General features: G+C 44.7%; 3 long non-coding RNA genes across 3 annotated transcripts; 2 read left to right on the top strand and 1 right to left on the bottom strand.

The window, feature by feature from the left end:
• Positions 1 to 14348: 14348 nt before the first annotated feature.
• LOC135320557 (uncharacterized) lies at positions 14349 to 16952 on the bottom strand. Its single transcript, XR_010379736.1, has 2 exons — positions 16796 to 16952; positions 14349 to 15405 (listed from the first exon to the last, which is right to left on the bottom strand). It is a non-coding gene; the product is annotated as an uncharacterized LOC135320557 (long non-coding RNA).
• A 9078-nt stretch (positions 16953 to 26030) lies between these two features.
• LOC135320558 (uncharacterized) lies at positions 26031 to 29988 on the top strand. The gene is made up of 4 exons (XR_010379737.1): positions 26031 to 26299; positions 27357 to 27480; positions 29204 to 29321; positions 29680 to 29988. It is a non-coding gene; the product is annotated as an uncharacterized LOC135320558 (long non-coding RNA).
• A 1654-nt stretch (positions 29989 to 31642) lies between these two features.
• On the top strand, positions 31643 to 132926 carry LOC135320555 (uncharacterized). Its single transcript, XR_010379735.1, has 15 exons — positions 31643 to 31811; positions 32464 to 32573; positions 33968 to 34521; positions 40074 to 40191; positions 41825 to 41984; positions 45035 to 45265; positions 51851 to 52030; positions 71637 to 71861; positions 78524 to 78647; positions 100757 to 101328; positions 123155 to 123340; positions 124088 to 124295; positions 125212 to 125271; positions 125802 to 126022; positions 132101 to 132926. It is a non-coding gene; the product is annotated as an uncharacterized LOC135320555 (long non-coding RNA).
• The last annotated feature ends 2393 nt before the right edge of the window (positions 132927 to 135319 follow it).

Raw genomic sequence — 135319 nt, 5'->3', positions numbered from 1 at the left:
GACTTCATCTACAGAGAAACAGAGACGCGGCTCTAGGGGGAATTAAACACCCACCAACCCTTCTTACCGATGTCAACGTCCCCACTTTATTCTCCTTTCAGGTCTCTGCACAAAAACTGTGGCTCAGCCCCAAATATCACATAACCATCACCCTGAACCACTCTGTGTCTGTGTCCAACTCGAGCATTAAGGCCTGTTACCATTACTGTCAAATCGTGTCCCCCTTTCAGCCCGTCTCCCGCCATCATCCCAGCCCAACCTCGGTGTCTCTCTCCAGGTCAGCAGCACTCTTCCCATTGGCTTCCCATCAGCTTACCTTGCCCTGCTTCCATTGCTTATTCCACAAATATTACCCACAACGGTCTTATTAAATTATGAATCGGATCAAGCTGTTCTGCTTTTCAAAATAATCTCGTAATTTTCCATTGTATTCAGAAGGATATCCAGAGTCCCTACCAAGGCCCTGTGTGATCCAGTCCCTCACCCATCTCTGCAGCCTCAGTTCTCACCGTTCTGCTCCAGCCCATCTTCAACGCCCAGATGGTCCCCACCAGGAGAGCTGTGTTTGTAACTCCAAGTCTCGTACTTACACTTCTCCCGGCCTGGGAGTCTTTTCTTGTCTGTTACCTATGTGGCTTATACTTTTGCTTCATTCAGGACTTTGTTCAAATTATTTTACCCTCAGAGAGGACTAACCTGACCACATTATTTAAAATAGCACGCACATATTTCCTATTCAATCATTTTCTCTCCTAATATGCTTTATGTTTCTTTCTGGCAATTATTAGAACCTGGCAGTACGTCATATATTAATTTGCTTAGTGGTTTATTGTCTGTCATTCTTACTAGACCTATATTCATGGAACCACAAATAACTTTTAACCAGTAACTTTCAAAACGCCTTTAAATGAATTCTTTTATAAGATGAGAATTTCAGATGCTTCCACGGGTTGCTTAGGGGAAAAAAGAGAAAGGATTCAGGTTGAACTAGGTTATTAAGGACCTGGGAGTTGGTTATTTATTTTATACATAGTAGTGTGTATCTGTTAATCCCAAACTCCTAATCTAGCAAAAGACCGAGCTGACTACTATTTTTAAAAGACATTTTTTTCTTTTTAAACTTGGGTTCTTTGAGATCTCTTTTCTTATTTGTTATTTTTCTTTTATTGTAAAGACTTTTTCTTATTATATTTTTACATTGAGGTACTGCGAATTGAACCCAGCATGTACTCTACCCCTTCAACTATACCATCCCCTCCAAAGACAATTATTTTTATACTTTGACAATACCATATTGAATTAAGATTTTTTGTTCCATTTTCCCTTCATAGAGTTTATAACTGAGGGAGAGAGTCAGAGGAAGCCCTGGGCCATCCTTTCCTTCTCAGCGGGTCACTACACAGCAGAGGAGCTTGGCTGTTTCCAGGCCCAGCTCACCTTTATGCTCTGAGGGCCTACTCAGGCCACTTCTCTAAACAGCGGCATGTTAGAAGCAGCAGAAAGCCAACTAGCGAGAAACAATGACAAAACTGACCCACCTGCAGTTGGACATCATCTGATCTGAAATGACCCTCTTAAAGCTCTTCTTCCTATTTGTGGATGGTTTTCAAAAATATTCCCAAGGAAATGAATCTCACTCTATTTTTCTGGATTTCTTGGGACTTCTATGACTTTAACTGCAGGCTTGATTTTCTGCAGAACATCTGTAGGGAAGCCAGGCAGAACATGTGAACAGACCCTGAAGGTCACGGCTGAGGCCTCCGGTCAAAACATCCTTGTTGTGCAGAGCGTACGTTCATGGGACCATTTTCATGACTGCTGTAATTAGTTCTCATCCAAGTGTCCCACCTAAAATGTTTCTAGATAGAAGGTGGTCTGACGCAGGTGAGCAGTGGGGATGTGGGATGCAGATGGCAGACAGACTGGAAGGAGAGAAGTGAAATGTTTCTTCAGGCTTCAGTTTGGAAGATTTCTGATTTTTATATGGACATTAAAGTTGGTCAGGCTGAAGCACCGTTTGTTCTAAGACGGGGTGATGTACACGTATCCCTACAACTTCTAAAAAATATGTTGAAGCTGGACGTGACAGCCTAGGGGACAGACAGCTTAGAGTGACACCTCCGTTCCAGGCTGCCTATGATCTTGGGCTCACAAAGAGGAAAAGTATACACATATTTTTCCTGTGTAGTTCTATGTGAAATTATTTTGACCCTTGCCGGATGGTGTAAGATCAGACATCATGTAGTCTTTCTTACATCGCAAAGACGACAATTCTTGATGAGTCAGCAGACTATTTCCGATGGCCCGGGGTCTGTGCCAGACATTAGCTGTCTAGACAAATACCAAACAGCCCCCATCCCTCAAGGAGATCACAGTGTGTCATGGAAGAGACAAATTTAAATAGGTTTTCAAAACAATGTGTTAAGATTCACTTGGCATCATGTTTACTGTATGTTCAGAGGGGCTTTTGCACTGCCTGGGGCAGGGTTCTAGAAGGTAGGGAAGGTGTCAGAGAGGAAATGCTTTCTGCACTGACATCTGAAGGATTCCAGCAAATCTGTAGACCAGGAGAGTGCGTGGTGGGGACGGGATTCTCAGCAGCTTGCGTGTCTCGTGCAGAGGTCTGGTCGTGTCTAACAGCACTTTGCAATTAGGGAAGGAAGGTCAGTGAGGCTAGAGGCTGTGAGGAACTAACGGAAGCTGAGGCTGTAAAAAAGCAGCAACTAGGTTATGAGAAGGTGTGACGTTAAATCAGAGAGCGGGGACTTCCTCACATACGCAGCGGGGAATTCTTTGGGGTTTTAAGGAGGAGAGTGACACAAATTTGTCATTAAAAGTGAGCAAAGTGGATTGTTCACTCTAAAGAACAGCACTGGGCAGACTAGCAAGGGGTGGGAATTAATGCAGTGGGGAGCGAGGAGCAGGGATTTAGTTGGGGGACATTAAGGAATAGAATTGTAGTACTGACGGGGGTGAGGGAGTGGAAAAGTAAAGGAAAACTCCCAGATGTTTGGCACGGAAAACAGAAGGGATAGTGATGCCGTTGTTTGAAAAAGTAAACCTAGGTCTGAGCGAGTGTAAATCCAAACATACAGTGCTTGAGATTTTTATGGGCTAATAAAATGGGAATGTCTAGTTGTCAATTATACATATATTTCTGGGACTGAACTGAGATGCCCATGCTGGAAAAGATTTGACAGTTAATCAGTGGACAGAGAGCAGTTGAAGCCACGGGAATAAATGCCACCCACTGACAGTTTAACAAAGGAAAGGGAAGCAGGGCACTTCTGGTTCAGAAAATATGGCAGACCAGAAACTTGAAGACCGACTCACTAAAGACACATAAAAAAGTAGGACAAAATGCCGCCAATCTTTTCTTGTTTTTTTACAGGCACGTTTATTGTCGTATGATTCCTGTACAGTAAAATACACATATTTCACATGTTCTATTTGATGAATTTGATAAATGTCTACACCCAGAAAACCATCACCACGATCAAGATAGCTAACATTTCCATCACTCCCCAAGACGGGCACTTTTTGAATCCCCATATTTATCCCTTCCCATCCCCTTCTCTCCCTGGGAACCGTAAGTTTGTTTCTCTATGTCTGTGGGTCTGTTTCTCTTTTGTAGTTAAATTCATTTGTGTCTTTTTTTAGATTCCACATATAAGTGAAATCATATGGCATTTTTCTCTTTTTCTGGCTTACTTCACTTAGAATGACTATCTCTACGTCCATCTATGTTACTGCAAATGACATTGTTTTGTTTTTTCATGGCTGAGTAGTATTCCATTGTATAAGTATACTACTACTGCTTTATCCAGTCAGCTGCTGATGGACATTTGTGTTGTTGCCATGTCCTGGCTATAATAAATAGTGCTGCTGTGAGCATTGAGGTGCATGTGACTTTTTGAATTAGAGTTTTCTTCTCACATATGTCCAGGTGTGGGAAGGCTGGATCATGAGTTAAGTCCATTTTCAGTTTTTAAAGGAAATTCCACAGTGTCTTCTCTAGTAACAATGCAGCCCATTTTGTGAAAGCAGAGCCATTCTCAGAAAGTAACGTGTATTTCTAGGGGCCAGATATGAAACACAGTGAGTGTGGCCTGTTCAAAAATCAGAGTGCAGTCTGCCAGGGCTGGAGGAGAGTGACAAGGGAAGTGTGGTACAGGTAGGATTCAGACCACATGGGGACCTGACAGGCTGGGATAAGGAGCCTGGGCCTCCAGTCATTCCTTGGTAACCATGGGGCACTTGTTCCAGGACTCCCCCCAGACGTCAACATCCATGGATGTTGACACCTCTTGTATAAAATGACATAGGACTTGCATGGGACTCATGTACATCCTCCCATCTACTTTTTCAATATATATACAAACTTTTTTTATTGAGATATAGTCATTTTACAACATTGTATCAAATTCCAGTATACAGCAGAAGTTTTCAGTTATACATGAATATACACGTATATTTGTTGTCACTTTCTCTTTTGCTGTGTCCTCCTGTGTACTTTAAATTATCTCTAGGTTACTTCTGGTATCTAATAAAACATGAATGCTATGTAAGTAGTTGCCAGTGTATGGCAAATTCAAGTGTTGCTTTTTGAAACTTTGTGTTTTTTCCCGAGTATTTTCAATCCACAGTTAGTTGAATCTGCTGGATAGGGAGCCCCTAGATCAGGAGAACCCCCAAGCTCCTCCTTCCCACCTCCTAAATTTCCACTGCAAGCACTGAAGGGGTCCAAACATAGAAGAGCGCCATCTACCTGCTGGAAACCCTGAGGAATTCCGTCAGCTTATGTAGCGCAGGAGAGAAGGCTTAGGGCCAACTAGTGGAAAGGAGGGCCTGCCTGGAGAGGAAGGAGGAAGGACCGCAGCGGAAGCCATCTCGTACTCTTACTGGAACTAGCTGATAGCAGTGAGGGACGCCGAGGAACTGGGGACACGGTGCATGGGGGGCGATCCTGGCCGCCAGGTCCAGGGTTCACATAGCTGGGACCCAGTTTGCAAGATCAGAATAACAAGGAGGGAGAGGGGCTGCCTCAGCCCCGGGATCCTGACAACGGCCACAGCGCCTTGACCCCAGCTAATGCGGCTCCCCTAGTAAGCCAGAAAAAGGAAACTCTGTGCCAAGATATTGCAGATTCCACCGCAGCCACACGGATAACTAGATCTCTAAGCTGACAAAATGTAACCACCAGAAACAGGAATCTTTCCTTTTCTCTTCCTTTGGACCTTTGGACAGGGAGTCACACATCTTTAACTGGAACCACCTTTAAACAGATAGAGAGCTCACTTTTTCAGGAATAAGCATGGAGAAAAAGAGTGGGGTGATGGTTTAAGGCGGAAGTCAAAGTGGAAGCCCATGTGATAAATGGTAAAAACATGCTTCTCAATGAATTCGAGTTATGGCAAAAAGAAGGAGGAAGGTTAAGGAAATCTCTATTAATATCCATTCAGCATACAAGACTAGCCAGCCATAAAAAGACAGCACCTTAAATTAAGAATTTTTTTTTTTTTTTTTTTTTTTTGGTGATGAAAGACAATGCCTTAATTTAAAATAAGGTTTGGGCTATGAACAACACACTGAGAGTTGTTGATGAGGAGAACATAAATCTGCATATAGATATGAAAGTTTTCCAAGTCAACCGCTTGAAAAAAATTAGTCAATCTTGTGTCCAGTTGATTGGGAAATCCCAATAAGTAAATAACTCAAAAGTGGGAAACACATGGAATTAAATAGTGTTAGTGAGCAATGAAATCCAAGATGTTTATACCTATATTTTCTTTGTTAATGTAACAAACTTAAAGCAACTGTCTAAAAAGTAACTGGAGCACACAAACACACACACGCACACACACACACACACACACAGTTTGGAAGAGCAGAGAGGTAAAATATGCTAAATTTTTCATTATTGAGGAACAGGATCTAATAGATTATTTCATTTTTGAGACTCTTATAGGAATACTGGTCCAATTGCATATAAAGTTACGAACTTAGAGATGATTTTTAAAAATTTAGAGAGAATTTTCATTAAGAGGTAATATAGCTTCCAAATCACTGAAGAGAAAATTAACAATAAAAAAATTAATTAATCCAGGTAATATGGAGTAACACTGACCATAATTACCACCCTACAATAAACCACAAAATGGATAAAATATATGAAGCAATGATTTTTAAGACACTTGAAAACGATCATCCACTAGAACCTTGTCCTGCCACCTCTATGCCAAGGCTGCTAGGCCTCCTACTGCCATCACCAATAATGTCCACCAAGAGGCGGCATTTCCTTCCTCTGCTCCTACTGCAGAGCCAGTCCTGAGCAGTCCTTTTCCAGGTTTTGGCAGGCAGCTCCCAGAAGTGCTCTCATAGGCCTTGGTCCCTTTTAGCCACCAGCAAAGGGATCAAGGATTATCAGTGAGCATCCTTCCTCATCCAAGACCTAGGAACCTATCTGACTTCTGAGCAGCCCTTCACTCTTGTCTGCTGTCTGGTACTCTCCGCCCAGCTTCCCGAATCCCCGGCTTGGGCAGCCTGCACTCTGGCCACAGCCCATCAGAATCTGTTCCCCCGCCAAGAGGCCACGCATGATCGTGAGCAGGGCTCCAGGCCTCTGGAACAACGTGGCTTGGACTGCGTCCTGGTCCTGGGCTCGCTAGCTCCATGTCCTTGGTTGAGTCAGTTAACATCTCTAAGCTACAGTTTCCTCATCAGTGAAATGAAGACATAATCAATATGGAAAAAAAATCAGAATCTGAGGGGGACTAAATTTCTGGTGATTGAAGATTATTTTAATTTTGAATTATACAGCCAAGGACATCATACAATTTTTACTACTTCATAATTCTAAAGGACAGCTTCTACTATTAAAACTAATACATGCACGTACACACAAACACACGTGCAGACACACTGGCTCTGCTCCACATACATCCCCACGGGCACACACACATGGAGTCATGTAACACACACACACTCATAACATACACACAACCACACACGCTCTCAGGCGCACACACATACATAACATACAGAACCATATACATCCCCAGGCATGCGCATGCACACACACACACACAGTCATGTACCACACACGTCCCCAGGTGCGTGCATGTGTACACACACGTCTTACACACTTTGGCGTTATTCTAAATCAATTTACAATTGAGGGTCACAGTGTCCATTGTTTTATCCACTCAGAAGATCCTGACTTTGGAGCGTGAAGCAGGAACCCCTCCTCTCTGGAGATGGTCTTTACCACTTACAGTCTCAGTAGAGCCAACATAACTGCTCTGGACCTTTGGAAGTGCAGGGCCAGAGCATACCTGGGAGCTCACATCTTATACATGTAAACATGTTAAGTGCAGTAGGGTCTAATCTCCTGCCTTTACAAATATACATTCATTATAAGGGGGAAGGCCAGGTTCAAATTTAGAATTCCCAGACACAGGGGAGTCCGGCAAAGAAAGTGAGCGTGTGGGGAGGGCTGATTCCCAGTCTCTGATCACTAGCCTGACCGTTTTCTTCCCAATGCTGGGTCCATCCCTTGCCACAAGGGGCCTTGGATGTGCACAGGGGGACACACAGACCTCATGTCCGGGCTCTGCTCATACCCTCCATGCAAACAGCTATGCTTTGGCCTCTCTGTGAGTCCTAGGAATCTGAACTCTGGGGAGAGCTGATGCAGGCACTAGAAATGGGTCAGGGGCTGCTGAGACAGGGCATTTGTGGTCTGGGTTTCTAGAGCACAGGGCGGAGCCAATGACCATGTCCCCTTGGCCCTGCTGACTCCACCCCATGGAGGGCATGGCCAGAGGAAGTGTCAGGGCCAGAGGGACCCTCTGTAGTGCAGGACCCAGGTCAGAGGGCCCCCTTGCCGGGGTCTAAGGGCAGAAGCCCCAAGGAAAGGTCTGAGGAGGCTGTAAGGTATCTTCATTCCCATTAATTAAAAAAAATGAAAGCATACCACAATCATGGGTGGAAAGGTTTTGTTACAAGGGAAGGCACTTGACAAGGTCTGGCCATAGAGGGCTGGTAGGTTTGCCAGGTTGAGGAACCAAGATGCCGTTAGTCTCCACTGGGTCTAAACACCTCCTGAATTCCTCCGGGTGACACTGAAATGCAGTGAGACACGGAAACCTCTTAAGTTGTTAAAATCTTCATGGTGAGCCATTCAACTCTCTCCTCATTCTTGGCTATGAAAGCACGATAAACACAGGCCAGAAACGCATCAGCCTGTTGGTTGGTTCACTATCCGCCTGGTGCTCCCTCTTGTAGGAGCTTTTATCACATCACCCAAGGCTGACCCGGCTCAGGATTATAGCTGATTTTCAGCACGTGGCATCACTTGCTGGTGACACGAATCAGGCAAGTTAGCCACCTCCAAAACTCTGAGGCTCCTCCTGGGAGGAGCCTGCAGACCCCCAGTCTAGCCTCTGCACCACAATGCTCCTTAGTGCCACTCCCATCTTGCTGCCCTGGCCTCTAGCTCTGACCAGAACCTCGCTGGATTGTCGATAAATGTCACCCATATACCACGTCTAAGCTTGGGGTCCAGATGTGACCATGGTTCTTATTTACTTCCCATCGATTGATTGATCTTTGTGTAATCGTGTTGGCAGGAAGGCCATTACCACCCTCTTGAGGCCTCCTCGAGCCGCCTCTGTGTATAAATGTCCTAGCACCCCAGGGGATCGGGTCTGAATCCTGGAACTCAGACAAGATGGCACCTGGAGAGACAGGAATCCACTCTTGCCATGGCTTCTGCTGAGGCTCGGTGTGGCCATAAAAAAGGATCCCACAAGCCCTGACGTCACATGACTCGCTGCAGGGATGCTCCCACACTGCCCCGTTCCCCCCAGAGACTGAGGGCTTTCTGCTTGTTCCCGAAGGCCCCAGCCCCGTGGGGGCACTGGGTCCAGTGGAGCATCCAGCCTGGTTCCCCGCCAGCCCTTAGGGCCTTGGTGGGGACTGGAACATCAACTACCCTCCCCTTAGGGACCCGTTTGTCTTTTCCAGACAACAGACCTAGGTCTTAAGCACTTTAACTCACCTGAGGGTGTTTTCCTCACTTCAGGGGCAGTGAGGACTGGGCTTCTTCACACTCCAAGAGCCCCCGGTCTGGATGCAGACAGTCTGGCTCTCCCCCAAGTCCTGCAGTTCCCGGCCACACCTGCTGCTGGTCACAGTCTGTGCTGTGTTCTCTTCCAGGACAAGAGGTGCATTCTGACCCCAACCCCGCCCCCACCAGCGGTGGCAGGGGCAGCGGACAGGCAGGTGAGCAGGGGCCTGAGACCATCTCCGAAAATCAGTGCCCCAGAGGCCGCTGGTGACTAGAGGGGCCACGGGGCAGAAGGCAGCATGGGATGGGAGGAAGAGGAAGGCTCAGGACAAGGAGATGAAAGGGGGAACAGATAGCACTGTGAGGACCTCGGCCATGAAAGGGAAGAAAAAAGATAGTGACAGCTGAAGCGGTGTTGGCGTTAAAAGCTGCGGGCTTTTTCATTTAATTTTATTAATTACCATTACATATAGTGGCATATTTTTATTTGATTAAAGATTAGGTGCCATGTCATATAACAGGATACAGTATGTTATTATTTATTAAATAATACATAATAGTAGATATACTACCATAATATGTTCTGTTTATTTATTATCAGATAGTATATAATACGTATGTAGGTATTTATATACATAATATATAATTCATGCATCTATATAATATATAATACATAACAATGTAGGATTATGATTAATATATTTTATAACAAGATTACATAACAATAATGATGTAATATTACACATTGTATGCCTTGGTTCATGACACAATCTCACCTTAGGTGCCTTTGAGAAGTATTTATGTATTAAAATTAATATTATAAGAAACAGTTGTGAACCTATCACCCAGCATCAGAACAGGACTATTGACAGTGACATACTGTGTCCTAACCTGCACTTGGCCTCTTCTCACAGGAAGTAACCAGCATCCTGAATCCTGGCTTACCCTTGCCTTGTGTTACTTTCACACACACAACACTTAAGATCAGTTAAAACAAATGAACTGTAGGTACATGCAGCGAAGTGGATGAATCACACACTCTATGTTAAATTGAAACATAAGCCCTAGAAGGTAGGCGATAGTGTGCTATGCTTTTAACTGTGTATATATATGTCAACTAAACTCACTGAATTAAGAACTACAGCTAGAGTCCAGGTGGGAGAGGGACAGATAAAAGATGAGGTGAGAAGATTTGCTGCAGGTGAGCGAGTTCCTTTCCAGTGACATGTCATTCTCTCTGAAGCAGGAGGGAAGACCATCTGCTGGGAGTCAGGGAAGAGACAGAGGGAAGCTTAGAGGTGTGCAGAGAGCAGAGAATGTTGACACCACTGAGTGATAAGTGGGGAAATGTGCTCACTAGAGAAATCCTGGAGGATTGCCTGGCAGTGGCAACACGGTGGGCATTGATTTGTAGTCTTAGAAACCTGTGCTGGGAGAGCCTGCTGCCTGCAGGCTCAGAACAAATAGAGCTGGGTGAACCGAGATGGAAGTCGGCCTGGTGAGGAACTGAAAAGGTCAAGGCTCAAGGGGGTTTTGTTTGTCATAAAGAGAGTGCTGACTGTGGATGAAGAGCTGGAAGGTGGGGTAGTGGAAGTAAGAGGAATGTGGACAGGCAGGAAAGCAGAGGAGTCAGTGCATGAGGCCTTAGTGAGGGTGAATGAGGGCCAACGAGGCTGGTGGAGAAGCAGCTGGATGGCTAGAGGTGGGCACTTAAAAGAGAGAGGCTAGACCTGGGGTGGAGACACACCCGGGTATGAGCCCGTAGGTAGGGTGAATGGGGGGTGGCTGGCTCAGGCTGACGGTGAAGAAGACCCTAAATGAACATACTGGGTGGTGGAGGGAGAATGAACTTTGACGTCTTGATGGTAGGAGGCGAGGCAATACAGAGCTGGTGGTCCAGGTGCTCCTGACTGAGGCAGATGAGCAGGGAGGCCAGGGTGGCAGGCACTGCTAGGAAAGGATCTGGGTTTTCCAGGTGCTCCCAGGAGAGTAGGAGCAATCATCTGAAAGGGGAAAGTGAGCACAAGGAGGCAAACCCAGGCTCCTTATCAAACGGGGGGTGTGAGGGGGCAAAGTGTCAACTCCAGAGATGGTGGGCCAGGAAGCAAGGACCACGGGTGAAGTGAGGGGACACTCAGAAAACAGAGGGAGAAGAGTCTTCTGGGTGTAGGGGAAAGAGAGGCCCCAGGACAAAGTAGCACAGGGGCACAGTGATGAGGATGGACTGGCTCTATGGTGACACTGCAGGGCTGGCTGGATCTTTGTCCTGAGGGCTTAATTTGGGGGGGCTGCTGGCCTCACGAGGACACCCCTCTCAGCAGCCTGGACAGACGCTCCCGTTCTTGAGAGCTGTGTGGCCAACACTGTTCTCGGAGGGGCTCTGCCTCCATCTTCTATCAGACTTTCCTGCCCAGCCCCCGTCCGCCAGCGAGGGAACCTGGGCCTTGCAGCTGTTTCCCGTGGAGGGAGACAGGCTCCTTGGAGAAGCAGGCTGATCTTACTTTTCTCCGTAACCCAGGTCCTAGCAAAGCTCCAGTGTGGCCTATTCAGAGGCTCAGATACTTAATAAATTAACTTAAAGCAGTAGAATAGCAGAGCTGGAGGAAGTGACCACTGAGCTCACAGAATTCACTGCCCACACCCCCATTCTACAGATGAGGAAACAGAGACCAAGCGGTGAAGCAGCCTTGGCCAAGGTCACGCTGCTCCTTAATGCTGGCCTGTGTCGGGCATGCCAAGTGATGAGCTGCAGTGAAAGGCCTGAGAGGGGGCTCTGGGGCCAGACAGCTTGGGTTCAAGTCCCAGGTCTGCCATTTACTAGCTGTGTGATTAATGACTGTCCTTCCTGTAAAGTGCCACCTCATTGGGTTGTCGTGAACACAGAGTTCCTGGAACAGCAGGACAGAGTTCTGTAAGGGTTTGCTGTTGCTTTGTTTACTATTATTATCACCAAGTGAACCCTGAAATGAAGAACAAAGACAGCAAGAATTTTTATTTTAAAGGATTTTAAAATCCGATGATGAATGTTTGATTTAGTCTATTCAAGTCTGCATTTGACCCTTATTAACAACTACACAATGGATGACTTTTGAGGAAATGTTGCTTCATGTCTTTAATTCTCACTAATGACACAGGCTATTCAACAGGAAGCAGCTTTTTTCCAGGAAGAGGGACAAAAAGTTAACAAAATCTCGGTACCTCTCGGTCCCCAGTGAATTGGTTGTGACCTGTCAACCCAACTCTGGGGAACTGCCCGCTCCTCCTGGGCTTGCTGCACTGCCCCGCGGCATCCAGGGGGCGCTGTACGCCCACACGAATCCAGTCTCTTGGTTCATATCTTTGCTTCAGATCCCTCAAGGACTGCCCATGCCCCAGGGCCCCATCTGCCCCGCCAGCCTCGCCTGCTGGACTCCAGGACACCATCCTGGGTCTCAACCATCCTCTCCTCCTATGCCCGCCCCACTACTCTTCACTTTGTCCTTCAAATGTGGGCTCCTGTGGCTCTCCACCCAGCAGGGGTCTCCCTGTCCTCCACCTCGGGTAACTGCATCGTCCTGCACGGTGCGGTGCGTAGCAAACCCATGTGGAGTCAGGAAGAATACAGAACAACAGGTGCTCAGAGGGGCTGCCTTTCCCACTGCAGGGGCCCTGGAGAGCTTTCTCCCGGCTGGTTATTCACAGGCGCTGAAGCTGTAGAATCTCGATCTCACCAATTTAAAGGGCATCATCATTAATTACAAAAACAATCATTTTTTCAGTAGCAAAAGGACAAAAGACTTTGTGCCCCGCACCTCCAACTTTCTTCCTCCGCCTTCAGAGGTGATTCTCACTCTCTGGGCAAGGGTAGAAAGCAACACACAGAATATTATTTTTCAATGTTTTCTTTCCCACTATGAAGATTGCTTTCCCAGAACCGATGAAGGCAAGGATGGTTTGGCTTCCCTGCACTGAGGATTCAGAGATGCAGGGGGGGAGGGGAGTGGGGAGATAATTCAGCATTATTGAACCAAACCGAGACATTAAAAGTTTCTATTCTAAACAGAAAGAAAGCAGGATGCTATACAAACGGGAAACCATAGTTGGAAATGCAATAACGAGTTACAAGACAATAAACATGAAGATGGAAAAAAGAAAAAGTACATCAAAATACAAAAAGGTGGTAATGGGAGACGGTAGCATGAAAAGATAGATTTTTTTCTCTTTCTTTCTTTTTTTTTTCTCATTATTCTTAGGATGTGTTGGAGCCTACGTGATTGTCAGTCTAAAGGAAATAGATATAGTAATGAGTTGATATACTTGAAAAAATAGATAACCACAAATTGAAAGCATACAATAGAGTCGCAAAAAAAAAAAAAAAGAAAGAAACAAGCTCAAAATTGCTTAAAGACTTAAACATTAGACAAGACGCTATAAATCTCTCAGAAGAAAACATAGGCAAAATATTATTTGATATATATCTCACCAATGTTTTCCTAGGGCAATACACCCAAGCAACAGAAATAAAATACAAAATAAACAAATGGGACCTAATTACACTTATCAGCTTTTTCACAGCAACAGAAACCATAAGCAAAACAAAAAGACAACCTATGGAATGGGAGAAAATTTTTGCAAAAGATGAGCCTGAACATGGCTTAAATTCTAGACTATATAAATAGTTCATACAACTTAATAAGAAAAAAAAATAAACAACCCAGTCCAAAAATGGGCAGAACAACTAAACAAGCAATTCTCCAATGAAGATATACAAATGGCCAATAGGAATATGAAAAAAAGGTTCAATATTGCTAATTATCAGAGAAATGCAAATCAAAACTACAATAAGTTATCATTTCACACTAGTCAGAATGGCCACCATTCAAACATCCACAAACCACAAATGCTGGAGAGGCTGTGGAGAAAAGGGAACCCTCCTACATTGTTGGTGGGAATGTAGTTTGGTGCAGCCACTGTGGAAAACAGTATGGTGAGTCCTCAAAAGACTAAAAAAAGACTTATCATTTGATCCAGCAATCCCATTCCTGGGCATATATCCAGAGGGAGCCTTAATTCCAAAATATACCTGCACCCCAATGTTCACAGCAGCATTGCTTACAATGGCCAAGACATAGAAACAAACTAAACACCCACAGACAGATGATTGGATAAAGATGTAGAATTTAGATATAGAAGAATATTACTCAGTCATAACAAAGAAGGAAATAATGACATTTACATCAACATGGATGGACCTGGAGATTATCACACTAAAGTGAAATAACTCAGAGAAAGACAAGTATCATATGATATCACTTGTATGTGGAATTTTTAAAAATGATACAAATGAACTTATTTACAAAACAAAAACACACTCACAGACTTAGAAAACTAACAGGAGTTTGGGATTAACAATTACAAACTACTATATGTAAAATAGACAAACAACAAAGATTCACTGCAGAACACAGGGGAAAATATTCAGTATCTTGCAACCTTTAATGGAAAAGAACCTGAAAAAGAATAGACTATGTATATGTACAACTGAATCACTATGCTGTATACCTGAAACTAACAAAACAGCTGTATATCTGAAACTAACAAAACATTGTAAATCAACCACATTTCAATTAAAGAAAAAGATAAGTTCTAAATACCTTTATTCAAAGAAAATCTTCAACTCTTACCTCTTACAGAAAGTAAAATGGGAAGCTTGAGCAGGACCAAATTATACTGAATGAGAGGTTACATACCTTCCCCAGCACGTGGCCCATGCTACACACACATCGTGTTTTCCTTCAGGTAAGAATGGCCCTTACTGCCCAGGGAGCGAGTCCTCCTTAGACAAGGCCTGTGTGGCAGTGGCCTTCTTGTCACCGCTCCATCTCACCAGGAGGCCAGGATTTTCAGAGCGGAGGGAACACATATCTCATACACTTCAGATCTATTTCCTGAGAAAAACTATGGAAAGACCAAATTCACCTGCAGTGCGGGAAACATGAGCAGGACCCCTTAGCAGACCGACAAGCCCGAAGCAAGATGGCCTGATGTTCACATCAGAACCAGAACAACAACCGTCTGGCCCCAGTTAAACGATCACCATCTCCCCTGCAATGAACGGTTGGTACTCAGTGTCAGGGATGATTCTGTTGAGACTTGAGAGATCAAAAAAGTCAGACCAGGGAATCCGGACCTGGTGGATGTCCAGGCTCTGCCAATGGTAGAGGCGGCCCCAAGGGGGTATCACCAGCACCGATTCCTCCATTTTCAGCAGGGTCTTCAGGAGGAAGGCGATGTGGATACAGACGCTCCTATGGAGGCTGAAGCCCTCTGGAGGGTTGACGTCACACAGAAGGTACCTGGCAGGGAGCAAAGGAGAGCGGGTCTTCAGGGCCAAGCCTCTGCACAGGAATCCCGGCTTAGATAGAACAGATACAACGGGAATCCCTGCACAGCCCATGGCCTACAATCCAGACACATTCAGCAGCTTCTGGTTTGTATAGTGGAGGCACTGCCCACCCGTCTCCATGTGGCCAATTACTTCGAGTCCGGGAGCACATGCAGAAGACATCTTGGCATCTGTCTAACAACGCTAAGTACCTGACTAGTACCTGAGCACACATTCTCCAGGGGCTCTCAAGCTTCTTGGCCTAAAGACCCCTGTACACTCTTAATTACTGAGGACTCCAAAAGGCTGCTGTTTATGTGGGTTAAATCTATCAATAGTTCCTGTGTTAGAACTTAAATAAGAACTTTAAAAAATGCTTATGATTTCACTTAAAAATAATAACAACCTACTACATGTTACCATTAATACTCTTAAGCAAAAAATAAGTATATTTTTCTAAACAAAAATCATTAATGAGAAGAAGAGCAGTGATTTTAATTTCTGCAAAACTCTTTTGGACTGGTGAGTTCTGAATTCTATCTGCCTCTAAATTCCCTGTTTTGTGATATCACAGACCAGGTTTTCCCTGGAAATCCCCACAGGAAACTCGGGAGTGCAAGAGTGTGCAAAAGGCAGGTGACATACCGGCGTTTCTATGAAAATAGTCTTGCATCTCAGGGGCCTCAGACACACTTTGATAACTGCTGCCCTACCCTAGGCGAGACTCTCCTACACAAGAGCCAGGCAAGGGTCCTGGCTTCTTTAATGAGTTATCGCAGCCACACTCCTCCCTTCTCTGTGTTAATGTTCCCACAACCTCCATTACCGCAGATGAAGATGTAATCCTCAACTGGGGCCTCTAATCCCAGAAGACTGCCAACTTTGAGAGGGAAGGCCCATCTACCATCCCTACACCCCGCACAGTCTATTTTGAGTCAAGCCCTAGATAACTGCTAATCGACAATGACCCTTGTCTTATTCCTGAGTTTTACCGAAGGAGCCAACATCTGGATGGAACTGAAATTTCCCTGCAGATAAACAAGGCTGATAAACCACCCCATTCAAACATCTGATTCTGGGGCTCTTCAAAACCCGGATAAGGCCCCGCTTCATAAAAGTCAGGTCCTCCGCCTGCCCTTCCCGGGGGTTCTGGGAGGCCGCGGCCAAGCAGGGCTACCCGGACTCGCGGTCCCAGCCCCAGTGCCCGAGGGGGAGGAAAGCCCGAGGCTGTGCCCCAGCCCTGTCCTCCCCGCCCCAACCCGCTCCCTGGCACCACAGCGCCTCCCCGGCAGCCACACCAACCCGGATCCCACCCCGGTCCATGTCCACTGGCCCCGCCAACGGCGCGGCCGTACGTTTACCGTCTGTGGGACGCCGCCCCAGACAGGATGTCGGCCGCCGACTGACCAGGCAAGAACTAGTCGCCCAGGCGAGCAAGCCGCCAGCCCCAGCAGCAAGCACCGCCATGGTCCCGGGTAGCTGCACACTTCCGGAGCCCGCTGCCCGCCCCAGAAGCTCACACCGGCCCGCGCAGAGCGCGGGGCATGTAGCCATGGCAACGCCGCGGGGCCCTCCTCTAGCGCTTGCGTCTGTGTCCTCCCGAGGCTAGACGTGAGAGGGCAGAAATTGCGGAGCCAATGGGAGCCAGGGCTCGGCCAGGACGGGGGCTGGGGGGAGGCTTATGGGGCAGCTGGGCGGGGCCGGGGCGGGCGGTGCCGAGCAGACGTCCTCACCTGCAGCTGGCGCCGGCCGGATGCTGGGGCGGTGCTGCCACCAGTGGGCGGGGCTGCGGGGCGGTGGGGCAGCGGGGCGGGGGCACCCTCACCTGTCCATGTGTGTGGCTCAGCCTGGGCTCCGCGGCCTCCCCTTGCACCGGACGTGGACCCAGGCTGCCGTTGGGCAAGATAGAGGACTGAGCCAAGGCACAAACGGCTGGCCAGGTAGGGCACCTGAAGTGCAGATCCTCCAGGCCCGCTGCCGGCCTTGAATTCACGCTGCTGGGCAGTTTCCAAGGAGACGGGATCTGTCCTAAGAGGGGAGATAGGGCAGGGGTGCCAGATGCCGGGTTAGGTGCGGTCTTACAGGCTAGCCACGGTGAGAGTGTTCAGAGAAGCCCCTGTGTTGGCGGGGCTAGGAATTTGGGGTATGGGGTGGGGATTGTGTGTGCCATGCTCTGTGGTCTCCCCAAGAACTCTCACCCCCAAGCAAGGGACCCTGCTCCCTCCACCATTCACTGCACCCCCTGCCTTCCCCAGCACCACTACCCCTGCCCCCGGAGTGTCCCATGACCTCTCCCCACACCGGGCACCGTCCCTGTTACAGGTACTGAGGTCCTGGTGGTTCCAGCCCGAGGGTGGGGGCTGTATCTGACCAGTTAGGATGCCTGGAGCTTTGTATGAAACCTCAGAGCATAATGCAGACGTGCACAGAGGCCCCTCAAACAGGATTCCCTGCATGGCCCTCCCACCACGGACCCACAGCGCAGCTGCCACACCAGGCCAAGCCTGCTGGAAGACCGCTGGTCCCTCTCATCCTGTTCCTGATCAAGAGTGCACCGGCCACTCTGCTGGGTATTTAGGGGGCCTTAGAAGAGCAGCTGGTATTTTCATGGGCAAATATTTGCTCTTTTGGGAAGATTTCAGTGCAAAGGGATGTAGGATATGCTTTTTCTGTTGCCCTGAAACTGGTGACTAGGATGCAAACTTAAGTCAAAACAGGTTTTAGAGAGAGCTGCAAAATATCTAACCCAAAGATCACTGTTCCCCAGCAAAGGCAACACCACCTGGCCGGTGGGGTCCTTGTCCCTCATTCTGGAGGTTGGGGTTTGCACCCTCCAGCTGGGACAGAGCCCGAAACAGCTCTGAACACGCTCCAACAGGCTTTCCCAGCAAAAACGGCCTTTATTTTGAATCTGGGTGAAGGAACCAGCTGAGACATCTGAGTAAATCTTCCTGGGTGTAACCAGGCCTTTTATGCTGAATGAAAGAGCGGCTCTCCACATGCTAACTTCTTAGAACTGAATGTGTGTCAAAACCTTCATGCATGTAGCATGTTGGGAACAGCGTTTCATGGTGAGGGGAACTATATAACTTACATGTGTATGGGGAAGCCCTCACTCCAACCGGCTTTTCCTGCGCACACTGCCTTTATTTCGAAATTGGCTGTTGCTGAGAAATCTTGGTAAGCTTTCCTAGGTGTAACCATGCCCATTATGCTGGACGAAAGAGCAGCTCTACACTTGTTCACATCTCAGAAATGAATGTGTGTTGAAGCCGTCATTCATGTAGCGTGTTGGGAACACAGTTTCGTGGTGAGAAGAACTATGTAAATTACATGTCTATGATGAAGCAATTGCTCGAAATGGGTATTCCAGCGCATACTGCCTTTATTTCGAAACTGGCTTCTCAGAAGACCTGTGGTCTCCACTGCAGGTCTGTCTCCAAGCTCTGGGCCAGCATGGTGACTCTGCTCCCCCTGTCTATTCTGGGAGGTCTAGGGGTCCTCCATGGCCCTTCCACCATTGTTTCTTTTGGAAACACCCCACAGATGAAATGGGCCTGAGAACAGGAGAGCTGGATGCCAGCAGCCACTGCCCAGTTTGTGGCTCCTGGGAGGGGCATCTCCTCTCTGTGGGCTCTGATCTCACCTACCCTCTCCCCAACCCCCACCCCTCTCCTCCTGCATTTCCCGATTGATCCCTGGATAATGGTCCATACCAGGAATGACCTGGGAGAGGTTTTATGAGTCTTTAAGGGAAAAAAAAAAGAAATCTTTAAACAAATTACTGAAAGTAACTTCCAGCTTTCCCGGGAAAGCCCTCTTTCCAATGTTTGAGGCTAGTTGACAAGGTGTCAAATTGCCTAACCACTCACATCTGAGCAACTGCTAACTCTTTCCAGTTCCCCGCAGCATCCACCTCTGGCAGCTTGGCCACAAGAGGGCAAGAAAGCTCTTTCCCCATGCCAGCTCCAGCGTGGCTTTGGAGGCAGTGGAGGCTGAGAGAAAGGGCCCCGCCCTGAAGTTTGGGGGGCCTCCAGCCACAGCCAGAGGAGCAGGAGTTTTCAGAGTGCCCCAGGAGGGAAACCAGGCAAGGCTGCCTGACCCAAGTCTTCCCTGCCCAGAGAGCCCCATGAACTGCTTTGGGCCCCACTCCCCATTTGGGCCCCCTGCAAAAAGGTACCACGGGATCCACACCTGAGAAGGCAGAAGGATGGCCCTTTGGCCTGGGGTCCCAGCAGGTGTGTCCTGTGATACCTGTGGCCACATATCTTCCTTGTCTCTCCAGGTCAGTGAAGGGTCTGTGCTGGGCACCTTGGTGCTCAGGAACATGGGAACAACTCTAAACTCAGAAGGACAGAGAGACTCTGCCTGGAAGCAAGGATTCCAGGGAGACGCCTTGCCCAGAACTGGGGGACTGTGTGCTGAGTAGACCCCTGGAGGCAATGTGGGGCTGTGGGGTCCTCATCAGAGAAGGGAGCAGGTGTGCTTTCCGGGGGTGGAGCCCTGCTTTGTCCAGTCATGTCCTTGTGTAAGACTCATTTACAAACACCTTCCAGTCCACCTAGGGGTGGCCTCAGAGTTGGGGGTAGAGGAGGAGAGTGAAGGGTGCAGACTTAGGGCCCCCTGACCCACCCAGGGAGCCAAGGGTCAGTGGGAACATCGTGGGAGTCTAGTGCAGGGGTGGAGGACGAGAACTAAGAACATGCCAAGTCATGCAATAAAGTGACCTGTGATCACGAGACACAGGTGGCTGTACACCAAAGGAGGGAGATAGAAATTTAGACCCAAGCTCTGAGAACCTTGAGAGGGGCTGGAGGGTCCCAGGAGCCCTGAGGAACAGCTCTTCTAGGGGCACAGACATCCCAATAAACACATTTCTCATGGATGCTTTTTGGGGTGCAGAGTGAGTTACCAGGATCCTAAAACTAGTATGGAATCCCACCCCCTTGTTCATCACGATTCCTGGCAATAAATTGCTGTCATTTGTTCCTGGACATGCACAGGGGAGGTGACTGCTGTGGTGGTCACTGCAGGACTAGAATCTTCTGGTGTGGGCTCTGTGACCACAGAAACCCAGGGGGATTTCTTAACGGGAGCACCTGGAGTCCATGCCTGCAAGGACCACCCTCATGGGATGGCCAATGATCCCGTGGTACCCAGGTCACCAAGTGACGAAATTGTGAGGTTGCCTGGGGTAACCTGGGGACATGTAGGTTTCTGTGGTCAGCACGTGGGCCCAGCACTGCGGGATGGTCTGCACAAAGAGGGGCCTGCCCTCCTGATGATGGCTTCTAACACCTGCAGGGAAACTGCTCCCTGGGCGCCTGGAGGTCCATATTGAGAGCGTCCTGCCAGCCATGAGGGATCACCTTCCCCTGATGCAGAGGCAGACCTCTCCCCCTTGAGGCCCAGGGGACACCTGGCTCAGGTCCCAACTGTGTGCCCTGGACACACAGAGCCCCAGATCTCTGGCACAGACTGGGGTGTGGTTGTGTCGGGGCAGAAAAGGCCCAGGTAAGGGGCTCATTCAGGGACAGAGGCCACTCTGCAGGGATACTGGACCTGGCAGCAATACACTGCTTCAGAACTTACCTGGGCTGGGTTTCCAAGCTGTGGGATGGAAGGGCCTCTCCTTCCTGCAGTGCAGTGGGGGGAACTAGATCCATCGTCAATATCAGCCCTGAAAATGGAGGCTGCACTACATCCATTCCTGGAAAGATAAATCAGGCCCCTCCAGTCCAGGTGACTCAGAAAATCAGTCAGCAATGTTCGGGGCCCCCAGTTTAGGCTTTGAATTAGAGCTGAGCGGCTCAGGAGGCCAGATCCCTGTCCGTGGCTCCAGGAGTAGACTTTCTGCTGGGGGACAGGATCCTCACAATCACCTGTGTCTTTGTGGGACTTTCCCCTCTGACCAGCTGGGAGGCAGGGTGCAGTTGTGGGAAATGGTGTTTCCATGAGCAGAGGGCCACCAAGTGGTGGGGGCACAGGAGACTGTGAGAATGAGTCCCGCAAAATTTCTGGAATCAAAAAACTGGCAAATGTGAAAAAGTGCATAATTTGTTTTATCGAACAGGCTGCTTATGTACGTTTGGAGGGCCAGGTTCAAAGACTCTGCATCCATCCAGGACAATAGCATCAAGAGAAGAACAGACAGAGCAGAAGGAGATCTGGGGTTTCCCCCAGGAATGAGGTGGAACAGGGATTTCTGCAGATTTGCAAGGCGTCCCCTACCACTGAGCATGGGGTTACAACCCCACGTGAACACCGTCGTGTTTGGCTTGGGCTCTGGATCTGGCCTGCTCATTTATTCTTCCAGCTGAGTTCCAGAAACTCAGAGGGTGGACTTTGAGGGGCTGCGTTTGGAACCTATTGAGGAGCTGGATGGTCCTTTATATTGAGTCCCTTCAGCCTAATCACCGTAGCTGAATCCCAACACCCCCCAGGCACCCAGGGTGGCTGTGGAGGGAGAGAAAGCCTGGCAGGCGACCTAGGGGTCCCACTGCTCTGTCCCTCCCTTGTCTTCATTCCCTTTCACCCCAGAAGGTGTGATTGTCTCGTGTCATGGTGGCCACCGTAGTGTCCCTCCCAGCAATCTCTCTTCTCCATCAGGTGGGGTTCCCAACCCCACTCAGCCTTCTCTCTGCATGGATGCTGAAGGACCAGGACCACCTGAATTTCTGAGCTTGAGGAGTAAGGTGGAAAAAAAGAAACCAATGGAAACAAAGAAACAAGTTATTGTGGCAAAACTGCCCACCACAGAGAAGCTGCCCTGAGTGGAATGGAGGGTGTGGGCATGCCCATTTGTTTCCTGTCTCCCAGTGCTCTTAGCTTTCTTATTGCAGACCTGCATGGTTACAACAAAATGATCTGCAAAACTGAAAATATTTACTCTCTCGCTTTTACAGAAAAGGCTGGCCAGCCTCTGGTCCGGTACCAGGCAAGTGATTGGAGTCCCTTTCCAGTTTGGAAACATCTGGGCAGGCCCAGGTTTGCAAAAGTCTTTAAGAGTAGTTACGGAGTTTTGCTTCTAAAATTCTTTACGGCTGTATATACTTCTGAGATGCGGTTGTGCTGTGTAATTCTGAGCCGGGATTTTCTCAAACTGTTTCTCACTTCTTATACCAGACATTCCTAAATTCCAAGGGGAACTGTATATTAAGGAAGCCATGGAATTTAGGAAAAGGATACAGATCTCATTTCCTTTTAAGCATCAGTGTACCTCCATCATGGCATTATTGGTTATGAGTTATTGATAGGGGAATTAAACAGTAAACAGATTAATAGAAAATAGGGGATTTTAGGTACACAGGTTCATCTTTTCAACATTTTTTGTAATATTTGCAGTTTAAGATGGCCATTCCTGAGAAACAGGTAGCCTCTTAGAATGAAATGGCATTTCCTCTGAACCATACTTAATTTTTATTTCGTAGACAGCAGGAAGGGTAATCACACATCACACATTTGGGGACGTCAAAGAGAAAATGTAACTTTCTGGGAGCGCACTCCCCCATCTCCCCCTGCTCTTTTCACTGTCCCATTCTCCCTGGAAGGCTCTTTCTTATCTTCTTCTCATGGCTCCAGTAACTCTTTCTTCCTCCTCATCCCTCAGCTGGTAAGGTTACTTTTCTACTTTGAACAAGCAAACAAGCCAACAGAAGAGAAGTTTCACAAGCAACTCCCAGCACATCCGCTCACCTAGTGTTGTCTGTGACCTCACTCTCGGTGCCCCACCTCTTATTACAGGTGACATCGAAAGCCAATTCCTCGAAAAGTCCCCAGGGCCCCATCCCTCCCATCTTCTCTGGGTTGTCACTCCCAAAACCATCCTCTCTTTCACTACCTCATCTATTTTGTTCTGCTAGTTGGCTCCCATCAGTATATAAACGTCCATCTTCTTAAAAGAAACAAACAGCACTCCTTGACCCTAATTCACCCCCACCAATTGCCACCCTGTGTCTTTGCAGCAAATCTTTAAGGAGTTGTTTAAACTCACTGTCTGCATCTTCTCTTGAGCCATCCCCTTTTACACCCACTCTGGCTCTTCCCCTGATCCCTCGCTCTATGGAAACTGCCCTGTCAAGGCCATCAGTGACCACACGTTGCTAAATATAGCGGTCAATTTTCAGTCCTCATCATGCGTAGACCCTCGGCAGCATTTGACCCAGCTCTTCCATCCCTCCTCCCCCGTGTTCCTGCTTAACTTAAACTCCAGCCCATCGCTCTGTCTGTGTTCTGCTTTTGGTCTACTGGCTGGTCCTTTGCCAATGTCTCCTCTTTTTCCCAAACATACACTGTGGGTGTGCCCCAGGGTTGGCTCCTGGGCCTCTCATCTCTCTCTCTGCTATTCCTTTGGTGGAAGCAACCCAGCCTTGGAAATTGGCATGCCATCAATTTCTCGATTTCTCCAAAACTCCCTGATTTGCCCTTTCCATCTGGACCTTTATCCCTGAGACTCACATTCTTTTTCTTTCATTAATCTTGCTTTCACATTCATACATATGTTCTACTATGTAATTACTTTTCCAAATTTTGTATCAGTAAATATATATATCATGTAAAACGCTCAAATCTGTATTATTTCCACTAAGATGCTTATTCTACCTTAGAACCTTTCTGCATTTCTGTATTTATGTGAAAAAAGCGAATAGCATTTCTACAAGCCTCATAGTTAATCAGTGTGTTTGTTTGGGGCTATTATGTAACATGAAATAATGATATATTAACATAGTCCTTTTTCATTTATTTTTATGTAACACCAAGATGAGGTTTTTGCACTGAACACTGGTTTTATTGAAATTTTACCTACATTATGGACAGTCAGTTTATGTGAAAGCCCTCATTTCTCCCCTTTCTGATATATTTTCCATTTGGCTATATATAACATATACCTTGGCATGAAACAAACTTCCCAAATCATTCACATAATACAATTAATACATTTAAATTATATTTTTTAAATGTTAAAAAGAAAAAGAAAACAGACTCCTCTACCTATTAGGCATTTCTGTGGCAATATGTAATACACACCTTAACCATGACATTGAAGAACTGAGCTGATACCAGCCCCTTTCCACCTGCTCAGCCCCACCTTGTCCCATCCCTTGTGGATGGAGAGGACATCCCTCCCATTGTCCAGGTCCAGATGTTGGAACAATGTTCTTTCTGTCTTTCTCTTACACACACAGAGAGCAAATCCAGCTTGTTAGAAAATTCTGGGTATTCTGTCTTCTTAACCACCTGCTCCCTGCTCCCCGCCCTCCTAAGAGCCACCTTCAGCCCTTCCTGGACACCAATAGCCTCCTGTTTCCATCTTTGCTTTCCTACAATCTCTCATCCACACAGAGTCAGAGGGAGCCTGCAAAAGCATACATTGATGGGGTGGGTTTAGTTCAGTGGTAGGGCGCATGCTTAGCATGCAAGAGATCCTGGGTTCAAAAATGATTATAAATCAATAAAAAATGTTAAAAAGAAAAAGAGATCCTGGGTTCAATCCCCAGCACCTTCATTAAAATAAATAAATTACCTCCCACAAAAAAACACAAACACAAAAGCTTAAGTTGGACTATATCACCCCTCCCCTCAAAACTCACTAAACGGGTCATCATTTCATTAGGAGCCAAAGTCGTCACAAAGGCCTCAGGACCCGGCGTGCTCTGCCTCTCTGCCCACACTCTCCCCCTCACTCAGGGGGCCTCTGGCTCCGGCTCTTCCTTCTTCCTCCGGATCTATTCTGCTTCAAGTTCATTACTCCGTGAGATCTGCCAGGATTGCCTTATTCCCTCCTGCCTGCCTCCCACCCCACCGCCATCACCGGAGTTTGCTCATATCACTCTTTTTTTTTTTTTTAATTTTTCCAAGCTCTTACTACCCCCAACATGCTGCCTGTTTCCTCTACTACAACTCTGAGCCCCCAGTGATGGGGAGTCATGTCTATTTTGTTGACTGATAAAGCCCGAGAACCTTGTGAATTGGTCTAGTTAGGAGATTCCTGTACGTAGTAGGAGCTTATACACATTTGCTGAATGACTGTAGATGCCCTGGTCCAATCCGATGAAGCACTTCTGTGTCCTGCTCAAAGAATAACTGTCCTTTCCACCTGAGAGGGGGTGACAACTTCCTTGGTGATCAAAGGCAAGATCTTTTTGCTTTATGCTGTTAACCTTAGGCGGGGAGACTGGGGGATCTTCATATATATTTTTAAATTTGGTTCACTCTGCAGTTTGTCTTTGGTCTCTGTATAATTTTGAGAAACTCTTTATGAGTGATCATTCTTCCATCAGATTGAACAGGGTCCAGGGTGAAGGACCAAGCCTGTCCCATCGGCCATCCTATGTGTCATGTCCTGGGACCCAGTGGATGCTCAGCACATAAGTGAACAGACTGGAGTGAGTGAAGAGATGGGAGCATCTCCTTATTGTGGTGGCTGCTCTCTGTCAGATGCCTTGAGATTTGAGGAAGGGTTTACAAGTGCGGAGAGGGGAGATCAGGTCCTCTGTGCTCTTCCTGAGTGCCCTGGCTTTACCCATTCCCCCAGCCCACTCTGGGCAGCCAAGTTGAGGAGCTGGGCCACCGGAGGTTGTGCTGATCAATAATCCACCTTCACCCCAAGTCCGGGGGGTAGGGACCCCTGGTTGTAGTCTCTGGAGTCAGGTCCTTGGAGGAATTCCTCACTGAACTATGTTTTGGACCTTTTATTTTTCTCTATAACCACCAGCTGAAGAAGATTGTCTTAGACACATGGAAGCTGAGGACGCCTACTGTCCCCTCGGAACCCAGGTGGGGCTGGGAGTCTGCTGTTTGTATAGCCGGTGGGCTCGTGTTGCTTTGGGCATCCCTGTGTCTGAATTCCTGCAGTACACTCGGTGGTAAGGAAGGGGTGCCTGGCAGGGAGGGAAGTGGGTCGGGAGACTGCACAGCTGTGGAGATGTTAACCTGGGGTGTGCAGGAGCCTGCTGATGCATGGCATCTCGGTTCAGGGAACTCTTCACCCTCAGAGGGGTTCCCACTCCCGCAGGGGCCATTTGATCAGGGTGCTGGGCTGTCAGGGGACCGCAGGGTTCCCAGTGAGGATTACAGTGCCTTCAGGCAATGGGAAATGAGGGGTCCAGCGGCACTTGAATTAACTGTGCACCCAAACCCAGCCCCCACCTCTTTCAGCCTTTATCCTTATCTGCAAAACTGGAATTTTATTAACCATCCCGCGGGGTCGTTGATGGGCTAGGACAAACTAGACAGTCAAGAGCTGGAATTCCTCTGTCCCCTGATTGTTTTCCTTCTTTCTGAGTATTTGCTCTCACAAGCTCAGTCTCTCTGTCTCTCTCTCTTTCACTTCTAACTTTCTCTCATGCTCTGGTTTCATTTGACTTCCAACCACCGCCCCTCACCCTCGCCAATCCCCAGATGAGTGAACTTGATTTCTGTGTGTCAGTTCCAAATTCCCAGGAAAGATGCTCTGTCTCCCTCTGGATCTGTTGTCCAACCCATCAGTTGTGGCCAGATGAGGGAGTCCCTCTGGGACCAGTGGAGGGTCTCCGCCCAGCCCCCCAGCCACCATTTTGGGAGCACATATCTCTCCAAGGAGGAGGTACTGGCTGTGACCTTGTGTCAGTCAGTATGAATTTATGTCTCCTCTTGCCCCTCCTTCATCCTCCTAAACAAAGATGAAAATTAAACACTCCCGGGATTTGTGTCATGGAACACGCAGGGTGGGGGCTAAGGGGGCTGGAATCTCTGCTGCATTTAAGGGACTACAGTGAATCCCCAATGAGAGCCTGCAAAGGGAACACCACCGCCCCCACCTGGCACTTAGGGTGCTGAGTCTGCGTGATGTTGAGCTAGGCTTCTGACCACAGCTCAGGGGTCTGGTCTGACCAGTTAGCCTTTGAAACCAACCAGCTTTGGATTCCTCAATCCCTCCCTGAGGTTTTACCTGAACCACCAGCTTCTGCATCTCTGAAGACAGATGATGAGGACCCTTCACGTAAGCCGTTCGCACAGCCCTCTGCAGGCCTTTGTGCTGCACGGTCTGCCCGGCGAGATAACTGAGGTTGGTATTTTACTGATGTTAGAAATAGTCTGGTTTCCCTATGTACTGTTTCACTGAACAAGCAACAGAAGCCACCTCTCGCTGATAAAAGCAAAAAGGGACTTAATGAGAAGATGCTGGGAGGGTGTATGGTTTGGCCAGGACCGGAGCCAACCCAGGAGCTGTAGGAGGTGTTAGGGAGCCCCAGGCACCAGGCCGGGCTGGGTGCTACCGGGCCCCCTGCCACCCCAGAAGGGACCCCTCTCCACCCGACCCTCCACCTCACTCACTGCAGGTTCATATCCCGGCAGGGCCAGGTCACACTGAAGCCACCAGCACACACCTCAATGGGGGAGTTGACACCGTCTCAGCTGAGGGCGTGCCCGGTGTGGGGAGAGGCCCAGTTAGAAGAAGGCAGTTCCCCTACTGTTCCGAGTTAAGGTGCAAGTCAGTGCCCATCACTCAGGAGAGCCAGGCTGGACGGACCTCATTGCGGTGACTAGGCCGTCTGAGTTCACTTAATACTTTCTATGTTTGAAGGCCCTGGAGGGAGAAAAAGTGAAGTTTCTAGAACTTATTTTGTGTTTCCCATGTACCAGGTGCGGTAAGCAAGCCACTTCAGACAAGACCCAGAGCAACCACGTTAATAGGCCACGGAGCAAGTAGTGCAGTCAGGCCTCTGTGGACCCGAAACCCGTGTCCCCATCAGCTCAGTAGTTACCAGTGGAAACTGGGGGGATTTATGGGACTGTGTGCTCCTGTAGGGGCTGGGATGTGTGTGTTTAAATCCACATCTTCAGAAACTCGGCTAGAACCACAGCCACTTATTGCACGGAGGCAGAGGAGGGGAGGATTCCAGCCTTTGTTCCAGCTCGTGTGGAGCTCAGAAATTGCTCCTTCTGTCCTGAAAACAACACCAGAGCTGAGGGAGCTGCAATCCCACTGTACTTCTTAGATCCCAGAAAAATGAGGGGAAAATCTGCTCCCAACACAGAGAGGCAGCCAGGCAGGCTTGGCGAGTCACAGCTCCCAGGGCAGAACCCGCTTTTGTAACAACCCCCAGGGCAGGCAGATTTAACAGGTCCCTGAGGCCAGTGGAAGTCTCAGCGTGGGGAAGTCCGAGTGTGACAACTCCAGGGGGCCAGTCAGAGGGGCCCCCTGCTCTTTTTCATGCATTTTACCTCCAGGACCGTGTCCTGTTCTCAGAATGAAGGCCTCAGAGGATAACTCCTCATGCTTCCTGCCTGGAAAGGAGAAAATAACTCTATTGAAATATACCCAAAACATTCTGTTTCATTTGGGGAAGTTGTTTTTTGTTTGTTTGATTTTTTAATGAGAAATTATTTTACCAGAGCCTAACCAACCTGGGAGAAGGGAAATCCCTTCTGTCTCACCCAAATTGGGGTGGGGGGAAAGAGACACACTTGTGGAGGTCACAGCTCAGGGCATAGGCTCAATGAGAACTAATCACAGGACTACAGATGCCCTGCTCTGTCCTGCTCCCCCAACAACTTACCTCCATGTCAGTAGGGCCCCTGTGTAATAACAGGAATAAAACTAAAAGAAGTAAATGTCTCAGGAGTGTCAAGGGAAAACCCAAAGACAGCGGGGAGATGAAAACAAGGACACACAGGCTGTTTTAGCCTCTCACACCAATAGCTGTAGCAAACTACACACAGCCCATCCCAGTAGATAAACAGAAAACCTCACAGAAGAAAGTATTTATTTTGGTTCTCTTACCCAGTGCATTCCATGGTGCATCCTCGCCTAGAATTGAGTGGAAGCAAGTCCATCTCAGAAGGGACATAACTGAAGAGGGATGGCTTTCCAGACTCTGATGGGCAGAGAGAGCAGCAGCCTGGGTGAGAGCATGGTGAGGGGTGGGGTAGGGGGTGGGCTGCCTTCTTCCCCAAATAAGGAAACTTCCTGAGGCCAGCACAGGAGGGAGGGCCATGGGGTGGAAGCAGCCAGACTTCTTCATGAGAACTGATGGGATGCCTCAAAGGGAACATTCAGGTACCAAAACTGGGCCGTGAGGGTGGGAGCCAGTCGGTCTGACTCAAAGCCCAGGACTGAGGTGGGCGTACAGCAGGCCGGTCTTACTTGGCTGGATCCATTTCACTTCTCCGAAGCCCTGTGTAAAACATGAAGCGTGGACGGCCTGGTGAGCACAGCTCTGCCCTCAAGACCGGTTTCAACTCCTCTCTTCCCGGAAAACAGCATCTCTGAGCCCGCCCTTGGTGACCTCAGAGAGATCACCCTAGTGGCCCAGGCTAGTGACCGGGAACATGTACCTTCCTGCAGCCAACCCCAGACGTCCACTGATGCATCATATACTGGCAAAGATGTGAGTTCCTGTGCATTGGTCTAACAGCAGAGACTCTGCCACAGGCCCAAGAGGTGGTGTGTGGGACATGCAGGGGTGCAGGAGTGTAGGCAGTGCAAAAGTGTAACTGGTGACAGGGGTGCAGGGGCTGTGGAGGGCGCAGGAAGTTTAGGGGATGCGGGGGTGCAGGGGTGCAGAAGTGCAGGCAGTGCAGAAGTGCAGATAGTGGCAGGGGTGCAGAGGTGCAGGGAGTGTAGGGATGTAGGGAGGTGCTCATTCACGTGGCCAGGATTAGAAGGCAAGTGCACATCCTCGCAGTCAGCCTGACCCCGGGAGGCTAGTGCAATCGTTTGGGGCGGCGGAGGCGGCGGTGCGTGGGAGGCTGCCAGGGCAAGCCGGTCGATTTCTTCTCTTCCCTGCAGCTTGGCCTAGGGGGGCCTTGGCCGCTGGAGATTCGCCAGATGTTGGACTCCAGGTAAGCTTGCTCCTGGGAGGTGGGGCGGTTAGGTCAGGGGGCAGCGGCAGCGACAGGGGGGCGGAGCGCGGCTGCCTCTGGCGAACTGGTGGAATAGCTGCCTTCTCCCGGCTGCCGGGCCTGGGAGCGGCCTCTGCTGCCCCTGGTCACCGTACACACCTGTCCCACTCAGCTTGCTGAGTCGGGACGGTGCCATTAATGTGCGGGGCCCACGGGGTTAGGGGGACTGCCGCGCGGAAACCGGTCAGTTCGCTCAGCTCTCACCCGCGGCGGAGCCAGTGGCAGCTTCTGCTGCCGTAGAGGCGGGACGCCGGTCTCCAGGTGAGCTTGCCCCTGGGAGGCGGCGGCGGCGGCTGCAGGGGGAGGGGGTCCGTTCCAGGGAGTAGCTCCATTTCTTCTGTCCCGCGCGGCCTGGCCTGAGGGCGACCTCTGCCGCCGGAGATTTGCCTGCGGTCCGACTCCAGGTGAGGTTGCACCTGGGAGATGGGTGCGGTGCAGTCAGGGGGCTGGTAAGGTGGTGGCTGCGGGGATAGGGAGGCTGCCCCGGGGTAGCTTGTGTATTAGCTCCCATGTCAGTGCCGCCAGGTCCCCGGACACCCCTGTCCCACTTTGCCTGCTGGGGGCGGGAGGCAGGGTAGTCAGGGTGCACGGGTGGCGGGGGTCGGGGGCCTGCAGCGGGGGAGCGGGCCCATTTGCTCCCATCTTCCCCGCGGCTTGTCCTGGGGGCGGTCTCTGTTGCCCTGGGTTACGGGACACGTGTATCCTAGTCGGCCTGACCCCGGGAGGCGGGAGTGGTACGTTGGGGGTGGTGGCAGCAGCGGCAGGTTTTCCCATGGAGCCGGTCCATTTGCTCCCATTTCCCCCCATGGTTTGCCCTGAGGGCGGTCTCTGTTGTCCCAAGTTCGCCGGACGTCCATCTCAAGGTCAGCCTGCTCCCTAGAGGAGGCCACCGTGAGGTCAGGGGTCAAGAGAGGTGGCTGTTGCGGGGGTAGGTGGCTGCCTTGGGGAGCTGGTGGATTGGCTCCCGTCTCCCCGATTGCCTGGTGTGGGAGTGGCCTCTCCTCCCCCAGATCACCAGACACACCTGTCCCATTCAACCTGCTGGGGGAGGGGTGCCCTTGGCGGTGCCTTTAAGGTGCGGGGGTGGCGACGGCGGGGGTAGAAGACCTGCAGCGCTGAGCCTGTCAATTTGCTCTCCTCTTCCCCGCTGCCAATCCTGGGGGCGTCCTCTGCTGCCCAAGAAGCCGGATGCCCGTCTCCAGGTCAGCTTGCTCCTGGGAGAAGGGCGCGATGCGGTCGAAGTGCAGAGGCAGCTGCGATGTCCGGCTGCCCCGCCTAATGGGGCCACTTCTTCTCCTCTCCACTGACCTGGCCTGGGGATGGCCTTTCCCGCGCAAGATTCGCCTGACACCCCACACCCGGTCAGGTTGCTCCTGGGAGGTGGGCGCGGTGAGATCAGGTGTTGGAGAGGAGAGAGGGGCTGCCCCTGGCGAGGTGGAGGATAAGCTCCCATCTCTCTGGAGGCCTGACGTGGCCGACCCTCGTTCCCAGGTCACGTTTCTCCGGGTCATATTGCCCCGGGGTTGCAGTAGGGTGAGGGGGCGGCGGGGTGTTGGCGGGGGTATGGAGCCTGCCGCTTGGGAGCTGGTGGTTTAGCTCCCATCTCTTCCGCAGCTTGGCCTGGGGGCAGCCTCTTTTGCCCCAGGTCCCAAAGCACAGTTTCCCTGACAGCTTAGCCACTGGAGGTGGGCAGGATGTGCTGAGGGGGAGGAGGCAGCTGCCAAGGCAGCGACGAAGGGGGCTGTCCCTGGCCAGCTGGTCAATTTGTTCCCATCTCAAACTTTGCTGCCCCAGTTTCGCAGAAAGACCTTCTCCAGTTAATTCTTCTCCTGGGAGGTGGGTGCAGTGCATGCAGCCCAAGGTCTGGGCTCTCCCCTGGGGAGGGGCAGAAACCTCTTGTTCTCCTTTGTCTTTATTCTTCAGCGAAGGGGTTACTTGACCCAATTCTTAATTCTGAGGAAGTGTAGCCTGTGTTACGGAAGAGCTGCTGGACAGTGAGGTTTCTGGGTGGGTTTTCACATCAGCTGATGCTCCAGGCAGGCAGGAAAGCTATTACTCAGAGCTCCTTAGTGTGGAGTTGGGGGATGGCCCCGCCATCCTCACCATGCTTTTTAAAAATGTGTTACTCCTCTCTTTTTCCTAGGTGACATTTTAGGTTATTGGGTCACAGATTGCTGGCACACTCATCCCTGTTCTCAAATATCTTTTAAACTTGGGTGAAGTGATAAGTAGGGGAAGATGATTTACTGAAAGGTAAGAATACTTAAATTTGCATTAAAGCTAAATTCTGTCAATCTTTCTCAAATGATTTTTCTCTGATTATAAATCCACGACCTAGTGAATGTTGTACTCCTGTGTAAATCATTGATCTTCACATCACATTGGTTGAGTGGTCAGCGAGATTTGTTAATTAGATTATTCCTGAAAGGAAAAGCTCAGGGTTTTGAGAATTCCTTGTCGGATATCACCCAGGCAGTCACAGTAGAAGACAGAGCTGGTATAAAAATCCCTCAGCTGCCTGAACTGCAAAGCTTCTGGAATTACTGATCCCTGAAATGCAGGTGACACTTGATGATAATCTGGGGGATGGTTTATATGATCAGATTCTTCCAGTCCTGTAAATGGGTTCCGTGGCCCCAGCCCTGAAAGAACTGGTCTTAGGGGCCATATCATGAGGGGTGGGATGGGAAGGCAAGGTCTAAGAGCTGAAATCACTGAGATTCCACACTCGCTAAACACAGACTCCAGAGCCTAATTGTTGTCAGGTTCTGTTCTGGATTTGAGAGTGTGTTCAGACATGATTCTTGCCCTTCAGGAGACACTGCCTGCGTGGTAGTAACCTTTACATAGATCTGGAGAGGATGGCAATTACGTAGATGGGCTGTTACGGTTCTCAGTGTGCCCAGGCTCGCTCTTCCAGGCACTCGTGGGAATAACGAGTCATCTTATTCACTCACTCACTAATTTATTACCATTGAATTGATCATTTGTCCCACAGTAAGTGAAAGAAGGTATCAGGAAGCTGAGTTTTGTCCCCTCTCCTATCACTGATTGTATCTGTCAGTCGGGCGCCTTGAGTATACATTGTGAAATGGTGGTATTTCTTGCCCAATGGGGCTGCACTGTGAGTTTTGAGAATCAGGGGAGTCACGTGGGTAGGACAGCACCCTGACACACATGGCCACCCCACCACATGAGACAGCATTGTCGATGCTCAGGTGACCCGATGTAGACCGCGGTGCTAAACCTGAGCATGTTTAGTGATCTTGGTGGCTATGAAAATACAGACTACCCGTCCTTACCTCTGAGACTCTGAGGGTGTGCACACCAGAATTCTGCATTTTAAGAAGCACTTTAACTAAATCTGATGAAGATGATCTGATTGTCCCACTGAGAAACACTGGTGTGCGAGACACCAATATTGAGGATTCTCAGGGAGCGATGTCTTTTCAGGATTTTCCAAGGGTCCTCACTTGAGACTTTTGCCTTGGGTGTAATTGTATGTGTTCAGAAGTGATGTCTCTCACTTCCAGTGCTTGTCAGCATGCTCTCTGCAGGGGTTTGCTCTCTGTAGATGGCAAAAACTATGATTCTTCAGGTCACCGAGCTAGAGTGTGAGCGATATTTTATTTTGGTTTTCTTTATAGCAATGCAGAGTCTCCCGAGAACAGATTCAGACTGAACAGATTTGTGTCAGACTTTGGGAGACCGCTGGTGCCCAAGATGTTCTCTGGCAGGTCAATGACGAATCTAGGTCCATCTTTCACAGCTACGTCAATGAAGTGGGACACTTCGACAAGGCCAAAGCTGGTATCCCAACCATAGCCCTTGACAGTGATGTTCGGCTCCAGGAAGCCATCAGATGCAGCAGGTGGCCAGAGGAGGAGCCGAACTTGCTCATGAAATGTGACATCCCCAACTTCATCAACACGGACCAGAACTCTTCCTTTGGGGAAGATGATCTGATTTTCGAACCACCGAATGTTCTAGAAAATAAGCCAGTTGCCCAGACCCCACACAAAGACTTGAATTGAGAAACGTGCATTGTCAGGTGTATTTTTGAAGATATGAATTTTGTCTTTGTATGGCAGGAAGTCCCTTTTCACAAAATTGTATGTGTTTTTGTCTGAGAGAGAGAAATGGAGACAGACAGAAAGACGAAGAAGCAGAAGAGAGCCCCCTCAGAAGAGAGCTAGTTAAGGTGAGTTTTGTGCCATTAAAAAATATTTGGGGTTTTGGGGGGAACAAAGTATTTACACTGTCTCATTCTCCTCGTTGGAAACCTTGGCCCCACACTCAGTGTCAGCATCCTTGAACAGGGGTTGGCACGGTGCATTTTATCTCGCGCTGCCTCTTCCACGTTCTGCCTTTAGCACGTTGCTTTGCCTCCCAGGGCTGCCACCCTTTAAACTGTAATGTGAGGAGTCTGGAGTAGATGATCCATCCCAGCTCTGCTGTTTTGCAAATTTCTGATTTCGTATTCGGATGAGGCTGGGATACACCTAGAGCAGTATAAACCAGGCCCTACCTCCTGTCTCTTGCTGGGGCAACCCTCAGGTCTGTGCCTTCTACTCAAGCCTTTACTGAGCCCAGCTTTTGTCAGGAGCCCAAGTGCCTACCGGGATGGCAGGAGACCTGTCTCTCGTGGTCACGGTGGCCGAAAATTCTATTGGTTGTGCTGAAACAGCTCTTCTGAGATCCTCCGGCCACCCTTGCTCCAACCTGAGGACAGACCTACCGTTCCTTTCCTAGGAGGAGGATCAATCCATGGTGCATTTTATGACAATCCTGTCCCCAGGAATGCACGGAAGGTTATCAGCTGAGTGAGGGGAAGTGCCTCTGTGTCTCTGTGTCCCTGTATCTCTGTCTGCTCACAGTGCCCTGCCACCGGCTACTGAACAAGAAAAGTGCTATTCACCATTCTGTGTGTTTTGCAGATGTGTAGGTGATGGTCTTGTGGCTCATGTGTGGGCTTTGTGCTGGGATGGTGAAGGGCTTATAAATACCTCATCAACATGTATTCGAGGTGACCTGGTGCCACACAGACTTGATTCATGAAGGCATCAAGCCTGCACACTGGTTTGGAAACAACTTGGTTTTGATCAGTCACACTGCATGCATGACTCACTGCTGATCTCTGGGTGGTTTTTTCATTTTAGATTTATTCACCCAGTGTCTTGCTTAAGCTGAAAAATACATTTATTTCACTAGAATATTCTCGGATTCTTTGTTTTCACACATCCAGTTGTTTAATTCATTAAAAATCATTTTGTGTTTATAATGCCTCCTAATTTCTATCAACTCTAGGTTCCCAGTGGCCTGAGCCATGCACCAGATTTGATGTAGGAACTGTTCCACCAAAAGAAATCCCTTTGCCATAATATCTTTTGAGGAAAATATTATTCTTTAAGGCTCTAACAGTAAATCGTAGAACAAAGCATGGAACATTTATTGTAGTTAATACATGTTCATGCAAAAAGAAATGATATTTTCATTAAACAATGTTGATTTTAATAACTTTTACTAAAGTGAATATTATTATTCATAATTTAAATAACCAAATAAAACCACAGTTATTTATTATGAAGATTGAAAACTATTTACACTGTCTCTCAATTAGAGGTAGCTTTATTAGAAGACTGAAGGGTATTTAAAAGATAGAAAAATACACATGATGACACCATCATTTTTATTAACTAAATATGAAGAACTGTGCAGGGTTAAGATTTAACCCTCTGCAAGCTGTCAAGTTAGCATGAGGTAGTTTGTGGATGCTGCCAGAAGACAGGAGACTCCCTCAGGATCAGAGACAAAGAACTTCCTGCCAGCACAGCAGGCAGCTTGGGGTTCATGTTCATGTTGGTTCCTGAGTTTCTTTCCTTTTGCTGTTGTAACAAAGGACCACAGACTCAGTGGCTTAAAGCAATACACATTCATCGTCTCACTCTTCTATTGTGCAGAAGTGCAAAGTCATTGTCAGTGGGCTAAAACCAACGTGTGGCCAAGGCTACGTTCCACACCGAGGCTCTAGGGAGGGATTCGTCCTCCTACCTTTCCCAGCTTGCAGAGGTGTTCACAATCTTTGGCCCAGGGCCCTGTGTCACTGTGACCTCTGCTGCCACTTTACATCTCTGTCTCTGACTATATAGATATAAAGGAAGTGTCTTCTACATCTGGTATGGACCCTTTTTCCTAAATGGACATTGTATCTCTATTTAAGTGCAGATTAAAACCCCTTCCCTGCAGGGTGTGGTGGCATCAGCTCACAAGATTACCACTCTGGGCTTTAAGTGTCCTCTTTGTATTGTCACCTGGGAACTTCTCTTTCCATAGTTAGCTCTGTGTTACATTTGTTGTTGTATTTTACCCGGCATTACTGAAAGTTTTACTTAAAAGGGATCCTAATTAGCTCTGTTTACCTGTTTCCAGAGCTGAAAGCTTCAGTTCTAGAGTATCTGTTTGATTTCTCTTAAAAATACATTCCAGTATATTTCTCTGGTGAAAGTCTTTACCCTGTTGTCTATTCTCCCATAATTTCCTTATTTTCTTGAATATATTAAAAGTATTTTATAGCCTTTATTGGTAACTCTGATGCCTACATCACCTGGGGGTTTGCATCCTTTGTCTAATGTTTCTTATTCTCATATAATCCGTTATATAGTCTTGACATGTTGCATGTCTTGAAATTCTTTATTACATGGCAGACATTGCAAATGAAAAATCCATATGTTATTTTCCGTGAGAGGTTTTCTACCTTCCTGTTAGGCAAACAGGGTGAGGGACTGATCATGTCGCTCCAATCAGGCGCTGAGGTGGATCAGGACTGAAGTGCCTTTTTTCTTAAAACAGCTTTGAGGTATACTTGGCAAAGTAATTTTCACACGTATAAAGTGTACAGCTAATACGTTTTGACATAAGTATATCCCCAAGAAACCATGACCACATTCAAGAGAGTGAACATACCCATCACCCACAAAGCTTCTCTCCTGCCATTTGTTGTCCCTCCCTCCCTCCCAATCTCTTCCCCTGGAAACCATTGATCTGCTTTCCATCACAACATATTGGTCTGCATTTTCAACATCGTTGTATGAATGGATTAATGCAGTATCTACTCTATGTTGTCTGACTTGTTTCATTCAGTGTAATTATTTTGAGAGTCATCTGTGTTGCTGTATTAATAGCTTATTTTTCTTATAGCAGAGTATTGTTTTGTGCTGAGTTTTTACTGAATAGTTTGTTGTGAGCAGTGTTTGGATAGACCATCATTTGTTTCTCCATTTACTTCTTGATGGATGCATGGGTTATTTACAACTTGAGCTATTATAAATAAAATTGCAGTGAATATTTGGTTACAAGTCTTTATATGGACATATTCTTTTCTTTTCTAAAGCACCAGATGAGGAATATCTGGGTTATATGGTAGATAGGTATTTACCTTTTTTAAAGAAACTGTTAAAGACTGTTCCAAAATGGTTGTACTATTGTAAATTCCTTGTGGTGTGTATCAGCTCTGCTTGCTCTACTTCCTTACCAGCAATTTGTAAGGTCGGTCTTTCTAATCGTATTCATTCTTGTATGTATGTGTACTAGTATCTCACTGTGGTTTTTAAAAGCATTTCTCTAATGACTAATGGCATCTTTAATCAGCATCTTTTCATATGCTTATTATCCATCTGGATATCTTTACTGAAGTGTGTTTTCTGGCCTCATTTATTCATTCAGGTGTTTGCATTATTATTGAGTTTTGAGACCTCTTTATTCTGGATCAGATACAAAGAGAGACCTTTATCAGATATATGATCTGCAAATAGCTTCTGTCTATAGCTTGTCTTTTCATTTGCTTAGCAGGGTTTAGAACAGCTTTGAAGAGTCTTCATTTTGATAAAGTTCACTCTATCAGTTTCTTTTTAAAATAGATTATACTTTTGGTGTCATAGCAAAGAAATATTTGCCAAACCCAAGGTCATAAAGCTTAAGCCTATGCTTTTTCTCCTAGCTGTTTTGTAGTTTTAGATTTCCTATTAAGATCTATGATCCATTGTGAGATAATTTTTGTATATTTTCTGAGGTGTGGATCAAAGTTCTTTTTTTTTATTTTTGCATATCACTCTCTAATTCTTCCAGCACCACTTGTTGAAAAGATCCTTTCTCCACTACATCCTTTTTGAGAATCAATTGTCAATATAAGTGTTGGTTTAGTTCTGAACATTCTATTCTGCTCCATTATTCTATTTTCCTGTTTTACACCAACACCATACTTTCTGATTACTGTAGTTTAAAAAAAAAAAAGCTGAAAATCAGATAGTGCAAGTCTTCCAACTTTGTTTTACTTGTTCAAAATTGTTTTGGATATTTGGGATCCTTTGTATTTTTATATGAATTTTAGAATCAGTTTTAAAATTCCTTACATCCTGTTCTGCCAAAATTCAACCCATATCTTTGGCCATCTCCAAAGCCACATTTTCTGAAGAAGTCTCTCTAGATCCCAGGTGAAAGGAATTTCTGTTTCATCTGTGCTCCAATCACATTTGATAATATTTGATTACATTTATTCATATTTAGCTGGATGTAATTGTGTGATCTTTCCTGCCATATAGTAAATCTCTCAAGATTTGGAATCTTGACTTGGTTCCCTCTGTCTGCTGAGAAAACTAGTTCTATGCTTTGCAGGAGAGCGCCCTGCAGTAAGAAGTATCTGCAAGATACATCTAGCTCATTGCTTGCATATCGTCAAGGAATCCTGCAGATTTAGAATTGTTTATTGATTGTTGTCTACAAGACGGCTCAGCCTTTTTTATTTCTATTGCTACTGCTGCAGTTTCAAAGGACAATGGGCTAATTATTTTCCAAATATCAAAACATACTGTAATTGAGTTGTGACGCAAATTATGTGCTGCTGTTTCTTAACAACCTGCTTAGTGTTCACAGGTACCTTCACTCATGGAACTTTTGGGAGAATGTCATATCCTCAGAGATAGCAATGCTGTCTTTGGCGACCTGAGTGGTAGTATCTGAACCTACTCCTGCTGTTTTTCCAGTGCCCCCTGTAGCCCTCCTCCAGCCCTCCATGGGGGGCCTGCAGTTCTGCCCTCGAAAGTCCTGTTGCTTCTCAGGAAGAATTCCCTATGAAGCATATTCATGTCCTTCTTGTGGAGACATTCAGTCCAGAGACCTGACAGCAGGGGAAAATGTTTAGACTGCTTTTGGTAGAACGTAAATTCTTCCATACTTGTTAGAAGCAAATCAAATGAGGAAACTGTGTTGGCATCTAACAAATCAGGATAAATGTCTGATGAGGAAGATCAGCTTCCCCATCCCACTCAGGCGTCATGTTGATGTGACACTCAACTTGGCAAACATTTTCTCCTGTGAGCAACGTGAAGTTCAAGACGTTATGAAGGGCTTTTTGTTTTTCTTCCTTAGTCTTTCCACATTCACTGAGTCTGGTGAGATTATATGAATCCTGCTTATTTTCAGCCCAGCACTAAGCTTTTTAAAAGGGTCACGTGTTTAAAAGGCTAGTGGACAATTTGTTAGAAGATCAAAATCTTTAGACTTTGGTCCTAGAGTTGAATCTTGGTTACTGGTGAATGAGAATTCCCGTTAAAATTTTAAATTCAGCGATATAAATTTTTAAAAATAGTTAAATATTAGGCAATTTCATTAAACACTATAGAAGTTATTTACTTTTAAGCCTGTCTCTGGGGCAATTTTGCAATGATTCCCTCCCTTTATTGATTCCCTCTTTATCAGAATCCTTGAGAGGTCCCTGTCATCATTGTCAATATCATCATCATCATTACCATCATCATGGAACTGATTCCTCTGGGAGATTCTAGGAAAATAAAGAGCTGGACGGGGTTCTGTGCAGGTCAGTGTGTGCATATACAGTAAGAAGAGTTGTCAGACATTAGATTCAAGATACCCTTTCCATTTAGAGAAGAATGTGGTCATGAAATCCTGATGTGCTGAATGAAGGAAGTGATGGGAACAGGGTAGTCAATGGAAAGGAGGAGGAAGTGAGTGAAGCGGGGAGCATAGAGCCTTGGTTAGGTGATCAGCACATTGGTGAAAATGAGGGGAGTGTGATGGCAGAATCATGTCCCTCCCCGGCCACAGGGTAGCCACCTGTGACATGTTACTGTACATGGCAAAATGCATGACAGATATTTTAGGACAAAAATCTTAGAGGATTTCTGTCTTCTAAATTGTCTATCAGTTAGCGTTTTAAACCCATGATATATTATTAAATATTAGTGCAGGGGAACAAATAAAAAGGATTCATATAATCCACCAGACATACTGAATGCAGAAAGGCTAAGGAAGAAAAAAAAAAGTCATTCATAAGTGCCTTGAACCATAAAATGCTCATGAGAGGAAATGTTACACAGGTGAGTGTCTCAGCCACATCCAAAATGCCTGAATTGGATGGGACAAGGGGATCCTGAGATGAGACAATAGGGTGAGTAGCCTGGATTGTCCAGGTGGGCCGAATGTATTCACAGGGGTCCTTAAAATGGAGGACATTTCCCAGCTGAGTTTAAATTCAGAGGGAGGTGTAGCCATAGAGCAATGTTCAGAAAGGCTGCTGACCATGAAAATGGAGGAAGTCGTGGGGCACAAGCTAAGGAAGGTGGGTTACCTCTGGAAACTGGAAAAAAAAAAACAACAACAAGGAAACATTCTCTTCTAGACCCTCTAGAAGGAAGGAAACCTGCTGCTACCTTGAATTTAGCACAGTGAGGACTGTGTTGGATCTCTGACCTCCACAGCCATAAGCTGATAAATCTGTGCTGGTTTAAGCTCTTAAGCTTATGGAAATTTCTTACATTGGTAAGAGGAAAATAACATAGTTAGCCGTATTGTAACGGATTAAAGGTATAGGATGGGGTGTGGAGAGGATTCTGACATTTACACCTAAAAAACAACCAGGTGAAATGGGAAGGTGTTTTAAGGAAGACTTACCTGGCAGGGCTGTTAAGCAGACTGGAGCGAGGGGAGCATTGGAGTTAGAGGAATCAATTAAATCTCTACCAGAAAAATAAGGAATAAAATGTAACAGGGCTTCAGTGATAGTGGATGTAGGAATGGAAATGGGCAGAGAGATATAAATATTACTTTGATATTAGCTACAGGTTTGATGACTGCATGTTGGGGAGACTTAGCCGATGTGTGGACTGAATGTTTGCATCCCCTCAAAATCCGTATGTCGAAACCCCATCTCCCAGGGTGATGGTATTGCGAGGTGGAGACTTTGGGAGGTGATTTGTAGGATAAAATGAGGTCATGAGAGTAGAGCCCTCATGAATGGGATTAGTGTTCTTATACAAGCCCCCAGAGTGCTTGCTTCTCTCTGCTCTCTGGGATATGAAGATATTGGGAAGACAGCCATCTTCGAGCTGGCAATCCTCTCAAGGATACATTGACCTTGAAAGTCTCAGCCTCCAAACCATAAGGAATATGCTGGTTGTTTAAGCCACCCGACACGCGGTAATTTGTTACAGCATCCCAGACTGACGAAGACAGTGGAGAATGCCTCTGAGTTTGGCACTGATTGCCTGGAGAATGCTGAAACCCAGGGAAGTGGGCAGCACAGACGTTTACTCATTTAATCCTGCCAACACAGTAGGAGATAGAGTCCACATATTCCTCGCTACTTAAAAGGTAAGGAAAAAGAGGCACAAATAATAACAACGACAACAAAAACAACAATAATTTGTCCAAGATTCACACAGAACCCCCTGGAGGCAGAGTGAGAATTTATACTCAGGCAGGCTGGCCCAAGAGCCCCTGCTCATAACTAATAAGTCAGATCATCTTGCTTATGTGGATCAGTTTTTTCAACTGTGATATGAGGATACTGTGTCTAGTAACTTATAATTTCAAAATACTTCACTGTAACGGAATCATTAGTCACCGGCCTTACAAACCACAGAAACCTACACATACAAAAATAACTCGTTAGGTCAAGATAACCAATAACGTTTTTAAATATTATACCTGCTGGGCCTTTGCAATAAAATGTCTTTTTATAATTCTGTCTGGCTACAGAATAACTTCATACTACTGCATGCTGCTGGTGGCTCCCATGTTGGACAGCATGGGCCTAGAGATTTTAAATTACTTGCCCAGACTCGCCCAGGAAGCTCGTGGTGGGATCCTAGCTATAGTCTGGGACTTTTCCTTCCTATCCAACAAGTCCCTCATGGAAGTTTAGAAGCTTCTCCTTTGGTGCCCAGCTGTCTCTCCGTACTTATAACATCTTGTCAGGTGTTCCAGCCTGCTCCTGAACATCAGCCAGAACCCACTTCTGCTCTATTTTGTCCAGGTAATACCTTCTAGCAACTTCCATTGCCTTCTTGGCATCAGTTCTTACCTGGAAGGGTAGTGGCTAGAGGTGGAAATGTGTCCACATGACAGGTTTTTCATAAACATAGCAGGAGTGTTCAAGAGAATAAAACGTCAGGAAGATGAGAAGAAACAGGTCATTTAATATACCAAATGGGTACTTTCAATGTCTGTGTTTCCGAGTCCAGGCTTGTTCTGCTCGTGCATTACAGGCCAATAAATCATGAGACCAGGTTTTGGGGCAAGAAATAGCGACTTTAATTTGGAAAGCCAGCTGAGAAATGGTAGAATAATGTCCTGGGGAACCATCACCCCAAGTCAGATTTCAGGCTCTTCTTATATTAAAAATGGGAAGTGGGAATGCTTGGTTGTTGCAAACTTGGTGTATGAATTCTTTGTTGTTAGAATCCTTTGTTCTTGCAGCTCTTCACCTGGGTCACATCCGTGTAAACCTCCAACAAACAAATGTTGTTTTCTATTCTGTAACTTGTTATCTTTATGTGAATAGAAAGTGTTAATATCCTTCAAAGTCAGAGCCTTGAGAATAGGTTCTCCTGTATATTTCAGGCTCTAGGCAACATTGTTTTACAAAAGGTGCAGAACCAACAAGACTAAGCCTAGGAAACAGGGCACAGGGTTAAAGTCAAAGGAACAGATCTAATATGGAGTCAGATTTTTTCTTTCCTATTTCAGTAGTGCCATGGAGAAGGCAGTTTGGGCAGCTTTTCGTAGGGTCCTGGAGGCTTTCTCTCTCAGCCTCTGTGTGCCTCTGTTGAAAAACCTTCAAAGCTATCTGGCCTGCTGGTAAACCACTCCGCCTTTTTTGCCCTGAAGATGTGTTCTGTTTATAACTGATCTCTACTTCTTGGAAAACAACTCAATAAAAACTCAGTTGGTTTTCCACCAGCCATGGGCAGGGGTGAGGAATAGCACTTTATTATTTTATAAAAAAAAAATAAAAGAAGTCTTAAAACAGCACTGGGCACATAGGAGAGAGTCAATAATTGCTTCCTGGCTTAAATCAAAATTGATAGCTCAGTGATTCCATGGCTGCTTTATTTGCTGAGCTTGCTAATCCTTTGCTCCATTACACATTTTTTAACTGAAAAAGAAATACATGCATGTGGTTAAATAAATTCAAACAGAGCACAAAATTACACAAGTGAAAGAAGTTTTCCCTCATCCTCTCTTCTTTCAGCCCTCCCTGGAGATGCCACTGTTTACAATCCTTTGTGTGTTTTCCAGATATGCTATGCACATTCCGACCTATGTATGTAAATTCCTTTAAAGTATTACTTATTTTTAACTTAAAGGGATTTAAATCCTCAAGTGTCTTCTGCCCTGGTAATAGAAAAGAACAAATCTGACTCCATAATAGATCTGTTCCTTTGACTTTAACCCTGTGCTCTGTCTCCTAGGCTTCATCTTGCTTGTAAAACAATGTTGCCTAGAGCCAAAAATATACAGGAGAGCCTATTTTGAAGGCTCTGACCTTTAAGGATATTTAACACGTTTCCATTCATATAAAGATAAGAATTTACATAATAGAAAATAACGTTTGTTTTGTTGGTGGTTTACAGGGATCTGACCCAGGCAGATAGCTGCAAGAACAAAGGATTCTAACAACAAAGAATTCCTATATCAAGAAGATTGCAAAAACCAAGCTCGTAGGAAAGGAGCCTGAATTCTGACTTGGGGAGATGATTTTCCAGGACATTAGTTTGCCATCTAGGTCTACAGAAAGTTGCTATTCCATGCCCCAACACCTGGTCTCCCAACTTACTGGCCTGTCCTGCACTAAGGAGAATGAATTTAGACTCAGTAACACTCCTATCTTCCTAGCAAGCTGGGCACTGGAATTGAGGGCAGCTATCCCACACCCAGGGACATACTGTGTGCCCTTGATGGTTCCCCGAGGGTGGGGTGTGGTTTACTCAGGAAGGATGGGGACTATGCACCAAAACTCAGGCAGTATGCTCCTTTTGGGATCTGACCTTGTACCTCCCGCTCCCCGCCAGTACAACACCTGGGAGAGTGGAGGTAAAGCAGAGATCTTGCCTGCCTGTGTCCCAGCGTGTAAAAGGGGAATAGGTACACTTTACAAGGTAGTTCTGAGCAACAACACCTGCGGGTGCTTGGTTCCCAGAGCAAAAGGAAACCCAGCTCCACTTTGGGGCAACGGGTGTGATCCCCGTAGGGGTCCTGCAGAGGCCTTGGGTGGAGGGCTGGACCAGGGAAGTAAAATATGAGCTGCGGGCCTTGAAGGGTTAGAGAAGTGTGCAGAGGCAGAACTGCTGCCTCCTTCAGGATGCCCCCATCGTTAAAACTATTTCTCTCCATCTCTGCTACTCTCCTCCAACCTCCAGATCCCTGCCTTCTCTCTGCTCTTCCTGTCCATGTCTCTCCCCCCACTTTTCCCCTTCTCCCCTCCTCCTCCCATCTTCTCCGTCCCTCGCTTCCCCACCTTCTCTCGCAGAACCCAGAGAGGATCGCTGGCCCTCCTGCGCATGCGCAGTCGGTGCCAGCTGGAACGAGGGTTGGAAGCTCCAGCTCAGAGCATGGGATCGGCCCCAAATTCTGCTCAGCTCTTTCGCCTGGTAGGACTTTTGCTCCTGCCCCGGCGCCACGGCCACAGCTGTCCAGGGCCAGGTGTGCACCTGCCGCCTCTCGCCCCAGCCGGGCTCCCCTGAGTCCGCGGCTGGAGTCCCTTTCCCCTCTCCCGCCCGCGAGTCCTCTCCTCCCGGGCTGCCTCTCCTCGGCCGCCGGCCCGTCCCTGCCCCTGGGAGGGCTGTGTCCCGGGCGGGCGGGGTCTGCGGACACGGATGGGGGCGGGCGGCTGGGGCTGGGGCTGGCCTCCGAGCGGGGCTACTGCCCGCGTCCCCCCCCGGCTTTCCCTGCCCCGCGACCCCGGGGCTGCCCTCGTCTCCCTTCCCCTCTCCCTGGGGGCCAGCTCAGTGCTGTGGGCGCTCCTCCCCGGGCTGAGAGCCTCCGGCTGTGAACCCCAGCTTCTGCTGGTGGAGTCGGGAAAAGGGAGCGTCAGTCCTGAGGGAGTTTCCGTCTCCTCCCTCAGTGTTTTTGCCCCAGGTAAGTACCTTGAACACTTTCACGTGTTATGATGGCGGTGCTTGATGATGTCACTGTTTTTATAGTGATAGGGATTACAGTGTTGAAAGCAAGGCTTGGTTCAGTTAAAAATGAGCTGAAGGCATGAGGCTGTGACATCCTCCATCTTTCCCTCTCCCAGGGTGAAACGTGTGACCGTCGATCTTAAAAAGATAGTTACAGTCCCTAACTAGCCCAGCCCAGCTAGGGTGTGTTAACAGGAACAGCACCACCAGAGGCGTTGGAGACTCAGGGACATTGCAGTCCTAAAGAGCTCCTGGCAATATTTGGTTTGTTTTGGTTTTTTGGTTCTTCTTAAATTGTGGGGCAGACTAGTTGTATAGAGGGAAAAATAATTGTCAAGAAATATTTATTCATTTAACGTCTTTATTGTGATATTGTTCACACACCATGAAGTCCACCCACTTAAATGCTACAATTCAGCAGCTTTAGCATATTCACAGTGGTGCAACCATTAATATTCCAGAACGTTTTCATCACTTCAGAAAGACCAGTGGAAATGATTGACCTATCCACCCCTTCCCAGTGCTGGTTCTAAAGAAGATTCTTGGTTGTTCCTGACCATAAATTATCTTGTTACCCATAAAAACTCTGGTAGGAAATCTAAACAGTATTGTATTGAATCAGTCTATCAAAGCAAGAAGAATTAATGTCTTTATGGCATAAATTTCTTCTACCCATGAATATATCTCGGACCCTATATTTTCATATTTCCAGAGCCTGGCCTATGGGAAGTCCTCATTAATTGTTGGGTTTGTGAATGATGAGATTCTATACATCGTTAGTTGCAAACTGAAGCCTTTCACAGAAGAGAAAATAAACTCAATGTAGCCAAGTGACTCTCTGATGGTCAGAAAGAGTGACAGCCAGTTCTGGAGTGATCCAGTGGACTTGGTGTTTGTAACCAGAATTCTCCAGCACCTACAGCTAAGGGGATCAGAGTATTCTTTTATTTTTTCTAAATGACGTTGCTTTTATTTTTACTTATTTTTTAAAATTATTTTTTATTGAAGTGTAGTCAATTTAGAATGTTAGTTTCAGATGTACAGCAGAGATTCAGTTATAAACATATGCATATGTATCTATATATCTTTTAGTTTGTTTTTAGTACAACTCATTACAAGAAATTGAATATAGTTCCCTGTGCTATATAGTAGGTCCTTGTCATTTATTTTATATTTATTAACGTGTATCTGTTAATCCCCCTTTTCCTGCCTGCTAACCACAGTTTGCTTTCTATGTCCATGAGTCTATTTCTAGCAGCACCGTTTTTGCTAGTAATATATGCTGGTTGGCTGCTTTCAGTTTCAGTAATTCCACCTTATCTGTGGGCATTTTCCTTCTGGTGGGCCTGTGTGTGGTTTGCTCACGTGATATAAGAGTTGTGTAATTGGGAGAACCCCAGGCCTCGTGTAGTGCTTGGTACAGAGTGCCCACTGAGCTGATGCTTGAACTGGGAAAAAAAACAAAGTAAATGTTGGAATTTCCACTATGGTTGAGACTTCCAGGTTTCTATAACCTGTTTATCCCACATTAATGTTGGCTGCACACATACTGGGTAATTTGGTGGAACTTCATGGTATGATGGTGTAGAGACGGGGCCTTGTATGCTTCTTCTCTTTCCGTTTTCTAAGACTCATTCTCCTGGGCTTTCCAGATCCTCCCCCAGAAGTGCCCAAGGCTGGCTTGGTGCTGCGCTGAGGCAATATTTGTTAATAAGGCCTTTTCCTCATCTCTTCTGAGCCTCCGTTTCCTTCTCTGCACAATGAAGACTTAGACTAGAAAAGTGCTTTTCAGTTTCTTTTAAGCCATGTTTCCTTTGAGAAACAGAAAATACAAATCTCTCCTCCCATTCAACATATAGATTTTGACACATCCAAAATGTGACATAGCTCTTTGTGGAAAATTGAAGTGATTGTGATTCCAGGTGGCACACAAAAGAGTCTTCAGAGATTTATTGCAGGGAGAGGGCAGGAAAGGGGCAGTATATCCCACTTTCTAGTGTGAGCACTGGAACAGGGGCTTGGGTTTAAATACGGTGTCCGACGTGGCCTCTCTCTATTTTTTTTTTTTTTTGCCTCTCTCTAATCTTGCACAATGTGATAAACCTCTCTCCCTCAGTTTCTTAATGCGTCAAGTTGGGGTGATAATAATTTAAGTGTTTTGTGAAACATTATACACATAAGAAATTTGTTTCTCAGTAGAAACAAATCCTGCGAGGGAATAAGGGATTTCTTTAAAAAAAAAAAAAATCTTGTCCACAGCACTCTGTCTTGTGTCTATTCTGAAGTTCCTTGAGGGTGAGTGTTGGGTCTAAACTCCATCGTGGGACAGGTGGCCCATGGGTCTGTGTGCCGCAGATTGCCCCCTCATCCTCCGGTCCTCTTCCTCTCAGTCCAGGATGAAGTTCCCTAGTAGATTTACACAGAGATCTTGTGGAAATGGCTTTTCATTTTATTGTTTCACGAAGAAGGGCTGCCATCATGATCTCTGTAGTCAGCTTTTGGTGGCCTGAAGGCTATGCAATTACGTTTTTCTATTTAATATAAAGAAAAAAATTACAAGTACAAAATAAGTCCTACGGTGGTGGCAGGGGTTCTTGAAAGTGGGGACCATTAGCTTTGTTAGTTTCAGGTGCAGGGGCCTCTGGCCATGAGGACACATCATCGTGCTCCGAAGTTGGAGGGACCAGTGGGCTCAGTGGGAATGTTTACTGAGTGTATCTCATGGGCTGGGCATTGAACTATTTGTACTGTGTGTTCCTTATTTGAGACAGTGAGCACGTTTAACCTCAATAGCCTCTTTAATAAATTAGACTTTTTAATTTTGAGATAATGTAGATTCCCATGTAGTTGTAAGAGATAATATGGAGAGGGCCTACGGAATTTTTGCCCAAATTTCTTTAAAGGTTCCATCTTGCAAAGTTGGGATACAATTCAGTAATGACTCTCTAACCCTTTGAGGTTTGTGTTATTGCCCTCATTTCTATTCATGATTAAACTGGGGTTAAGAGGAGAACACAGGCCTGGCCAGGTCACCCATGGTTAGTGTAGAGTCGGGTGAAACGTGGGCTTGGAATTTCCAGGCAGTACCAACATGATGCTCTGTGGCAGGGAGCAGCATTCACTTTGCTTGTTTATTCATTCATTCAACAAGCATTTATTGAGTAAACTCTGTGGGTCAGATGTTATCATAGGTTTATCTGATTCTTCAGCACTATGGAGAATCCGGTAATGTTTCCTTCTTTTTTTAATCTGAGAAAATTAGCTCTGAGAGGTTATAAACCCCCCAAAGGAAATATAGCTGATAAATGAGGGATAGTAAATTTGTACATTTCCTTCTTTTTATGCAGGTGGTAACCTAGGCATTTTACATTTGTAAAGTTCCATAATCCAGATATATTCTTGTAAGGCAAGGATTTTTTTTTAATTGAAGTATACTCATGTTTACAATGTTGTGTCAATTGCAAGGTGTTTATTTTTTCTTGAATTTGGAATTCAAAAAATATTTTTTGAGGGGTGTAAATAGGTTAATTTATTTGTTTCATTTTTTTTAAAATGAGGTACTGAGGATTCAACCCAGGACCTCATACATGCTAAGCATGTGTTCTACCACTGAACTGTACTCTCCACCCCAAAGCAAGTTTTCTTATCAAGTATTCTGCAGCTTAGGAGTTCAAATAAATTGGAGTTGAAATCCAGGTCTTTTGATCCTACTGTGTTTCTTTGCATTATATCCTCCTGAGGGGTGTGGAAGCAGTTCCTTTATTCATTCCTTTATTCAGCAGTTTTGAGCATTGACTTTGCATCAGGGCCTGGCTAGGTGCTTGGAAACAGAAAACAAGAAATGACCCTTTTCTGCAGAGGGCGGAAGCCTAGACCAAAAGCTGCGTAATGTGATCCGAGCTGCGGTAGCCATGTGCAGACGCTGAGGACAAACTGTACCCACGGCTTTGCTTGGGCTTCCCCTGCCTTCTGACTGGTACACACCAGGTCACCGCAACCCAGTGAGGCCCGCAGCCCGCAGCACAGTATGTACCTCGGTCTCCTCTTCCCTCTCGTCAGGGCCTGCAACATGAACATCCCTGACTACGTGCAGTGTGCTTAGGACCACCAGACTCTCCCCGTGGTGGTCCAACCCGTGGGGATCATCTCAGAGGAGAATTTCTTTTGCATCTATAAGCGAATCTCCTTGGTGAGGCAGATCATCCCTTGCGGCTCGCAGTGGGCACTCTGTATCCACTAGAGTCACCACTATGCGCCCGAGAATGGGTGGAGCGACTTCCAGACCCACCGCAAGGTCGTGGGCCTTGTCATCATTACCGACTGCCTCTTGGCCAAGACCTTAGAGAAGCTCCACGTGCAGAGGAGCTGTATGGCACCACGCTCTATGACTCTCGGCTCTTTGTCTTTGTGCTGCATGGGGAGGTGCCCGAGCAGCCACGCACCGACGTGGCCTTCAATTTACGAGGACTGCAGGGTGGTGGAGAAGAGGATCGAGGACTTCACTGAGTCTCTCTTCATCATGCTCAAGTCCAAGTGGCTGGACTGTGCATCCGACAAGACTGGGGATAAGATCCTCCTTCTCTACATCCTGTTTGAGAAGGAGGACTTTGTGGGATTGGACACAGAGAGCAGGAAAGTCTACCTGGATGCCCGGCCACCCTGGCTATATGAAGGGTTGCTTCCCTACATCCAGAAAGGGATCAGCAAGGAGGAGGGCTGTCTTGTAGCCAAGGCGTGAGGGAGGAGCAACCCACCGGTTTTCAGACGTTTAAAAGTGAATCCGCCTTTGTTTCAGAGAGATTCTTTTAGGGTTATTATGGACACTTACTCCCGCTTTTCAGCCAATTCCCCTGGTGTGACCCCTGGAGTTGCTGTCCAATAGAGTAGCCAAAGCCACTGATGCTAGGAGAGCTGGGGAGGAGGCTGCTCTGAGCTGAGATGTGCTGTAGGTCAAATGCACATCAGACGCTGAGACTTGTCTAGTAAAAAGAATGTAAACTATGTTGTTTCTTTCTTTATTGATTACATGTCAAAATGATAGTATTTTACATACTGTAGAATAAGTAAGATATGTTCTTAAAATCAGTTTCTAGGGTTTTTTTTGGGGGGGTTACATTTTTAAATGTGGCAACTGGGAAACTTTCTTTACATGGCTGTCATTTCATTCCTGTTGGACAGCATGTCCTGGGACAGTCTCATTCCTTTGCTTATAGATGTCATGCTGAATCCTGAGACGCAGAATGAGGTGCTGGTTGAGCTGGGAGTGGAGCCAGTATCTCCTGCCTCCCAGGTCCAGCACCTGCACGGCTCAGGCCCTCTCTCCCTGCCTGACAACCACCATGCCAATTTAGGACAACAGAAACACTGCCAGGGGCTTCCAAATGAGCTCCTTACGCAGGGAAAGGCGTGTCACGGAGCATGGGGCACAGCAGGGAAAGATTCGTCCTCACTTTGTCCCTGTGATTAGGTCAACGGACCCACTTTGCCTTGGAAGTGCAGACGAGCTCTTCTGGGCTGCCTACCCCCCCACATTCTGCTCTGTTTCCCTGTGTATCTATCGAGATGTCCCTTGGGCAGAAGAAGGTGAGATGCCTTTGCCGAGAGGTGGTCCCCCTTTGCTGGGGAGAGTGTGGGAATCTGTGCCCCCCCGACCTACGACCTCGGGCCTTGAGTCTGGAGAGGGCTCATGGCGGTCCCACAGGTGACGGTCGGAGGGCCTGGCACGTGCTGCCGGGCCTGATGTGGAGGAGGTTTTCTGCGATTCTCTGTGAGTCTAAAATCAGATTCTACTTTCTGGTTGTTGGTAAGTTAGAGGAGAAGATGCCAGAGAATTGATAAAAAGAAAGTCCAGACCAGTCCTGTGAGTGACAGGCACAGGGGACCCGAGTCCCACCTGCTTGTGGTGCCTGGCGGGCTCTGGATGAATTTTCCCTTCCTCCCCGGACATACCTCTATATCTTAAGGAAGGGGCGAGGCATGTCGTGGCCATGACCAGGACTTGTCCTCACAGGGCCCCGTGATCTACACTGCTTTCTCCCCTTCTGCTTCTTGTAGATGAGCTGGCAGATGTATTGGCCTGGGCAAAGCTGAGGACACAGATGCCAGCACCGTGCCACTCCCAGGCTGGCTCCATTCCCGTCACCTGTCACCTCCTGCTGAGTCCCCAGGCGTCAGTCAATGTCGGTACATCGGTGCAACGTAAGCAGGGACCAACATCTCCCCCTGGACAAAATGGTGGGTGAGCAGTGGAAGCCTGGAGCCCTGCCCCAGCCCCCGGACCAGTGCCTCTTCTTTTGTCACAGGAGGCACTGGTGACATGTTTGCTCAGCAACTGCTTGGCTCTGAGTCTGCAGACCCACCAGAGAATGCCAGCTTGTTTTTGCCTTTTGAAGTCTGTCCTTGGTATTTGGCGGAGTAGCTGGTTGTGTGCTTAGCCCATAGTGGTTGACACTGTCACCATTGTTTACCCAGAACCTTGTGTACAAGGCATGGCTCCCGGCATCAAAATACAGCAGTGCATTAAACCTCCCTCCTGGTGGGTCTGTCTGTTTTGGTACCGTAAGGGCTCAGCCAGCATCTGAACGTCAGTGAGATAACGCGGCCTGTGAGCTCGGGTCAAGTAAGTTCTCCTCCAGTCACTTTTACTCCATTGTTGCTTTTACTATTACACAGTCATTACTTTTTTAAACAATGCTTTGGTGCAGGAACAGAGCCTAATTCTCTCCTGTTACTCTTGGTGGGAGTGAGTAAAATTGTCCAGCTTGAAATGCGACCACATTTTGTAGCTCAAAAGTTGTTTACACGCATCTAGGTGAAGTTTAGGTTTGGGGCGCTGACCACGTTGGGGTCCCCTGGCAGCGCCGCTCGCTTCAGGCCCCTGCCTTCCCTGGAACAATAGGTGAGGGTGGGTCTCACCGTCCCCTCGTCCCTGTCCTCACCAAACTCACGTAAATTCTTGTAATTGCTCTCAGTTATTTTTGTTCTCATGTGTTTCTAATTTTCGCTGTTCCTCTTTTCCTTTTTCTATTTCCCTTTCTATCTTGTACCGCCCTGTGAGCATGTTGTTGCGTCTGAAAAGTGGACTGTGCACACCCTGCATTGGAAATAGCGAGAATGTCCTCCGTGCTGTCCCCATAGTTTTAAAAAGCAAAAACTTAATAGTTGCCTTGATCCATATATTATCCTAGTCATTTTTTTATTTTCTAGATTTTTGGAATTTTTGCTTTGTTAGCACATCACCCACTGGTGTTTGATACCTGTTAAAATCCTTGCTTTGAGGAACCAGTTTGGTCCTCCTTATGTTTGGTGACAAATGCGCCCTTATTAAATTTGTTTGATTGTTTTGAAGAAGTGAGATGTGAATTGATTTAGGCGGCTGCTGAGGGATTTTTTTCAAGGAGTATTTAAACTTGGAATGTCAAAATCTGCAGCATCTTCCTTGATTCTGGCTTTTAGACAAACGTGCTTGGCACGCGGCTCAGGGCTGTCGCTGTGTGACGTGCGTGACGGAGCTTCCTGGCCGGCGGTCACTGGTGAGAAAGTGGCAGTCTCGGGGGTGAGCAGCTGCAGGGGATGCTGTTGGAAGAAGCAGTCACCGGTTTTTTGTTTTTTGTTTTTTCATTCACCTTCCCGGTGCCATTTACTTAACTTTGCCTTCATAGAGAGGCAGGAGCGGGTCTAAACTCCATGCCACTCTTATTTTCCCTTTACGAGGCTGGTTTTTCTGAGTATCAGAACAACATGGCCTTCTCCTAAGTAGCTGGCTCACTTGGATCTGGTGGACACAGGGACCGCTAAAGGGGACTGTAGCTTCCTCTCTGCTCCAGCCAGTGGGCATTCAGAGCCGGGTCTGTGGTTTGCTCCAGCAGCCATGCAGTCCTCCCTGCACCAGCCTTTACTATTAACCCATGATGGCAGTAAATAGCTGACTCCGTGTCTGTTGCAGCTGACGTCCACCACTGACGGCCGTGTCGTTAGTTTGCGGTAGTGAGTCTCCAACACCCTATTCAGCTGTGAAGTGACCTTGCAATCTCACCCACACCCTGGTTCATCTCACCCGGGGGAAGGGTTTGGCCACCACCGTCATGCTGGCCATGAGACTTTGTTTCTCCTTTCATGCCCTGGTCCAATTGTGGACACTTCATCCTTCACTGACTTGGTCTCGCTTGAGACAAGCCAGACGTTCTGAAAGAGCCCATCACATTCTGGGGAGGAACAGATCACAAGAATCGCAAGTAGGAGTCTAGGCTCTCTGGGTTGGCAAATGCAGGCTGGGATCTGTGAAGGCTGGGCTGTGCCCTGAACACAGGCCTTTCCCGTGGCTCCCGAGAGCCCAGGGGTCGGAGTGAGAACAGCCTTGCCTGGGTTCCCCCATCCTCATCTGCTCACTGGCAGGTGTGTCTGCTAACTAGGAACTCCCCCAAACTTCGGGACCTTCAAAGTTCAGACCACAAGAGAACCTTGAGTCCCTTCTCCTGGGCCTCCTTTGTGAGAATCCAGTGCCTTCTGAGGTGACCAGAGGCAGGAGATGCCTCCCCCTCCAGGGAGCTCTCTTTGGAGGACTGTGATGCACTGCACCTTGCTATGAGCTTGTGGGGTTCCATCCGTGGTCCTTGCAGAACCAGACTTGAGACTGGCTAAGCAATAGAAATGACAAGACTGATTCCAGGGCAGGGCCGGGGGGAGGAACAGGGGAAATTGAATGTGACCTCAAACACCTAGGTGGGTTCTGGGTCTGTTACTAAAATCTGGAGCCTGGGAGGTACCTGCCAGGAATCGAACTCTAGAGTAAATGGTGGACATGAGGCATTTTTAAGATTCCATTTGTCATCCAAGTCAGGACTTCAAAGAGGCACTCGGTTCTATGGCCCCGGGGCTCAAGTGAAGGAGCCGGACTAGAGATACACGTTGGGAGTCGTCATTCTTAGCTGGTGTTCACAGCCGTGCAGGTGGATGAGCTCATCTCGAGAGGTGCAGACTGAGGCTGAGGCGGGTCAGGGCTGTGCCTGGGTTGGAGGAAAGCCCAGACCATGCAGCTTTGGCGTGTCACTCAGTGGCGTTTGGGATTTTCAGAGCAATGGCATTTATCCTTAAGGGTCTTGGGGGTGGGCAGGGCCACCCAGGAAGAAATCTGAATGGAGGGTTGTGGCCACGCGTGCGCGTCTGGGGATGATGCAGAGGCTGCATGTTCCAGGAGGGGAACCTCCTCGGAAGATGGAGTCGGAGTGAGGAGTGTTGAGAAGGTAGTCACACTCACCTGTGAGGGAGGGACAGAGGCCTAGGGAGTCTCCACCTAGCGGACTCTCTTTCCCACGAACAAAAGGCCAGCAGTCAGAAGATTTGAGGTGAGAAAGAGCCAAAGTGGAGAATGGTGGTTGGACAGTTCTGGAATAGTCTCCCTGCAAAATAGAGTTTAAAAAACCCAGACTCTTAAGAACATTGATAGTGACGTTGGAGGAGATAGTTCTTTTTCTGGCCTCCTAAGGGTAAGACATGTATCCGGGGATACACAGAAGAATCAGGCATTCTGGTCCGGGGCTTGACCCTTACCAGTGGGAACAGGGCAAGTTTAAAGGGGGAGAAGGGCAGCAGAGGGAAACTAGCCAGGTCTCGTGTCAGGTAGCAGTCGGCCTCACTACTTGCGTGTTGCATTCACATCCGTGCCTCCCAGGTGGGCGGTGGCAGCCCACTTTTGCAGATTGGGAAGCCTTCTCAGAGGGGTTAAGGAATTGGTCCATTTCGCGGCTAGTAAATGCTGTAGCAGGATTCAAGCAGGGCCTTGTCAGACTTCAAGGGCATGTTCTCTCTACTAATTCCGGTACCTCCCTGTTGTACCTGGATTGGTGAATTGGGTCAGTATTGGAGCCTTTCACAAAAAGTACGATTTAAGTGCCTCAGGACTCTTTCCCAAAGCTCAGTGTTCTTTAATGGTTCAGAAGCACCGCAGTGCTTTTCGCCCCACAGAGGTAAGGTCTTACTCTTTTGACGATGACGTGGTTGCAAATGACGTACAGGTGCAAAACCAGACTTAGCAGCTTCTGAAGGGAAACTCTCCAGTTCTTCCTTGATAGGCTTTCTTCCACGGGATGTAACCTGCTGCAGCGTAGGTCTGAGCTTTCTGTATGGAGTGAGGGTTTGATATCCAAAGTTAGCAAATAAGGGTCAGATGGAGAAAATCGACGTTAACAATTTATTTTGGGGTTTCATTAGACAAGATGCACTATCGCTTAATGGCCCATATAACGTATGTAATTGAGTACAGAACATTGCATTCCTTACTTTCTAATGAGAGCTGTCTTGCATCATAAGGTTGTCTGCTTTGGAACTTCAGCTCAGCCAGTAGGGCACCTGTCAGTGTGTTGGTGTGATTGCATTTACACAGTGCATGTAATCTGGGCTTCCTCTGCCCCAAACACTCCAGTGCAGAATCATAGGCTGTAGCCATCACTTAGTTATACAAATACTTCTACAACTATATGATACAAAAAAAAAAAAAAAACAAAGAGAGAGAGAGAGAGAGATTGCCTTTATCAAATTTCCTTTGATTTTAACTGCAAACTGTTGTTGAGCAGCTCTGGTTTCCTTTGGATATGAATATGTACATTTCTTTGCATGTAACTTGGATTTTAGACTAGAACACCAACCTCTTGCTTTCCATGAGCCACAAAAATCATAGCCAAATGACATACGTATTAAACATTTTATTCTTCTCTTCTGAGACAGAATCCTTGAATCTGGGACTTGGGCTGTGATTTTGCTTTTTGCTCTTCCCACCCCTCTTATCGTCTCACTCCTTTTTCCCACGTGGCCTCCAAGAGGTCATGGTCTCAGAGGAGCAGGTGGACAAACACCAGTTGGTCGCCAAGCAGTCCTGCTGTAGAGGGAGCCCAGCCAAGAGCTAAAGGACATCATCACAGAGGGCTTCCTTGAAGAAATGTGCTCTACATTCAGTTATGAGGACAGAGTAAGAGTCAGCCAGGAGAAGGAATCAAGAGGGTGACTCAGGTTGCAGGAGCAGCCCGGGTAGAGGCCTGGAGGCTTGTGGGGTGGGGACTCGGGGAGAGTGCACTGTGTGGTCCAGGGTGGAGGGTGCCCCTGCTTGGGAGGACACTGGAGTGGGCCTAGGGATGGAGGGCTTAGGAGGAGCTTGGTTTTTTACTAGAACTGACACAGAAGAGGCAGTGAAGGGTGTCAGCAGAAAGTGACCCTCAGGAGAGGTACTCCTGGTTTTGCTTCTGATGTTCTTCAGAAAGAAGTGGTCGGGGTGGGCGAGAGCAGCTCTGCCCGTCCCTTTGAGACCCACCCCTTCATTCATTTATTCATAACACATGCAATTCTGAGTGTCCAGGGGAGAGAGGGTGGACTCACAGTAGTAAGCAAAATGTATTGCTTCTTGAGAGTTTAGCATTGTCAGAAGTTGTCTTAGCGTAGAATGTTCTAGGAACACAGCAGGGGCACCTAACGCAAAGTGTAGAGGTTCGAGGGAAGGAAGTCTCCCTTGACAAACAGTCAAAATGGGCTTGGAGGCAAGTGGGAAGTAGCAGCAGGTCAGGGGGCGCCTGAGGTCACTGGGGACCTGGGCACTGAGGTGAGGCTGGGCGAGCAGCGTTGGGGGTGGGGCTAGAACTCTACCAGGGAGCCTCTGAAGGGTTTGAAGTGGGGGTGATGTAATCAAATTTGTGCTTTGGGAAGGCTGTCCTGGCTCCGTGTGTGTGTGTGTGTGTGTGTGTGTGTGTGTGTGTGTGTGTGTGTGTTTGTGTGTGTGTGTGTGAAGCAGGGAAGAGGGGGAGAGTGCCACCAACTGGGAGGGTCTTTAGAAGACCATTGACAGGCTGGGGGGCCACCAGTGGGAGAGGGGCGTCGGGTCTGCTTGGGGACGGCAGGGGCAGTGTGAATGCCGGATTTCCTCATGGGGAGAGCTTATTAACGGGGACCCCCTAGCGGCACCTTGTGGCTGGAAGAAAACGGATGCAACCAGGTGGACTTTTCTCTTCTTCCCTGCATTGTGTGATGATCTTAGCTCAGCCAACATTTGGAACAGAAGAGCTAAGTTTCAGGGTAGCACAGGACATTGTTGAGCTCGTTCGAGTGAGATCTGATAGGATTTAGTCTTGTGTTGAGATCTGCATGTTCACTTAGCTAGAAACGTCCCGTCTTTTGGATTTCTATAGGGGTATTTATTCTTGATAAAGATTGCTTTCTTGGTGAGAGGAAATTTAATACAGCTGCTGTGTTTCTCAAAAAAAATCTTACCTTTTAAGAAATTTAATATTCAAAAGAATAGCAAAATTTAAAAATGATAAAGTAAGGCTTTGGTGTAGTTTCTTTGGTTTCTGAGTTAATGTAGAGTTAGAGCCTTTGCATTACTTAAATAGCACATTCTTGTCAGTATTTAAAGAGCTGTTAGTGAGCGCCCCAGGACCCACTTCTCAAAGCATCATTAAATCTTGCTCTGAAATAGTGAAGTCATAAAGGTCTTGTTGGCAGAAACCAAATAGTTGGTTTATAATTTGCAGCATAGCACCCTTTATAAAATAATAATAGGTTCAAAATTAAGAAAGTGGAAAATAATTGATTTTTTTAAAGCTGAAACATAATCTTTCTTGTGTTAATGTTGCAACTGGAAATTTCGAAAAGAAAAATCCTACTGTAATATCATCTACGTGGAATACATATATGTCTATCACGTTTGCAATGTAACTGCGCAGTGGTTTTTGAAGTCAGGACCATTCCAGCTGAGTTACTGGCAGTGATGGTTGCTGGTTTTGAATGGAAGACCCTAAATTTGCCTTCTTAGCTTTATTCTTTTCTTTTCTGTTCTCTCTCTCTCTTTTTTTTTTTTTTTTTTTGGTAGTGAGAGGGCTCAGTAGTGCTTTGCCAGCATGATTTTGGGGCAATTTGGGGGCAGATATCGTGCACAAGCAGTGAGATATTTCCATGCATTTTACTTTCCGGACATCACCATGGAACATGTGGGGGTTTGTGCCTGCAGGCCGGGATGCTGCAGGACTCCCTGGTCCATCACCTTTATGTCTTGGAGCTGCTCCAGTCAGTGAATGACTTTCTGTGGCTTGGAGGTAAGGTGATCTGATGCAGATGATCAGATGTGTAACTAAGTACTGTTACTTGAAATAGAAAACCTATCAAAAATGGCTCTAAAATACAGGATGAGGGAGGAGAATTGGCTGAGCTGCTTGCATGGGGAATATTCTCAGGTTACTCCCTCATTGTGTCTCCTGTCACTCCCCCCCCCCAGCCCTGCACGGCAGTCATCGTGAAGCAAGCATGCACTTTCTCAGAAACGCGCTGAATTTCTTTGTGCCTCTGTTTGTTGGCTTTTTTTTTTTTTTGAAAGCACATCTTGCCCTTTGCTTAAATGCCATCCCTGCCTAGTCACCTCTTACACTCATTCGTCTGGAGCTCGTCAATACATAGCTGCTGAATGGATGAACAGAATGTAGTATCTCCATGTTGTGGAACATTATTCAGACGTAAAATTGAATAAAAAAGAAAAAATAAATATAGGGGAATATGAAAAAGGCCACCTGCTCTGCGAAGTCCACACTGACTGCTCAACCCGCACTTTTCCCTTTGAAACCCAATCACTTATGCTCCTCTCTACTCTTTTTGATAGTACTTACCACCTTCTAATAAACTTTAACACTTTCAAAAAAAAAAAAAAGAGATGCTGATACCACTTCAACCTGGACGAGCCTTGATAACAGCACGTTAAGTGAAAGGAACCAGACACAAACGGCCACATATTGTTGAATTCAGTGATCTGAAATGCCCAGAATAGGCACATGCAGAGGCAGAGGGCAGGTGATGGTTGCAAGGGGTTGGGTGGAGGGGGGTTGGGGAGTGATTGCTAGTGGCAGGGGTGTTCTTCTAGGATGATGAAGTGTTCTGGAAATAGATGGTGGTGAGGGCTGCACAACCGTGAGTGTGCAGAAGACTGCTGAGCGCTGTCTCTGGGAGTGCCTGTGGTTGGGGGCGGCTTTATTTTGTTCTCATCCGTGAAGAGTCATCTTGTGCTGAGGCCATTCTACTCCTATGAGTGGTGAGGGTCAGAGACTTTGCAGAGTCATGTGTTATTTTCCCACCTGCTGAGTGTAGGCAAAAAAGGTTTAAGCCTGAGAAAGTGCTCCATCTGCAGAAACGTCTTTTAGTTTTGCATGGTGTAAAATTCTTGAGAGCTTTTTAATCGTTGAGGACAGCCTGTGGGTGGGAAACAGCCCGTGAATCCTGGGTGAGTCCCGGAAGAGCTGCGCTTCCCTCCCTGACACGGGTGGGGATTTCACCCCCGTTCAGGCAGTGAAGGGCCCAGGCCCGAGAGCGGAGTTGACAGTCGTGAATATTTACATGTATCCGCTGCTTCATCTTGGATATTAATTTCAAGCTGAGTCAGTATGTGGCGGCAGCCTCATCCTACGTCAGGAATCTATAGTATCTGCTCTTTGAGGTGAAGACATGACAGACTTGATTATTTAACAGTCTCCCTTGAATTGATATGTCAGATTCCTTTGTCAATAATAGAACAGCAGAATTATAGACGTCCTTTATTGCCGATGTGACCTGGAGCAGGTTTAGTCTCTGTGCCTCAGTGGCCTTATCTTCGGTTGGGGAAGATGATAACAGTGCTTCCCTCAGAGGGTCTGGTGAGGGGGGAGTGAGAAGCACAAAGGGAGGACTTACACGTGATGCTCATGAATGACCGAATTTAGTGCTCCCAGCCTGGTGAGGCCTCAGGGGCAGAGATGGCAGAACAGACCATTCGTAGCCGGAGCTCGATCCGTGTTGGCAGCTGTTATGATCAGGATCACCCCTGTGGGTTATCAGGCAGTTTTAAGACTTGGTAATATGAATTCATGAATAATGTTAAAAGATTAGACAACTCAGATCCGGTTTACATATTTCTCAAGATTTCCTGTGAGAAATGGATATTTTTTTCCCCATCTTAAATCTGAGTTGATTCTCTAAAAAAATTCTGCATTCCTCCACCTTTTTGAGTTAATTCTCCATTTCTTAAAAAAAAAGTTTTTAAATGGAGTTACTGGTGTCTGAACTGAGGGCCGCATGCATGCTGAGCACATACTCTCTCAAGTGAGGTATAATCTCCCCCCTGATTTTTTTTAAACTTTACTTTCTTTGTATGCAGAGGTTAGTGACCTCTAATTCTTTTTCTGGAGACTTGTCCATGAACCTGTAAATCTATAATTAGTGGACAAAATTTGATTTATTAAAAAAATCAATGGAACATTCTGCAATCCATTCAAAAGGAAATGCTCATTGACATAAAATGTTTCTCCTTTATGGTGATTTCTAATTTTTGGTCTGCCTTAACTTATTAAAAGTAATCCTCATCATCATAATGACCAAACTTGCTCTGAGTGGACACTTACCTAAGGCTAAAATGCTTTCCTCATGTTTTAATTCATAGCAGGTGTTTAAGGGTAGGTATCAGTGTCTCCTTTTCTGCAGCTGAGGGGTTGAGAGACGGGGCAGCTTGTCCCAAATCTCACGCAGCTGGCGTTGGCAGGCTCAGGGCTGGAACCCAGGCTGCACAGGATGCATTCTCAATGGCTCCTCTGATCAGCCCCAAGTTGAGTGGTTTCCCGAACTCCTGTGCGTCCATAAATGACCGATTTTAGCGATCTCAGCTTCATGAAGCCTTCAAAGGAGAGACACCAGTGAGAATGTTAGACAGAGTGGCATAAATTAAAATTGTACATTTTCACAAATGTTGCTTTCTCAGGCAATGAGTTAAAAACTTTATATTTTTTTTTATTTTAGTGCTCTGTAAACACTAAAATCAAAACATTAAAAATGATTATACTGCAAAATTGGAGTGGACTTTGAAAGTCAAACCATTTCTAATGATGTTGCTTGTTTTTCTCTAGTGATGCTTATTGACAGAAAAATTTACAAAGACTGAATTGTTTCTATGTAGTCTTAGTATGGAGGAAAGTTTTGTCAGTGAATATTGTAAGTAAAATCTTTAATCTTTTCTTTCCTGATGATGAATATGTAAGTTGTTTTCATGGCTTAAGTACATTTCCTCATTTGTGAAATTTGAGTGATGCCCTTTACCTTGTTTGACTGTGAGATGTGGACGCCTTGTATATGAAGCACCCAAGAGCTGCTTAGTAAAAATATGCTGTCACAAGGACAGATAGTTTAGAAGGATCAACTCTGAATACTAAAGAGGGTGGCTTGTTTCTGATGCATATTCAATATGCATATTTATGAATATATGAATATGGCTTAAAGTAACAAGGATTCAGGGTTTTGTGTGTGTGTGTGCAGTATGAAGTTTTAATGAAATCTTTATCATTCTAGTGAGACAGGGAGTAGTTAAATCACCTTAAGCAGACGGCCTTGAATATTATTTACACAGAATGTGTGTTGTTACAACTCAGAATTCATGTTGCCGTGTAACCATCCACTCAGACATTTAAATTCGTAGGAATCTGACCAGAATCATTAAGTTTAGAAAAATCTACATTGATCATTTTCAGGGAATAAGCTTCTCTCTTTTGTGATTAAAGAAAATTTTGATTTATTTTTCTGCACTCTTAATAGGTTTTAAAATATCAAAATATTGATTTGACATGTCACTTTTATTAATAGAATAAATCTCATGCTGTTTTAATGTGCAAATAAATGTTTTTGAATTTCAATACACTTGTATGCTTTCCTGGCTCTTTGAGAAGTATTTTGCAAGATACCTAGATTAATTACTGTTGGAAAAATACAGACGTGACTTTTATGAATATAGGCCTAGTACAGATCTGTTGGTTTTTGCTACAGTGCAAGACATGAGGCCTAGGAGAGATTTGCTGCTGATTGCCAGGAGGACAGATCCCAGATCTCAGTCTCCCCTCCTGTAAAATGAAGTGGCTGGATTGGATTCTTTCCTCTACTAAGAAGTTTCCATGAGCCTGTGTCTTTTGTTTATATTCAGGAGTATTAGCAATGTCAGATTAAGTACTGAATACACCTCCCTTCCCCGAAGCAAAGTGCAGTATGTGCTACATAAGATATAATTATCTGATTCTTCTTTCTGATCCAACAGGCAATTTTTGTGTTGCATCTTTCCCAGCAACCTGGAAGGTGTATTTAGCCATAGGTGGTGCTGTTGCACCTTCTAACAGTCTTAATATTCCTTTTGCAAAAGAATGTTTAACAAATGTTATTTTGTTTTGATTCCGTTGCTTAGTGCTTCAGAATAGCACAATGTCCATTATGTCTGTCTACCTGGAAAAATTATTCTGCTTATGTCTTAGACTTATTCTGTCATCTCGCTGTGAACATTTCAGACTTGCTGTGCAAACAATGGCAAAATCGGTCTTTTCTTCCAGTGTTAGCAACCAGTGAGCCGGAATTTTATAAAGCAGTTAAGAGCGGCCTCTGGAGCACCTTAAAGCTGGAAAGTGTACTGAGTTCCCTGAGTATTGACCCAGCAGCTGTGTATCATTTGTTGGGAGGTGATTTTGTACATATAAGAAGGGGTGTAGTTTTTTGTCTTGGGTTTGCGTGCACGTGCTGCCACTGAGCCACGTGAGCCTGAGTTAGTTTGCTCTGAGTTTTTCCCTCGTCTGTGAGATGGGGACGCTCGTATCTGCTTTGCAGAATTGTGAGAATTAGAAATTATGTAAAGTGTTTAGCACAGTGGGAATGTCAAAGGGCTCATAAAGTTTAGCTCCTGTTTTGTATGAAGCCATCATTTTACAGTCTTTGGCAGTTACTAAGAAACAGGAAAATAAGAAAAGCTGGTTTTATGCTGAAAGATATTTGAGGAGGTTCCATAGTTCCTATACCCATAATTTAGCATCAGCAGGGTCAGGACAGTTACACAGTCGCCCTGAACCAATGTTAAGCCACAGAATTTTTTGTTACTTCATATATATTGGGGCTTAATGGGACCCAATACATATACACATGTTTTCTCCAGCAGCCAACTGAGAGATGACACAGAAGAACAGGCAGGCGATAAATGGCTCCTGTATTACTGATGAAGCCACGTTCTCCATGAACTTCAGGGCTGTGGGAAAATGCGTGTCATGATACTGTGCCCCAGAACTAGAGACTCATGCAGTCCCAGTTAGCTCTGGGCCACAGTGAGCCTTCCCTTAAGAGGATCTGCCCCATCATGCACAGGGCTGCCTGCCATGGAGCTGAGCATCCCGGGTGCTTCCCAAGGGTGGCCAACACTGGAGGGAAAGGAAAGGTTTCATATGCCCTGCTTGTAGATCCGGACTCACACCTCAATCTGTTAGTGTGAGGAGGGCTAGCCGTTGTCCAGGGGTCAGGGGTGTGAAGGGAAAAACACTCTCCATGGACCAGATTGTGGAGGAGGCATCCCTTCCCTCAGTTTAAACAGGTGGTGGGATGCAACAGAAGGGTGCTCCCCAAGAGTTTATAAGAGGGGAAATAAGGATTTCCTTTGGGACTCAGACTAGCCATGAAACACAGAAGATGATTAGAAGGGAGATTTGTAAATCACTTTCTTATTAAATTCACATTTGTTGAGCACCAAAAATGTGCTACATTCTTTTCTGAGCGTTTTACAGAAATGAATCCTTCAATCTTCACAACAAGTGAGTAAGGAAGGTTTGATAGTTATCCCAGGTTTACAATGTGGAAATTGAGGCACGGAGAGAGTAAGTAAGTTGGCCAAAGTCACAGAGCTAGTAAGTGACAGAGCTGGTATTTAAACCCTGGCTGTCTGGTTTCCAGGCTCCCAGGGATGGGCTTTGGGTGTTTAGAGGTATCTGCATCCCTGGATCTCTGTACCTCTGTGCATCACTTAGCCCAGAAAGGAAAGGGAAAGGAGAGTTACACAGGTGCTCATAGTCGTGTCTCAGCCACAGTCCACGGACAGTGCACTGTGATTGGCGTTAAATGTCTTCTGGGCAGCAGATCTTTTCGTATAACAGAAATTTAGTCCATTCAGTTAATCCAGAAACCCTTCCTGCTCTGCTTCTGTCCACTTTTGTCATGTGACTGCCTGCCTGTGATTGGGCTGTTGAGGAGAATCTGTACTCATGGTTGAACTCTGATATTTCAGTCTGGTTTGTAGTTTCACATCTCCTGTTACATTAATAAATTAAATTTCTGGTTTTCTTGCATCAGTCTCTCATGAGTTTGGTTAATGTGAAACCAGTCCATGGGAGCCCAGGGGTGCTGACGGTATAATTTCTGAGCACGTTGTGGCACTTCTACCTGTGCGGACCTGCGTGGAAGATTTCTGCACAGCAATGACCCAGGCACTCATCTATAAACGCTGGGCGTGCTTGCTGTTAGATAGTACATTATTCCCAAAACAGGGACCTGGCTGATCTGGTGGTCTGCTTTGTAATGAAGATATCGAAAGAATTTATCTTGTTCCCCTCTCCCCATGTCTCCCCTAAAGGTAAACTAAGCCTTTTTACTCATTGCGGATTCTACAATCTCTGCCTCATCCCATCTTTCACGAAGTTCCTCCTTACTAACACACAACTGTTAAAGACTATTTCCTTTGATTATACACAATAAATATGGGAGCATTTGAGAGGTTCTTGGAGTTGGCTCCCTAATCCCTCTCGCTTTCTTTCCTTTTTCCACAGTCTTGAGTAATTCATTCCATGTTGGTAAGACTTCTGCCAGCCAGAACCCACAGTTCCAGGTGAGAATGATGCAGGCTTTATCTCTCCTACCCGAGGGAGAGAGAGAAGAGAATTGAGGTCTGCTCCCCCGTGGTCCCTTTCTGCCCCAGGGCCACTCATGTTCACCTGCAGACTTCTGGCCTCTGCTCACAAGGCCTCTGTCCCAGGACTGACTGCAGCCTTTTCTTCCCTTGTCTATATTTCCTGTGCCTTTCAGAAGTTGGTCTCTTCTCTGCAATTCAACCCTGGCAGATGTGATGGTGGTCAGCGAGCTGGTGGGCAGTCATTTGGTGACTCCCAGGAGCCATGATGATTCTCCTGAGTCTCTCATTCGGGGTTACAAAACTGTCGAGCACCGGAGGAAGCCCATTCAAGTGAGCTCAACACAACATCACATCACTTTCATTTTGTTTTTGAATTTTCAGTGGAGAAAGTATTAGTAGGAAACTGTTCCAGATTTTCGGCCGCCTGCTTTCCTCACCATTATTTCCTTGTTGGCTCTGGCGCTTGTTTAAAGAACCAGGTTTCTTCTCTGGTCATTTGTATCAGCTGGGCTTGCCGAATCCTTGATCTGCATTTGAAGCAGAATGCTTCTTCGTGATGTCAAACTGATTTTCCTTGTCATGTCTTAATAATTTGTGTACACTCATCAATTGTTTCAAGTGAAATGCTCTTTTCCAATTTCGGTTAACTCACATTTGCTGAACTCCTGCTTTCATGCTGAGGGCAGTTTCTTCTTCCTGTAATAAAATTTAGCAATTTGCATTTACTATGGGAAGGTAACTGGCTGGAGGTGCTTTTTTTCTTACCAGTTTTAATAACAATTCACCCATTAAAATGTACGGCGGTTTTTACTCTATGCCCAGAATTGTTCATCCCAGTCAATCTTAGAAAATTTTCATCCCCCCAACAGGAAGCCCCTTACGCATATGCAGACATTCCCATCTTCCCCATCCTCCCACAGCCTCAGAAAGCCACTTTTCTCTCTCTGTGGATTTGCCTGTGCTGGAAATTTCATGTAAATCGAGTTACTTCATGTAAGCGGAAGCATCTATTGTGACTGAATTCTTTCACACTGAGTAACGTTTTCAATATTTGTCCAAGTTGTGGCCTGGGTCAGTACTCTATGCCTTGCTATTGCTGAATAATATTCCACTGTATGGCTGGGCCCCTCTGTTTACCCATTCATCACGTGATAGACATTTGTGTTGTTTCTGCTTTTTGGCTGTGATGAGTAATGGCGCCGTGAATATTCCTGTAGGAGTTTTTATATGAACATTTGTTTTCAGTTCTCTTACGTGTGTGCTCAGGAAGCAAAATTGCCTGGTCATTCAGAAACCAAATGTTCAACTCTCTAAGGACCTGCCAGGCGTTTTTCCAAAGTGGCCAGGCTGTGTTACATCCTCACCAGCAACGGCTGCGACCTCTGCATCTTCTGTGTCCTCATTAGTGCTTGTTACTATTTTTTTGATTATAACCTATTGTAGTGAGTGTGAAGCGGTTTCTCCTAGTGGTTTTGACTTGATTTCCCTTACAGCTAATGATATTGAACATCGTTTCTTTGTGCTTGTTGGCCATTTGTATATTTTCCTTGAAAAATACTTTTCAGATACTCTATTCATTTTTTAATTGAGTTGCCTTTTTATTGTTGAGTTGTAGGAGGTCCTTTTTTTTTTTTTATAGATACGAATTCCTTATCAGATAAATGATTTGAAAAAATTTTCTCCTGTGTGTTGTTTTTTCACTTTCTGTATGGTGTCATTTGAAGCAAAGTTTTTAATTTTGATGAACTCCAATTTATCTCTGTTTTCTTTTTTCCTTGTGCTTTTGTGGTAATATTTAATATCTGAGGTATTTTATTTAACCTTTTATATATAAAATAACTTAATTATTAGGACCGTTCTAGGAGACGGGTGCTGTTTTTGTCCCCAGTCTATGGATAGGAGACTGAGATTCAGAAAATTTCACTGACTTATCAGTGTCAAAGCTACACAGTGCTGTTGGAATTCAGACCCTCATGTTTGTCCCAAGTATCTGTGATCCTCACCACCATGCTCCACTCCTTCCTGGAACCGTTAATGAAAAAGTCTTTACTTTTTTGATTTCTTGTTAGTTTTTTTTTTCTCATTGGGGCTTCATCTCCTCATTTCCTTAAAGAGATCAGTGTAGGTTTATTTTAGGTCTCTTGTAGGCAGAAGCATTGCTATCAGTTAACTTCTTTATTACTCACTCCCCAGTGATGGCTTTTGCTAATTGACCTAATCAAGTCATGCTTAAGTCTTTCCTTCTCATGACACTAACAACAGAGTCATGACTTACTGAATGCTCAAAGCAGAAAGTACTTGATTGATTTTATTTTGCTAACCAATCAAACCAATCAAATAAATACCCGGTGTTGAAACATACGGTAAGCCCTCCAGAATAGGGTCACTGTCTTCCTTGTGTTTCATTTGTTTGGTCACAGTGTCTGGATAGTGCCTTGCTGTCCAGCAGTTTTGTTAGGATACGGTGCTTGTGAATCATTCTAAGGACAGAATTTTGACAACAGACTGTGTTGTTCATTTCACGGGGGAAAAGTTAATATAGAAATACTGCTCAGATCTATTTTAAAATTAAGTTTGGAAATTTGAGAAGGGTTCAAGAAACCATACAAAGATCTTTTTCACTAATTTTAGATATATCTTAGACAAATTATGGTTACATAGCAGAGTAACTTATCAAGTAGATTTGACAAGAGGAGTGTATTATTGATTATTTGTTTTAGTTGAAATATTCTACCTGGGATAAAATATTCAGTGCCCATAAATGAACAGATATGTTTGTATTTCTATGCAACATGGGAGTAGACTTCATATGTTTCTATATAATATATATGACTGTGTGTTTTAATCTGTCTGTCAGTGTTTTTATAGTTTTTCAGCAATGTTGTAACTTTGGAATTCTTCTAAGAAAATCACCTCAGATTCTAGTGCAGTTTGTACTGTGTATGCTGTCTTATGCATGGGATTCCACTGTCCCCTTAGTGAGGAATTTCCTCTTCTCTTGTGTTAGTATCAGAGTTAAAGGAACTGTGATTTCTAGGCCTTTGCTTTCCATGTGTTTGCACTTGGGTGTCAATCACAATTTTCCCTTTCTTGAGTTTTCATTGTTCAATTAGAATTTTTGAAAATAATTTGTTGCATCGGTCTCCCTAGAAACTTGATGTGTTTGTGCTTTTCAGTTTTCAATTAATGAAAAATGTAAATACACTCTTGTTTTTAAGTAGTCCTTTTTCACTAGATATTTGTTTACCTATTTATAGTTAAAATATTTTTTTCCCAATGAGTGAATCGGTGTGTATATTTTAAAAGAAACTTTACTTTTTATTCTTTTTATTGTAACAGTTATATTCATTGTAGAGAATTTAGAAAATAAGGATAAACACAGTAATAACTTCACAATGGCCTCTAATCTCACCTGGAGATACAGTTGTAAGGATTGAAATTGAGAATTACAAGTCCTCTTAAATTGTTCTTCTTTTTCAAGTACGATTTGGTTACTGAGACCCTTGAATTCCCATATGAATTGTAGCAGCAGCTAGTCAGTTTCTGCAGAGAAGCCCGCTGGGATTGTGATCGAGACCACGTTGAATATACAGATCGCTTTGAGGAGCACTGCCATTCCAAGAGCTCTGACTTCTGATCCAGGAATATGCGTGGTGTGTCTGTCCAGTTATTTAGGTCTTCTTTAATTTTTTTTTCAACAATGCTTTGAGTTTACAGAGTTTTATTTTACTTTTTGTTTTTTGCCTTTATACTGAGGACAAGTGTGCAAGGTACCAGAATCAGAAGTGTATTTGAGCCCCGCCACTTGCTGCCACAATGGTCACTGCGCACTTGCTTCACCCGCTCTACAATCTTGCACAGAATAGGACCTCAGTAACTCTCTCTCTCTCTTGAATGATTGTATGATTGTTGGATGATGCTTGAGAGTCCTTGTGATGATTTTATTTCCCCAGCCTTTCCCCACTTCTTTACTATGCCCTTTCTCTTCCTTTCCTCCAGCCTGGGTTTCAGTCTACCTGTGGCATTGATTTTTCTTGTCTGTAGACACTACCTTTCACTGGTTCACGATCATTTTACATGTGGGCTGTGGAAAATTGCTAGATGTCCAGAAAGAGCCAATCGATTGCATGCTAGTATTTTTAGAGTGTGTTGCTGTTTTATCGATTGAAATTAAATCAGGCTGACCCCCTGAGCCCTCCCGTGAGCTGTTTTCGCCTTCCTACAGGTGATACTGCTCTGGTTGCTGAATGTGCCCTTTCCCCAGACTTGGTTTTGGAGTTAAGTCACCATCAGTGGAGCCCTCTCTTTAAAAGATGAAGAGAACATTTGCTCCTTCTCCCTGGTTGGGGACTTGGATGAGATGAGGTACCAGATAAAGAATGGAGCCCCACCTCATTCTAACACTCTCTCGTTCCATTCCTTTCTCCAGGGAAAAAGAGTACAATTCAACACTATAAACATTGATTGTGAGCTAATGAGATAGACAGGACAACCGATCATTTATTAAATATCCTTTCATGCCAGAAACAAATGTATTATACACACAAAAAGCACACAAAGCACGGTAGTAACGTGATTACACACGTGGGTCCGAGTTCGAGTCCTGCTCTGGAGTGACCAGTCCTGAGAGATGGAGAAATGTTAGGTCAGATTAGCTTCTCCCGGACTTGTTTGCTGTCCTGCAAAGACGGGCTTGCTAGGCGTCCCTCCCCCTTAGAGGTGCTGTGGGGTGTAAATGGCGCTTGGGCAGCCCGAGCACAGCTGCTCATTCCTCGTAAGGGCAGGATAGCATAGCTTTTGTGATTACGGCTTTAAGACCGTCCCGTGTAGACTCTTAGTGCTCCGAAGGGATGCCTTGTGGTTTGGAGATGGGATTCTCACTTCTGTAAATACCCAAGGATTGTGTTATTGGGCCGTGCTGATTTGAATCTATTCTTTAGAAAGTACATATTGTAGATATATTTTTCAAGCATGCATGCTTTTTTCTTTTATTATTTATAGTTCTACCCTCTCTCTTGGTGTGACTTTTCATGGAATCCAGGAAACAGTCCTAAGCCACCTGCCTCTTCACACTTCTCCGTGGTGGTTTTCTTCCCTGACTAGAAGAGGGTTCTGCATAGGAAATTTTCTTTGTTCCCCTTTTCTTGGAGTCACTCTGTCTGTCTGCCCATTTCTCACCTGTCCATCTGTCCATTTATCTACCCACTGAATCTTCTGACATGTTCCAAAAAGCATTTCAGGCAGCTTACAGAAGAACAGATACCAAATAAACAGGTGAGAAAATGGGGCCAAGTTCAGACAGTGAGGCTAGGAGGCAAGCCTGTGTGAGGGTTGCAGGCATGAGAGACACGCGTCTGCCTTGTGACTTATAAGGTTGACAGCAACAGTGTGCCTGAGGCTCCCAGCAGACACAGGGAAACAGGGTTTGTGGGAGATGCTCACTGGCTGCGAAATAAATAAGTGGCTTAGGAGATGCCCAGCCTTTCCAGCTACTAAGGCTTAGGAGAATATTTTGAGTTTCTTCCAAAATCAGAATATTGCATCTTTTCTTTTTTCAGAGATCTATGTATAGTTTGTTACATTCTATACCTGGAAATTTCTCCAAAACTGCTTCCCACATGATTCCCATGGCTCGGGAATGGGGTGGTTCTGCTCATTGACAGGGGTTGGCCAGAAACAGAAAATGACAGCCTCAAAGGAACCTGGGATTTGTCAGTTATGTTTTGTCAGTACTGTAGAGTTCAAACTCTTTCACAGTATCTCTCCATCTGAGGCGGCAGCGTGCTCTCTTACCAGCATCAGGAGCTCAGGACCACAGGATGGTGCGGGCTGAATACACTGCCGTCAAGACAGCTGTGCTAGTCACTGCAGGTGTGGTTCTTTTACATACGGCATTTCATGTTCTTTACTAGAATGTTTCAACAGGGAGTTAATTAACTGAGTCAATTCACATTTAATAAATATGATGCTTTGTTGAAAAGACAGTTATAGGCAGAATATAAGCTGTGAAGACTTTAAAAACGGTTTCATTACTGAAATTTCTGTAGGGAAGATACACAGTTTATCTTATTTATTCCTCTCTTTTAAAGTAACAAAGAAACAAGACAGAAAAGGCAGAGGATGGTTTCTGTTCTTCCTCTCCACTTGCAGGTGCCCTCACCTCCAGTAGCATCCATCCAGACACCAGCACTGACACTGGCCGTGCTCAGAACTGCCTCAGACCTGAAGACACAACTGACAAATAGAAGGGGGCGACGCCCTGTTACAGCAGGTGCTCTCACTTTGTGGGTCCTTATGTAACTGCACCATGTTAATCAGGATCGCCCGTTCTACATTGTGTAGCGCTGCTGCGGTGTCTCCTAGTTACTTGTTTCTGTAAGTATTCATGTATTATTCCCCAATGCGTGGTACTACACGCCTAAAAATGATTTTTTTCAGATGAAAAATAATTTGCATTTAATATAATAAGTCTGAAAAAAGGGGCAAAAGAGTCTATCCTGGTCCCGCTACTCAGAGATAATAATTAACAATTTAACATTTATTTTCTGTTCTTTTCGTCAGTGTGTATCAGCTCTGTCATAAAAACCAGTGAGCACTCTGTCCCTGTTTACTGTGCGGAAATCTCCATTTTCCATTCGGCTTATTACATGTTTTTCTACAATATTCTATCTCCCCTGGCATGATTTTTAATGACCAGTGTAGCATTCTGTCTTAAGGAATGCATCGTCCATTTTTCTTCGGACTTAAATAAACATTTAAATTCCAAGTATACTTAACTGAAATACTGAAAAGAGAACTGTGGTGGTACAGGAAGGCCCCTAACTCACTTCCCATTATTTCCTGAGAGTAAAAGCTGTGGAAAATTTGGTATATATATTTCATGACCTTTATGCCTATGAGATACATATATATACACATATGAGAAATCAATGTATAGGTGTGTGTATATATGCTTTATTTAAAAATGAGACCATACTATATGTTTTTCTGCAGCTCGCTTTATTCACTCAGGGGTATATCATAGACTTCCTCCCACTCCAGACTCACCCGGTCCTTTCAGATAGATTGGAGGGGTCTCCTGATGTGCGGGTGTCGTCTCTTGTCCACGGACACATTTGGTGGGAGAGTGCTGTGGACAAGGCCCTGGACCACGGTGAAACGCCGGCTCCCTCAGCGCCCGCAGCTCGCCTTGATTTACCGTAACATTGTCTTAATGGTGGACAGTTAAGTTTTCTCCACTTTCCACTGTCAGAAAGAATGTTTGACTTGCATCCTTCTTGTACAGACATTCCTGTGATCTTGTATGTATATTCCTTTAGTTAAGGCTTCTGGAAATTTAGTCCCTGGATGTGACACTTACATTCATCACAGACTCCTTTCAAGTGACTCTAGAAATTCCTTCTCCATTGGGGAATGAAAAAATGCACAATTACTTATATAACCAATTCTCTATCGCTGGATATTATTTCACTTCAGTTTTTCTTCCCACCTTTGTAAACAGTGCTGTGTAAATGCCCTGATGGATACATCTGTTTGGACTGATTGTTTTTTTTCTAAAGGAAACGATTCCTAGAAGTGGAGTTGAGTCAGTGTGTATGTACGTTTTTCAGAGTTTACATATCCATTGATATGTCATCCTCTGAAAAAGTCGCTCATGATTTGTTCTCCAACAGATGGACACTAACTAGAATATCTTAAAAATATTCGCCAATATGATAAGCAAAAGTGCTTTTTCATCGTTTTAGTTTGCATTTGATGACCAGTGAAATTTTGAGCTTTTTTCACTCATTAGCCTTTTGAATTTTTTAAAATGAATGATTCATTTTGTCCTTTGCAAACATTTAAGTGAGGGAGCTTCTTGTTGCTTTGTGACAGCTCTTTGTATGTTATGAAAATTTACTTCGTGACTTCATCAACATGTATCACAGAGATTTTTCTTGTCATTTCTTTCCTTTCATTTTGTTCAGAAAGTTTTTTATTCTTGTTGTGGCTCAAACTACTCTTAAGATAGTAAATGTCTTCCTTGTGGGTTTTATCTTTGACATTCTTAGAAATACTTCCTTATAATGGAATAAATCTCTTCTGTAAGTTTTTTTAATCTCTAAGGTGGTGATTATAATAGTACTTGTTATAGTGAGGAGAAGTTGAGTTAATAAGAGCAAAGGGTTGTATTTGCTGTTATTAGTACTTTTTAATATTTACATCACTATGTGCAATTTATCTTGTGGTCATTATGACAGGAATAGAATTTATTCTTTCTAGGTGATTCTGATTGTCCCAGGACAATTATTGAATTCATACTTTTCTCTTTGATTTGAAATCCCATCTGTACAAAATAATTACATACACTAGAGTCTCTTTTTGAACTCATGGTTCCTTTCTGTCAATCTCCCTTCCTTACTCCAGCACCATATCTTACATATTGTAAAAATTTATTTAATCACTGGCAATCTGATTTTTTTTTTATTCTTTTCATCCATCCCAAATTTTCTTGTCTACTATTATGACTTTATTATTCCTGAAGGGTTCCAAAATATTTTGTTCAAGTTAAAAAAATCAGATTGGAATTTTCATGGGAGTTTTTAGTAAGTTTTGAATTATTCTTAGGAGAACATACATCTTTACAAAACTGCTTTCCTCCATGCAATATGTTTATGTCTCTACATTCATACCTCTTACTTTAACACTCAGTATAGTCCTGAAGTTTCTCCATTTAGAACATGGGCATTATTTTTGAATTTATTCCAGTTTATTGTTTATGTTTTTGTTAATTTTGTGAGAATTTTTTGCTATTATATATTTAAATGCTTAAAACTGACATTTAGAAAGGAAGATTTTGTTTGTCAATACTCAATTTGTAACTTGTCATTTAAAATTGTAAGTATTAAGCACTTGTTCCAGAATCCTTTCTTTTCTGTTTTTAAAAATTTGTTTCCAAGATTTTCAAAATGGTCATAGCTAAGTAGTAGTATAGGTGGGGAGACAGATGGAGAGAGGTAGTGTGGCTCATGTACAGACTGTGAGCAGTTTCATGGCTGCCTTTAGGCTGGAGAAGCCACATAAGAGCCCAGGTTAGACCGGGGGTGGCTTTGTATGCACTTGAAAGCCAGCTCTCCTGCCTGTATGGTGAAGCCTAGTGGGCGTGGCAGGTAGATGATCAAGGTCCGATGGAGGTCATTGGCTGCACAGAGCGCTGTGTCTGTGAGAACTGGCTAACATTACCATGGGAAATGCTTGGCGCCAGGAACACTGCAGGGGAGCTGGGGAGCCTGTGTGTTAAGGATTTTCCAGTCCTGGGAGTGGGAAGAGCAGACTCTGCATTCAGATCTGAGTTTGAATTCATCCTCTTTAGTTTACTGGTCCTCTGAATTTTGTCAAGTTATACATCCTCTTTGAACTCCTGTTTTCTTGTCTCTCAAAACAGGAGAATTACGGCCTGCTGCTAGAGTGTTTGATCAGTGTAAATGATTTGTGTCTATAAGATGCCACGTACAGCCACAATCTCAGTGAGAAATGGGTTGTCGCCTCTTCTTCTGCAACTCAGTGCTCGATAAGACATCGGGGGAAAGCCAGTCCCTAATTTGTTGTGATGCAATGAGGAACAAAATTAACGTCTTGCCTTTCCCTAGCAGTATTCTTACTTCTTTGTTTCATTTACCTCTTTCCTCCTTTACTCTCCCCTTTCACCTCCTCCACCAAAAGAGACTGAGACTGAGAACACTAGATTCAAATTACTTTAAATGTTGGCTCATCCCCATGAAATTACAGTGAAATTAAAAATAATCTGTACACATCCCAGACATGATTATATTTGATTTACACACACACACACACACACACACACACACACACACACAATCAGGCTACCTCCCATTTGCTGAGGGAAAAGGACCACTTTTTCTGAGTTTTCATTCACTGAGCGTGAGAGCAAAGTCTCTTAAGCAGAAATTCACCTGGCTTCTTGCATGGTTTTTTAAATTGGATTTCTGCTTTGTGTCCACAGAAATAGACTCCTATTAGAAGAGGGGAAGTGGAGACATAGATATTCTGCTGAGATATTGGTGTCATCATATTTGAGTTGGAAAGGACTTACGACAGCATAGAGTCGTACCTTTTTATGGGTGAGAATCCATGATAGTGTAACTTGGACAAGAACCCGGGTCTTCTGTCTTCATGTCCACGCGGATGAAGAGGCAACTGGGTGGGGGATGGCAGGGATCCTTACTTGAGTTCCGGGGTCTTGCTAGTTTCCATTGTTCAGCTGCCTTTAGTTTATGTCCATGTGGCCTCTCATGGGAAGGTCACTCTATCCTGATAGATTGAGTTTCTAATCAGCAGAAAGGTCTGGACCCACTCATGTTTCCCAGAGATTTTCTGCTGACCTGCTGACAGTTTATATACATGAGATCTTAGAAACTGCTGGATATAAAATCCTTATTGTTATCATTTGCCCTCGAGTTCCACAGGAATGGGGTGCTGTCTCAGGCTGTCTAAGGCCAGCTCTGAACAAAGATAGGGTGATAGGCTGTGCAGCTGGACACTCCCCAGTCGAATGGGATTTCCACCTTAGTTTTTAGAATCAGGCAGATGAGTTCAAATCTTACCTTTACCAGTTATTAGCTTTGTGACCTTGAGGAAGAAACTTTACTTTTTTGGGGACAAATTTTCTTTATCCGTAAATAAGTTCAGTATTTATTTTAGGGTTTTTGTTTTAGAATTGAATGAGCTAATTCCCTCATTTATTCCTAAAATACTGATCACATGGTTCTATGCTGGTGACCTAGTGGTTGATTACTAAGGGACTCAGTAGTGAGAATGTGGGTGAGGCTCCCTGGATAATAGAGCTTATATTCCATGATATGCTTGTAAAAGACTGGATTGCAGTGGATTTTTAGTAAATGTCCATTCTTTTCCTAATCCCCATTGATTGTGTATATATCTTTATACTAATATATGAACAATTTTTTATTGCAATATAAGTCTTTTTGTAGTATTTAAAGTATGTAGCTATAACAAAAATACGTGAAATAAAATGATTTGACTTTTATTTTCTTTTCAATAAACAAAACAAAATAAAATAGAAAAGAAAAGAAAAAGTTTTGAAGGAGTAGAAATAATTTTATTTCCGTGTAATCGACTCCCTATGTTAGGTTTTTCGGTTGTGTTCTTAAACAGCATATAAAATTGACAGGTTTTGACTTCAGTGTTGATAGCTGGGTGAGTATAGTTTCTTTTTTGGTTGTCTTTGATGAATTATTTGCACTAGATCATAAATAATGTGCATGTTACATATTGGAAACGAGGAAAGAGTGGAGACATACTACCTCCAATGCAGTCATTTTGTTACCGAGTCCAAACTCATTCTGCTCACCAAATGACAGGCCAATAAACTGGGAGATGAGGTGTTGGAGCAAGGAATAGTGACTTTATTTGCAAAGCTGGCAGACCCAGAAGATGGCAGACTGATGTCCTGAAGAACCATCTTCCCCAAGTCAGAATTGAGTCTCCTTTTATACTAAAAAGGGGTGGGGCTGCAGTTGGTTGTTGGAAACTTCTTGTTGTATGAATTGCTTGTCCTTTGAATCCGCTGTTCTTGCAGCTGTCCATGTGGATCAAATCATGTTGCCATTGTAATACCTCCAAAAGTAAAACAAAGTTATTCTCTATTTTGCAACTTGCCATCTCTACATAAGTGCAGATTAGTTAGCATCCTTCAAGATCACGGCCAGGAGAAGAGGCTGTCCTGGATATTTCAGTCTAAAGGCAACTTTCTTTTACAAATGGTGCAGAGATAGCAAGTCTGAGCCTAGAAATCAGGACACAGGTTTAAAGCCAAAGGAACAGACCTAACATGGGGTCAAAATTGTTCTTTTCTATTACAATTCCCTTTTCCGCTTCATAGATAATTTTAGTAAGAAACATGAGCAATTTTGTATTTTTGCTTCTTAATAACCGATAAGTGGGCCAACTATATTTTTGTGAGCAGGGATGCTGTGCGGGCATAGGGGTCACAGCAAACTCTTGTTGGGGGTGGCCGACCCTGGAACATGTCTGATGCCCCGTGAGTGTTGGTGAGGGTCCCCTAGCCAGCGGCTCTCTTCAGGAGGCAGCATATGGGCATTGATATCTGGAGACCTCATTTTCGGCTGCAGGAAATTTTTTAGATACTGCGATTGAAAAATCACTCCAGCTGGGGATAATTAGGGAAAAAAGGAAAAGTAAAAGGGTTTGGAGTAGAGTAGAAGAGAAGGACATCAGATCACGGAGCCTGAGTGCTTGGCAGCGGGGCTTCGGGGGAGAGGGGAGCAGACGTGGGGAGGGGCCTGGCACCGGAACCAGCTCCTGCACCTGTCAACATGCCCAAGCCACATAGCTTTTAATTGGGCCACCTCTCTGGGCTGGATGTCACCCTGTGCAGAACCTTGAGAATCGAAGGTAAGGGGTGGGCAGCACTCACCTAGGGGTCACTGTAGATTTCGGTCAAGTCCACAGTGCCTTTTCTGTTCATGTGTCTTCACTTGTCCTTTATCTCAGGATCTGAGGAGGAGGAGAAAGGAACTCAGATAGAGATCCAGGAAGATATCCGACTGTGTTAAGAGAGGACAGACACAGTGACACGGGGAGCGAGGACACTTGCAGCAAAGTAAAATGGCTTCACAACTATTGCTTCAGAGCTGCAGGTGTGAGAGAGCCTAAGCCTGTTTCAGAGTGCAGGGGACAAGCGGAAAGGAATGGCAAAATTTCCACTGAAAATTGAAATTTTGTTAAATAGCCTGCTACTGTTGCTTGTATCACTTGAATGAATGCAGGCATATTTCTGTGGGCATTTATAGGTTCACTCAACCCCACCAGCCCCTCTTGCCCCCATCGGGGATGGGATTTCTCAAGCACAGTGCACCTCCTGCTTCGGTGGGCCACGCTTCGGGTCCTCGCCTGGGGCCGGGCTGCTGCAAGGCACTGAGTCCCTGAGGCACGGCCTGTGATACACGACAGGAACATCTCTGCTATCGACTGAGGGCCTCCTTTTCCCCCTGCAGTGTAAGAATTCCGGTGACTGAGTTAGAAGCATGCTTCCAAGCTGTCCGTGTCCTCGGCATCCAGAAGCGGAGCCTGGAAGCTTCCGAATTTCTCCAGAATGCAGTCTACATTCACCTTCGGCAGGTGAGTGTATGTCCTTACACAAGTGGAGGAATTACTGCAGTTTTCCTGGAACTTACTCACCACTAGTCCATCTGATTTTTCTGTGCTAGGATTCAGTATGGCCTGCTAAAAAATCTGGAGTCAGATTTTGAAACCCTGATGAAGAGGATTATTTATTTTATTTCACTATATGATAATCTTTTACTTTCAAAATTCAGAATTTTTGGTTCTTTCAGGCATTTTTGGGGGGGTTGGCAAAACAAATTTGCTCTTACCGTCTTTGCGACCTGTTGCTTTGTGCCTCTCACCTGTCTTCTGTCACTTGTGAGGCAGTTCCATTTGTGACCCTGTCCGTGTTGTTCATGTTATACAACATAAAGTCTGTAAAAGTACAGTCCCTTTTACTCCGAAGACATTCCACAAATAACTCCTTAAATCTGGGTGTTGTTTTAAGAAGACAGAATCATTAGAACATGTAATTGCAGGTTGCTAGTGCAAAATCCCCAAATCAAAAGTCTAGCTCAACATCTAAAATCTTTCTAATCTACCTTGGATTTGTATGGATAAGTGAAGCAATTTGCTAAGAATTGAACACCAGGGTTAGAATACAGGATGGTGTAGCTCAGCAGGTCCTCCTGAGCCAGCGCTGTGCCAGAGGGCGGGGCCGAGGGAGAGGGCGGGGCTTAGGGAAAGAGGAGGGCCAAGGAGGAGGGGGGTCCTGCCCTCCCTGAGCTGACAGTTTCATGGCAAACACCTTCACCATGTGAAGAACTTGGAGTTTCTTCTAAGAACACTAGGTTTGAAAAGAGTCATAAAAGAACGGGAGTGACAAAATCCAATTTGTGTCAAGTAGGGGAGAGCAGCTGGAAGGCCACTTGGGAGACTCGTGAGTCCAGGTGGGCAGTGTTGGTGGCTTCTACCTGAGCGGTGGGACAGTCAGTGGGACAGTCACCGGGAAAAAACGAACAGATTTTAGGCATGTTTAGATGGTAAAAAGGAAAGGATGAATGATGTCTGTGAAGGTAGGATGGAGTAAGGCCCAGGTTTCTGGGTGGATTAATGAGGTAAATGATGGTCCTGCTGTGCTCTGAGCAGGGAAAGCTGCAGAGGGAGCTTTGGGGGAACGCTGATGAGTTCAGCTGTGGATAAAGTGAAAGGCTGTTATATGTGTGGTCTGGGAGCTCAGGTGAGAGCCAGTAGCGAGTAGGGGGAGGGGAGAGAGACGTTCAAATCATTTTGTCTTGTGAGCATACAAATAATTATGAGTAATGATACACTTACGCCTCTATATTCTGGATTTAACACCCATTAACATTTTGTTATATTCACTGCAGAGGTTCCTAATATTTTTTAATAGAAATAAAATAAATAGAAACAAAATAGTGGAGTTAATAAACATCTTAGAGTTGATGTGTGTCCTTCTATGTATTTTGATACCTCATCTGTTTATAACCATAATCTATAAAAAGTTAACTAGTTTAGCATAAGTGTTAAACAGAGGGACGTGACACACAGTTTTGGGGCTTGAAGCTGATCTTCTCGGGCAAATTATGTAGCCTCTCTGTACCTTTGTTCCATCTTCTGTGACTGCCCCCGGGCCCCTCATCACAGATGATTTCCTAGACTAGATGATGGGAGGGAGGCTGCTGAAGGGGCTAAGAAGTGGCAACTGCTAGGGACATTTAAGAGAGAGACAAAAAGAGATTAAAGTCAATAAACTCAGTACAAACAAATACTCTCAAAAGAGAAAGAATCCTGCAGTGTTTTGAGCCACTTAGCATAAGGGAAACGAAATCACGTGGACCCAAAACTCTTGAGCATGTGAGTAATGTGGGTGGGAATGTGTCATCAGAAAAGTGTTGAGAAAAGGTCTTTTGGTTTCCCTTGACGTTTCCATTAAGGATGGGGAGCAGAAGTGAAAACCCTCAGCTTCAGTGGAAGCTGCTGTTTTGTGTGAAACTGACCAAACTTTGGAGACCAGTCATCAGCGGTGCTGGCAAATGAAGAGATTTCGGGATTGGGTGGGGCACTTGCTGTGACTTCCAGGTGACCTACTGGCTGGGGGCTGTGAGGCGGGCAGTAGGTTTGCAGGGAGACCCGGGCATAATCCCTGGCTCTGAGGCTGCTGGTCTGACTAGCAGACCTGGGCACAGGCAGTCCTAATGGGGCAGCTCGGGATGTGGCCTGGGACACCTGCCGTGCTGAGGGGGAGAAGAGCGCTTCCCAGAGGGGGTGTCCCTGCGGAGAGTGGAAACGTCCTCCTGCAGGGAAGGAAGAGCCTCTGAGCAGGGTGCTGGTTGCACAGGCAAGACCACCCTGAGCACTGAGGGTTTGGGGAGCCGGAAGTCACACAGTGGCCCGAGCAGCCTTGTTCCTGAGAAACTAGAGGGAGATGAGGCTGAAAAGTCAGGCTAGGGTCAGACACTGTGGTGGGTTATGAGTGACAGAAAAGGACTGGTCAGGCAGGCACGAGAGAACCCTGTGGGTGTCCCAGCTGGAGCGTCACGCCAGAGGGTGGAGCTGAGTTATAGACTTTGCAACTTATTAGCTGTGTGACTTTGAGCAAGATCACCCCACCTCTCTATATATACCTTCATCTGTAAAATGACACAGTGACAAGCTCGTGTCATCAGAAGGCTTAGTTTAGCTCTGATCCTCTGTGTCCAGTCCTGTCAGTGCTGCCCTGCAAGTTTCTGCAGTGGCTGCTCTTACCCTGAGATGGGAGGGCATAGAGGGACTTTGTAGCGCCCGAGGGCAGGAAGGGGTTGCTTTAAAAACAGACATGTAGCCGCCTGCAGCTGTAGGCCTGCAGGCAGTTTGGTTGATGGTCCTGGAGAGGACTTTGGAGGCCTTAGCATCGTCATAAGACTTGTTTTCCCTTGGGGGCCGGAATTGCCTATGCAGATTAATGTGGAAAATTTGGGCTTCTGGCAAAGCTGTTTTCAGAAATGGTAATATACATAACATATCGTAGAAAATATAATGCTTTTATTTAATCTGTGGGACTTTGCAGCTGTTGGGAACACCTCTGTTGGCCTGGTCTCCACGGAGGACACTAGGGGTCGGCAGAGCGTGCGGGAGGGCAGGTAGCCTGCAGTGCTGCTGCGGGGTGTTCTCCCGAGTAGAGCACTCTGCTGAGTTGACTCTTCTCTGAGTTTGGTTGCCAGATGAGCAGAGAGCAAATTAATGAGTTCTGGTGGGATTGTATAATGACAGAAAGAAAGAGGGACCCGTAGTTTTTCTGGACTAGAACACGCTTTTGGTTCCTGATCCAGTGTGTTCCATTACAGAATTGATGAGTTGTGTCTATTCTGGGACTTGTCGACTGAAAGAAATGTGTAGCCTGAAAGTTTAGAGTTACACTTTATTAGGCGGGAGGACTCGAGGCGGGATGACAGCCTTCAAATCTGTCTGGGGGACTGCTCCCAAGAAGTAGGGGAGGAACTAGGATTATATAGGAGCTTTACAACAAAGACCAGGGAGTTGGAACAATAAAAGATTGCTTTTTATCTAAAGAAATCCAGGCATCTCAAGTTAAAGAATTTAGTGCCTTTGTATGTATCATTTGACCTCACTGGATTCATTCTTTAGACAAGCACCTAGCTATCTAGGGCAATTATCCTGTCTTCTTATTCTCAGTCTGTTCAGAGGGCAGCATTGTGAGTGGCTGTAGAGGCTGGGCTTCAGGTCTGTCCGCACTGGGGGGTGGCGGCAGCCTTGATGACTTGGTTTCAGCATTCTTTGTTTACTGACATGGTTGTAGTATTTTAATTCACATTGTAGTATTTTCATTCACAGACTGATTGTGGATAATCTGGAATCTTGCAAAGGAAACGAGATGGAATTACTGCAGGTACCTTCTACTTTAATAAGCCGTGTGCAAACATAAACATGGAGGAAGCATACATTTGAATTTGGTGGTGTAGGGAAAGGTTTCTGCACATTACAGGAGAACGCAAGGCAGAATATCTCTTCTTTGTTGGCAGGGATGTGGGTCAACCTGTCTTTTCTGTAGCGGTTTCTGAGAGCACTTTATGGTAATTAACAAACATTGACAAACGGTGGCACACTTTGCATTTAAGAGCTGACCTGTGCAAACGTGTATTGGACAGGTGGATTTCATAGGCAAGTGGTGAGGTTGATTGGAGAGAGGTGTAGCCCAGGCCTGGGCTCAGATTCAGGTTTAAATCGCCATTTCCTCACCAAAGGACCTTGGACTAGAGTGTAACCTCCATTAAACTGTTGGTGAATCTGTGAAATATGCATTATAATATTCGTTTCTTCCTGGGTTTGTTGTAAGTTTTAAACAGTATTATAACACACATGAAACACTTAACAGGCACTTAGCAGTGTTTACTGTGTCCTTCCGCCCCGCTTAGCGTGTGTTACAGCCGTAAAGGTAGCATGTGCCTGTTGAGGACGTACTGGTAGCCGCTTGAATAGGTTGTGAATTTGGTGATTTCCTTTAATCCTTGAAACTCTACATGCCATGGGCAGTTATTTTCATGAACAGATGAGGAATCTTAGGGTAAAGAAGACGGTGTAATTTGCCCAAAGTCAGACCATAATTTTGGGTGCAGGGGCCTCTGTTCAGCATGGGCCCCTGGGATTTCTGCCCTCTCCGTTCAGCACCAGAGCCAGACGTGGAGTCGCCTGTCTCCCAGCCCAGAATATCCGGCAGGCAGCAACACAAACCTGGACCTGTTCTGCTTAAGCAAAAACTCCGGAGGGGAGGCAGGTACTAAAGGGATAAATGTAAAAACAGACGACTGCAAACTGTTATCAGCTCAGAGAAGGAAAGGAACACGCCTCGCCGTGCAGAGCTGGGAGCTTTCCCTTCAGGGCTGCTCTGGGGGCGTTCATTTCAGCTAAACAAACTCAGCTCCTGCACCAAGGCATGAAGGCAGGGTGCATGTAACCAGGCTGACTGTGCCTCGTTGATCATATTCATTCCTAATCCAGTGTCAGCTGTCACGGGCACTTACCTAGTAAACAGATGTCGGCCATAATCATCACGCACTTTGCTTGGTAGTTTTATTGGCCCCACTTTTGAGATGAGGTAATTGAAGCTGGGGAGTTTGCTGCATGCCCGTGATTACCTTGGAAATACCCCTACTGGTCTTTCAACCTAGACTGGTGTGGCTGTTACATCCCAGCCCTGTGAATGGCATCGTGTAGCTTCTACCAAGTGGCCCAAATGACTGACATTGATTTTCTTAATCCGTAGGAAATGGTATGTGACAATAAGAGAAAAGGTGGTAAGAAATTCTTTGGAAAACTAGAACAAAATCCAATACTTCCCCAGCTGGGGTAGCGTACCCAGTGTCACTCATCCCACTCACAGCCTGGCACCTCCTCCCTCCCGACTCCGTGTTCAGAAGCCACTCTGAGCCTTCGAAGAACATTTTGCCTCGTGACACTGTTGACCAAGACCTATGACCTCTCTGTCCCTGGTTTACTCTCTCTTCAAGGCCGTTTAAATTTTATGCAGGCTCCTCCACTCCGATGTAAGAAAAGACTCTTTAAACTTCTTGATGAAGCTCCTTAATGAAGATCTTGTGAAGGAAACCTAGTCAAAACCTGGGAGGTATGCACACAGTGACTGCATGCAACCTCAGCACTTTGTGAAGTTCAGAATCAGAGGGGTGGGAGACTCAGGAAAGGCTTTTTAAGGTAGAAAGGGGAAAGTGAAAGGATGCAGGCTGTGTGAGACTGAAATATCTCGGTCCCAGCCAGCAAGGCACCTGCGTTCAGGATGGTGTATGGGGAGTACAGAGTTCTCACAAAAAAGAAGTGGTGGGATGGGAGGGAGGACAGATAGATTCTTTACTAGGGAAGGAAAAAGTGGGCTGAAAATTTCCTGGTTGAATAAGAGGACTGTGACATGATGTGCTTGCATTTTGGAGATAAGGGTTTTGTGGGGACAGGCCTAGGAGAACGCTCTCTGGCTGGGGAGTCAGCACAACAGAGAACCACAGAGAACCGGGCTGACCTCAGGGCCCCTGCTGGGGGAGGGGCTGCCCGCCATTTTGGTCCTGGGGGCTACTTCTGTCCCTTAGCTGGGGCCTCAGAGCTCCCTTCACATCCCAGTCCTGTTGATACAAGAAAACATATGTGGGGCATGGGAAGGGCTGTGTCCCAGGCTTTGGTTGAGCCCCTGGAATGTGCCCCACCAGACGTGGGTCCTTGGCTTCATGCAGGAAAGGTTTCAAAAGCAACTGTTGAGTAAAGGTAGATTTATTCACAGAGACACATTGAAAGGCAGGAGAAATTCCACGAGGTGTGGGGGTTGGGTGCTCAGATTAAAAGTAGGTACACACTCCACAGACAAAGTGTGGGCCTTCTCCGAAGAGGGAGAGAGAGTGATGACCGCGAGGTGGCGCTGTGTTGCTGGTTTTCATGGGCTTGGTTGTTTTATATGCTAATAATTAGAAGGAGCAGCCTAAGGGCAAGGGGCTGGGATTCCCAGGGATTTGGCCATTTCCCACCCTTTGACCTTTTGTGGCTAGCCTTGGGATGGCCATGGTGCCTTGGGGCGTGTTATTCACCATGTTACTATTACAACGGGTGTATAATGAAGCTCAAGATCTGCTAGAAGTAAAATCTCTTCATCCTGAGCCTCAAGGCCTACTGGGGGTTGAATCCTTCACCATTTTGATGTTAACTGCTGTGGCCTTCATTGAATGGCTGTGCTCTGGCCCCTTCCATCCTGTCTCACTGTGTTGACACAGAGAGAGCAAAGGCCGGGCCCTGCCTGTGCTCCTGCATTTAACAGGGAGAGGGGTGGGGTGGGCTGAGGATGACTCTGAGTGGTGAGAAGGATGTTTCAGATTTTCCCACGTGGGACATGGGGACGTGCCAGCAGCCACCGCAGATTTATCTCACGGGCATTATCGCTTGTGTCACTCATCTTTTTCTATTTTTCTTTCTTTTTTTTTTTCAAGTATTTAATCTAAATTTAACATCAGGTTTTCTTAGGAAAGAAATTTCTCTTTTTCTTTTCATTGGGGCTCTTTTGGGGGGGTAGGTAATTAGGTGTATTTATCTGTTAGAGGAGGCCCTGGCGGTTGAACCCGGGACCCCGTGCACGCTAAGAACATGCTCTACCACTGGGCTCTACCACCCGCCCCATCATCTTTTACTTTTTGCTTTAGCTGCCAAGAATCTTACGGCTGAATTTCTAGTTGGCCTTTAACACTTACCCTGACTTCATGGCATTCGTTTTTATGAGTTTTCTTCCCCCTGGTTTCATTTAAGTATTGAATCTCCATTTTCTCTTCACTCTCTTTTGTCTTTTTGTTGTTATGGTTGTTAAGCTGTGTTAAAAATTGTTTAATTTCTCTTTTAGCAGGAGGCTGAAAGTAAATAAATATGTAAACAAACTTATCACACTTAAATGTTTTATACATTCTAAGCTGTTTATTAGTTACTTAAAAACCGAATTGAATACTGAAGTGATAACATTTTAAAATTATTTTTTAACATTTTATAAAATTATAGCTGATTTACAATATGATATAAGTTTCAGGTGTACAATAGTTGCACAATTTTTATTGTTATGCTCCATTTATAGTTATTGTAAAACATTGGCTATATTCCCTGTGTTGTAAGTTACATCCCTGTAGCGTGTTTATGTTACATGGAGCAGTTTGTATAAGAAAGTTGGGTAATACAAAGTCTGGGGCGTGGCTCTGTCTAACCCATGTTCCCGGTCACCCTTCCTGTCAGAGCCCAGGCCCTCACTCCTTTCTGCAGGGGAGCACCTGGAGGCAGCCCTCATCAGCGCTGGCACCACCCTCTGAGTGGCAGTGACAGCAGTGACTGTGTGTGGACGTGCAAAGTGTTGTTCCAGGAGCTTTACATGCATTTCTGCATTTAATAATTAAAGCCCTCCTGTGAGGAATCATTTTAGGTTTTTAATGAATAATACATTTTATTTTGATTTTGAGAGTTCAAACTTCCAGAAAATTTACTGGAATAGTACAATAAAGGCTTAGATACAGTTCACCTAAAAGGGCACTGTTTGCCCTTTTGTGTCTGGCTTATTTTAGTATAAACTTTCAAGGTTCATCCATGTTGTAGCCTCAGTCAGTACTTTAATCTTTTGGTTTTATAATATCCTTTTTCTTTTTTTTTTCGTTTTTTCTCTATTTAAAAATATTTTCATTGAATTCTAGTCAGTTTATAATGTTGCGTCAGTTTATAATTTTGCATCAGTTTCTTGTGTACAGCACAACACTTCATTTATATAGGAACATACATGTATTCATTTTCATATTCTTTTTCAACATAAGTTACTATAAGTTATTAAATATATTCTCCTGTGCTATACAGTATAAACTTGCTGTTTACTCTATACATACTCAGTATCTGCAAATCTTGAACTCCCAATTTATTTCTTCCCACACCCTCTCCCCTCTGGTAACCATAGTTTGGTTTCTATGTCTTTGTGTCTGTTTCTGTTCTGTAGATAAGTTTATCTTTTTGTTTGTTTGTTTTTTTAGATTCCACATGTGAGCGATCTCATATGGTATTTTTCTTTCTCTTTCTGGCTTACTTCACTTAGAATGACATTCTCCACGTACATTCATGTTTCTACAAATGGCATTATTTTATTACTTTTTTTATGGCTGAATAGTAGTCTATTGTACAAATATACTACAACCTCTTTATCCAGTCATCTGTCAGTGGACATTTAGGTTGTTTCCATGTCTTGCTATTGTAAATAGTGCTGCTCTGAATATTGGGGTGTAGGTATCTTTTTGAATTACGATTCCTTCTGGATATATGCCCAGGAGTGGGATTGCTGGGTCATATGGGAGGTCAATGTTTTGTCTTTTGAGGAACCTCTGTACTGTTTTCCACAATGGCTCCACCAAACTGCAACCACAGTGTAGGAGAGTTCCCTATTCTCCACAGCCTCTCCAGCATTTATTGTTTGTGAACTTCTGAATGATGCCTATTCTGACTGGTGAGATGTGATATTTGATTGCAGTTTTGATTTGCATTTCTCTGATAAAGATATTGAGCATTTTTTCATGTGCCTATTGGCCATTTGTATGTCTTCATTGGAGAAAAGCTTCTTTAGGCCTTCTGCCCATTTTTGAATTGAATTGTTTGTTTTTCTTTCTTATCAAGTGTAAAAGGTGTTATATATTCTGGGAATTAAGCCCTTGTCAGTCTCATTTATTGCAACTATTTTCTCCCATTCCATAGGTTGTCTTTTAGTTTTGCTTACTGTTTCCTTTGCTGTGCAAAACCTTGTAAGTTTAATTACATCCCACTTGTATATTTTTGCTTGTATTTCTATTGCTTGAGTAGACTGCTCTAGGAGAACATTGCTGAGATGTATGTCAGATATTTTGCCTATGTTTTCTTCTAAGACGTTTATAGTGTCTTGTCTACGTGTTTAAGTCTTTAAGCCATTTTGAATTTATTTTTGTGTATGCTGTGAGGGAGTAGTCTAACTTCATTCATTTACATGCAGCTGTCCAGTTATCCCTACACCATTTGCTGAAGAGGCTGTCTTTACTCCATTGTATGTTCTCACCTCCTTTGTCAAAGATTCAATGACCAAAAGTTTGTGGGCCTATTCTTGGTAATTTTGTTTATCCGTTCATTGATGGATGGATATTGTTTGTAACCTTTGTCTACTCTGAATGATACTGCCATGAATATTGATGTGCAAGTTTTTGTGAGAATATGTTTTCATTCTGTTGGCTGTAGAGTTGGCCCGCCATATCTGTAATTTCCACTTCATGGATCCAGATGGCTGATTGTAAAGGGACTCGAACATCCTTGGATTATGGTATCCAGGGTGGGGGGTTCCTGAAACCAACCCCCCGAGGATACTGAGGGATGACTCTACATGTAGGAGTGGAATTGCTGAGCCATATAACTCTAACCTTTTGAGGAAACACCAGACTTCTCCAAAGAAGCTGCACCATTGTCCCTTTCCACTGGCCGCAAATGAGGTATCTCTGCCTCCTCAATGACACTTGTTATTGTCCATGTTTTGATTAAAACCGTCCTAGTGGGTGTAAAATGAGAACTCATTTTGATTTTGATTTGGCTAGTGATGCTGAGCTTCTTTTCATGTGCTTATCGGCCATTTGTGTATTTATTTAAATCCTTGGCAAATTTAAACATTGGGTCGATTTTCTTTTTATTGTTCAGTTGTAAGCATTTTTTATATATACTGAATACTAGTCTCTTCTTAGATACATGCTTTGCAAAATTTTTCTCCTATTCTGCAGATTGTCCTTTCACTTTAGTTTTTTTAAGCATTAAAACAATTTCTTTACAGGGGAGGTAATTAGATGTATTGATTTATTTTATTTTTCTTGCTAAGCATGCACTCTGTCACTTGATATACCCCCTTCCCCTGTCATTTCACTTTCTTGATGATATAATTTGTAACAAAAAGGTTTTAACTTTCATGAAGTCCAGTTTATCTGCTTTTTTCTTCTATCACTTGTGCTCTTCGTATTGTATCTAGGAAACCAAAGCCTATCCTAGGACCACAAAGATTTATACTGTGTCTTCTTTTAGAAAGTTTATAGGTTTAGTTTTTACGTTTCTGTCTGTGATCAATTTTGAATTAATTTTTATTTATTTAAAATATGGGGGTCCAGATTCCAGATTCATTCTTTTGCCTGCAGATACTCAGCACTCCCTGCACCATTTGTTGAATAGACTATTCTTTCAATGGAGTGTTGTTGAAACCCTTGTGGAAAACTGACTGTAAATGTAAGTTTTTCCCCCTGGGTTTTTATTATGTCTCATAGATTTATTTACCCAAACTTATGCCAGTACCATTCTGACTTAGTACTATAGCTTTAGTACCCTTTAAAGTGAGTCCTCCAACTTTTCTCTGCTTTTTCAAGATTGTTTTGGCTGACCTGGGCCCCTTGCACTTCCATATGAATTTTGGGATCACTTTTTCAATTTTTGCAAAGAAGTCAGCTGGAATATTGATAAGGATTCCACTGAATATGTAACTCACTTTGGGGAGTCTTAACATTTTTAACAATATTGTCTACCATTCCATGAACATGGGATGTGTTCCATATATGTAGATCTTTTAAGTATTATTTTGATGATACATCAAAATATTCAATGTACAAATCTTGTAAATTTTTGTTAAATGTATCTCTCATTTTATTTTTAATGCTGTTGTAAATGGAAAGGCTGAGCTTCTTGAGGGTAGGACTATATATTAATTTGTTTATTTCTAGGATTTCTACACAGCAAATACTCTAGGTTTATATTTGCTACATAAATCTATCCACAACTCTTCCCACCCCCGTGTTATAAGAAACCAAGACCCAGGTTAAGCTACCTGAACACCTATGTGGAAGTGAGAAATGAGACCCTTGGGTGGGGCTTTGTGAAGATGATACTGAGAGCTTATTTAGGATGGCTTCATCTTAAATTCCTTTAAACAACACTTTTGGTGTAGTCAGATACATTAAGATCATGCCCTTTTGATGTGCAGAGGAGCTAAGACTATCATTTTCAAATAATTTCTAGTGAGAGTGTTGTACTTGAAATCAAATTTGCATCAATCTTTGAAGATATATGTTTCAGGAATTTTGACTAAAGAACACCTGTCTTTATTCATTAATGACAACTAAATTCTCAAGCAACATGTAAGAGTTTGAGCAAACTGCCCCAGCCCCGTAGTGCTGGTTGGCAGCAGCTGTAACTGGAGTCAGTGCTTACCTCTCCCAGCACGCTTGGGCTGATCTGCTCAAAGGTGTTCGTCCAAATGTTTGTCTGTAGTCTGTTGGACAAAGCCATAAAACATTGTGTTAAGGTTGCTGGAATGCAATATATTCCTATTAATATTAAGTAAGCACATATTGAGTGCTTACTGTATGTTGGGAATTGTCCCTCAGCCTCACATGTATATTATTTCACTTAAAAATTCATATATTTCCTTGTTATTCTCACTTTACAGATAAGGAGACTGAGAATTAGGTCTTCTGTATTTTGGATGGAGCTCATTATCAATGACAGGAAGTTGTAAGGAAAAAGATATTGATTCATCCTGAGAAAATATTTTTCTGACCGTCAGCAGTGAAGAGGGTGAACACTGAAGAAGGTGATCATTGTTTGAGTGAGACGAGCCCCGGATTGTACGGAGTCAGCATCCCTGTCCTGGACACGGCACGTGTAGATCTGTGTGGTGGGTGAGGCGGCGAGGCCGCGCAGGGAACGCGGATGCCGGGCCATTGGGCTGTGCTCAGGCCTGGTGGGGCTTTCTCCTAAGGGCAGTGGACCGTCATTGACAGATCTTAAGTAGGGGAGTGGGGTGCTCTCGTAGATCACTTTTGTCTTGTAGAATGCTTAGAAACATTTAGAAGGCTCTGCAGGAGGTGATGTGATGAGTCAGATTAGGGTGGCTGCCAGGTGTAGGAGTGTAGAATTTTCAAGTGGTTTTCAGTCCCAGTTTTGTGGCTGAGTAGCTGTGTCACTTTGGATGATGCACTCAAGGAAGTAAACAATTTATCTAATCAATTGAAGAAGTGGTGTACCGACCTCCCAGGACTGCTGTGGCGATCCAGTGAGATAACGTGTGCACAGTGTGCAGCGTGGTCCCCAGCACACAGTCAGTGCTGAGTGAGTGCCAGTGAGTACCTGGTAGGTCAGGTGTGGGTGGTGGGACTCGGTGACTGAGGAAATCTGGGCCCTGAAGGTGGGGTCCAGTCACATCTGTGAGTGATGGGCCTGAGCTGGGAGAGGCAGGGAGACCTTGCCCCCCAACCAGGGGCCCTGGGTAGGACGGCTATGGGAGGAGCACCGTGAAGTCAGCTCTTTGCAGGTGGAGCTCGAGTTGCCTTTGAGACATCTAAGTGCATTGTCATGAGCTCAAAGAGGAGGTCTGGGCCCGGGCTGTGAATTTTCCTATAATCTTAATCCCTGAGGACGCCGAGGTATTGATCATTGAACGTGAAGACATACTTTACAGGACAAGTGAATAGTATTATCATCTCTGTCATCAAAGCTCACATCTCTTTATTCATCACAAGTTTGCTATTGGGTACTTACAGAGCTCACTTCACCGCCATCCCCTGGGCTCAGGCTCCACAGTAAAGAGCTGGTGAGCCTCCCTCTTTTCCAGAAGAAGACACATTTAGCTGGTAGAATTCTGTACCTCGCCAGACTTAGAATTTTAGTTTGTTTTTTTAATTCTATTTTCTGTTAGCCATCTCCTGACAGGAGAGACGTTTTACCTCATGGGCATATTTCAATTAGCTGTTACTGAGAATTGCTGATCTGATCCATAGTGTAAGTATTATATTAACCTTGTAGAGTATTTATCATTTTTCTGTCTTTGCCCTTTAATTTTGTATGCCCCTTGAAGTCTCTATCCTATTTGGGGCCTTATTTTTTTTAATTAAAAAATGTCTATTTGCAGTTAAGAAAACAAAAGAAAAGAAAAAATACACATGATAGCTAAACTTAGAAAATATCTAGTGTGTTTTCTGTCTTGGCAACGGAGGGTTCTAGAAACTCGTGAAAACCTTCATTACACAAGTTTCTTAAAATGCTGATTAAGAAATAAAACCTTCTTTCTTCATCTTTCAAGCTGCACAGCTAATTGTGAAGAAAGTGAGGGGAAATCCTCAGAAGCCAAGACAAACCAGAAAGCAGGGATTCTGGGTGATACACGAGCCTTAGAAGCCCTGGGGTGCCTGTTGGCTCCTGTACTGAGTTTCAGTTGCCTTGACAGGAGGGTAGGAGGTGAACCCGAGTCCTCTCACACTGGGAGTTGGATGACTGATCATATGTAAGGCCAAGCCCATCCCGAGAAGCATGGTTTACAAAAGGGTTAACTATGAAAAAAAATTCCTCAAGGTAAGACAGTAAGGAAAGTCAATTTTTTTGGAAGAGGGGAAAAATAACAAATCCAATGTAAGGATATAGTTTAAAGCTCTTCTGGCATGAGAGTAACCACAAACTCCTGGCAGAGAATCACAGCTACTCCTGGAATGAGAAGCTGTGGTTTGAATGAATCAGTGAGCAGCCATTCCGAAAAAGGCCTCCAGAGTCTTGAGGATCAAGATACTTGACTGCAAACACCTGTCTTCCAAGGTCTCAATCAAATAACCAGAAAGGTTTTAAAGGAAAGAAGCCATAATCATAGTTCTATTTCTTAACATTACTGTATGCTAGGAATTCAGAGGTGACTATGGAGTCACCTCTTTTATGGACCTCACTTTCTGTTTGGGGAGACAAACTGACATAGTTGGGGAGCTTGGTGGAGGGAGTTGTTAGTCTGTTGCAATTAGCTAGGAAAGGAGATTAAGAAATCAGTGAAGAGTGGGTGAACTTTTTAGCTGAGGAGAGTCTTGTTCAGTTGGCTTTTAATTGCAGGCTCGATGAGTTTTCACTGGAGGGAATAGAACTTATGGAGGATGGACTTAGCTCAGGCCTCTTTAGAATGGACAAGTGAACCTGGAGAAAGACAGTCAAATCTGTGCAGACATTAAAGTTCACTTGAACGTGCTCCATCCCTGAGCCAAAGATAGGACAAATATGCAGCACTTCTTAAGGACAGAGGAGTGGTTTTTAAGGTTCTCCAAGAATGAAGCCCAGGGAACCGAGATGGCCAGTTGTCAAACTGTGACTTTGCTCTTTGGACGGTGTACCCACCAAGGGTATTGGCCTTTTATACATTTCCATTTCTCTTTAATACATGTCAGGTGATGAGGACGTGGGCACAAGTGTTTGACATCTTGTCGAGGCGACTTTGGGTACCTGCCTAGAAACGCGGGCACGGCTACAGCTGCGTCACACATGTTGCCGCCCATCCCGCTCCCCGTCTCCGTGATCACGGCAGAGTGGTTCCTTGTTGACCTGTCCATCTCCTCTGTGACATCATAACCCATGAAAAGACCGGAGAGTATTAACTTGGCTTTGTTAAAGTCAAAGGAACAGATCTAATATGGAGTCAGATTTGTTCTTTCCTATTTCAGTATTGCCATGGAGAAGACAGTTTGGGCAGCTTTTTGTAGGGTCCTCGAGGATTTCTCTCTCAGCCTCTGGGGGCCTCTATTGAAAACCCTTCATAGCTGTCTGGCCTGCTGGAAAACCACTCCGACTGTTTTGCCCTGAAGATGTGTTCAGTTTATAACTCATCTCTACTCCTTGGAAAACAACTCAATAAAAACTCAGTTGGTTTTCCACCAGCCATGGGCAGGGGTGAGGGATACCTTGTTATTATTTCATAAAATAATAATAATAATAAAAATAGTAATAATAAAAATAATAATAGTAATAGTAATAATAATAATAATAATTAATAATAATAATAATAATAATAATAATAATAAAAGAAGTCTTAAAACAGCACTGGGCACATAGGTGAGAGTCAATAAATGCTTCCTGGCTTAAATCAAAAGTGATGACTCAGTGATTCCATGGCTGCTGTATTTGCTGAGCTAGTTACTCCTTTGCTCCATTACACATTTTTTTAACTGAAAAAGAAATACATGCAAATGGTTAAAAAAATTTCAAACAGAGCACAAAAATACACAAGTGAAAGAAGTTTTCCCTCATCCTCTGTTCTTCCAGCCCTCCCTGGAGATGCCACTGTTTACTATCCTTTGGGTGCATTTCCAGATATGCTATGCACATTCCCACCTATGTATGTAAATTCCTTTAAAGTTTTAGTTATTTTTAACTTAAAGTGATTTAAATCCTCAAGTGGCTTCTGCCTGGGTAATAGAACAGAACAAATCTGACTCCATATTAGATCTTTTCCTTTGACTTTAACCCTATGCTCTGTCTCCTAGGCTTCATCTTGCTTGTGAAACAATGTTGCTTAGAGCCTGAAATATACAGGAGAACCTATTCTGAAGGCTCTGATCTTTAAGTATATTTAACACATTTTCATTCATAAAAAGATAAGAAATTGCAGAATAGAAAATAACGTTTGTTTTGTTAGAGGTTTACAGAGATTTGACCCAGGCAGATAGCTGCAAGAACAAAGGATTCTAACAAGAAGGAATTCCTACACCAAGAAGATTGCAACAACCAAGCACGTAGGAAAAGAGCCTGAATTCTGACTTGGGGAGATGGTTTTCCAGGACATTAGTTTGCCATCTAGGTCTACAGAAACTTGCTATTCCATGCCCCAACACCTGGTCTCCCAACTTATTGGCCTGTCCTGCACTGAAGAGAATGAATTTGGATTTGGTAGCACTCCTATATACCTAGCAAGCTGGGCACTGGAACTGAGTGTTATGGAAACAACAGGCCAGCCAAGGAACAATCACCACTCGGAGTGTTGGCGTACTCAGATTTATTATGCCGGCGGGCTCAAAGGGGCTTCTGCTCCGAAGTTCTGAGCACCCACCTCCAAGACATACACATGAAGTTTTAAAGGGTTAATTACAAGTAAGGGTGTATTAGCCAATAAGGCTCAAGCAACAAAAAGCAAGGAATCAGCACACTGGTGCTTGTCAACTTGTAATAGACACTTGTTGAGCTTCGATTTACGACTTAGCTTGTTAGCCCAGTAAACTGACACTAAACTTCAGATTTACGAGTTAGCCCAGCAGAATTTAGATCAGTAAACCGACACTTATCACACTTAGATTTCTGACTTAGCTTGTTAGCCCAGCTGGGCTTTTCCTTCACATGAGGACAGCTCTCCCACACCCAGGGAACTACTGTGAGCCCTTGATGGTTCCACTAGGGTGGAGTGTGGTTTACCCAGGACGGATGGGGACTATGCACCAACACTCAGGCAGTCTGCTCTGTCTGGGGCTCTGATCTTGAACCACCCCGCTCCCTGCCAGCCCAACACCTGGGACAGTGGAGCTAAGGCAAAGATCGTGCCTGCCTGTTTCCCAGCGTGTAAAAGGGGAATATGTACTCTTCCCAAGGTAGTTCTGAGCGACAACACCTGCGGGTGCTTGGTTCCCAGACCAACAGAAAACCCTGCTCCGCGTGGGGGCAACAGGTGTGATACCCGTAGGGGTTCTGCAGCAGCATCGGATGGAGGGCTGGATCAGGGAGGTAAAACTTGAGCTGCGGGCCTTGAAGTGTTACAGAAGGGTACAGAGGCAGGACTGTCGCCTTCTTCAGGGTGCCACCAGAGGTAAAGCTTTTTCTCTCCATCCCCGCTAGGACCTTACCCTTTCCAGATCCCTCCCTTCTCTCTGCTCTTCCTGTCCATCTGTCTCCCTCCACTTTTTCCCTCCTCTCCTCCCCCTCCCATCTTTTCCCTCCCTCACTGCCCCACCTTCTCTCGCAGAACCAAGAGCGGATTGCTGGCCCTCCTGCGCATGGGCGGTCGGTGTCAGCTGGACCGCGGGTTGGAAGCTCCAGCTCCGAGCCGGGGATTAGCCCCAAAGGCTTCTCAGCTCTGTCGCCCGGCAGGCCTTTAGCTCCTGCCTGGGGCCGGTGCCTCTGGCTGTGGAAGTGCAATGTGGGGTCTCCCGGGAAAGGGGTCAGGTGGCTGCGGGAGGGCGGTCCTCGTGTCACAGACCACGAGGGCGCGAGTCAGCCTGTGTTCAGCTGAATTGCTCGGGCCAGACCCCTCTGCCCGCGCCACCTGCCCCAGTGCCCCAGTGCCACAGCTTCCCGGGGCCAGGTGTGCACCTGCCGCCTCTCACCCAGCCGGCCTCCACTCAGTCCGCTGCTGGCGTCCCCTTCCCCTCTCTCGCCCGCGAGTCCTCTCCTCCCGGGCTTCCTCTCCTCGGCCACCGGCCCGTCCCCACAACTGGGCGGGCTGCGTCCCAGGCGGGCGGGGTCTGCGGACCCGGACGGGGCAGCTGGGGCTGGGGCTGGGGCTGGCCACCGAGCGGGGCTGCAGCCCGCGTTTCCACCCATTTCCCTGCCCCACGACTCCGGGGCTGCCCTGGTCTTCCTTTCCCGCTCCCTGAGGAACAGCTCAGTGGCGTCTGCGCTGCTCCCTGGGCTGAGAGACTCTGGCTGTAAAGCCCAGCTACTGGTGGAGTTGGGAAAAGGGATCCTCAGTGCCAAGCGAGCTTCTGTCTCCTCCCTCAGTGTTTCTGCCCCAGGTAAGTATCTTGAACACTTTCAGGTGTTATGATGGCGATGCTTGTTGGTGTCATGTGTTTTTATAGTGAGAGGGATTACAGTGTTGATAGCAGGGCTTGGTTCAGTTAAAAATGAGCTGAAGGCATAAGGCTGTGTCATCCTCCTTCCTTCCCTCTCCCAGGGTGAAACGTGTGACCATCGATTTTAAAAAGACAGTTACATTCCCTAACTAGCCCAGCCCAGCTTGGTGTGTTAACAGGAACAGCACCACCAGAGGCGTTGGAGACCCAGGGACATTGCAGTCCTAAAGAGCTCCTGGCACAGTTTGGTTTGTTTTGGTTTTTTGTTTTTCTTAAATTGTGGGGCAGACTAAGTAGTATAGAGGGAAAAATAATTGTCAAGAAATATTTTTTCATATAACAGCTTTATTGTGATATTGTTCACACACCATGAATTCCACCCATTTAAATGGTACAATTCAGCAGCTTTTAGCATATTTACACTTGTGCAACAATTATTATTCCAGAACATTTTCATCACATCAGAAAGACCAGTGGAAATGAATGACCAATCCACCTCTCCCCAGTGGTGGTTCTAAAGAAGTTTCTTGCCTATTCTTGACCATAAATTAACTTGTTACATTCCATGAAAAATCTGGTAGGAATTCTAATCAGAATTGCAATGAATCTGTCTATCAAAATAGGAAGAATTAATGTCTTTATGGCATAAACTTCTTCTACCCATGAATATAACTGGGACCCTATATTTTCATCTCTCCAGAGCCTGGCCCATGGGAAGTCCTCACTAATTGTTGGGCTTGTGAATGATGAGATTCTATACATCATTAGTTGCAACTGTAGCCTTTCACAGAAGAGAAAATTAACCTCAGTGAAGCCAAGTGACTCTCTGATGGTCAGAAAGAGTGACAGCCAGTGCTGGAGTGATCTAGTGGACTTGGTGCTTGCAACCAAAATTCTTCAGCAGCTACAGCTAAGGGGATTAGAGTGTTCTTTTATTTTTTCTTAATGGCGTTGCTTTTATTTTTACTTATTTTTTTAAATTAATTTTTATTGAAGTGTAGTCAATTTACAATGTTAGTTTCAGGTGTACAGCAGAGATTCAGTTATAAACATATGCATATGTGTATAAATATGTTTTAGATTGTTTTTAGTACAACTCATTACAAGAAATTGAATATAGTTCCCTGTGCTATATAGTAGGTCCTTGTCATTTATTTTATATTTATTAACGTGTATCTGTTAATCCCCCCTTTCCTGCCTGCTAAACACAGTTGGCTTTCTATGTCCATGAGTCCATTTCTAGGAGCATCATTTTTCTTAGTAATATATGCTGGTTGGCTGCTTTCAGTTTCAGTAATTCCATCTGTGGGTGCTTTTCTTCTGGTGGCCTTTATGTGGTTTGTACACGTGGTAATATAGGTCTGTATTTGGGAGAACTCCAGGCCTCGTGTAGTCCCTGGTACAGAGTTCCCACTGAGTTGATGCTTGAACTGGGAAAAAAACATAGTAAATGTTGGAATTTCCAATATGGTTGAGACTTCCAGGTTTCTATAACCTGCTTAGCCCACCTTAATATTGGCTGCACCCTTACTTGGTAATTTGGTGGAATTCCATTGTATGGTGGTGTAGAGACAGGGCCTTTTATGCTTATTCTCTTTCCTTTTTCTAACACTCATTCTCCTGGGTCTCCCAGATCCTCCCCCAGCAGTGCCCAGGGCTGGCTTGGTGCTGCGTTGAGGATATATTTATTAATAAGGACCTTTCCTCATCTCTTCTGAGCCTCCATTTTTTTCTCTGCACAATGAGGTCTTAGACTAGATATGTGCTTTTCAGTTTCTTTTAAAGCCATGTTTCCTTTGAGAAACAGAAAATGCAAATCACTCCTCCAATCCCAACCCTTTAGATTTTGATACAGCCTCCAAGGAGTGACAAAGCACTTTGTGGAAAATTGATGTGATTGTGATTCCAGGTGGCACAGAAAAGACTCTTCAGAGATTTATTGCAGGGAGAGGGCAGGAAAGGTGCAGTATGTCACACTTTCTAGTGTGAGCACTGGAGCAGTGGCTTGGATTTAAATACGGTGTCTGACGTGGCCTCTCTCTAATCATGTACAATGTGATAAACTTCTCTACCTCAGTTTTTCTTGATGTGTCAAGTTGGCGTGATAATATTTTAGGGCTTTTGTGAAACATTATACACATAATCCATTGGTGTTTCGGTAGAAATAAGACCTGCTAGGGATTCAGGGATTTGTTTAAAAAAAAAAAATCTTGTCCATAGCAATCTGTCGGTGTGTATTTTGAATTTCCTGGAGGGTGAGGGTTGAGTCTATAGTCCATCGTGGGACAGGTGGCCCATAGTTTTCTGTGCACCTGATTGCCCCCTCCTCCCCAGTCCTCTTCCTCAGTCCAGGATTAAGTTCCCTAGTAGATTTACACAGAGGTCTTGTGGAAATGGCTTTTCATTTTATTGTTTCACCAAGAAGGGCTGCCATCATGATCTCTGTGGTCAGGTTTTGAAGGGCTGCCATCATGATGTCTAGTCAGGTGAAGGCTATGCAATTGGGAGTTTCTATTTAATAAAAAGAAAAAAATTACTAATAGAAAATTAGAACAAGGGTGATGACAGGAGCTCTTGGAAGTGGGCACCATTAGTTTTGTTAGCTTCAGGTGCAGTGGCCTCTTGCCACGAGGACCCATCCTCTTGCTCTGAAGTTGGAGGGAACAATGGGTTGAGTGGGAATGTTAACTGAGTGTATCTCATGTGCTGGGCATTGTCCTATTTGTGCTTTGTGTTCCTTATTTGAGACAGTGAGCTCATTTAACCTCAATAGCCTCTTTAAAAAATTAGACTTTTTATTTTGAGATATAATGTAGATTCCCATGTAGTTGTAAGAGATAATATGGAGAGGGCCTATGGACCCTTTGTATAGTTTTCCTTAATGGTTCCAACTTGCAAGTTTGGGGTACAATTCATTACTGACTCACTAACAATTTGAGGTTTGTTTTATTGCCCTAATTTTATTCACGATTAAACTGGGGCTTAGAGAATCACACAGGCCTGACCAGGTCACCCACATTGTTAGTGTCGAGACGGGTGGAACGTGGGCTTGGGATTTCCAGGCAGTACCATTATGATGGTCTGTGGCAGGGAGCAGCATTCATTTTGCTGGTTTATTCATTCATTCAACAAACATTATTGAGTAACCTCTGTGGGTCAGATGTTTTCATAGGGTTATCTGATTCTTCAGCAGTCCTGAGAATCAGGTATTGTTTATATTTTTTAATCTGAGAAAATTAGCTCTAAGAAGTTATAAACCCCCCAAATGAAATATAGCTCATAAAGGAGCGATACTAAATTTGTACAGTCACCCCTTTTTATGCAGGTGGTACCCTAGGCATTTTACATTTGCAAACTTCTGTAATCCAGATATGTTCATGTAAGACAAAGATTTTTTTTTTAATTGAAGTATAGTCAAGTTTACAATGTTGTGTCAATTGCAAGGTTTTTTTTTTGAATTTTGAATTAAAAAATATTTTTTCAGGAGTGTAATTAGGTTTATTTATTTGTTTCATTTTTTAAAATGAGGTACTGGTGTTTGAACCCAGGACCTCGTACATGCTAAGCACGTGCTCTACCACTGAACTGTACCCTCCTCCCCAAGGCAAGTTTTCTTATCCATTATTCTGAAGCTTAGTAGTTCAAATAAATTGGATAGAAAACCAGATCTTTTGATCCCACTGTAGTCCTTTTCTTTATATTCTGCTGAAGGAGGTTGGGGAAAGCACTTCCTTTGTTCACTTCCTTATTCAGCATTTTTCAGCAGTGACTTTGCATCAGGGCCTTGGTAGGTGCTTGGAAACAGAAAACAAGAAATGACCCTTCTCTGCAGGGCAGAAAGCCTAGACCAAAAGCTGGGTAATGTGATCCGAGCTACGGTAGCCATTTGAAGACTCTGAGGACAAACTGTACCCCCGGATTTACTTGAGCTTCCCTTGCCTTCTGGTTGGTACACACCAGGTCACCACAACCCAGATGGGCCTGCAGCCCACAGTACAGTATGTACCTCGATCTCCTCTCCCCTCTCGTCAGGGCCTGCAACATGAGCATCCCTGACTACGAGCAGTGTGCTGAGGACCACCAGACTTTCCCCGTGGTGGTCGAACAGGTGGGGATCATCTCAGAGGAGAATTTCTTTTGCATCTATAAGTGAATCACCTTGGTGAGTCAGATCAGTCCGTGCGGCTCCCAGTGGGCAAACTGTATCCACTACAGGCACCACTATGCGCCCAAGAATGGGTGGAGCGACTTCCAGACCCACCGCAAGGTCTTGGGCCTTGTCATCATTACTGACTGCCTCTCGGCCAAGGCTTCGAAAAGCTCCACGTGCAGAGGAGCTGTATGGCACCACGCTCTATGACTCTCAGCTCTTTGACTTTCTGCTGCATGGGGAGGTGGCCGAGCAGCCGCGCACCAAAGTGGCCTTCAATTTACGAGGACTGCAGGGTAGTGGAGAAGAGGATCAAGGACTTCACTGAGTCACTCTTCATCTTGCCCAAGTCCAAGAGGCTGGACTGTGCATCCGACAATTCTGGGGACAAGATCCTCCTTCTCTGCATCCCATTTGAGAAGGAGGACATCATGGGACTGGACACAGAAAGCAGGTAAGTTTACCTGGAGGCCAGTCCACCCTGGCTGTGTGCCGGGTTTCTTCCCTACATCCAGAAAGGGATCAGCAAGGAAGAGGACTCTCTTGTAGCCAAGGGTGGAGGGAGGTCGAGCCCGCCGGTTTACAGACATTTAAAAGTGAATCCGCCTTTGTTTCAGAGAGATCCTTTTAGGGTTATTGTGGACACTTACTCCAGGTTTTCAGCCAGGACCCTGGTGGGACCCCTGGAGTTGCTGTCCAATAGAGTAGCCACAGCCACTGATGCTAGGAGAGCTGGGGAGGAGGCTGCTCTGAGCTGAGATTTGCTGTAGGTCAAATGAACATCAGACGCTGAGACTTGTCTAGTAAAAAGAATGTAAACTATCTTATCACTTCCTATATTGATTACATGTCAAAATGATAGTATTTTACATACAGTAGGTTAAGATTTGTTCTTAAAATCATTTTCTAGTATTTGTTTTTTGTTTCTTGGTTTGTTTCTTTGTTTACCGTTTTAAATGTGGCAACTGGGAAACTTTCTTTACATGGCTCTCATTTCATTTATGTTGGGCAGCCTGTCTTAAGATAGTCTCATCCCTTTGCTTGTAGATGAGATGCTGAATCCCGAGAGGCAGAACGAGGGGCTGGTTGAGCTGGGGCTGGAGCCGGTGTCTCCTGCCTCCCAGGCCCAGCACCTGTTCGGCTCAGGCCCTCTATTTCTGCCCGACAGCCAGCATGCCATGTTAGGACATCAGAATCACCGCCAGGGACCTCCGAATGAACTCCTTATGCAGGGAAAGGCGTATCACGGAGTATGGGAAAGAGCAGGGAAATGTTCATCCTCACTTTGTCCCTGTGATTAAGTCAACGGCCCCACTTTGTCTCGGAATTACAGACGAGCTCTTCTGGGCTGCCTACCCCCCCCACCATCTGCTCTGTTTCCCTGTGTATCTATAGTGCTGTCCTTCGTGCAGAAGAGGGTGACATGCCTTTGCCGAGAGGTGGTCCCCCTTTGCTGGGGAGAGTGAGGGAAGCTGTGTGCCCACGGCCTACGGCCTCAGGCCTTGAGTCTGGAGAGTACTCATGGCGGTCTGACAGGTGACGGTCGGAGGACCTGGCACGGCTGCCGGGCCCACTGTGGAGGCGGTGCTCTGTGATTCTTGAAATTAACTAAGATCAGATTCTACTTTCTGTTTGTTGGTAAGTTGGAGGAGAAGATGCCAGAGAATTGATAAAAAGAATGTCCAGACCAGCCCTGTGAGTGATAGGCACAGGGGACCCGAGTCCCCCACGTGTGTGAGGTGCCTAGCAGGCTCTGGATGAATTTTCTGTTCCTCCCGGACATAACTCTATGGCTTAAGGAATGGGCAAGGCATGTCATGGCCTGTACTTGTCCTCACAGGGCCCTGTGATCTTCATGCCCGCACTCCCCTTCTGCTCCTTGGAGACGAGGTGTCAGGTTTAGGAGCCTGGGCGCTGCTGAGGGCATAGCTGCCAGCACCGTGCTACACCGAGGCTGGCTCCGTTCACCTCACATGTCACCTCCTGCTGAGCCCCCAGGCGTCAGTCAAGGTAGGTGCATAGGTGCAACATACGCAGAGACCACGTTCTCCCCCTGGACAGATTGGTTGGTGAGCAGTGGAAGCCTAGAGCCCTGCCCCAGCCCCAGGCCAGTGCCTCCTCTTTTGTCATAGGAGGCACTGGTGACATTTTTGCTCAGCAACTGCTTGGCTCTGACTCTGCAGACCCACCAGAGAATGCCAACTTGTTTTTGCCTTTTGAAGTCTGCCCTTGGGATTTGGCGGAGTAGCTGGATGTGTGCTTAGCCCATAGTGGTTGACACTGTCACCATTGTTTACCCAGAACCTCGTGTACCAGGCATGGCTCTCGGCATCAAAATACAGCAGCGCATTAAACCTCCCTCCTGGTGGGTCTGTCTGTTTTGGTACCATAAGGGCTCAGCCAGCATCTTAACGTCAGTGAGATAACGTGGCCAGTGAGCTCGGGTCAAGCACATTCTCCTCCAGTCACTTTTACTGAATTTTTGCTTTTACTATTCCACAGTCATTAATTTTTTAAACAATGCTTTGGTACAGGAACAGCCTAATTCTCTCCTGCTACTCTTGGTGGAAGTGAGTAAAACTGTCCAGCCTGAAATGCGACCACATTTTGTAGCTCAAAATCTGCCTAGACGCATATAGGTGGAGTTTTGGATAGGGGCGCTGATCATGTTGGGGTCCCCCGGCAGCACCACTCCCCTCAGGCCCCTGCCTTCCCCTGAGCAGGAGGTGAGTGTGGGTCTCACCGTCCCAGCATCCCTGGCCTCACACACTCACATAAATTCTTGTATATGCTGTCAAAATCATTTTTGTTCTTGTGTGTTTCTAATTTTCTCTTGTTCCTCTTTTCCTTTTTCTTTATTCTTTTTCTCTTGTACTGCCAAGTGAGCATGTTGTTGCGTCTGAAAATGTGGGCTGTGCACACCCTGCATTGGAAATATCCAGATTGCCCTCCGTACTGTCTCCATCGCTTTAAAGAGCCAAAACTTAACAGTTGCCTTGATCCATGTATTATCCTAGTCATTTTTTATTTTCTAATTTTTTGGAATATTTGCTTTGTTAGCACATCACCCACTGGTGTTTGATACCTGTTAAAATCCTTGCTTTGAGGAACCTGTTTGGTCCTCCTTATATTTGGTGACAAATGCGCCCTTATTAAATTTGTTTGATTGTTTTGAAGAAGTGAGATGCGAATTGATTTAGGCGGCTGCTGAGGGATTCTTTTCATGGAGTATTTAATCTTGTAAAGTCAAATTCTGCAGCATCTTGCTCGATTCCTGCTTTTACACAAACGTGCTCTTCACGCGGTTCCTGGCTGTCACTGTGTGACGTGCGTGATGGCACTTCCTGACCAGCGGTCACTGGTGAGAGAGTGGCAGGCTCATGGGTGTGCAGCTGCAGGGGATGCTGTTGGAGGAAGCAGTCACCGTTTACTTATTTAATTTTTTTTTTTTTGCATTCAACATCCCTGTGCCATTTACTTTACTTTGCCTTCATAAAGTGGCTTAGGGGGGTCTAAAATCCATGCCACTCTTGTGTTCCCTTTACGAGGCTGGTTTTTCTGAGTATCAGGAAAACATGGCCTTCTCCTAAGTAGCTGGCTCACCTGGATCTTGTTGACACAGCGACCGCTAAAGGGGACCGTAGCTTCCTCTCTTCTCCAGCCAGTGGGCATTCAGAGCCGGGTCTGTGCTTTGCCTCAGCAGCCGTGCAGGCCTCCCTGCAACGGCCTTTACTTTTAACCCATGTTGGCATAAATAGCTGACTCCGTGTCTGTTGCAGCTGATGTACACCACTGACGGCCGTGTAGTTAGTTTGCGGTAGGGAGTCTGCAACACCCCAGCCAACCTTGAAGGAAGATGTTTTGGCCGACCTAGGACCTTGGATTCTCACCCCCATCATGCTTCATCTCACTCGGTGGAAGGGTTTGGCCACCACCATCATGCTGAACATGAGGCCTTGTTTCTCCTTTCATGCTCTGGTCCAAATGTGGGCACTTCATTTATCACTGAATTTGTATCGCTTGAGACAGGCCATAATATCTGAATGAGTCCATCACATTCTGGGTGGGGAACAGAACAGAAGTAAGTGTCACAATTAGATGGAGTCTAGGCTGTCCGTGTTGGCTAATGCTGGCTGGGATCTGTGATGGCCGGGCTGTGCCCTGGACACAGGCCTTTCCCGTGGCTCCCGAGAGCCCAGGGGTTGGAGTGAGAACAGCCTTGCCTGGGTTCCTCCATCCTCATCTGCTCACTGGCAAGTGTGTCTGCTAATTAGGAGCTCCCCCAGACCTCAGGCCCTTCAAAGCTCAGACCACGGGAGAACCTTGAGTCCCTTCTCCTGGGCCTCCTTTGTGAGAATCCAGTGCCTTCTGAGGTGACCAGCGGCAGGAGATGCCTCCCCCTCCAGGGAGCACCCTACGGAGGACTGTTAGTCAGTGTACCATGCTGTGAACTTGGGGGGTTACGGCCATGGTCCCTGTAGAACCACATTTGAGATGGGCTTAGTGACGGAAATAATAGGACTGATTCCAGGGCAGGGATTAGGGGAGGGAACATTGGAAATTGAATGTGACCTCAAACACATAGTTGGGTGCTGGGGCTGTTACTAAAATGGGGAGTCTGGGAGGTACCTGCCAGGAATCGAATTCCAGATTAAATGGTGAACATGAGGCATTTTTAAGATGCCATTTGTCATCCAAGTTAGGACTTCAAAGAGGCACTCGTGTCTATGAGATTGTGGCTCAGGTGAAGGAGCCGGACTATAGATACACGTTGGGAATCGTCATTCTTAGCTGGTGTTCATAGCCTTGCATGTGAATTACATCATCTCGAGAGCTGCAGACTGAGGCTGAGGCGGGGCAGGGCCCTGCCTGGGTTGGAGGAAAGCCCAGACCATGCAGCTTTGGTGTGTCAGTCAGTGGCGTTTAGGTTTTTCAGGGCAATGTCATTTATCCTTAAGGGGCCGGGGGGTGGGCAGGGCCAGCCAGGAAGAAATCTGAAGGGAGGGTCGTGGCCACGTGTGTGTCTTGGGAAGATGCAGAGTCTGCAGGGTCCTGGAGGGTAGAGTTCTTAGAAGCTGGAGTTGGAGTGAGGAGTGGGCAGAAGGTAGTCACACTCACCTGTGAGGGAGGGTGGAGTCCTTGGGATTCCACACCCTACCGGACTCGCTTTCCCATGAACAGAAGGCAATCATACAGAGTATCTGAAGTGAGAAAGGATGGGTGCTGGGAGGGGAGCCAACCTGGAGAATAGTGCTTGGAAAGGTCTGGAATAGTCTCCCTGGAAAATAGAGTTAAAAATACCCAGAATCTTAAGAACGTTGATAGTGACTGGGGAGGAAGCAGTTTTTCTGGCCTCCTAAGGGTAAGTCATGTATCCGGGGATACACAGAAAAATCGGGCATTCTGTTCCGTGGTTTTGATCCTTACCGGGGGAACAGTGCAAGTTTAAAGGGGGAGAAGGGCAGCAGAGGGAAACTAGCCAGGCCCCGTGTCAGGTACCAGTCGGCCACCGTACTTGCGTGTTGAATTCACATCCATGCTTCCCAGGTGGGCGGTGGCAGCCCCCTTTTGCAGATCGGGAAGCATTCTCAGAGGGTTAAGGAATTGGTCCGTTTAGTGGCTAGTAAATGCTGCAGCAGAATTCAAGCAAGGCCTTGTCAGACTTCAAGGGCATGTTTTCTCTACTAATTCCGGTACCTCCCTGTTGAACCTGGAATGGTGAATTGGGTCAGTTTTGGAGCCTTTCAGAAAAAGTACGATTTAAGTGCCTCAGGACTGTTTCACAAAGCTCAGCGTTCTTTGATTTTTCTGAAGCACCGCAGTGCTTTTCGCCCCACAGTTGTTAGGTTTTCTCCATTCTCGATGACGTGGTTGCAAATCACGTACAGGTGCAAAACCAGACTTAGCAGCTTCTGAAGGGAAACTCTCCAGTTCTCCCTTGATCGGCTTTCTTCCACGGGATGTAACTATGCTGCAGCGTAGGCCTGAGTTTTACTTATGGAGTGAGGGTTTAATATCCAAAGTTAGCATAAAATGGTCAGATGAAGAAAATCGACTTTGACAATTTATTTTTGGGTTTCATTAGACAAGATATACTATCAATTAATGACCCATATAGCAAATGAAATTGACTACAGAACATTGCATTTCTTACTTTCTATTTAGAGCTCTCTTACAGAATAAGGTTGCCTGCTTTGGAACATCATCTCCACCACCACGGCACCTATCAGTGTGTTGGTGTGATTGCATTTATGCAGTGAATGTAATCTGGTCTTCCTCAGCCCCAAACACTTCAGTGAAGAATCACGGGCTGTAGCCATCTCTTGGTCACGCAAATACTTCTAAAATTATATGATGCCAGAAAAGAAGGAAGAGAGAGAGAGAGATTGCCTTTATCAAAGTTCCTTTCAATTCTAACTGCAAACTGTTGTTGAGCAGCTCTGGTTTCCTTTGGATATGAATATATACATTTCTTTGCATGTAATCTTGGTTTTGGACTAGAACACCAAGTTCTTGCTGTCCACAAGCCACAAAAACAGTAGCCAAATTGCACACGTGTGAAATTGTTTATACTTTTTCCTGAGAAAGTACCCTTGAATTTGGGACTTGGGCTGTGATTTTTGCTTTTTGCTTCCCGCACCCCTCTTGTAATCTCTCACTCCTTCCCACGTGGCCCCCAAGAGTTCGTGGTCTCAAAGGAGCGGGCAAACACCCAGTTGGTCACCATGTACTGCTGCTATAGATGAAGCCCAACCAAGACCTAAAGGACATTATCAGAGAGGACTTCCTGGAAGAAATGGACTCTACATTCATTTGTGAGGACAGAGTGTCAGCCAGGAGAAGTAGTCAAGAATGTGGCTCAGGTGGCAGGTGCAGCCCGGGCAGATGCCTGGAGGCTTTTGGCGTGGGGAAACGGGGAGAGTGCCCTGTGTGGTCCAGGGTGGAAGGTGCCCCTGCTGGTGAGGACACTGGAGAGAGTCCGGGATGGAGGGCTTTGGAAGAGCTTGGGTTTTACTAGAACTGACACAGTAGTCAGTGAAGGGTGTCATCAGAAAGTGACCTTCAGGAAAGGTAATTCTGGTTTTTCTTCTGATATTCTACAGACACAAGGGTCGGGACGGGTGAGAGTAGGTATGTCTGTCCCTTTGAGACCCACCCCGTCATTCATTTATTCATAACACGTGCACTTCTGTGTGTCTAGGGGAGAGAGGGTGGAGCCACATTAGTAAGCAAAATGTATTTGCTTCTTGTGAGCTTAGCATTGTCAGAAGTTGACTTAGCCTAGAATGTTCTAGGAATAGAGGAACAAATTGTGGTAGTTGGAAGGAGGGAAGGCTTCCTTGGGAAACAGTCAAAATGAGCCTGGAGACAAGTGGGAAGTAGGAGCAAGTCAGGGGGCCCCTGAGGTCACTGGGGACCTGTGTACTGAGGTGAGGCTGGGCAAGCAGTGTCTGGGGTGGGGCTAGAATTCCACCAGGGAGCCTCTGAAGGGTTTGAAGTGGGGGTGATGTAATCAAATTTGTGATTTGGGAAGACTGCTGTGGCTCTGTGTGTGTGTGTGTGTGTAGCAGGGAAGAGGGGAAGGGTGCCACCAACAGGGGGGGTCATTAGAAGAACATTCACAGGCTGGGAGAGAGGCGTCGGGACTGCTTGGGGACGGCAGGGGCAGTGTGGATGCCGGATTTCCTTATGGGGAGGGCTTGTTAGCAGGGCGACCCTAGAGGCGACTTTTGGCTGGAAGAAAACAGATGGAGGCTGCCAGGTGGACTTTCGTCTTCTCTCCTTCCCTGCCTTGTGTGATGATCTTAGCTCAGCCAGCTTTTGGAAAAGAAGAGCTAAGTTCCAGGGTAGCCCAGGACTTTGTTGAGCTCGTTCGAGTGAGATCTGATAGGATTTAGGTTTGTGTTCAGATCTGCATGTTCACTTAGCTAGAAACGTCCCGTCATTTCGATTTCTATAGGGGTTTTTATTCTTGATAAAGATTGCTTTCTTGGTGAGAGGAAATTTAATACAGCTGTTGGCTTTCTCAAAAAAAATCATATCTTTTAAGAACTTTAATATTCAAAACAATAGGAATATATTAAAATTTTAAAGTAAGTCTTTGGTGCAGTTTCTTTGCTTTCTGAGCTAGTGTGGAGTTAGAGCCTTTGCATTACTTAAGAGCACATACTTGTCAGTATTTAAAGAGCTGTTAGTGAGCGCCCCAGGCCCCACCTCTCAAAACATCATTAAAGTTTGCTCTGAAATAGTGAGGCCATAAAGGTCTTATTTGCAGAAACCAAACAGTTGGTTTATAATATGCAGCATAGCTCCCTTTATAAAATAATAATAGGTTCAAAATTAAGAAAGTGGAGGATAATTGATTTTTTTAAAGCTGAAACATAAACTTTCTTGTGCTAATGTTGCAACTGGAAATTTTGAAAAGAAAAATCCTACTGTAATATCATCTACGTGGAATACATATATGACTTTCACTTTTGAAAAGTAACTGCGCGGTGGTTTTTGAAGTCAGGAGAATTCCAGCTCAGATACTGGCAGTGATGGTTGCTGGTTTTTAATGGAAGGGCCTAAATTTGCCTTCTTAGCTTTTTTTTTTTTTTTTTTGGAGTGAAAAGTTTGAGTAGTGCTTTGCCAGCATGATTTTGGGGCAATTTGAGGGCAGATGTCGTGTACCAGCAATGAGATATTTCCATGCATTTTATTTTCCGGACATCACCAGGGCACATGTGGGGTTTGTGCCTGCAGGCTGGAATGCTGCTGGACTCCCTGATCCATCACCGTTATGTCCTGGAGCTGCTCCGGACAGTGAATGATTTTCTGTGGCTTCTAGGTAATGTGGTCTGAGGCAGATGATCAGATGTGCAGTTAAAGTACTATTACTTGAAATAAGAGTAACCTAGAAACATGGCTCTAACAATACAGGGTGAGGGAGAATTGGCTGAGCTGCTTGCAGTGGGGAGTCTTCTCAGGTGACTCCCTCACCGTGATTCTTGCCAGTATCCGCCCCAGCCCTGCACGGTAGTCCTGCCGAAGCAAGCATGTTCTTTGCTCAGAAACGCACTGAATTTCCTTGTGCCTCTGTTTGTTGGCTTGTTTTTTGAAAGCACGTCTTGCCCTTTGCTTAAATGCCATCCATGGTAGTCACTTCTTACACTCATTCTACTGGACTTCATTCATAAATAGCTGCTGAATGGAAGAACAGAATGTAGTATCTCCATGTAGTGGAACATTATTCACATGTAAGAGTGAATAAAAAAGAAAAAACAAATAAAGAGGATAATGAAAAAGGCCACCTGTTCTGGGAACTCCTCCCTGACTGTTCAACCCGCACTTTTCCCTTTGAAACCCAATCACTTATGCTCCACCGTACTCTTTTTGATAGTACTTACTACCTTCTAATAAACTTTAACGTTTTCAAAAAAAAAAAAAAAGAGAGAGAGAGATGCTGATACCACTTCAAAATGGACAAGCCTTGAAAACAGCATTTTAAGTGAAAGGAAGCAGACACAAACGGCCACATATTGTTGATTTCAGTGATCTGAAATGCCCAGAAAAGGCACATGCAGAGGCAGAGAGCAGGTGATGGTTGAAAGGGGCTGGGTGGAGGGGGATTAGGGAGTGACTGTTAGTGACAGGAGGTTTCTTCTGGGGTGATGAAGTGTTCAGGAAATAGATGGTGTTGAGGGCTGCACAACTGTGAGTGTGCAGAAGACTGCTGAGCTCTGTCTCTGGGAGTGCCTGTTGTTGGGGCGGCTTTATTTTGTTCTCATCGTGCAATGAGAAGACTCATCTGCTGCTGTGGCCGTTCTACTCCCGTGAGTGGTGAGGGTCAGAGACTTTGTAGAGTCATGTTTCTTTTTTTTTTGCCCCTTGCTGAGTGTAGGCAAAAAAGGTTTAAGCCTGAGAAAGTGCTCCATCTGCAGAAATGTCTTTTAGTTTTGCATGGTGTAAAAATCTTGAGAGCTTTTTAATCGTTGAGGACAGCCTGTGGGGGGAAACAGCCCGTGAATCCTGGGTGAGTCCCGGAAGAGCTGCGCGTCCCTCCCTGACACGGGTGGGGATTTCACCCCCGTTCAGGCAGTGAAGGGCCCAGACCCGAGAGCGGAGTTGACAGTCGTGAATATTTACATGAATCCGCTGCTTCATCTTGGATATTAATTTCAAGCTGAGTCAGTTTGTGGCGGCAGCCTCATCCTACATCAGGAATTTATAGTATCTGCTCTTTGAGGTGAAGACCTGACAGACTTGACTATTTAACAGTCTCCCTTGAATTGATATCTCAGATTACCTTGTCAAAAGGAAAACAGCAGAAATACAGACGTCCTTTAATGCCAATGTGACCTGGAAAGGTTTAGTCTCTGTGCCTCAGTGGCCTTATCTGCGGGTGGGGATGATGATAACAGTGCTTCCCTCAGAGGGGCTGGTGAGGGGAGAGTTAGAAGCACACATGGAGGACTTACACGAGATGCTCATGAATGACCGAATTTAGTGCTCTCAGCCTGGTCAGGCCTCAGGAGCAGAGATGTCAGAACAGAGCAGTCCTAGCGGGAGCTCGATCCGTGTTGGCAGGTGTTACGATCAGTATCACCTCTGTGGGTTATCAGGTAGTTTTAAGACTTGGTAATATGAATTCATGAATAATGTTAGAAGACTAGACATCTCAGATCCTGTTTACATAGTTCTCAAGATTTCCTCTGAGAAATGGATGTTTTCTCCCCATCTTAAATCTGAGATGAGTCTCTAAAAAATTCTGTATTCCTCCATCTTTTTGCTTTAATTCTCCATTTCTTAAAAAAGAAAGTTTTTAAATGGAGTTACTGGGGACTGAAGTGAGGGCCTCATGCATGCTAAGCACATACTCTCCCAAATGAGGTATAATCTCCCAAATGATTTTTTTTTTTAATTTACTTTCTTAGTATTCAGAAGTTAGAGGCCTCTAATTCTTTTTCTGGAGACTTGTCCATGAACCTGTAAATCTATAATTAATGGACAAAACTTGGTTTATTAAAAACATCAATAGAACTTTCTGCAATCCATCCAAAAGGAAATGCTGATTGAATTAAAATGTTTCTCCTTTAAGGTGATTTCTCCTTTTTGGTCTAGCTTAATTTATTAACAGCCATCCTCATCATCATAATGACCAAACTCGCTCTGAGTGGACACCTACCTAACACTAAAATGCTTTCCTCATGTTTTACTTCATAGCAGGTGTTTGAGGGTAGGTATCAGTGTCTCCTTTTTTGCAGCTGAGGGATTGAGAGATGGAGCAGCTTGTCCTAAATCACACCCAGCTGGCGGTGGCTAGCTCGGTGCTGGAACCCAGGCTGCACAGGATGCATTCTTAATTGCTCCTCTAATCAGCCTCCCGTTGAGTGGTTACCCGAACTGCTGTGACTCCATAAATGGCCGATTTTTGTGATCTCAGCCTTATGAGGCCTTCAAAGGAGAGACACCAGTGAGAATGTGAGACAGAGTGTCATATATTAAAATTGTACATTTTCACAAATGTTTAATTCTCAGGTAATTACTTAAAAAGTTAATTTTTTTAATTTAGTGGTCTGTTAGCACAAAAAAAAAATCATTAAAAACAATTATAGTGCCAAAGAGAAGTGGGCTTTGAAAGTCCAACCACTGTTAATGATGTTACTTGCTTTTCTCTAGTGGCCCTTATTGACAGAAATACTTACAAAGACTGAATTTGTTTTATGTAGTCTTAATATGGAAGAAAAGATTGTCAGTGAATATTATAAGTAAAATCTTTACTCTTTTCTTTCTTGATGGTGAATATGTAAGTTGTTTTCATGGCTTAAGTACATTTCTTTATTTGTGAAATTTGAGTAATATCGTTTAACTTGTCTGACTGTGAGAGTTAGACGCCTTGTATACAAAGAACCCAAGAGGTGCTTAATAAAAATGTGCTGTCAGAATGATAGATATTTTAGAAGGATCAACTCTGAATACTAAAGAGTGTCGCTTATTTCTGATGCATATTCAATATTTATAATATTCATATATATGATATATTTGAATATGGTTTAAAGTAACAAGGATTCTTTTTTTTTTTTTAGTGTAGTATGAAGTTTTAATGAAATCTGTATCATACTAGTGAGACAGGGACTAGTTAAATTGCCTTAATCAGACGACCTTGAATATTATTTACACAGAATATGTATTGTTACAACTCAGAATTCATGTTGCCGTGTAACCATCCACACAGACATTTAAATTCGTGGGATTCTGACCAGATTCATTAAGTTTAGTAAAATCCACATTGATCATTTTCAGGGAATAAGCTTCTCTCTTTTGTGATTAAGCAAAATTTTGATTTTTTTTCCTGCACTCTTAACAGGTTTAAAATATCAAAACATTGATTTAACAAGTCACTTTTTTAATAGAATAAAGCTCATGCTGTTTTATTATGTAAATAAATGTTTTTGTATTTCATCAATCTTGTATGATATCCTGGCTCTTTGAGAATTATTTTGCAAGATACTTAGATAACCTAATGTTGGAAAAATACAAACGTGACTTTTATGAATATAGGCCTAGTACAGATCTGTTGGTTTATGCTACAGTGCAAGACATGAGGCCTGGGAGAGCTTTGCTGCCGATTGCAGGACAGAACCCATGTCTCAGTTTCCCCTCCTGTAAAATGAAGTGGCTGGACTGGATTCTTTCCTCTTCTAAGATGAGTTTCCATGAACCTAAGTCTTTTGTTTATATTCAGGAGTATTAGCAATATCAGATTAAATACTAAATACCCTTCCCTTCCCCCGAAGCAAAGTGCAGTATGTGCTACATAAGCTTTTAGTTATCTGATTCTCTTTTCTGATCCTACAGGCAATTTTTGTGTTGCATCTTTCCCGGCAACCTGGAAGGTCATTTTAGCCATAGGTGGCGCTGTTGCACCTTCTAACAGTCTTAATATTCCTTTTGCAAAAGAAGGCTTAACAAATGTTATTTTGTTTTGATTCCGTTGCTTAGTGCTTCAGAATAGCACAATGTCCATTATGTCTGTCTACCTGGAAAAATTATTCTGCTTATGTCTTAGACTTATTCTGTCATCTCGCTGTGAACATTTCAGACTTGCTGTGCAAACAATGGCAAAATCGGTCTTTTCTTCCAGTGTTAGCAACCAGTGAGCCGGAATTTTATAAAGCAGCTAAGAGCGGCCACTGGAGCACCTTAAAGCTGAAAAGTGTACTGAGTTCCCTGAGTATTGACCCAGCAGCTGTGTATCATTTGTTGGGAGGTGATTTTGTACATATAAGAAGGGGTGTAGTTTTTTGTCTTGGGTTTGCGTGAACGTGCTGCCACTGAGCCACGTGAGCCTGAGTCAGTTTGCTCTGAGTTTTTCCCTCGTCTGTGAGATGGGGACGCTCGTATCTGCTTTGCAGAATTGTGAGAATTAGAAATTATGCAAAGTGTTTACCACAGTGGGTATGTCAAGAGGGCTCATAAACTTTAGCTGCTTTTTTGTGTGAAGCCATCATTTGAGAGTCTTTGGCAATTACTAAGAAACAGGAATATAAGAAAAGCTGGTTTTATGCTGAGAGATATTTGAGGAGGTTCCTTAGTTCCTATACCCATAATTAAGCATCAGCAGAGTCAGAACTGTTACACAGTCACCCTGAACCAACGTTAAGCCACAGAATTCTTTGTTACTTCATATATTTTGGGGCTTAAAGGGATCCAATACTTATACACATGTTGTCTCCAGCAGCCAACTGAGAGATGACACATAAGAGTAGGCAGGCGATAAATGTCTTATTTGTTACTGATGAAGCCACGTTCTCCATGAACTTCAGGGCTGTGGGAAAATGCGTGTCATGATACTGTGTCCCAGAATTAGAGACTCACCCTGTCCCATGTAGCTCTGTGACACAGCGAACCTTCCCTTGAGAGGACCTGCCCATTCATGCACAAGGCTGTCCTGCCATGGAACCGAGCATCCCAAGTGCTTCCCAATGGTGATCAACACTGGAGGGAAAGGAAGGGTTTCAAATGCCCTGCTTGTCTTCCCGGACTCACACCTCACTCTGTTAGTGTGACGAGGGCTATCTGTTGGCCAGGGGCCAGGGGTGTGAATGGAGAAGCACTCTCCATGGCCCAGAGGAGTGGTTAGGAGGCATTCCCTCCCTCGGTTTAAACAGGTGGTGGGATGGAAGAGAAGGGTCCTCCCCAAGAGTTTATAAAAGGAGAAATAAGGATTTTCTTTGGGACTTAGACTAGCCAGGAAACACATAAGATGATTAGAAGGGAGACTTGTAAATCACTTTGATATTAAGTTGACATTTGTTGAACACCCAAAATGTGCTACATTCTTTTCTGAGAGTTTTACAGAAATGAATCCTTCAATCTTCTCAACAAGCGAGTAAGGAAGGTTTGATTGTTATCCCAGTTTTACAGTGTGGAAATTGAGGCACACAGAGGGTAAGTTGGCCAAAATCACAGAAATAGTAAGTGGCAGAGCTGGTATTTAAACCCTGGCTTACTGGTTTGAGGCTCCCAGAGATGGGCTTTGGGTGTTTAGAGTTATCTGCATCCCTGAATCTTTGTACCTCTGTGCATATGTTAGCCCAGAAAGGACAGGGAAAGGAGAGTTACACAGATGCTCATAGTCATGTCTTGGCCACTGTCCACAGAGAGTGCATCGTGATTGGCGTTATTTGTTTTCCAGGCAGTAGATCAGTTCTTATAACAGAAATTTAGTCCATTGAGTTAATCTAGAAACCCTTCCTGCTCTGTTTCTGTCCATGCTTGCCATGTGACTGCCTCCCCGTGATTAGGCCATTGAGAAAATGTACTCATGGTTGAACTCTGATATTTCAGTCTGGTTCATAGTTTCACGTCTTCTGTTACATTAATAAGTTAAGTTTCTGGTTTTCTTTCATCAGTGTGTCATGAGTTTGGTTAATGTGAAACAAGTCCATGGGAGCCCAGGGGTGATGACGGTATAATTTCTGAGCACGTTGTGGCACTTCTACCCTTGCAGACCTGGCGGGAGTATGTCCGCCTTCCTCACTGATTTCCCCCAACAGCAGGGTCCTCTCCCACCCCCGCATGTGAGGCTGGGAGCTCTCTGAGTAGGCCAGTCAGAGGCCAAGTCCACCAATCAGAAAATGATGACCTGGAAGTGGTTTTAATAGAAGAAAAGGGTTACCAGGTAGTCCAATGGGCTGTTCGAGTCCGTTTGGTGAAAAGCTGTCCAGTGTCTGTGGTTGAGGTGCTTCTTTGCTGTTGAAAAGCCTGGATTAGATGAAGGGATTTTAAAAAGCAGAAAGGAGTGATTTCAGGTGGTACGTCCACACCGGTGAGAAGTGATGGATGACCACCTGTGTGAGGCATAGACAGGGTCTTACAAACTTCTTAAAATAACTTTAAAAGCTCTTCCATATGAGTGCATTTCATATGGGGTCCAGTTCATCACTGGTCACCCTGAGAGGGCAAATAATTGATGATGGCAGAAAGGACACGGAGGCATCAAAAAGGTCTCAGTCATTTTCCCTTTTTAAAGGATGTGGCAAAGTGTAATATATTTGAGCTGGTTTTTCACTGAACAATTTTTAGTGTTTTCTGCGACTCCCCAATGCCCCAAGGTTCCATGCAGCTGGGTGTCCCCTCAGAGCAGGTCTGTCAGAGCTTGCCCTGGGTAGACGCGGTGTCACGGGGAGCAGGACGGTCAGGGTCCGCAGCTCCTCCGAGCTCCGTCTCCTCATCCGCAGTGCCGGGATTCTCATCCATGTCTACTTAGTAGTGTTGCTGAGAATCACACGTGATGGTTATCAGGTGTGATTTGTGATTGTCTCTGTGATTGGCATATAGTCAATATTTGAAAGAAACACTTTTTTTTACTATAATTGTAGCACATAGATTGCAGTGCTTTTTAGTCTGCTTTTTTTTAATATAACTTTATTCTTATTTTTAAATATGCACTTATTTTTATTTATTTTTTTGGAGGTACTGGGGACTGAATCCAGGACATTGTTCATGCTAAGCAGGTGCTCTACAACTGAGTAATACACACCCTCCTTGTCTGCACTTGAAAATAAATATTTCAATACACAAAATAGCTCTTAAACACCATCATGGGACCTAGTCACTGTATAGAGAGTTGAACACGTATGCTTTTTCAATAAGAATAAATGTTGTTGAGACATACATTTCTGAATCTGTTAATGTGCTTAAAAACGATCATAGGTAGTGATAAACACGAATCTTTGATCCAGTACTTCTTAGGGTCTGTTTTGCCATCAAGTGAAATTACATTCTACAGAGAAATCTAATTGGATCTCTTTGATATTTGGATGGTTTAGCAGATGATCAAGGCTTTCAAAAGCTGACAGATTTGTATTTTAAACTAACTACAAAGTTATCTTCTAGAAGTTGGAATTCCTAAACTTGTGAAGTGCCCAGTAATCCAGGGGGTATGTGTCTGTGTCTGTGTGAACGTTTGTGTGTGTGACTTCAGGAATCTAGAAATAAGTTTCATATGGACTTCTGATACCTTTCTCCTACAGTTCAAGGTATAGGCATATATTTACACAAATAAATTGATATTCTTTTGTCATTTGGCATATTGGTGGGAATAAGAGTTTCTCATACTTGTTTCAGAAGGGTTGGGGAGCATGAGCTCAGAAAACGGGAGGAGAAAGAGGCAGGGAGACACTTCACACTTTGTGCAGGATATGAGAAACAGTAGCTTTTTTTTCTCTTTTCTTCTAAAGCAAACTGGCACTGAATTGTAACCTACTATTACCCAGAATTGCTTTTCTGATCAGATACAAGTGCCTCAGATTTTTCAAGGCAACATGAATGATGAAATGTGTTTTAGCAGTTATCATTAAAAGTAGTTTTATTTTTCAAGTAGAAGGCTATAGCCTGTTCTTCCAGCGGTACATGAAGTCCTCATTGATCTATGTACATGATCTATGTGCTTAGTTTCTTTGTTTTTTTTTTTTTAAGTGCTTGTTTCATTGTGGTGTGAATGAATGTTTAAAATTTCTGGATTTTGATCTTTAGAACATGCTGATTTATCAGAGCTGTTAAAAACCTGATTGTTCTTTGGTCCTTGTTTGTTGGGGCACCCTATTGATTTCTGTTGTCTGTTAAAGCGGGAAATGCTTCCTCTAGCCTGCAGATCATTAAGTGAATGGTTTGCAGTGTGCCTTTAAAATTATTTGAATGCATTGAGCATGTTTGTCCAGTGAATTCTGAATTAACTCATTCTATTGACTTTGCTTTGGTTCTGTGGCTTTTGCTCCTCTCCACAAGAATTTGAATTCTCTGTTGCATTTTGTATACGTGTTCTTAACAGGGGAAGAAATTTTGCATTTTTTACAGAGGTGGCTTTTCCTATCCCCTCTGAATGCCTTCTATAATTGATACAATAGTAATCTGTTATTGCAGTGCATAATTCTTTCATAAACTATTTTTTGGCATAATCAGAAACAATGACAAAGTATGATAATAAAAAATATGAAAACCTTCCTTCCTTTGAAGAATAGAAATCAGGTGGTCAGGCTCACGCATGCTTTGTGCCTGACACACTTACTCTCATGTCATTGTGTATCATGATTCGGAGATGGAGTTGCTCCAGGTTTATAGATTTTTGTTTTAACATTTGTGTTGAATTCTTTCTCCAGGCTGATGTTTCCTGTTGCTTTTGTGGAAAGAGTAGAAGGGAAACAAATCCTTTGTTTTGTTTTCAGGAGGCCTGAGTTGATGAGAAAAGGGTTGAGGGTGGGCTGAGGAAAAGAGTGACACTCCCTCTCCTCCCGGCTGAAATTGATAAACAAAGAAATCAATTAAGTGTATCGGTATTTGACCAATAGAAGTTAGAGAGCCCAAAATGGCTAGATATGCCCAATGGAAATTACTGAATTCACCTGCAGAATTATGTGCTTTACCAAGTAGAAGCAACTTAGAGCAATCAGAAAAATCAGTAATATGATGAGATATAAAAGGAATATTATATCTTTTATTTCTGAAACTTTTCTACGGTAAGTTGTGTAGAGCTAAAATTAAGTTTCAAGCACCAGGAGTTAAGAGTGTGGGTAGTTCTGTAGGATCGTTATTCACGGATGTGCCTAGACCCTGCTAGAGTGGCTGAAGATGGCAGGAAAAGACCCAGAGGCAGGATTTGTCATCCTAGGGTGTCCTCCATAATGGTTCCATGTGGGACCCCATGATTGGTTTAACAAATTGTAACACACTCCAGCCTCCTGTGAACTTTAAGAAGAAAAATATATGCTTAAAAACTGCTTTGCAAGCAAGTGCCTGTACATCCTCACTCCAGTCTCCTTGCCTTAAAAAGCAGAGACAATGCTTTGCTTGCATAGTTGAGCTTTTAGATAGCACTCTGCTGGTTGCAAAGCAAGAACCGAGGCCCTCAGCTATAAACGCTGAGCTTGTGTGCTGTTAGATAGTCTATGATCCACAGAACAAGGACCTGGCTGGTCTGGTGGTCTGCTTTGTAATTCACATGTCTAAAAATGTATCTTGCTCCCCTCACCCCATGACTTCCCTAAAGATACACTAATCCTTTGTACTCATTGTGTATTCTACAATCTCTGCTTCATACTGTCTTTCCCGAAGTTCCTATTACTATCACACAACTGTTAATGAATTTTTCCTTTGATTATACACAATAAATAAGGGTGCAATTGAGAGGCTCGTGGAGTTGGCTCCCTACTCCCTTTCGATTTATTGACTTTTTCCACAGAGACTTGAATAATCATTCCATGTCGGTAAGAATTCTGCCAGCCAACCCACAGTTCCAGGTGAGAAGGATGCAGGTTTATCTCTCCTACCCGATGGAGAGAGAGGAGAGAATTGAGATATGCTCCCCCATGGTCCCTTCCTGTCCCACGGCCACTGCAGTTCACCTGCAGCCTTCTGGCCTCTGCTCAGAGGGCCTCTGTCCCAGGACTGACTGCAGCTTTTTCTTCCCTTGTCAACATTTCCTGTGCCTTTCAGAAGTTGGTCTCTTCTCTGCAATTCAACCCTGGTAGATGTGATGGTGGTCAGCGTGCTGGTGGGCAGTCCTTTGGGGACTCCCAGGAGACATGCTGATTCTCCTGAGTCTCTCAATCGGGGTTACAGAACAGTCGAGCACCGAAGGAAGCCCATTCACGTGAGGTCAACAGAGAATTTTATCACTTTCATTTTATTTTTAAATTTTCAGTGGAGAAATTATTTGTAGCAAACTGTTCCAGATATTCGGCCGCCTGCTTTCCTCACCACCATTTCCTTGTTGGCTCTGGTGCTTGTTTTAAGAACCAGGTTTCTTCTCTGGTCATTTGTAGCAGCTGGGCTTGCCGAATCCTTGATCTGCATTTGAAGCAGAATGCTTCTTCCTGATGTGAAACAGATTTTCTTATTTCTGAATATTTCGTGTACACTCAGCAACTGTTTCAAGTGAAATGCTCTTGTCCAATTTCGGTTAACTCACATTTGCTTATCTCCTACTTTCATGCTGAGGGCAGTTTCTTCTTCCTCTAATAAAAGTTAGCAATTTGCATTTACTAGGGAAGGTACTGGCCCGAGGTGCTTTTTTTCTTACCAGTTTTAATACAATTCAACCATTTAAATATACAGTCGTTTTTACTCTATGCCCAGAATTGTGCATCCCATTTAATCTTAGAATATTTTCATTCCCCCAACAGGAAGCCCCGTATGCATAAGCAGTCATTCCCATCTTCCCCATCCTCCCCCAGCCCCAAGGAGCCACTCTTCTCTCTCTGTGGATTTGCCTGTGCTGGACATTTCATTTAAATCGAGTCACTTCATGTAAGTTTAACCGTCTATTGTGACTGACTTATTTCACACTGAGTAACGTTATCAAAGTTTGTCCACGTTGTGGCCTGGGTCAGTACTCTATGCTTTGCTATTGCTGACTAATATTCCACTGTATGGCTGGGCCCCACTGTTTACCCATTCATCAGGTGATAGGCAATTGGGTTGTTTCTGCTTTTTGGCTGTGATGAGTAATGTCGCCATGAATATTCCTGTAGGAGTTTTTATGTGGATATTTGTTTTCAGTTCTCTTACGTCTGTGCCCAGACAGCAGAGTTGCTGGGTCATTCAGAAACCAAATGTTCAACTCTCTGAGGACCTGCCAGGCTGTTTTCCAAAGTGGCCACGCTGTGTTACGTCCTCACCAGAAAGGGCTGTGCGCTCCGCTTCCTCTGTGTCATTATTAGTGCTTGTTACACTTTTTTTTTATTATAAGCTATTGTTGTGAGTGTGAAGCGGTTTCTCCTAGTGATTTTGACTTGATTTCCCTTACAGCTAAAGATATTGAACATCGTTTCTTTGTGCTTATTGGCCATTTGTATATTTTCCTTGAAAAATACCATTTCAGATCCTTTATTCACCTTTTAATTGAGTTGCCTTTTTATTGTTGAGTTGTAGGAGGTACTTTTTTTTTTATAGATACAAATTCCTTATCAGATAAATGATTTGAAAAAAATTTCTCCTGTGTGTTGTTTTTTCACTTTCTGGATGGTGCCCTTTGAAGCAAAGTTTTAAATTTTGATGAACTCCAATTTATCTCTGTTTTCTTTGTTCCTTGTGCTTTTGGGGTATTATTTAAAATCTGAGGTATTTTATTTAAAATTTTATATATAAAATAACTTAATTCGTAGGACCGTTCTAGGAGATGGGTGCGGTTGTTGTCCCCAGTGTATGGATAGAAGACTGAGATGCAGAAAATTTCTCTGAAATATCAGTTTCACAGCTACCCAGTGCTGTGGGAGTTCAGGCACTCATGTTCGTCCCAAACATCTGTGATCCTCACCACTATGCTCCACTACTGCCTGGAATCGTTAATGAAAACGTCTTTCCTTTTTTGATTCCTTGTTAGTTTGTTTTCTCATTGGGGACCTCATCTCCTCATTTTCCTTTCGGATATCAGTGTAGATTTATTTTAGGTTTCATGTAGTCAGAAGTATTTCTATCAGTTAACTTCTTTATTACTCACTCTCCAGTGATGATTGTTGCTAGTTGACCTAATCAAGTCATGCTTAAGTCTTTCCTTCTCATGACACTAACAACAGAGTCATGACTTACTGAATGCTCAAAGCAGAAAGTACTTGATTGATTTTATTTTGCTACCCAATCAAACCAATCAAATAAAAACCCGCTGTTGACACAGATTATAAGCCCTCCAGGATAGGGTCACTGTCTTCCTTGTGTTTCATTTATTTGGTCACAGTGTCTGGATAGTGCCTTGCTGTTCAGCAGTTTTGTTAGGAAACGGTGCTCGTGAATCATTGTAAGGACAGAATTTTGACAACAGACTATGTTGTTCATTTCACAAGGGAAAAGATAATATAGAAATACTGCTCAGATCTATTTTAATATTAAGCTTGGAATTTTGAGAACAATTCAAGAAACCATACAAAGATTTTTCACTAATTTTAGATCTATCTTAAACACATTATGGTTGCATAGCAGAGTAACTTATCAAGTAGATTTGACAAGAGGAGTGTATTATTGATTTTTTGTTTTATTTGAAATATTCTATCTGTGATAAAGTAATCAGTGCCTATAAATGAACAAATATGTTTGTATTTCTATGCAACATGGGAGCAGACTTCATATGTTTCTATATAATATATATGACTGTGTGTTTTAATCTGTCTGTCAGTGTTTTTATAGTTTTTCAGCAATGTTGTAACATTAGAATTCTAAGAAATTCACTCCCGATACTACTGCAGTTTGTACTGTGTATCCTGTCTTATGTATGGGATTCCACTGTCCCCTAAGTGAGGAATTTCCTCTCCTATTGAGTTAGAAGCAGATTTAAAGGAACTGTGATTTCTAGGCGTTTGCTCTCCATGTGTTTGCACTTGGGTGTCAATCACAATTTTCCCTTTCTTGAGTTTTCATTGTTCAATTAGAATTTTTGAAAATAACTATTAATATGTTTCACTAGTCTCCCTAGTAACTTGATGTTTTTGTGCTTTTCAGTTTTCAAATTATGAAAATTGTAAATGCACACTTGTTTTTAAGTAGTCCTTTTTCACTAGATATTTGTTTACCTCTTTATAGTTAAAATAATTTTTTTCCCAATGAATGAATCACTGTGCATATTTTACAAGATACCTTTCTTTTTATTTTTCTTATTCTAACAGGTATATTCATTGTAGAGAATTTTGAAAATAAGGATAAACCCAGTAATAACTTAAAAATGGCCTCTAATCTCACCTGAAGATACAGTTGTAAGGTTTGAAATTGAGAATTACAAGTCCTCTCATTTTTTTCTTTTTTTCAAGTACGTTTTGGTTACTGAGTCCCTCGAATTCCCATATGAATAGTAGCAGCAGCTAGTCAGTTACTGCAGAGGAGCCCGCTGGGATTGTGATCGAGACCACGTTGAGTATACAGATCGCTCTGGGGAGCACTGCCATCCCAAGAGCGCTGTCATCTGATCCAGGAATGTGCGTGGTGTGTCTGTCCAGGTATTTAGGTCTTCTTTAATTTTTTTCAACAATGCGTAGAGTTTACATAGTATTATTTTACCTTATTTTTTTGCCTTTATACTGAGTACAATTGTGCAAGGTACCAGGATCAGAATTGTATTATAGCCCCGCCACTTGCTGCCACCATGTACGCTGCACTCTTGCTTTGCCCTGTGTAAAATCTTGCACAAAATAGGACCTAAGTAACTCTCTCTTGAATGAATGATTATATGATAGCTGGATGATGCTGGAGAGTCCTTGTGATGATGTCTTTTTCCCAGACTTTCCCCTCTTCTTAACTATGCCTTTTCTCTTCCTTTCCTCCAGCCTCGGTTTCAGCCTGCCTGTGGCATTGATTTTCCCTGAGTGTGGACTCTTCCTTTAACTAGTTCACGATAATGTTTCATGCGGGCTATGAAAACTTGCTAGATGTCAAGAAATAGCAAATTCACTGCATGCTAGTATTTTTAGTCTGTGGTATTATATTATCCATTGAAATTAAATCAGGCTGACACCCTGAGCTCTTTTCTCCTTCCTACGGGTGATACTTCTCTGGTTGCTGTCTGTGCCCTTCCCCCAGACTTGGTTTTGGAGTTGAGTAAGTCACCATCAGTGGAGCTCTCTCTTTAAAGATGAAGAGAACATTTGCACCTTCTCCCTGGTTGGGGACTGGATGAGATGAGGTAACAGATAAAGAATGGAGCCCCATCTCATTCTGACCCCTGCTCTTTCCGTTCCTTTCTCCAGGGGAAAAGAGTACAATTCAAAAATATAAAGATTGTGAGCTAATGAGATAGACAAGACAACCGAACATTTGTTAAATATCCTTTCATGCCGGAAACAAATGTATTATACACACAAAAAGCACACAAATCACGGTAGTACTGCGGTTACAAACGTGGGTCCGAGTTCGAGTCCTGCTCTGGAGTGACCAGTCCTGTGAGATGGAGAACTGGTAGGTCGGCTTAGCCTCTCCCGGACTTGTTTTCTGTCCTGCAGAGATGGGGCTCGCTAGGCGTCCCTCTCCCGTAGAGGTGCTGTGGGGTGTAAATGGCGCGCGTGGGCAGCCCGAGCACAGCTGCTCATTCCTCGTAAGGGCAGGATAGCATCGCTTTTGCGATGACAGCTTTATGACCGTCCCGTGTAGACTCTTAGTGCTCCGAAGGGATGCCTTGTGGTTTGGAGATGGGATTCTCACTTCTGTAAATACCCAAGGATTGTGTTATTGGGCCGTGCTGATTTGAATCTATTCTTTAGAAAGTACATATTGTAGATATATTTTTCAAGCATGCATGCTTTCTTCTTTTATTATTTATAGTTCTACCCTCTCTCTTGGTGTGACTTTTCATGGAATCCAGGAAACAGTCCTAAGCCACCTGCCTCTTCACACTTCTCCGTGGTGGTTTTCTTCCCTGACTAGAAGAGGGTTCTGCATAGGAAATTTTCTTTGTTCCCCTTTTCTTGGAGTCACTCTGTCTCCCCAACTCTCACCTGTCCATCTGTCCATTTCTCTACCCACTGATTCTTCTGACTTGTTCCAAAAAGCATTTCAGGCAGCTTACAGAAGAACAGATACCAAATAAACAGGTGAGAAAATGGGGCCAAGTTCAGACAGTGAGGCTAGGAGGCGAGCCTGTGTGAGAGTTGCAGGCGTGAGACACACGCCTCAGGCCTGTGACTTATAAGATCGACAGCAACAGTGTGCCTGAGGCTCCCAGCAGACACAGGGAAACAGGGTTTGTGGGAGATGCTCACTGGCTGTGAAATAAATAAGTGGCTTAGGAGATGCCCAGCCTTTCCAGCTACTAAGGCTTAGGAGAATATTTTGAGTTTCTTCCAAAATCAGAGTATTGCATCTTTTCTTTTTTCAGAGTTCTATGTATAGTTGGTTACATTCTATACCTGGAAATTTCTCCAAAACTGCTTCCCACGTGAGTCCCATGGCTCGGGAATGGGGTGGTTCTGCTCATTGACGGGTGTAGGCCAGAAACAGAAAATGACAGCCTCAAAGGAGCCTGGGATTTGTCAGTTATGTTTTGTCAGTGCTGTAGATTTCAGAAAACGCTTTCACCGTTTCTCTCCATCTGAGGTGGCAGCGTGCTCTCTTAGCAGCATAAGGAGCTCAGGGCCACGGGATGGTGGGGGCTGACTGCACTGCTATCAAGACAGATGTGCCAGTCACTGCAGGCGTGGTGATTTTACATAGTGCATTTCATGTTCTTTAATAGGTTTCAACAGGTAGTTAATTAACTGAGTTAATTAACATTTAAGAAATATGATGCTTTGTTGAAAAGACAGTTATAGGCAGAATATAAGTTGTGAACCCTTTAAAAACGGTTTCATTACTGAAATTTTAATAGGGAAGGTTTAGTTTATCTTATTTACACCTCTCTTCAAAAGTAACAAAGAAACAAGACAGAAAAAGCAGAGGATGATTTCTGTTCTTCCTCTCGGCTTGCAGGTGCCCTCACCTCCAGTGGCATCCATCCAGACACCAGCACTGACACTGGCCGTGCTCACAACTGCCTTAGCCCTGAAGACACAACTGACAAATAGAAGGGGGCTACGCCCTAAGACAGCAGGTGCTCTTACTTTGTGGGTCCTTATGTAACTGCGCGGTGTTATTCAGGATCGCCCGTTCTACACTTTGTGACGCTGCTGCCGTGTCTCCTAGTTATTTCTGTAAGTACTAGTGTAATTTTTTCAATGTGTGGTACTAGACATCTAAAAATGCTTTTTTCAGATGAAAAATAATGTGTATTTAATATAATAAGTCTGAAAAAAGGGACAAAAGTGTCTATCCTGGTCCCACTACTCAGAGATAATAATTAACACTTTTACATCTATTTTCTGTTCTTTTCATCAGTGTGTATTACATCTGTCATAAAAACCAGCGAGCACTCTGTGCCTGTTTACTGTGTGGAGACATCCATTTTCCATTCGGCTTATTACACGTTTTTCTACAGTATTCTCTCTCCCCTGGCATGATTTTTAATGACCAGTATAGCATTCTGTCTTGTGGAGGCATCGTCCATTTTACTTCGGACTTAAATAAACTTTTAAATTCCAAGTATATTTAACTGAAATACTGAAAAGAGAACTGTGGTGGTACCGAAAGGCCCCTACATCCCTTCCCCTTTTTTTCCTGAGAGTAAAAACTGCTGACAATGTGGTGTATATATTTCATGACCTTTATGCCTGTCATATATATATACACATACATACATACATGTATATGAGAAATCTATGTATATGTGTGTGTATATATGCTGTATTGAAAAATAAGGCCACACTATATGTTTTGTGCAGCTCGGTTTATTCACTGAGGTGTATATCATAGACGTCCTCCCACTCCAGACTCACCCGGTCCTTTCAGATAGAGTAGAGGGGTCTCCTGATGTGCAGTAGATTTGGTCTCTTGTGTAAGGACACCTTTGGTGGGAGAGTACTGTGGACAAGGCCTTGGACCACGCCAAAACGCCTGCCCCTTAGTGCCCACAGCTCGCCTTGATTTACCGCATCATTGTCTTGATGGTGGATACTTAAGTTTTCTCCATTTTCCACTGTCAGAAAGGGTGTTTGACTGGCGTCCTTCTTGTACAAACATTCCTGTGATCTTGTATGAGTATTCCTTTAGTTAAGGTTTCTGGAAATTTAGTCCCTGGATGTGACAATTACATACATCACAGGCTCCTTTCAAGTGACTCTAGAAATTCCTTCTCCTGCGGGGAATGAAAAGATGTAGAATAACTTATGTAACCAATTCTCTATCGCTGGATATGATTTCACTTCAGCTTTTCTTCCCACCATTGTAAAAAGTGCTGTGTAAATGCTCTGATGAGTAAATCTTTTTGAACTGATTTTTTTCTAAACGAAACGATTCCTAGAAGGGGAGTTGAATCTGTGTGTACACACGTTTATCAGAGTTTACATATCCATTGACATGTCGTCCTCCAAACACGTTGCTCACAGTTTGTTCTCTCACAGATGGACACTAGCTAGAACAACTTTTAAAAATATTTGCCAATATGATGAGCAAAAGTGCTTTTTCATTGTTTTAGTTTGCATTTGATGACCAATGAGGTATTCAGCATTTTTCACTTATTAGCCATCTGACTTTTAAAACGTGAATGATCCCTTTTGTCCTTCGCACACAGTTAAGTGAGGGAGCTTCTTGTTGCTTTGTGACAGCTCTTTGTATGTTATGAACATTAACCCCTTGACTTCATCAATATGTATCACGCAGTTTTTACTTGTCATTTCTTGCCTTTCATTTTGTTCAGTAGGTTTACTTTTGTTGTGGCCCAAAATATACTTAAGATAGTAAATGTCTTCTTTTTGGGTTTTATTTTTGGTATTATTTTAGAAATACTTTCTTATAATGGTACAAATCTCTTCTGTAGGTTTTTTAATCTCTAAGATGGAGATGATAATAGTACTTGTTATAGTGAGGAGAAGTTGAATTAATATGAGCAAAGAGTTGCATTTGCTGTTATTAGTACTTTTTAATATTTACATCACTATCTGTAATTTTTCTTTGGTCATTATGACAGGAATAGAATTTGTTCTTTCCAGGTGATTCTCTGATTTTCCCAGGACAATTATTGAATTCATACTTTGCTCTTTGATTTGAAATCCCACATGCACAAAATACTTATGTACACTAAAGTCTCTTTTTGAGCTCATGGTTTATTTCTGTCAATCTTACTTTATTACTCTAGCACCATAACTTACATATTGTAAAAATTTATTTAATATCTGACAGTGTGATTTTTTTTTTGATTCTTTTCTTCCATCCCAATTTTTCTTGGCTAGTATTATGACTTTATTATTCCTGAAGAATTCTAAAATTCTTTGTTCAAGTTAAAGAATAAAAACAGATAAGGGTTTTCATAGGATTTTTTAGTAAGTTTTGAATTATCTTTAAAAGAGCATTCATTTTACAAAGCTGCTTTCCTCCATGCAATATGTTGATGTCTCTACATTCACATCTCTTAATTTACCCCTCAGTATACTCCTGTATTTTTCTCCATGTACAACATGGGCATTATTTTTGAGTTTAGCCCAGATTATTGTTTATGTTTTACTTAATTTTGTAAGTGAGAATTTTTTGCAATTATATTTTTTAACTCTTCAAACTGACACCTAGGAAGGCAGATTCGGATTGGCAATACTCACTTTGTAACTTGTCATTTAAAATTGTAAGAATTAAATACTTGTTCCAGAATCCTTTCTTTTCTGTTTTTCAAAATTTGTTTCCAAGATTATCAAAGTGGTCGTAGCTAAGTAGTGTATTTGGGGAGACTGATGGAGAGAGGTAGTGTGGCTCATGTACAAACTGTGAGCATTTTCATGGCTGCCTTTAGGCTGGAGAGGCCTCCGAAGAGCCCAGGTTAGACCAGGGATGGCTTTTTATGCACTTGAAAGCCAGCATTCCTGCCTTTGTGGAGAAGCCTGTTGGGCGTGACAGGTAGATGATCAAGGTCCGATGGAGGCCATTGGCTGCACAGAGCGCTGTGACTGTGAGAACTGGCGACCATTAACATGGGAAATGCTTGGCGCCAGGAACACTGCAGGGGAGCTGGGGAGCCTGTGTGTTAAGGATTTTCCAGTCCTGGGAGTGAGAAGAGCAGACTCTGCATTCAGATCTGAGTTTGAATTCATCCTCTCTTGTTTAATGGTCCTCTGACTTTTGTCAAGTTATATATCCGCTTTGAACTCCTGTTTTCTTGTGTCTCAAAATAGGAGAATTACGGCCTGCTGCTAGAGTGTTTGATCAGGGTAAATGATTTGTGTCTATAAGATGCCACGTACTGTCACAAGTTCAGTGAGAAATGGGCTGTTGCCTCTTCTGCAACTCAGTGTTCGACAACACACCTGGGGAAAGCCAGTCCCTAATTTGTGTGTGATGCAAGTAGGAACAAAATTAATGTCTTGCCTTTCGCTAGCAGTATTCTTACTCCTTTGCTTCATTTACTTCTTTCCTCCTTTCATTTCCCCTTTCCCCTCCTCCACCAAAAGAACCTGAGAATATCTCAGAACACTAGATTCAAATTACTTTAAAGGTTGTCTCATCCTCATGAAATGACAGTAACATAAAAAAATCTGTACACATCCCAGAATTCATTGTATTTGATTTACGCACACACGCGCGCGCACACACACACACACACAATCAGGCTACCTCCCACTTACAGAGGAAGAAGAACCACTTATTCTGAGTTTTCATTCACTGACCGTGAGAGCAAAGTGTCTTATGCAGACTTTCACCTGGCTTCATGCATGGTGTTTTTAGTTGGATTTCTGCTTTGTGGCCATAGAATTATTCTCCTAACAGAAGAGAGGAAGTGGAGACATAGACATTCTGCTCAGATATTGGTGTCATCATATTTGAGTTGGGAAGGACTTAAGACAGCATAGAGTCGTATCTGTTTATGGGTGAGAATCCATGATAGTGTAACTTGGACAAGAACCTGGATCTTCTGCCATCGTGCCCACGAGGGTGAAGAGGCAACTTGGTGGGGGATGGCAGTGATCCTTCTTGCTTGAGTTCCAGGGTCTTGCTAGTTTTCATTGCTCACCTGCCTTTAGTTAAGGTCCATGTGGCCTCTCATGGGAAGGTCACGCTGTTCTGATAAAGTTACTAATCAGCAAAAAGCTCTGGACCCACTCATATTTCCCAGAGTTTTTTCTGCTGACCTGCTGACACTTTATATAAATGAGACCTAAGAAACTACTGGATATAAAATCCTTTGTGTTATCCTCGAGTTCCATAGGAATGGGGTGCTGTCTCAGGCTGTCTAAGGCTAGATCTGAATAAAGATAGGGTGATAGGCTTTGCTGCTGGACCCTCCACAATCAAATGTGTTTTCCACCTTAGTGTTTAGAATCAGGCAGATGAGCTCAAATCTTGCCTTTACCAGTTATTAGCTTAGTGACCTTGGGGAAGAAACTACTTAATTGTGTTCAATTTTCTTTGTTTGTAAATAAGTTAAGTATTTATTTTAAGGTTTTTGATTTAGAGTTGAATGAGTTAATTTCCTCATTTATACCTAAAATTCATATCGCGTGGCTCTATGATGGTGCCTTGGTTGTTGATTACTAAGGCACTCGGCAGGGAGAAAGGGGGTGGGGGACCCCTGGATTCTAGAGCTTATTATATTCCAGGATATGCTTGTAAAAGACTGGATGTGCAGTGGATTTTTAGTAAATATCCATTCCTTTCCTAATCCGCATTGATTGTGTATATATCTTTATATTAATATATGAACAAATTTATAATGCAATTTAAATCTTTCTGTAGAATTTAAAATATGTAGTTGTAACAAAAATACGTGAAATAAAATGATTTCACTTTTATTTTCTTTTCAATAAGCAAAACAAAATAAAATAGAAAAGAAAAAAAAAGGTTTGAAGGAGTAGAAATAACTTTCTTTCCATAGAATCAATTCCCTAACAAAGGTTTTTTGGTTGTGTTGTTAAACAGCATATAAAATTGATAGGTTGTGACATATTGGAAATGAGGAAACAGTGGAGACATACTACCTCCAATGAAGTCATTTAGTTACCACGTCAAAACTAGTTCTGCTTCCTGAATGACAGGCCAGTAAATCGGGAGATGAGGTGTTAGAGCAAGGAATAGTGACTTTATTTGAAATGCTGGCAGACCCAGAAGATGGCATACTGATATCCTGGAGAACCCTCTTCCCCAAGTCAGAATTCAGTCTCCTTTTTTACTAAAAAGGGGCGGGGGTGTGGTTGGTTGTTGCAAACTTCTTGCTGTATGAATTGATTTCCTTGGAATCCTTTGTTCTTGCAGCTGTCCATGTGGGTCAAATCATGGCACCCCTGTAAAACCTCAAAAAAACAAAGTTTATTCTTTATTTTGCAACTTGCCATCTCTACATAAGTGTAGAAGAGCTAACATCCTTAAAGATCAGAGCCCGCAAAATAGGCCGTCCTGGATATTTCAGGCTAAAGGCAACTTTCTTTTACAAAAGGTGCAGAGATAACAAGTCTTAGCCTAGAAAACAGGGTACAGGTTTAAAGACAAACGAACACATCTAACATGGAGTCAAATTTGTTCTTTTCTATTACAATTTCTTTTTCCACCTCATAGATAATTTTAGTAAGAAACATGAGCAATTTTTTTACTTTTGCTTCTTAATAACGGATAAGTGGCCCAACTACAGTTTTGTGAACAGGGATGCTGTGCGGGCATAGGGGTCACAGCAAATTCTTGTTGGGGGTGGTCGACCCTGCAACATGTCTGATGCCCTGTGAGTGTTGGTGAGAGTCCCCCTAACCAGGGGCTCTCTTCAGGAACCACCATGTGGGCATTGACCTCTGGAGACTTCTTTTTCAGCTGTAGGAAATTTTTTTTAGATGCTGTGATGAAAAAATCACTCCAGCTGGGGATAATCAGGGAATAAAGGAAGGGGAAAAGGGCTTGGAGTAGTGTAGAAGAGAAGGACAGAAGATCAGGGAGCCTGGGGGCTTGGGGGCAGGGCCTTGGGAGAGAGAGTAGCAGAGGTGGGGAGGGGCCCGGCTCCAGAACCAGCTCCTGCACCTTTCCCTGCACCCAAGCCTCACAGCTTTTAATTGGGCCCAAGACTCTTTCCTGTCTGGATGTCACCCTGGGCAGAACGTTGAGAATCGAAGGTAAGGTGTGGGCAGCACTCACCTAGGGGGTCACTGAGGACTTGGTCAAGTCCACAGTGCCTTTTCTAGTCATGTGTCTTCACCTGTTCTTTATCTCAGGATCTGAGAAGCAGGAGCAAGGAACTCAGGGAGAGATCCAGGAAGACATCTGACTCTGTTAAGAGACGACAGTCACAGCGACACGGGGAGCGAGGACACTTGCAGCAAAGTAAAATGACTTCACAACTATTGCATCAGAGCTGCAGGTGTGAGAGAGCCTAAGCCTGTCTCAGAGTGCAGGGGACAAGAGGAAAGGAATGGTAAAATTAACACTGACAATTGAAATTTTGTTAAATAGCCTGCTAATATTAATTGTATCAAATGAATGTATGCAGGTGTATTTCTATGATCATTTATAGGTACACACAACCCCACCAGCCCCTCTTTCTCCCATCGGGGATGGGCTTTCTCAAGCACAGTGCCCCTCCTGGTTGAGTGGGCCACGCTGCGGGTCCTCGTCTGGGGCCAGGCTGCTGCAGGACACTGAGTCCCCGAGGCACGGCCTGGGAGACATGACAGGAACATCTCTGCTCATAACTGAGAGCCTCCGTTTCCCCCTGCAGTGTAAGAATGCCGGTGACTCAGTTAGAAGCATGCATCCAACCCGTCCTTCCGTGTCATCACCATCTAGAATCGGTGCCTGAATCTTCTGAATTTCTCCAGAATGTGGTTTAAAATCACCTTCGACAATTGAGTGTGTGTCCTCTTACAAGTGGAGGAATTGCTGCCGTTTCCCTGGAACTTACTCACCACTAGTCCATCTGATTTTTCTGTGCTAGGATTCAGTATGGCATGCTAAAAATTCTGCAGTCAGATCTTGAAACACTGATGAAGAGGATTATTTATTTTATTTCTTTATATGATAGTGTTTTACTTTCAAAATTCAGAGTTTTCGGTTCTTTCAAAAAAATTTTTGGGGGTTGGAGAAACAACTTTGCTCTTACCATCTCTGTGACCTGTTGCTTTGTGCCTCTCACCTGTCTTCTGTCACTTGTGAGGTGGTTCCATTTGTGACCCTGTCAGGGTTGTTCATGTTATAAAACATATAGTCTGTTAAAGTACAGTCCCTTTTACTCCGAAGACATTCCACAAATACTCCTTAAATCTGGGTGTGGTTTTAAGAAGACAGAATCATTAGAACATGTACTTGCAGGTTGCTAGTGCAAAATCCCCAAATCAATAGTCTAGCTCAACATCTAAAATCTTTCTAATCTACCTTGGGTTTGTATGGATAAGTGAAGCAGTTTGCTAAGAACTCAAGACCAGGGTTAGAATACAGGCTGGTGTAGCTCAGCAGGTCCTCCCAACCTGATGCTCTGCCAGAGGGAGGGGCCGAGGGGAGAGGGCTTGTCCTGCCCTCCCTGAGCTGACAATTTGATGGCAAAGATCTTTATCAGGTGAAGAACTGGGAGTTTCTTCTAAGAAGAGTGGGTTTGAAAAGAGTCCTAAAACCGCGGGAGTGACACAATCCCTTTTGTCTCAAGTACGTGAGAGCGGCTGTGGGGACACTTGGGAGACTCGTGAGTCCAGGTGTGCAGTGTTGGTGGCTTCCACTTGAGCGGTGGGACGGTCAGTGTGTAAAAGCGAACAGATTGAAGGCATGTTTAGATGGTAAAAATGAAAGGATGAATGCTGTCTGTGAAGGTAGGATGGAGGAAGGCCCAGGTTTCTGGGTGGATTAATGAGGTAAGTGATGGTCCTGCTGTGCTCTGAGGAGGGAAAGCTGCAGAGGGAACTCTGGGGGAAAACTGATGAGTTCAGCTGTGGGTGAAGTGAAAGGCTGTTAGATGTGTGGACTGGGAGATCTGGTGAGAGCAGGTACTGAGTAGGAGGAGGGGAGAGAGACCTTCAAATCATTTTGTCTTGTGAACATACAAATAAGTATGAGTAATGACACACAACACCTCTATATTCTGGATTAAAACCCAGTAACATTTTTCTATATTGACTACAGAGGTTCTTAATTATTTTTTAATAGAAATAAAAAAATAGAAACAAAATAGTGAAGTTAATGAACATCTTAGAGTTGATGTGTGTCCTTGTATGTATTTTGATACCTCATCTGTTTATAACCATAATCTACAAAAAGTTAGCTTGTTTAGCATAAGAGTTAAACAGAGGGACGTGAAACACACTGTTGGGGGTTGAGGCTGATCACCTTGGGCAAACTATGTCGCCTCTCTGTCCCTTAGTTACTTCTTCTGTGACTGCCTCCAGGCCCCTCATCACAGCTGATTTCCTAGACTAGATGTTGGGAGGGAGGCTGCTGAAGGGGCTAAGAAGTGGTAACTGCTTGGGATACTGAAGAGAGAGACGAAAACCGATTAAAGCCGAGAAACTGAGTACAAATACCCTCAAAAAAGGAAAAAAAAAATCACAAAGTGTTTTGAGCCACTTAGCGTAAGGGAAACAAAATCACGTGGACCCAATTTTCTTGAGCATATGAGTATAGTGGGTGGAAGGGTGTCATCAGAAAAGTGTTGAGAAAAGGCCTTTTGGTTTCCCTTGACATTTGCAGTAAGGATGGGAGCAGAAGCGAAAACCCCCTGTTCACTGTGGAAGGTGCTTTTTTTTGCAAAACTGACCAAAGGTTGGAGACAAGTCATCAGCGGTGCTGGCAAATGAAGAGACTTCTGGATTGGGTGGGGCACTTGCTGTGACTTCCAGGTGGCCTGCTGGCTGGGGGCTGTGAGGCGGGCAGTAGGTTTGCAGGGTGACCCGGGCATAATTCCTGGCTCTGAGGCTGCTGGTCTGACTAGCAGACCTGAGCACCCGCAGACCTAATGGGGCAGCTCGGGATGTGGCCTGGGACACCTGCCTTTCTGAGGGCAAGAAGAGGGCTCCCCTGAAGGGGTGTCCCTGTGGAGAGTGGAAAAGTCCTCCTGCAGGGGAAGAAGTGCCTCTGAGCAGGGGGAAGGATGCACAGGCAAGACCAGCCTGAGCATGGAGGTTTTGGGAAGCCGGAAGTCATAAAGTGGCCCAAGCAGCCTTGTTCCTGCGAGATTGGAAGGAAAAGATGCTGAAAAAGCAGGCTAGGGTCAGACCGTGTTGTGGGTTATGAGTGACAGTAAAGGACTGGTCAGGCAGGCACGAGAGAACCCTGTGGGCGTCCCAGCTGGGGCATCACGCCAGAGGGAGGAGCAGAGGTATGGACTTTGCCACTTATTAGCTGTGTGACTTTGAGCAATATCACCCCAACCCTCTCTATATATATCTTCATCTGTAAAGTGACACAGCTCGTGTCATCAGAAGGCTTAGTTTAGCTCTGATCCTTTAGTC

This window comes from Camelus dromedarius, unplaced genomic scaffold (assembly GCF_036321535.1).
Source record: "Camelus dromedarius isolate mCamDro1 unplaced genomic scaffold, mCamDro1.pat HAP1_SCAFFOLD_14, whole genome shotgun sequence".
Taxonomy (NCBI): Eukaryota; Metazoa; Chordata; class Mammalia; order Artiodactyla; family Camelidae; genus Camelus; species Camelus dromedarius.
Note: the sequence above shows the minus strand (reverse complement) of the source record. Positions and strands in the feature narration are given on the sequence as shown.